General features: G+C 43.0%; 3 protein-coding genes, 1 long non-coding RNA gene and 1 pseudogene across 5 annotated transcripts in view; 3 read left to right on the forward strand and 2 right to left on the reverse strand.

Moving 5' to 3' along the window:
- Nucleotides 1-5,545, forward strand: part of LAPTM4A (lysosomal protein transmembrane 4 alpha) — a 19,030-nt gene extending 13,485 nt beyond the window's left edge. Inside the window, exons 6-7 of the mRNA XM_077812492.1 lie at nt 2,743-2,841; nt 4,728-5,545. Of these exons, the coding sequence (XP_077668618.1) occupies nt 2,743-2,841; nt 4,728-4,802 (174 nt within the window). The 3' untranslated portion in view covers nt 4,803-5,545. The remainder of the gene's footprint in view (nt 1-2,742; nt 2,842-4,727) is intronic.
- An 8,704-nt stretch (nt 5,546-14,249) lies between these two features.
- On the reverse strand, nt 14,250-14,329 carry LOC144263329 (U4 spliceosomal RNA; annotated as a pseudogene).
- A 651-nt stretch (nt 14,330-14,980) lies between these two features.
- Nucleotides 14,981-98,752, forward strand: WDR35 (WD repeat domain 35). The gene is made up of 27 exons (XM_077812493.1): nt 14,981-15,117; nt 16,085-16,202; nt 28,356-28,427; nt 29,970-30,062; nt 31,909-32,037; nt 33,430-33,563; nt 35,577-35,742; nt 36,669-36,814; nt 39,417-39,542; nt 48,911-49,096; nt 52,691-52,751; nt 60,815-60,959; nt 62,548-62,617; nt 65,577-65,630; nt 70,329-70,438; nt 71,714-71,924; nt 74,645-74,725; nt 74,852-74,988; nt 81,840-82,043; nt 87,619-87,765; nt 89,828-89,960; nt 90,633-90,743; nt 91,776-91,940; nt 93,415-93,555; nt 94,025-94,181; nt 94,858-95,098; nt 95,423-98,752. Exons 1-27 carry the CDS (start codon nt 15,094-15,096, stop codon nt 95,571-95,573), a joined length of 3,513 nt encoding a protein of 1,170 aa, XP_077668619.1. The 5' UTR covers nt 14,981-15,093; the 3' UTR covers nt 95,574-98,752.
- A 523-nt stretch (nt 98,753-99,275) lies between these two features.
- On the reverse strand, nt 99,276-109,325 carry LOC144262566 (uncharacterized). Of its 2 annotated transcripts, none has more exons than XR_013345550.1 (5): nt 109,199-109,325; nt 105,855-106,311; nt 103,148-103,251; nt 101,973-102,075; nt 99,276-100,746 (listed from the first exon to the last, which is right to left on the reverse strand). It is a non-coding gene; the product is annotated as an uncharacterized LOC144262566 (long non-coding RNA). The 2 variants fall into 2 exon arrangements; XR_013345549.1 differs by lacking the exon at nt 109,199-109,325 and adding an exon at nt 106,809-107,820.
- TTC32 (tetratricopeptide repeat domain 32) lies at nt 108,393-113,052 on the forward strand. Its single transcript, XM_077812494.1, has 4 exons — nt 108,393-108,532; nt 109,004-109,314; nt 110,713-110,879; nt 111,967-113,052. The coding sequence occupies exons 2-4, from the start codon at nt 109,166-109,168 to the stop codon at nt 112,092-112,094; spliced, it is 444 nt and encodes a 147-aa protein (XP_077668620.1). The 5' UTR covers nt 108,393-108,532; nt 109,004-109,165; the 3' UTR covers nt 112,095-113,052.
- Nucleotides 113,053-144,179: the final 31,127 nt, after the last annotated feature.

The raw sequence follows: 144,179 nt of genomic DNA on the forward strand, positions 1-144,179 counted from the left end.
TGCCCCAGTGTGTTTAAGAAAGAAACTGAATTAAGGCTTTATGCTATAAAGGAATACTTCTGTGGCTGGTACATCTAAAACTAGAGCTGCCAGTTCATAGTCATGTGCTCTTCATGGCTGCTTTTTGTGAGCAGAAGATAATGGATCTCTATATATTTATGGACATGTACACTTTATGACCCTGCCTAGCTACAAGAACAAGCTAGTCAGAGTAGAGGGGACAGTAGGGCATGCATGTGTTCGCACCAGCTGATCAAACCCAGTCACCAGCTATGACTTTCTGTTGCAGTCCTTACTTTGGAACAAGGGTGCAACCATGTCTTAAAATCATTGAGTGGTGTGGAAAGGGTGGAACCAGAATGAACAAAATTAGTCTCTGGAAGTCTTCTGGAAAAAATTGAAATAGCAAATGCAAATTTTTCCTTAATATTTTTTAGAGTCTTCTTTGAAACTCTATACAGTAGAACCTCAGTTACTAACACCTTGGAATGGAGGTCGTTCATAACTCTGAACAATGTTCTGGTTCTTTCAGAAGTTTACAACTGAACATTGACTTAATACTGCTTTGAAACTTTACTATGCAGCAGGAAAAACGCTGCTTTTAACCATCTTAATTTAAATGAAACAAGAACACATTTTCCTTACTTTAGCAAATCTTTTTTTAAACTTTCCCTTTATTTTTTAGTAGTTTACAATTTAACATAGTACTGTACTGTATTTGCTTTATTTTTCTTTGTCTCTGCTGCCTGATTGTGTACTTCCAAATGAGGTATGTGGCTGACCGGTCGGTTCGTAACTCTGAGATTCTGCTGTATTAGAGTAACTTGCAAGTGAAGCTTTTTTGAACAGAACAAAACAGATGTACATACCAACAGCAGGGCCTTAAACACTTGCCATGTGTGCATGAATGTAAATCTCAGTAAGCTTCAACAGGGTATGCGTTGGTAGGCTATTGGGCCATAGCTTCACTAAACTGTCTGTCATTTTGCCTTCAGCCATCTGAACAGTGCACAAATAACTACATAATTCAAACTTGGAGTAGGTTCTTTCTATTAGAATATAACTCATTAATTTCAAATGTTACTATTTCTACTATGGTAGCCCTGTGGAGCCCGAAGCATAGATTACTATCAGGCGCTGTACTAATGCCAAACAAAAGGACAGTCCCTGCTCCAAGGTGCTTACAATCCAAGTCTGAATAAAATAAAGTTAAACTTTTTTATTTGTTTTGTATAAGTGGTGATTGAGCCACACACTTGTACTAAAAGGGCATCAGGTTTCCTGGAGATAAGAGAAGACAGGCTGTTAAAGCTGCTGGTGTGTGGGTTTTTTATTTTGATTTTTCCTCTTCCCCTCAAGTTCTTAAACAGTATTGAGAGCCTAAAAGCAACTCCCAATTTAGGTCCCTAACAAAACTAGGTTCAAATCTATCCCTCTACATTTTGCAGTGGTGTTGCTGCTCTGGGATAGGGAGAGTGGTGGCTTCCTTTTTATTAAGACATTTTTGGTGCCCCTTCTCTCTGCCTCCTTCACCCATGGGACCTACTTCCTAGACTCCAATCCCTGACAGAATAATTTCTCTTCTCCCTGGCCTTTCACAGCATTGCTTCTTTTAGCCCACTGTCTGGGCACTTAAGTCATCCCTCTCTCAGCCCCAAACCCTTAATCTCTGCTCTTTCATCTCCCAGCACTCTAGGATGCCAGGATTCGCTACAGTCTCATCTCTGCCTCCTTCCATCACATGGTTTTGGGGGTGAGGGGGAGGTGAGAAAAATAATAAACCCACCAAAACTATTAAATGTTAATGTTCAGGCTTTGTATACTCTCCCACAGGTCAGGAACCAGTGTTCCCTCTAATTTTTCCCACCCATCTGCAGAACGAATTTTATGTGCACCAATATGGAAGTGATCTGAGATCACCTCAATATTAGTGCACATCACAAAATCCATGTGGTTGGGTGGGGCCAAAGGGTTTGGAGAGTGAGTGAGTGGTGGGTGTGGGGGGAGGGAGAAGGGCTCAGGGTTGGGACAGAGGGTTGGGGTGAACAGGGTGAGGGTTCCAGCTGGGGTTGTGGGCTCTGGGGAATGAGGAGCCTGGGGTGCAGTGGGGCTCCCCAGGGCTACAGTGGGGAGAGGGACTCCCTTCCAGCTCTCTGAAGCAGCACCTGGACTGGGGGGGTGGAAGAGGTGTCTCTCCCCTGGGCCACAGTAGGTTTGGGGCTAGGGGAGGGGTGCCTGTCCATTGGCCACAGCAGGTCCGGGGCTTGGGGAGAGTCATCTCTCCCCAATACAGCCCTGAGTGCCTGCATGGCACTTAATAGGCAGCTGCACGGCCATGCAGTTTAGAGGGAGCTTAGTCAGGGACCCAGTGAAGGAATTATCTGTGAGGTCCTTTTTACTACGGTGTTGCTCTTCCATGTACTCCAATCCCTGAGTTGGTGTGTTACAATCAGGTGAAGGGGATTAAAATGGTTCTCTGATGTGCTGGAGATGTTTGTTCTCTAGAGATGTGTGAGCTACATGTAGAGCATATACTGAAATTTTGGTAGTTTTTGTTCATTAAGAAATGATTTGGGTGGGGACATTTAATGTACAAGGCCAGCTGGTTAAATACCTTGGGCCATATTTACTGCTGAGGGTAAAAAACTCCAGTGACCTCAAGAAGTTTGCAACTGCTTCTGTCAGCTGTTTTTTTTAAAGCAAATTGATTTTATTTATTAAAATATAACTCTCATCTCTCAGGCTTATCTAATTAACTGTGTATGGAACTGCTATAAATACATCAGCAACAGAAACTTGCCTGAGATAGCCGTGTACCCTGCATTTGAAGCTCCTCCACAGGTAAAGTCTCTTCCTTAGACAAAGGAACAAATTGCCAGTTATTTTTAAAATTGGTTTGATGTCCGTATGTACTTCTAAAATTAAACAATGTTATCCCCTCGAGAACCAGTTTGAGTTATAGCTGCATTGGCTTCTGTCTGAGCCCCCATGGATGGTACATGAAAGAAATGAGTCAAATCGGGGAATGGAGTAATATACAGGCCTCTGCAAATGAGAATATTCCTCAGATGAAAGATGCTTTTGGAACTCTAATTTCACATTTCTGTGAGGCTGTTGGACAATGCATCATGCATTTAATTTTCTGATCATAGGTCAGAAGATGTCAATCTGGAGGCATCAGATTTTATTTAAATTTCTGTAGAATTTTTGTGACTCTGCCTCAACTGCTCAGGGAAAACAAAGGACCACTGTTGAATGGCAGCTGTTTCAGCACTTCCAGAAGGCCTGCAGCACCTGATCTTTTTGAAAAATGTCAATAGTACAGCAGAGCTTCCTCTGCTTTTTCCTGGGCATACAAGGATAGCATTAGTTTCTAGATGGCGGGGCTTCTACCCCCTGTCCATCAACTAGACTCCATTTGGTTTAATTCTTTGGATTAGTAGATATGGGACTTCAGAGCACTACGATCCAGGTGCACTAGCTGTCCGATAACGGATCATTGTCTCTTCAGTGCTGGCCAGAAGTTCTGTCTCTCAGTTCCAGTATGCACCATTAGAAACAAATGGAGTAATATAGGCACTAACTGCGGAAAACTGAGAGGATGCTGGAGCTGAGGGGAGAAACACTCATCTGGTTACATCAGTTTCCATATCAAGGTGCTATCTCTGTCTCTTTACGTACATGAACCCCACCACCATAGTACCTGAACATCTGAATGACGCTCCTGTGGAAGTGTGATCATTAGATCTAGTAGAGAAATAATTTAGGATTATTGGGAGCAGCAAATAAAATTAGTTAACATATATTATAGCTCTAGTTACAGTGCGTACTGTATGACTCAGCAGCAGTACCAGTGGTTCTCCAGACTTCTAGTTCCATGAACTATTTCATAAGAGAGAACCCATATCAGGACCCAAACCTCAGTCCCTGTGATTTGGTTATCAGAACGTTTTTGTTCTGTGGGCCACCTATGAGAGCTCTGGGGCACACTGTTCCTATAGTTCAGGAACCACTATCCCATAAACATAGTAGCAGCATTCCATTAGCTTTGCAAGACTGGATGCTGCTAGTGACCACTGGAGAAGATAGTGGCATGAAATTTATGTGAGCATAGAGGGTGATGTGAATTCAGTTCACCAAAGTGAACATACTTTCAGAGTCTAGAATGCAGTAGTTTCAGACAGTCAGTTGGTATTTCAAAGCCAAGAATGCAGATCTGCAACACCAAGCTGTTTGTTAGTTATCTTTATTTTGCGCTTCTGGTGCACGCACGTGCGCGCGCGCACACCCCCCCAGGAAATCCTCCCCCAAAGTGGATCTAGCCTACATGGTTTATAGTTGTTTTTTTTTAGCAGAGAAACAATTGAACATAATTATCAAACACTCACAGAATTGGAAAATCTTATGTCAATTTATATTGACAAATGTCTTTTCAACAACTTTTAATTTAAAATTCCAGTTTCTTGACCTTTTTTCTTGGGAGGATGGGAGGTGAAATTGTTTCCCTGCTAGCTCCTTTACTGCTTACTAGAAAAGGATAAAAATGGAATAGAGGTAGTGGCTGAGATTTAGATTCAGCTGAAGAATAAGCTGCTTTTGGTGCTTCTGGCATTACATTTGCTGGGAGTTTCACTCTAAAATCTGTCTGCAATAGAGAATCAAGTTGATATGGCCTCTCCTAAAAGCCTCTGCAATCTCAATTAACCTCACTGTTTTTTTTTTTTTAGTATGTCCTGCCAACCTATGAAATGGCAGTGAAGATGCCTGAGAAGGAACCCCCACCTCCTTACATACCTGCCTGAAGCAACTGTACTTAACGTTAGTTAACATCTGTACCAACTTCTTGAGTTTTTGTCCTTTTAATCTTGCAAAATTGCTTAAATATTCAGGGCTTTAGGAGCAAATCTTCCTGTTAAAAGATGTTTGATATAACTCTACTAAGCAAAACACATCTGGCAGTAACTTTTTTCCTGTTTGCTTTAGTTTCTGTTCTCTGTAATGGTCTTAAACATGTTTGTTGCCTTAGGGTCTTGTACTGCAAACATTAGAACTACGTGAGTGAAGTAGTTCATGTGACATCAACTGAACAACTCACATGAGTAAAGTTAGCCACAGGCATACATGTCTGCAGGTCAGGCCCTTAATTTGTAGAGTACTTTTTTTGTACAGTAGTTCATAAAGACAATCTGATCTACCAGCAAAATGGGTGTTTTGCCTTTCTTTAATCATTTTGGGGGGGGGGGGGAAGAGATTGGGAGGGAGGTTTGAATGTGGTGTGTGTGTGTGTGTGTATATATATATTTTTTACTTTGCACTTTTCTCACACTATCTTACCTTATTGTTTTTGTTATCTATTGCCTTGAAACATTTTCAGGAAGAGTGAAGTTGGCACTAACATTTGAAGTTTTACAACATGCTGTGAATGCAAGAAAAATGCACACAGAAATTACTTAAATGTGGGAGATGATGGCTGCATGCTTCTAATCTGTATATTTTCTCTATTTGTGATAAATGATACTTTAATAAATCTTTTAAGAAACGTTGACTAGTAGTCTTGACTGTGTGAGGTGGCATGGAGAGGAATTCCCAAACAAATTGTTTACTGATTTGGTAATGATCTAAGGAAACTTTGTATTATGTGCTCACTTGTAGGAGGGGGAACTTTTTTTAAAACAAAAAACATGTCACATGGCTTAGGAGAAAGAGGAGATGTTAGTCAAAAGAACAAAATGACCATGTAATAGAACTTACGTTCTCCAAAATCTCAACCTTCTGTATCTAGGAAAATGTGTGATCTTTTCAGTAAGCTGAAATGTAGAATAGGGGGATATGCTGCCCCTGCTTAAAAAAAATTCCTCACAGCACTTTGAATTTATGGTTTCACCCTTCCTCCCCTACCTCCTCCTTCTCTGAGAAGGATACAAAGTTTGAGATTCCCTGTCATATCCAAGATTGCACAACTTTGCCTTTGCCTCCATCTTGGCTCTCATTGCCTCCCATCCTCCTAATTTATACCCCTGCTTTCCCAAGTATGGCTAGATGTTTTAATTGCAGCTAGTCCTCTTGGTTTTAGTGGCCTGGGTGGGACCTAACTAATGTACACGAACTCCCAAAAGGGAAACTGGTGGTACTGAGGGCACTCATGTTCCAAGCTTATGTTAGAACTGATAGAGCAAGCATGCCAGCAGATGTCCAGTTTTGAGCCCTCATATCAACATCTTGCATCTGTCCCAACTCTGCCAAGTTAGTAGCAGTTACAGGACACCTATCTTTTCTTCGTTATTCTTCTGTGCCCCTCTGGATGTTGTGACTAAATATCCCCCAGTCTGTCTAATGAACAACTTTGTTTCAATTCACCTTACACCTTTTTCCTTTGGGAAAGGTGATGGGGTATCAAAGGATTTCTGATGGAAGTATTTTTCTTTTTGTTATGCAAAGATTTATTAAACACTTGACAAATGTGAGGAGAGAAAAGTGAAGGCTCCAGTTCTGGGGTATAGTAAACCTGTTACTTGGATAAACATCCTCAAAATCCTGTGGGGCTTTTATTTTTTGGAGGATCAATCAGAAGAGTGGGCAGGAGAGCAAAAGCAACAAATCTAAGACTTATATGGTAACTAATTTATAGGGATAAACTAGGCTTTCTGTTAATCAAAGTTTCTGGAACAGAACGAAAACACTTACCAAGGATATCAGGGTGGACATACACAGTTCTCCAACAAAATTCACAGCTGCTTTTTTGTAAGGTCTAATCTGAAATCCGTCCCCCACCTAGGAAAGTGCATGGGACTCAATGTAGCTATTTTTAGCAGGATGCAGTACTGGGATTTGAACCAGTGGTTCCAGGGAATCTAGGTATTTCAATTATAAGGCTAATATAACTAAATCTATTTGGGGTAAAGCTGTTGTAGTATGTCCTTCAGAAACCAGGCAATATATCTCTCTGGTAATATTGTACAAAAGAACATGGCTAAGCTTATGAATAAGCTTTATTGCAAATAGCTAATGTTTTCTTTCAGGGTTACTAGTAAAACTTACAGCTTGCACCTTTGACTTCCTGTTAAAATAGACTTGACTGTGTAGCAATGATGAGCACCATTTCCATTGAAATAAAGTGCTCAGCTCAGCACTTCACAGGACCAGATTCTACCTCTGTAAAGAGAACCAGGTTCTGAGGTAAACTGGGTACCTCAGGTGTTGTAGACTTTGTTTGTAAAGTGCTTTGAGATCTCCAGATATGATGTAGTAGTAGTAAGTTGTTCAAACCTTTTTATCCCTCTGGTCTAGAAAGGATGATGATGATTATTATTTTTTAAAAATGCAGTTGAGAAAGTATGTAAATTGAGCTTGATAGAACTCTAGCTGCTAATTTATGTTGCCCTTAATCAACCAGACTAGATGTGTCCAAGAAGTTGCAAGTGTATCAGTACAAGCAGGAGCTTGTCTAGAACTACTATTTGTGTCACTTGAAAGCAATTGTTCTTTTTATTGTGCTTAGTCATTTTAATTTGCACATCTGATGACAGTTGCTTTGGTATTATTGACTGCTTACTTGTCAAAGACCTCCAGGAATGCCTTGGTCTTAGTAATAAAACTGGTGTCCCATGCAGAGGTGCTAGGATATGGTCACAGCAACCATGCTATATAAGGATAATTTAAAAAGAGATCAGCTGTATTTCAGTATGTACTATAAGCTGTACAGTGTGTCAGTTTTCCAGTAACTTTTTTATTCCCTATTTAAAAGTAAATACAGGAAAAAATAAAAACATCCATCTTGTACTGGATATATAATGTACCAAATCATATAAAACCATGAAATGACTCGATGTAGAGAATTTAATGCCTCGGGCATCTGTCCATTAAATGGGACTATTAAAAGTTACTATATCCAAAAGTGAATTTAAGATCAGCACACTAATGTTGAGAGCTTTTCTCTTCTGTTTCAGACAGTATTTATATTAAGAACTGATGTTGCTGACTCATTAATAAAAATGAGCCTGGAAAAACATCTAAAGTCAGTGAGACACTGTCTTTGATTCACAGTCATGGAAGAAGATATGAATTGTATTTAGCACAAAATCATCCAAAATCTGTAAATTTTTAAAATACCTGTCTTCAAGAAACACTGGATTTTTTTAAATTAAAGATTCCCCCCCCCACTTTTTATAGCAGCAAAATATAAATCTAAAAACATAGTCAATTTTAAAGCTGTTAAAACATTAACCATAGTGTCAACAATACACTGCTGTTCAGGGTCTGATATGGCTTAATGACTATTTAAGTATTTATCCATTGTGGAATAGTTGTTAGACCAGACAGACAGAGAGAGAATGTAACTCTGTAAGCCAGTGTTAGGGCATCCTGGGAGGTGGGAGATCTTGGGTCCAGTGCCTGTACTTCAATCACTCTTAGTTGGTTCATACTGGAACAGCTTCAACTGGAGATTGAGGGAGCACCCAGAGCAGAATACCCCAGAGCTCTGTGCTTCGGGCAACCTCTTGAGAGGTGGGAGTTCCCCTGCTGGAATTTTAATATTTTAAACTAATATGAGAAACTACCAAACAATTTAACCATAACTTCCTTTACTGAAGCCAAAGGCCAAATGGTACTTTCACAATTGCTCTAAACATGCCTAAATAATAAGCAATTTACTGCATCCAAAAGGTAACAAAACATTTGATCAAGATACTTACAAAGGGCTATTCCCAGGGGTGCTTAGACCCATATTGGTCACCTCCAACATGGTCAGCCAGGTATTAGCAATGAACCCTTTAAGAGTTTACTTTTTTATACCCTTTAACAAACAAGCAATGTCTCTGCCAATTACTAACTTTAACTAAAAAAAGAAGTTTTTTAGACTGTTCACCCTTATTTTCAGCCTTATTCCAATTAAGATTTACAACCTCCTTTTCCCCAAGGCCTTTCCTCACCTCCTTGGTGCTCAACTTTTTTTTTTTTTATTGCACCTAGACTTTAACACTGATGCATGGGTTGGGAAGCCCTATGTTGGCTCATTTTTAAGACGGATTCTTTGTCTTTAAAGCCATCTGCAGTCACCCCTATTGGTCAGAGGCTTTCTTTTTAGAAACTTTCCCTTATCTTATTCTTTGAACCAGACAGCCTCCCTACTTCATTCCTTCTCACCATATAACCTTTACCTTCGATTTCCTTGTTGGGGCCTTTCTTTACAACACACATTTTTCTTAGTTTAAATGTGGTTAATTCCAATTCCATATTTACCCTACTCCCCTTGTTCAAATCCTTTCTCTTCGTCTGGCAGAAACTGGGCAATTGAACTTGGGTCTCCCACATCCCATGCAAGTGCATTAACCACTGTGCTGAAAGTTACAAAGTAGGTAGGGCTACTTCCTCTTCTTGTGGTCAGATTCTGAATGGGAGCCAGTAGGTGGCCTCTGAGCATGCCTACCAGATCAGGTCCTGCATGAGACTCAAGCAGACACATGCCTATCTTCCTCTGGTTTGTGAATCACTCTGGGGCTTAGGCAAGAGATAAGTGTCCAGATGTCTATAGGGAGGCAGCAGTGCACATGCCCAGAGGCAGAAACTTAAGTGCCCAGGGAGCTTTTACCCTGAAAATGTAGGTGCTAAGTGAATTTAGGTGCTTACCAGGTTTGGCAGGAGTTTTGTGGATCACAATGGAGCCAAAATGGGGGACTTGGACACCTAAATATGAGGTTTAGATGTCTAAGTACCTTTTGTGGATCTGGGCCCAAGTGTACAATGAAGTGAGACTATCTTACATCTAATTAACTTTGCTTACATCCCTGTGTAGCCTCCATTTACACATACTTTAGATTTATAGGATCAGAAGTATGCCCTTGTATTCACATACATTGCTGTGCATAATTTAAATTTATTATACACTAACAAGAAGTTAGTATTTCCTTTTAACATACAGATGCTTGCATTTGAGGAAAACACCTCAGGGCATCATATATTTGGTGGTAGAAAAACAAATGTTACAATATAAGAAATAACACTCTTATTTTTATTTAAAATTGAGCATTTCAGCATGTTCAACTAGAGAATGTGAAACCTTTCCTAACCTTAGAATTCTGAATAAAGATGGTGCCTCTTGCTATGGAATGATTAATTATATATAATTATTCACTCTTTGTTAAAGCTATTTTTTTGTGATTTTTAATTTTTGTATTCTTTTGACTAAAAAAAAAAAAAAAAAAAATCCCAAAAGCCCAACAACCTTTATAAGTATATGGCCTCTTTCAGTTTTGTGACCGGTTCAACAATTCAGCTTCACTTCACTTTTTTCATAAGAAAGTGCCTGAAATCTGAAAATGCCTTAGTGTAAACACTGGGGCCAAATTCTGCTTATTTATATACCCATGCAATTTCACTGAAGTTTACACGGTATAAACCGTATTTGGCCTATGGTTTGGTAAAATGGCTGTCTCTTTAAATTTTCAGATTGCAGGCAGATATAATCAGCATACACCTCCACCCATGAAAAAGGATGCTTCAGTTGTTAAGAAAAGGAGTACTTGTGGCACCTTAGAGACTAACCAATTTATTTGAGCATAAGGTTTCGTGAGCTACAGCTCACTTCATCGCTCTCAAAAGCTTATGCTCAAATAAATTGGTTAGTCTCTAAGGTGCCACAAGTACTCCTTTTCTTTTTGCGAATACAGACTAACACGGCTGTTACTCTGAAACCTGTCAGTTGTTAAGGTGTTAGCTTAGGACTCAAGAACCCCAGGTTCAATTCCTTGTTCTATCTCAAGCTTCCTGTGTGTCATTAGGCATGTCGCCTACTGTCTGCCTTTGTTCCCTGTGTACAATGGGTGTAATACTTGCTTACCTCACATGGGTGGTTTTAGTGTATTTAATCTTAAGTGAAAGGTGCTCAGATACTATGGTATATAGGGACCATAATAAGTATCTAAGCTAGATATGTGAATCACAGAGATAGTCTTCTGATTTGCTTTTCATTTGTATGTAATGGTCCATAGAGAGCAGCTGAGAATAGAATTGCCTAACATGGCAGATTCCTTCAGGGGCAGTCAGAGACTAGACCTCCCCACTGTTGTTGGGAGCCACCATGCTGTCCTGCCGATGAATATTCTCTCCCTTTCTCTGGTTGGTGGTATACGGTAATAGAGACAGCAGCATTAGAGGGAAACCTGACCTAGCCTACACTTGGAAGTAGCTCAGATTAAGGAGTTGGTATTTAGCAAGTGGTGTATATACTACACCTGAGGGAATTCTGCACACTACTTTAAAATTCTGAAATGTTGTCAATAAATAAATGTGGAGGCTGCAGTAGGGTAGTGGGCAGCATAGGCAGAGGTGTGAGATCAGCCTGCAACCCCCAGGACATGGACATGGCAGTGAGGCTGCACCCTACCCTGACATAGTGCAAGGGCCAAGTCTGCCCCAGAAATTGCCTGGGGCCCTGCCCCTGTGCCAAGCACTCTAAATGTAGGCAGACAGGCTCAGCCCAGCAGGATCCAAGTGTGGAGGGGCTTAGTGTGGGGAGATCTACATGTGGGATGATAGGGTTCTGTGTGGAGCAATATGGGTGCAGGCGGCTTGATGTGGTGGGATCTGGATGAACGGGCTTGTTGGGGCATTCTGGGTGCTGGCTTGGTGTGGCTCAGTGGGGTGGAGGGGCTGGGTGCTTGGGGCTTGTTGGAATGGTGTAGGTACAGGTAGGGTGGGGTTTGTTGCGGTGAGGATTCAGGTACAGGGGTGGGGCCCAGATGCAGGGAGGTGGGGCTTAGAGTGGAATCTAGGTGTAGGGGGCTCTGGATGCAGACGGTGAGGCTTGTTGAGGTATGGGTTTGGATGTAGGGGGCTTGGTGGGGAGGGTTCTGGGTGCAGGGAGTGAGGTTTGGCGGGGAGGGTTCTGGGTGCAGGGGGTGAGCTTTGACAGGACTATCTGGGTATGGTGCAGGTCCAGATGCAAGGGGGTTGGGCAGACAGGAGCAGCTCCCGGTACAGTGCCCCCTGCCCCCAGACACACAGAGCTGAGGAGCAATGGAGGCAGGAAGTGGAGAGGTGCGGAGCTTCCTGCAGCTGGAGAGGTTTCTCGGGGTAGATCTGACAAAGCCCTGGCTGCTCCTTGCAGGGGAAGAGGAAGTCCCATCCTCCCCAGGCTAGCCAGGACTAGCAGCTGAGCCTGTCAAAGGGTGGAAGCCACGGCCTGGGGCATCCCTACCCCACTGCTTCTGCCCAGTGATTTCTCTCTGCTCCTGGGGCCTGAAATGATGCACCCACACTGCTCAGGAGCAGCGCATGACTGCTCTTGCGGCTTATCTTTACTTCCCCATCAGAAAGTCATTTTTCTGCAGGGAAGCAAATCTGCAGGGGACATGAATTCTGCACACATACAGCGGCACAGAATTCCCCTGGGAGTAATATACATTACAATTGAGAAAAAAAGTGTAGATTGACATCTGGGGGGTTGCACTGATAAGTCAATCAGGATTTACCACTACTTGTAACTGAGTTAAACCCAACTCAAGCTCAACTGGTGTGTTATTTTTGTCTACAATTAAGGGTCAGTACAGTGAGTGCTAGCCAATGATTGCTGAAACAGGACTGTTCGGCAATGGGGGGAATTTGCAAACACATCTAAGTGACTTGACAGTCTACATTCCATTTTCAAAAGTGATTTAAGTCCCGTCTGTGTTAAAAGTTGAACCTTTTATTAAAAATACAGACTAGTATAGTTAAAGCAGTACCACATACCCCCCCCTCCCCCCCAGTGTGAATGCAGTTATCTATGTAATAAGTTTCCAGGACTGTCATGCTGTGAAGCAAGCTACAAGAACAGCCGAGAGCTCTTTTTGTTCAAAATATCACCAGGCTCAATTATCACTGAGTTTTTCAGTCTGTTATCTGATTTTTAAGTTCTCAGCCATTCTGACTTTATGAATTACTCTAGTGGTACGTCATATGGGTGTAAGGCATGTATTTTTGTCATGTCAAGAATCCAAGAGCATTGTGATATCAAAGATAACTCAGCCATAACTCTTGCTCTGCAACTAATTTCTGTGCTACAATTTCATTGGTTTTATAAGGGAGACTGCTCAGATGGTGGATAATTTGGACCAACTATCACTTGCACAAATCTCCCACCACAACCACTCTAGACACACAACACAACCAGCCACCCACCCAGTATACACAATAATCCTGAACACAGAGCTGCTCACCACACCGGGACACACACACACACACACAAATCAACACACTGCTGCCAGCACACAGACAAAAATCAGCACAACCACATGACCCACACACACAATGACCACAAACATCACCCTGAAGCCTCCAATGCACATTGAGTCAGTGCGAAGGGAGAGAAAACACTACATGCACCGCTGAGACCTATTTTTGTTTAGAATACCTCCAGGCTCAATCACCACTGAGATCTGTGGTCTGTTGTTGTCCAAGTTTTAAATTCTCAGTTGTTTTTAGTTTTTTTATACAGGACTTCTTACAAATTATAAATACTAGTTTATCTTATTCCTACACATGGAATTAAACACGGTTGAAAATCCCACAAGGCACCTATTTGCATCTTCAGATGCTTAAATACACAGGTGCCAGATTCCTCCAGTCCCCAGGTCGGCTCAACCCCCCACTTCTGCACCCCACCCCGCCTCTTCCCTCCCCATCCAGTTCTGCACCCTCCCCACAGCACTCCTGCAGGCCACAAAACAGCTGATCGCGATGGGTGGGAGGCATGGATCAGTAGGGCTGCAGTAGGGCTGCCGATGGATGGGAGGCGCTGGGAGGAGCTGGCTGCTGGTGGGTGCTAAGCACCCATTAATTTTTTTCTGTCGGTGCTTCAGCGCCTATGCTTAAATACCTTTAAAAATCTTGTCCTGTAGGTTGGATTTGTAAAGATATCTAGAAACCTGGCCCTAAGTCTCAGGTGGGTGCAAAAATGTTAACCTACGCCTATACAACACCAGCACCCATGGGAAATATAGGGTGTGGTCAGGGGAGGTTGGTGAGGAGGCTTGAACCAGAGAATCCCACCATCTTCAACTGGTGAGAGGACACAGCATGACTCAGGGGGGCTATGCTTCATTAGAGCCTCAAAAACGGGTCCTCCCGATCAATATTGCCTCAGGTTTACATGCCTGGTTTCTGAGGCAGCTGGTTGTCATACAGGGCTCCTTGGGCACCAACCACTTGAGATCAGGGCCAGGGACAGCCTGGGTGAGGATGAGATGGAAAGTGCAGTTTTAGCAGCATATGGGAGTTGGGGAAAAGTTTCAATTAGCAATAATCTTGCCTCGGATTAACCTCATTGGCTACGATACTGCCACTGCTGTCTTCCTATCGCCCTGATGTGAACAACAGAGGGGTGATCACCTACAGCCACGTGGGCCTCCCTAAGGTTTGTCTTCGCTGCACATTAAGCACGGGGCTTGTGGACGGGTGTATCCAAGGCTGTTCTAGAGGCGCCACGCTGGATGGTGAACCCAGGTTCCGAGTGGCCAGATCCCGCTCTCACAGCCGGGCGCACACGCCCACGCCGCACTACACAGGCTTCTGACTCAGATCTGCGGCTTGACCTGCGTCCACACTGCAACACGGCAGGGCTTGGACCCAGTCCAGACTCGGACCCGCCCCCCCAGCGGGGTCCTGCGGACCCCAGCCACACGGATGGGTGTGTGAGCTGCGGGGGCCTGAGTCGGAGCCAGCTCAGCACAGACCTGGGGAGGGAGGTGCCCCCCACATCCCACCGCTCTCGGGGTCCGACAGGAAGGAGCCGCGATCAGGGCCAGCAGCACCCAAGGGAGCGTCCCCCACCGGCTGCTCTGGGCGGCCCCGGCCACAAACCGGGAGCGATGGGGCTGGACGAGCCCCGTCCCCGCTCACCACGCCGGCGGGGAGGGGCGTCAGGCTAGCCGGGAGGGCAGAACTTGTGAGTCGCGCCACCGCCCCGGAAGTGAACGTGTTTACTTCCGGGGGCGGGCTCCGGCGGTGGTTGCCAGGGAAGCCGGGTTGCTAGGGAGGCAGCGGTAACACGCTCCCCTTTCAGGCACCCCCAGGCCTCCGCTGCCCCCCCATTTCCCCGCCCCTGGTCTCCGCAGGATGTTCATCTATCTGAGCAAAAAGGTGAGTGTCCCGGCGGCCTGTCTCAGCCGGGGGGCAGAGCACCGAGCCCGCCCTGCGGCCGGGGTCACAGGCCTAGTGGGAGCCGCCTCCGCGGAGACGCCGGGCCCTCTCCGCTACGCGCGGGCAGGGGCCTCTCCCCAGCGCCGCCGCCCCCTCCTCCCAAAAGCCGCAAGGGCCCGGGAGAGCTGGGATCTGATCCGCTCTAGCGCTGCCCTGGGTCCGATCTCTTCCCTCCGGGCCCCCAGCTGCAGAGTGCGGCTGAAGCTCCTGACCTGCCCGCCTCCCCGGGGTGCGGAGCCTCTTCCCGGCAGTCCCCCCCTCGGAGCTGAGCCCTGTCGAGCAGCGGTGCCAGGATGCTGGGCAGACTCGGACCGATTTTAAGGCCAGAAGGGCCATGAGACTGGCCGAGTCTGGCTTCCAGGCTGACCTGAGGCAGAGACCCGTAATTTCTGCATCAAGCCTGCAATCTGTTAGAGTTAGTGCATGGCGCTGAGCACTGAAGAGATGTGGAGACTGGAGCCCCTATATTGCCTTCCTTAGGCACCCTAGAGAGATCCCTGTAAGTCCAAGATGAGCAAATCCCCAGTGTCCTTATCCATTTCTCCCCTAGTGTTTCCCTCACAATCAGAGCAGTTGGTGCGAAAGATAAATAAGTGGACCCCTACGTTAGATGTTTTTAAGAAATGTCCTATTTTTATTGATTATTACTGTTACACTTCCCCTTCTCTATATTTGATTCCCTTGGTTTGTTTATCGTCGTATAATTTTACGTGAATGGCCATTACTGTATTCTATCAACTTTTAATTGTAGTCATGTGCTTACAATTCTGATAAGTTGCTGGAGGAATTTATATTATGATGCACAGTAACCCAAGTGTATTTGCTTAGTGTTTGTGGTTGGGATATTTTCAAAATAAGACATTGTTGTTATTGATCAATTAAATTGAAAAATATTTCTTTCTTAAAGATTGCAATTCCTGGTAACATTCGGCTAAGATGTATATCTTGGAACAAGGACCAAGGTTTCATAGCATGTGGTGGAGAAGATGGATTGTTGAAAGTTTTAAAATTAGAAACACAGACAGGTAAATGAAATTTGGAGCAAAATCCACCAGGTCTCTGAGCACTTAAAGTGGTACTCTTCTTTGAAAGTGACTTTGAATATGATATCGTGGGTAGGGCTGTCAAGCAATTAAAAATTAATTGTGATTAATTCCACTGTTAATAATAGAATACCAATTATTTAAATATTTTTGGATGTTTTCTACATTTTCAAATATATTGATTTCAGTTACAACACAGAATACAAAGCCAAGACTATAACAGGGTTCAAAAAAGAACTAGATAAATTCATGGAGGTTAGGTCCATCAATGGCTATTAGCCAGGATGGTGTCCCTAACCTGTTTGTTAGAAACTGGGAATAGGCAACAGGGCATGGATCACTTGATGATTACCTGTTCTGTTAATTCCCTCAGGGGCACCTGGCATTGGCCACTGTCAGAAGACAGGATACTGGGGCTAGATGGACCTTTTGTCTGACCCCTTGGGGCCATTCTTATGTTCCTAAAGTATACACAAAAAGAAAAGGAGTACTTGTGGCACCTTAGAGACTAACCAATTTGTTTTGAGCATAAGCTTTCGTGAGCTACAGCTCACTTCATCGGATGCATACTGTGGAAACTGCAGAAGACATTATATACACAGAGACCATGAAACAATACCTCCTCCCACCCCACTCTCCTGCTGGTAATAGCTTATTTAAAGTGATCACTCTCCTTACAATGTGTATGATAATCAAGTTGGGCCATTTCCAGCACAAATCCAAGTTTTCTCACCCTCCGCCCCCCCTCACACAAACTCACTCTCCTGCTGGTAATAGCCCATCCAAAGTGATCACTCTCCTTACAATGTGTATGATAATCAAGGTGGGCCATTTCCAGCACAAATCCAGGTTTTGTCACCCCCCCCCCCCCCCCCCCCCCCCACACACACACACCATCACAGGGCCTAATAACATCAGCCACACTATCAGAGGCTCGTTCACCTGCACATTCACCAATGTGATATATGTCATCATGTGCCAGCAATGCCCTTCTGCCATGTACATTGGTCAAACTGGACAGTCTCTACGTAAAAGAATAAATGGACACAAATCAGATGTCAAGAATTATAACATTCATAAACCAGTCGGAGAACACTTCAATCTCTCTGGTCACGCAATTACAGACATGAAGGTCGCTATCTTAAAACAAAAAAACTTCAAATCCAGACTCCAGCGAGAAACTGCTGAATTGGAATTCATTTGCAAATTGGATACTATTAATTTAGGCTTAAATAGAGACTGGGAGTGGCTAAGTCATTATGCAAGGTAGCCTATTTCCCCTTATTTTTTCCTACCCCGCCCCCCCCCCCGATGTTCTGGTTAAACGTGGATTTGTGCTGGAAATGGCCCACCTTGATTATCATGCACATTGTAGGGAGAGTGGTCACTTTGGATGAACTATTATTAGCAGGAGAGTGAGTTTGTGTGTGTTTTTTTTTTTTTTTGGGGGGGGGGGTAAGAAAACCTGGATTTGTGCTGGAAATGGCCCAACTTGATTTTCATACACATTGTAAAGAGAGTGATCACTTTGGATAAGCTATTACCAGCAGGAGAGTGAGTTTGTGTGTGTGTGTTTTGGGGGGGGTGGTGGTGGTGAGAAAACCTGGATTTGTGCTGGAAATGGCCCAACTTGATTATCATACACATTGTAAGGAGAGTGATCACTTTAGATAAGCTATTACCAGCAGGAGAGTGGGGTGGGAGGAGGTATTGTTTCATGGTCTCTGTGTATATAATGTCTTCTGCAGTTTCCACGGTATGCATCCGATGAAGTGAGCTGTAGCTCATGAAAGCTTATGCTCAAATAAATTGGTTAGTCTCTAAGGTGCCACAAGTACTCCTTTTCTTTTTGCGAATACAGACTAACATGGCTGTTACTCTGAAACCTGTCCTTAAAGTATACAGTGCTCAGTTTATATTTATTTTTTATTACAAATATTTGCACTGTAAAAAAGAAACAAAAGAAATACCTAATACAATTACTGTAATGCAATCTCTTTATCATGAAAGTTGAACTTACAAATGTAGAATTATGTAAAAAAATAAAACAATATAAAACTTTAGAGCCTACAAGTTCACTTAGTTCTACTTCTTGTTCAGCCAATTGCTCAGATGAACAAGTTTGTTTATATTTGCGGGAGATAATGTTGCTTGCTTCTTGTTTACAATGTCACCTGAAAGTGAGAACAGGCATTCACGTGACACTGTTGTAGCTAGCGTTGCAAGATATTTACATGCCAGATGCACTAAAGATTCGTATGTCCCTTCATGCTTAAGCCACCATTCCAGAGAACATGCGTCCATGCTGATGATGGATTCTGCTAGATAACAATCCAAAGCAGTGCGGAACGACGCATATTCTACCCCTGGGGGAATTCTGCTCCACAAAATTAAAAATTCTGTGCACAGTATTTTAAAATTCTGCATATTTTATTTGTCAAAATAACACAATATAATCACACCAGTTTCAATTATTTTTAGTCATTTATTTCAAAATATCTGTCAGCAAGTATGTCTGTAAGAATACAGACAACAAAAAAGATTCAGGAAATGCTTTTTGGCAAATAGATTCCTTACTAGGCATATTAATACAGAACTCTGAGTAATAATTCATTTAAACTACAATAAAGAACTGTATTTCCCGCACCCCTCAGAAGCAGGAGGAGCTGAGGGAGAGGGAAGTAAATTGCTGGGAAGGAGCCTAGGTGTGAACTTGGAGGGTTGTTGGGTATGGGTGGGAAAAGTGTGGAACTGATTTTTGGGGGGGGGGTGGGGAGGGATTGTTAGGGAGCTTCCGCTATGCAGACCCTGGCTGACCCCTAGCCTCTCCCATTCAGTCAGGCACATCTGCCCATGTCCCTGTGTCTCCTTGCACCCGCTTGTGTCCTTGCACCCCCGTCCATATGTCCCCCCACCCCCACTCAGACACCCACTCCCCTCATCCCCATGTGGCCCTGTACCCTTCCTCCTGTCCCCATGTGGCTCTATACCTCCTCCCCCATCCCCATGTGTCTCTGTGCCCCCACCCAGCACATCCCTGTCTCTGTGTGTCCCTGTATCTTCTCCCCCTGTCTCCACGTGTCTCTATGTCCCCATCCAGCCACTTCCTTGTCCCTATGTAGCTCTGTACCCTTCCCCCATCACTATGTGGCCCTGCACCTCCTTCTCCCTGTGGCCCTGTGCCTCCACTCCCATTTAGCTGCTGCTCCAGTCTGTCCTCCCCCACTAGCCCTTATGATCCCCTGTCTGACCCCCCCAGCACCCCACGCTGTCTGTATCCCAATAGCCTCTGTGTCCTGACCTGGCTTGACAGGTGCTGCAAAGAAGGCAGGCTCTTTCTCTCCCCTGGCTGTCTGGGAGCTGCTGCTGTTCTTGCACCACAGCACAGTCTGGTGGGCAAAAGGTGGAACTGCAGCAACATTTCGGCAAAAGCTTTTTTCTGCACAAAAATTTTAAAATATGCGTGGGTCATCAATTATGCACGTGCGCAGTAGCGCAGAATTCCCCCAGGAGCAGGGCTGGCTCTAAGCACCAGCAAAGCAAGCAGGTGCTTGGGGCGGCACATTTCTAGGGTGGCATTCTGGCACTGGCTATGCCGCCCCTAGAAATGTGCCCCAGCTCGCCTCCGCTCCGCCTTCACCTCCTCCCCTGAGCACGCTGCTGCGGCTCTGCTTCTCCCCTCTCCCTCCCAGGCTTGCTGCGCGCGAAACAGCTGTTTTGCATTGCAAGCCTGGGAGGGAGGGAGGAGAAGCTGAGCAGCAGCGCGCTTGGGGGATGCGGCGGTGGTGGAGTGGAGATGAGCTGGGACGGAGAGCGGTTTCTCTATTCCCCCCGTTGCTTCCTGTGCTCCCCCCGCCCTCACTCACCTCCGCTCTGCCTGCTCCCCTGAACGCGCTCCCTCTTCCTCGCCTGAGAGGGAGGGGGGAGAAGCGGAGCTGCAGCTTGTTCAGGGGGGCAGGCGGAGTGGAGGTGAGCTAGGGCAGAGGGTTGCAAGGGCGGGAGCTGCAGGAAGCAGTGGGGGGGGGGGAATGTGGCACGCCCGGGGGAGGAGATGGGGCCAGGGATTTGGGGAAGGGTTTGGAAGGGGCGGAGTTGAGGCGGGGGTGGAGGGGGCACAAAAAAAAAGCAGGGGCAGTCAAAAATTTTTTTGCTTGGGGTGGCAAAGATCTTAGAGCCAGCCCTGCCCAGTAGTAATATTCATTTTCATCATCTGAGTTAGATGCCATCAGCAGAAGGTTGATTTTCTTTTTTGGTGGTTCATGTTCTGTAGTTTCCACATCAGAGTGTTGCTCTTTTAAGACTTCTGAAAGCGTGCCTCACACCTCATTCCTCTCAGATTTTTGGAAGGCACTTCAGATTCTTTAACCTTGGGTTGAGTGCTGTAGCTGCCTTTAGAAATTTCACATTGGTACCTTCTTTGCGTTTTGTCAAATCTGCAGTGAAAGTGTTCATAGAATCATAGAATAGAATCATAGAATATCAGGGTTGGAAGGGACCTCAGGAGGTCATCTAGTCCAACCCCCTGCTCAAAGCAGGACCAATCCCCAACTAAATCATCCCAGCCAGGGCTTTGTCAAGCTTGACCTTAAAAATATCTAAGGAAGGAGATTCCACCACCTCCCTAGGTAACGCATTCCAGTGTTTCACCACCCTCCTAGTGAAACAGTTTTTCCTAATATCCAACCTAAATCTCCCCCACTGCAAATTGAGACCATTATTCCTTGTTCTGTCATCAGCTACCACTGAGAACAGTCTAGATCCATCCTCTTTGGAACCCCCTTTCAGGTAGTTGAAAGCAGCTATCAAATCCCCCCTCATTCTTCTCTTCCGCAGACTAAACAGTCCCAGTTCCCTCAGCCTCTCCTCATAAGTCATGTGTTCCAGTCCCCTAATCGTTTTTATTGCCCTCTGCTGGACTCTTTCCAATTTTTCCACATCCTTCTTGTAGTGTGGGGCCCAAAACTGGACACAGTACTCCAGATGAGGCCTCACCAATGTTGAATAGAGGGGAACGATCACGTCCCTCGATCTGCTGGCAATGCCCCTACTTATACAGCCCAAAATACCATTGGTCTTCTTGGCAACAAGGGCACGCTGCTGGCTCATATCCAGCTTCTCGTTCACTGTAACCCGTAGGTCCTTTTCTGCAGAACTGCTGCTAAGCCATTCGGTCCCTAGTCTGTAGCGGTGCATGGGATTCTTCCGTCCTAAGTGCAGGACTCTGCACTTGTCCTTGTTGAACCTCATCAGATTTCTTTTGGCCCAATCCTCTAATTTGTCTAGGGTCCTCTGTATCCTATCCCTACCCTCCAGCGTATCTACCTCTCCTCCCAGTTTAGTGTCATCTGCAAACTTGATGAGGGTGCAATCCACACCATCCTCCAGATCATTTATGAAGATATTGAACAAAACCGGCCCGAGGACCGACCCTTGGGGCACTCCACTTGATACCGGCTGCCAGCTAGACATGGAGCCATTGATCACTACCCGTTGAGCCCGACAATCTAGCCAACTTTCTATCCACCTTATAGTCCATTCATCCAGGCCATACTTCTTTAACTTGCTGGCAAGAATACTGTGGGAGACAGTGTCAAATATGGTAGAATGTGGGTAAAACACAGAGCAGGAGACATACAATTCTCCCCCAAGGAGTTCAGTCACAAATTTAATTAACACGTTATTTTTTAAACGAGCATCATCAGCAGGAAGCATGTCTTCTGGAATGGTGGTCGAAGCATGAAGGGATATATGAATGTTTAGCATATCTGGCACATAAATATTTTGCAACGACAGCTACAAAAGTGCTATGCGAATGCCTGTTCTCACTTTCAGGTGAGATTGTAAATAAGAAGTGGGCAACATTATCTCCCATAAATGTAAACAGATTTGTTTGTCTTAGCAATTGGCTGAAAAAAAAAGTAGAACTGAGTGGACTTGTTGGCTCTAAATTTTTACATTGTTTTGTTTTTGAATGCAGTTATGTAACAAAAAAAACCTATATTTGTAAGTTGCAGTTTCATGATAAACAGATTGCACTGCAGTACTTGTATGAGGTGAATTGAGATACTGTTTCCTTTGTGTATCATTTTTATGGTGCAAATACTTGTAATACAAATATAAAGTGAGCACTGTACACTTTATATTTTGTGTTGTAATGGAAATCAATATATTTGAAAATATAGACAATCATCCATAAATATTTAATACATTTCAAATGGTTTTCTATTATTGTTTAACAGTTCAATTAAAACTACAATTAATCGTGATTAATTTTTTTGAGTTAATAGTTAACTGCAATTAATTGACAGCCCTAATTGTGGGTTTCCATAAAGACTCTGAAAACACACACACACACACATCAGATGTATAGAGTAAAAGGATGCCGTTTTTACAGTCATATTAGTTAATGTCATTGTCGCTTAAAATCATACTTTAAAAAATGCAATCTAATTTATTTCAATCATATGCCTATCTCAGTGCATTTTTGTCTGATTAGTATCTGTCATCTAGATCTAAATTCCTTGGAACAGAGACTGTGGGTAGAATTTTCAAAAATGCTTAAGCCTCAGATCCACAAAGGTAATTAGGTGCCTAAGGCCCATTATTAGGCATCACTGTGATCCACCAAACCTCCACCTAACCTTTTAGGGATAACCTCACTTGGCACCTAAATATCTCTTGTAAAAGTTCGCTAGGCACCTAAGCGCTGGTCTTCACTACGGGGAGATCAACACTTCTGCAGTCGATGCAGCAGAGGTCAATTTAGTGGGTCTAGTGAAGACCTGCTAAATCAACGGCAGAGCTCTCTCTGATGGAGTAAGGGAAGGGAAGTTGACCGGAGAGTGCCTCCCGTTGATGCAGTGCAGAGAAGACACCGGGATAAGTCGACCTAAGCTACGTCGACTTCAGCTACGTTATTTATGTAGCTGGAGTAGTGTAACTTAGGTAGACTTACCCCAGTAGTGAAGACAAGCCCCAAGTTTCAGCCTCTGAGCATGGGCACTGCACCCTCACTCTTGGTGTCTGCCCCCTATGTCCCACCTAGGCCCGAGTATGATCTACTAACTGGGGGAAGATAGATGGAGGAGTGCCTTTCGGGCCTGACCCAGTAAGTATACTCATAGGCTCCCTCGCTCTGCGAAGCAGCCAGTAGGGAGAAGGAGTCCTTCCCTTATACCTTTAGCCCAGTGGTTACTGTATTTCCCTAAGATATAGGAGATCTCCAGTTCAGTTCACCTCTCTGATTAGAAAAGATTTGAACAAGGATCTCCCACCTCTCAGATGAGTGCCCTAGCCACTGGAGTATGGGATATTCTGTTGAATATCTCTCCAGATGAAGTTGTTCCACTTTAATTAAATAATTGAATAATTAAATATTAATTAGGCCAGAGAGGGTGACAGCCACTGTATATAGTCCAGTGGTTTGGGCTAACGGTTGTAAAGAAGGCTCTCCTCTCGCCCCTGCCCCCAGCTGTTTTGTGTGGATTTTAATACCTGCCTAACTCTGTCTTGCCAGAAGTGACTTAGGTACCTAAACTATCTGATTCTAGGAGAGGGTTTCCCAGTCACAAATCACAAGAGGAGACAGGTGCCTCCTTCAGCTCTGATTGAGGCACCAACATCCAAAAGAGGGATGGGGCTTGGAACTCACCCATCTCATTGGCATCTCCCATTGACTAACTTCTGTCCTCTGGTGTCCGTGCCTTCTCGTGGCGGGACAGCTTGCATGCTCCAACCATCCCCAGAGTCTGTGTCTGTGGGGGATTTTTGCTCCTAGTAGGTTCAACCATGCCGGATTGGTCTGTGGGGAAGGGGCCAAACAAAACAGACATCCTGGTTCTCCAGGTTGGGGGTTAGGCTAACAACCCTGTCCCATAAAAAACAAAATATGTTATGGAAACAGCAATGGATAAATCAACCATTACTGTGTGTGATGGTCTTCAGGAGTCAATGACCCACATGACTGCCAGTGGTGAAAGCTGAAAGAAGCCACTCGCATGAAGGCTGAAGTGCTCAACACCAAGACAAAAACCAAACTTGGTTTTTGGAATGTACGAACAATGTACGAAACAGGGAAGCTAGCTCAGGTCACAGCAGAGATGAGATGCTACAGCTTACACATCCTGGGTATCTGCGAGAGCAGACGGATGGAATCAGGAAGATTAACAGCCTCGGGAGAAATTTTGCTGTATTCTGGACGGGATGATGAACAACATCCTTTTGAAGAGAGTGGAGCATTCCCTGCCTGAATGGAAGTCCATTAGCAGCAGACTAATGAGAGCCACACTGAAAGGGAAACACGATAATATCCCCCGATTCAGTGCTACGCTGCAACAAATGACAGTGATGAAGAAGTAAAGGACAAATTCTACCTTACATTGCAGGAGGAGTTAGAGAGAGTACCATGCCATGACCTAACTATCATCATGGGAGACCTGAATGCCAAGGTCGGTAAGGACAACACAAACAATGACAGAGCAATGGGAAGACGTGGGTGTGGCACCATGAATGAAAATGGAGAGAGCTTGTTGATTTCTGCAATATGAATGACCTAGTCATTGGTGGAACCCTATTTCAACATTGTGAAATTCACAAGCTATATTGTGTTCTCCAAATGGCAGAGATAAGAACCAGATTGACCATATGATGATCAATGGCAAATGAAGACGCTCCCTGACCAACGTGAAAGTGAGAAGAAGTGCAGATGTTGGCAGCGACCACCACCTTGTGATAGCCTCCATCAAGCCAAAACTGACAAGTGTGGGTCTACCAAACAAGTGACATAGATGTAACATTGACAAGTTAAAGTCCCTTGAAATACCGAAAGCCTTCGTTCTGCAGTTAAAGAGCAGGTTTCAGGCACTTACAGACCTTGATGAAGAGGAGGGGAATGCAGATGAGGATATCAACAAGAAGTGGGACAATAGTAATAGCAATTTATAAACAGAGCAGTGAAGCCTGTCTAGGCTACAGGCAGTTGAGAAGAAAGGATTGGATTACACCCAGCGCATGGAATACAATAGAAACCAGACGAGCCCTGAAGAAAAAAGTTTTAGATACAAAATCCCAGAAGTTAAAGGACAAATACCACGAGCAGTATAGCAAGGCACACCGGGAGGTCAAATGCCTTGTGAGAGTGAACAAACAACATTACATGGATAATCTGGCAACACAAGCAGAGGATGCAGCTGCTCGTGGTGAACAAGGAACTAGCTACAAAATGACGTGGCTTATTAGTGGTAAACAGCAGACACCAACAAACACTCTCAGCAGGGACAAACAAGGCCACCTACTAACAACAGAAACGGAACAAGAAATGCACTGGATAGCGTATTTAAAAGAATTGCTGAACAGGGAGCCACCTAAAGAGGAAGCAAACATCCCGGAGGCAGAAGAAGATCTTGATATGAACAGAGACACTCCAACTAAGGAAGAGATCATTCAAGCCATCAAATCCTTAAAAAATGGAAAAGCTCCTGGCAAGGATAACTTTAATACAGAATTGTTCAATGTGTCATCCCTGAGTTAGCAGCATCTAACCTGGCCCCTCTGTTTACATCAGTCTGGGAAAGGGAAAAAGTGACAGATGAGTGGACCAATGGGGTTATAGTGAAGATACCAAAGAAAGGAACTCTCAGTGATTGTAATAACTAGCGTGGTATCACACTTTTATCTGTGCCAAGCAAAGTATTGTGTAAAATCATAGTCCATCATATATCAGAGGCAGTTGATAACATTCTCGGAAAACAGCAAGCCATTTTTCGGAAAGGCTATGAAACATAATAGAACAGTGCTTAGAATGGCAACGGCAACTCTACATAAACTTCATAGATTTTGAGAAGGCTTTTGATAGCATTCGCAGGACCAGCCTATGGCACATTCTGCGAGCATATGGAGTCCCTCTCCATATAATCAACATTATTAAAAGCTTTTATTTCAACTTTATACGCAGTGTTGATCACAGGGTGCTCAGTTTTGAAGTCAAAACAGGAGTACGTCAGGGGTGTGTCATGTCTGCAATCCTCTTCAGCATTGCCGTTGACTGGGTAATGCAGCGTACAACAGAAGACATGCCAACAGGCATTAAATGGACACCCTTCTCATCCCTTGAAGACCTGGACTTTGCAGATGATGTTGCTCTCCTATCACATATCCAACACCATATACGAGAAAAAACAACTCGACTCAATGCATTCAGCCAGCAAATTGGACTGAAAATCAGCTGCAATAAGACATATATCATGACCTTTAATATTTTCTCACCATCACCATTACGGATAGAGGATTATGTTCCCACCAATGTAGAAACATTCACATACTTGGGCAGCACCATTAGCCAGGATGGTGGAACAAGCCAGGACATCCGAAACAAAATCAATAAAGCCAGGAACACCTTTAGGAGCTTAAATACAGCCTGGAAATCATCAAAATGCAACACCAAAAACAAACTCAAGATTTATCAGGGCTGCATACTTTCAGCATTACTTTATAGTGCAGAATGAGAAAGTAAGACATGTCCAAACTGTCTTCATTCCATACAGCCTGCCTCAGAAAAATCCTCCGTATCTTTTAGCCCAGAACAATGTCAAACCAAGATCTATTGACACAGTGCAGCCAAGAGGATATGAGCACCATCATTGCCAGAAGGCGGTGGAGATGGATCGGCCATGTGCTTCGGATGGAAACTGATTCCATCACCAGAATAGCAATAAGATGGACACCTGAAGGCAAGCGAAAACGAGGCCATCCGAAAACAACATGATAAAGAGCTGTGAAAGCCGAGCTGCAAAACCTGGGGCATGGCTGGGGAACCCCCTGAAAGACTTGCCAAAAACAGACAGGAGTGGATGAGCTTCGTTGCTTCCCTAAACGTCAGAGGCATAATGGGAACATGATGATGATGATGATTGATGATTGATTGACTAACTTAGGTGCCCCTCCCTCCCCAGTGTGCTGGATTTTGTGGATTGTATTCTAAGGTACCTGTCTCTATCCATTCATTATATAGGGAGTCTAGGCACCTAACTCAGGCTTTGTGGATCCCATTGTTGTTCCAGTGATTTTTCTAGGTCCCTAAAAGTTAGGCATTGGGACACTCAGCCTTGCAATGTCTAAGCCTCTTTGTGGATCCAGGCCTATCTATGCTGGAACTAAGGGTGATGGGGCTGCTACCACACCCCCTGATTTGAGGTAGTTTCCATTATATACAGTATTTACAATTTGGTTCAATGGCTCTCAGCAGCCCTACTATAAAAATTTGTTCCAGCACTACTGTCCAGGCCTAAGTAATGTCAGAGAAATCTGTTAAACAGTTTGAGAGTTCATTTTAAAATAAATATGTTAGTCAAATTTTTATTTATTTGTTAAGCGCCAATTCCCAACCCTTGTCAATGAGATTTTGCTCCTAATCCATTTAGGATTTACTTTTAAAAGTCCTACCCTATGTCTGTTTATGTTCTGTACCAGTGCAGTTCTGAGCACATGGTTGGTGCTTAACAAATAATTAATAATATGACATTTATTTTTAAATGAATTCTCAAACTGTTAGGTTGATTTCTCTCAGATATGAACTCAATCCAGGTAGCTCACTCTTTTTAAACTGAATGAATATTGACTGCTGGCCAGCATGTTGCTATTTAAATATGAACTGTAGCGTGAGGAGTAAAGGTTATGCATATATATTTGTAAGTCATGTATGCAATTTATGTTGCTCTGATTATTGTTAATCATTCTTCTGTTATACAGTGGAGCCTAGAGAGAAGGCTCAGTGCATTTTACAAGTTAAGATAAGTAAATTTTAGGAAAGGGAAATAATAAGGCTTTTTCAAGTTCTTGTGCTTTTTCAAATGGAAAATAAACAAAGGGAGTTGGCTTTGGTTTCTCTTCAAGTCTCTGGATCCTGATGAGAGTCTGAGCTTGGGGAGCAGTTGGGGCGAGTTCAGATGCAGCTAACAAACTGAGATGTAGATAGAGAATGGTCCACATCTTGCAATATTTTCTTCTGAGAGTAGTTTTATTGAAGTCAATGGGATTGACCACATGAGTTAGGATTACAAGATCTGATTCCAAATGTACAAGTTGATGTATTTCATTTATTACAAACAGTTTTTATAATATTATTTTATTTTTGTTTAGATGAAGCTAAATTAAAGGGACTTGCAGCTCCTAGCAATCTTTCAATGAATCAGACCCTTGAAGGTCACAGTGGTAAGAGTTACATTATGCTACTCTGTCATCTTCTGTTTAATACTAAAAAAGCTAAAGGTTGGAGTAAAAATACAAGCTGTTAATATTCTGTTATAAAATTGATAAAATAATTTTATTGTTGTGTCTTTTCCTACTATAAGACTGGAATAGAGATTACCAACATAAATATCAGTCATGTAATGGCTTGGCCATCTACTATTATTAATTAATCCAAGGAAATAAGTATTTAAATGGGTTCCTATCACCTGGCATGGCAGTTTTCAGTTTACATACATGTACATCATACAAATAGGGTTTGTAGTTGCTGTAGGGCAGGGGTGAAGAAGGGTGGAATGGCAAAATTTCAGTGCCAAGAGAATGATCATAAGGAAATTGGAAGCACAAGAGAGTACTCTTTGAACTGTTCCATTAGAAAGGGTCATGGACCATGGAAGGTGGAATTTGAAGAGTCATGGGGTCTACTAGGTACGCTTAAGAGAAAGAGAGGCTGTTTTAGGTTATTAAGATAACATAGGAGAATAGACTTTTGCTCACTGTGAATATTTGGAAGTGAGGCCTGTTAGATGTTTGGTATTTGAGGGCCATATTTGAATGTGATGGAAAAGATCAGTTCTGAGAAAGATAGGTGGAAATCCCAGTATGCTGTGGAAGATTAGAAGGGTGATATCTTTGATTCTGAAACAGACAGGAAGTTGATATGCAGTGTTGTAGCCGTCTTGGTCCCAGGATATTAGATATCAGCAGATATTTTTGAGGATGAGCGTGACCTGGGTCCAGGTGAGGAGATAAGCAGCCACTGTTTGTTAAATTCGAAATTTGCAAGTTAGGGAATTTTGTTAGTCAAGGTAAGAGGAAATGAAGGCATGACAAATTTTTGACTGAAAAGTGGCCTCGTTAATTTCTAATATGGATTCAATATAATAGTCTGCTTCATAGACTAGGAAATTTGGGAAGTAAATAAAATTTTGAGGTCAATCAAGCACCTGTATTTCTGAGAGTAGGAGTAATTGTGAGATTTGTGTCTCAGATGGAGTAGTGGTGTGCAGGATGTCCTTTGTAATAAGGAGGGAGATTTTCAAAGGCACAAATGGAAATTAGGCTCTTAACTGCCACTTATACTTTTGAAAATCTCCCCCTAGTAGAATGCCAATTATTAGATCTGTTGACCTGAAGAAAGGTATAATGACCCAGGAGTTAATGAGGGTAAGGCAGGCAGAAACAGAGAAGAGGACAGAAGCCAGGAATGAATACAGATTTCGGCTTTATCTCATAGAAGTAATATCTAAGGTTGCATTTGGAGAGACTGTGACTGCAGGGAGTAAAATAGATGAAGAGGTGGGGGCAATGCAGTAGAGGTCTATGGAAAGAAGAGCGTTTATTGCCAGTCACAAAAAAGAGTGGCTGAAAAAGCAGAATCAAAATCAGCAGAGCAAGGAGATTCCATAAAAGTGTGATTGAAAATTTAAAAAGGATGTAATAATCTTTATTATCTTAGACCATTTCCTGATTAATATAAAAAGTGAATTTTATATAATTTTCCAGGTTCTGTGCAAGTGGTGACCTGGAATGAACAGTATCAAAAGCTAACTACCAGTGATCAAAATGGGCTCATCATTGTGTGGATGTTGTATAAAGGTATTGTCTGGGACAAGTCTGAGATTGGGTAATATACCATAGTGAGTGATTTTGAGATTGAATAATGTGTGTCTGTAGACTTTAATTGCAGGTTACAAAGCTCAAAGTAGGTGTAAGGTATGTTTGAAGTTCTTAGTTTACAAGCGTTTAATAACCGGGCTTAATTGTACGCATTTTCCATCGTGTAATCCCGTATAAAGAATGAAGTCATCTTTCCAGAACTGCCTTAAGAAAAGATCTCAGTTTTCAAGTGTTTTTGTTCAACAGCAAAGAATTGAAACCTTATTATTCACTTTTCTCAATAGCCAAACAAACATTTTCATATTTGCAGAAAACCTGTTGAACTATACAAAGAATATACAATAGAATGGTTTAGGTTTAGTCTTAGATGTTAATATTGAATAATCCTTTGTGCTATAACAGTAAATGCAGAAAAGATACACTCTAGTGGAGGTGTTAGGCCTTAGAGACCTTGCCTAGAGCAAGAGATTATAGAGTAAATTTTTCTACAGAATCTAGAATTATTCCATGAATTTATTGCATTGTCATAACTAAGTAGTGTATAGTTTATAGTATTCATCTTCTGTGTTTTAATATTTGAGCTGTTAAAAACATATGCATCAGCACAATTTAAAAATACATCAATTGTAGGAGTCCACCAATTATCACAAGCAACCATATCAAAACAAACCAATGAACACATATATAGTGGGAGAGAAAGAGAGAAAAAAATCTTTGTTAAAGAACAGAGTCCTTTGTCAAATTACTAGAGAAATAGAGAGACATTTCAGTTCTCCATCTTGGATGCGTCAAATCAGGTGGTTTACTTTGCCTAGGATTAATTTTACTGTCATAGCAGAATCATGTATATCAGTGCCAGAAAATACTCATTAGGTCATTTAGTTCATTACCCTATCAAAGAAAATTGTTTCCTAGAGTGTGTTGTTTATGTATTGTCTATTAAATGTCTTAAGCAGTAGAGTTTTCACTACTTCCCTTGGAAAACCTATTCCATGATCTAATAGCTCTGACTCTAGGTAAATCTCACAGTTATTTTAAAAAGACATCCTACATTTTCTCTTTTCTTAACTTGATCACTTTACTTCTTTGGACCACCCTTACTAATTCTCCATCCTTGGTGTCTGCACTTTCTAATATTTGTTGTTTTGTAATGATGCCTTTATGCTTCCTGTTGTTGTCATTTGGCTGACCTGTACATCTTAACAAGTCAAGCCCTCCAACACCTGTTCCCTGAATTTCATTCTATGTGTCAATATCTTTTTGGAACTGAGCTGCTTACGCCTCAACACAGTGGACGCTGCAGTGATTGGTGGCTTATATGTGCCTATATAGTTTCCAAGAGCTGCCTCACCAGTGTTTTACAGAAAGGGAACCATAGCCTCTCCTTTCTGTTTTACATCACTTCTGTGCATGCAGCCCAATGCTACATTAGTCTTTTTTTGTTGCCACATCACATAGCAAAGTCGTACCTAATTTTCTGTCAAGTCTCAGCTCAGGCCTTGTTCTTCATTACTGTTTCACAAGTTTCTCCCTTTTGCTGAATATCTGTATTTCAGATAAACAGAATCTAATTTTATTTCCTGATTATATTTATAACCTCTCTGTATTCCTTTGTATTCCTTTGTTCTTCTTTCTTGTGTTTGTAACACTTCTCAAAGTTACTATCGTTTGTGAATGTCATTATCATGCTATTTGCCGTTTTTTGTAATGTGACATTTAATGATTAGCCGCATCTGAGTATATCTTGGGTTACTTCTAATAACCACATTTCACTTAAAGGATTGCAAAGTGAAAGGTACAACTGAAATCCATTCTCTGATCACAGGTGCTTGGTATGAGGAGATGATCAACAATAGAAATAAATCTGTTGTTCGAAGTATGAGCTGGAATGCTGATGGACAAAAGATTTGTATTGTGTACGAAGATGGGGCTGTGATTGTTGGTTCAGTGGATGGTAAAGTTGTTCCTATTATTATTTGTTATTTGTATTACCATAGCACCTATGATTCTTAATTGTGAAGCAGGACCCCAATGTGCTACATGCTGTACAACCACAGAACAAAAAATATGGACCCTGCCCCAATGAGTTTATAAGCTAAGTATAAGACAAGAGACAACAGATAGTTACAGACAGATGAGACAATATTGGTCACCTTGGTAGTCTCAGCACACCAGCTGCCTAACTGTTTCCAGGTTTTTTGTGGTCGTCAGAGCAAAGGAGGCTTTAAAGGAGGGATTTGAAGAAGGATAATGCATTAGTTTTGCACATGTCTATGTGGTGCTCTTCCCAAGCTAAGGGGCAGCATAGAAGAAAGCACTAAGGTGATTGTTTGAAAATTTAAGAAGTAGGTTATGGAGGCTGTCATCGTGGGTTTATCACAGGCTGGATTATCTGTTTTGTTAACTAATGTGGTGTTCTGGAGATTTGGGTAGCTTTCACTCTCAGTAATTCTGTTTAGAAAACTTGTGTAAGCCAAATTAAGATACTCCAATTGGAGTGAATGTCTGGTTTTCCATGTATGGCAAGAGTGATGATATAGCTGTGGTTCTTAAAGCATATTTATTCTAAGAACTTATTTTCAGGCACTTGTAACTTTTTCCAAGAAAAAGATTACCCTTCATGCAAAAATGTCTGTTCCTTGTTCTCAAGCCAGTGGTGACTTTTCTTTTTGAAGTCTGATAACATTCCATTCATCTTAAGTTACCCGAATATGGAAAAATTATATTTTTTTCATACTTTTTACACACCATTTTTTTTTGCATAAGGATAACCTGAATGTTTAATTTGAAAGGTTCAAATTTTGCACAGTTATAGTAACTGAGAAATGAATGTTTTGCTAAGTTTTGGAAAAATTGGTTGAGAAGTAAAGAATTGATAAAGTGTGAAAATAGCATGTGCCAAACTCTTCATTTTCCTTACTAATTCAAACCTGTACTGTGAGTAGTTTTCCATATGCATGTATCATATATGGATATTCATATATTGAAATAAACAAAAAGTAGGTTATGTGAATGCACAATCCCATGTAATTGAAATTAAAGGCATGACATGCATATTGCTCACTGTTTATTTTTCTTTATTTAAAAAAAATCCCACAGCCAAACTCTGCTTGGTGTGTCATTATGTCTGAGATTTTACTTTTGCAAAACTTGAGAAATACAAGGTTATGTTTCCCCCAGTAACTGACTACAAAACTTTCTGCCTCAATATATACATCACTACTGAATTAGTTACCGTGGAAACTGTAACTTTGAATTTCTTTATCTGTTTATGTAGTTTCTTGTGTCTGAGTAATCTTTCCAATTCTCTGGTATGTTTCTTAAGTTTAATAATTTTCTTTTATAGGTAATCGTATTTGGGGGAAAGATTTGAAAGGTTCACAACTGTGCCATGTAGCATGGTCCTCCGATAGCAAAATTCTACTCTTTGGAATGGCAAATGGAGAAATTCATATTTATGACAACCAAGGGAATTTTATTGTAAGTTCAGAGTTATGTACTGTACAGTATATGTGTCAACTATCTAATTTTTTAATGTAAAACTGTAGATCACAAGTTTAAAACAGACATACTTTACAAGTAGTAGCTATAATCTTTTATTAATTTGAGGGTTTTGAATCTTCAGAATTACGCAAGGTCCTATGTGAAGACTTCTTATTCTGATTTTATGCAGGTTTTTACATTATCAAGTTTTCTAATGTAAATATTCTGATAACATTTAAATACACCATCATTCCGAGCAGCTAAATGAACATAACATCAATTAAAACATTCTTTGCCTTGCAATCCATATTTAAAAGAGAAATTTGAAAACATTTATGTACATGCTAGGTAAATGAAATGAAGCTAATGCATCATTAGTACTAATACTAACATATCTTAGGCATCAATCAGGCCTTCATTTTTCCACCATGGCTGTCTAACAGTGAGACGGAATTTTAGTATATTAAATTAGAGCTCTTAAAAGAATTACATCTCATCAGCAAGTCCTTGAGGGAAAATATGTGTGTATACTATTGGTTTATGTTTCTGTCAGTGTGTATTTTACTTGCCATTGTTTAGTTTGATCTTCCAGTTATGTGGAGTACAGGAATAACTGTTCGAAAATACTTAACAGTAGTAAAGTGCCAACTTTACAAAAACATAGACTTAATTTTTTGATACGATTGGACTGTGTACCATTACATTTTAGGCAACAACACAGTACAGAAAAATCCTCTAATTGTCCATCCTGATGGACAACCTATTGCCATAATTAAGTGGGTGTATCAATTAAGAGAAGAGGTCATTTTAAAAAAAGTTCCAAAAGACTTAAAATAATTCTTCTGTAGACAAAATATATATTCCTTTTATTTCAATTTTCTTTTAAAAAAATTGATAACTACAAGAGGTCAGATGCAAATAGATGAAAAAGCAGTAGCTTTGAAAGAAGGGTTTGGTAAATATCTACTACCCCTTTATCAGTCTCTAGCCCTATTATCATTTTTGAGTGTTTAAAAGTTGGTAACATTCTTTGTGTCCTCACTATGCAATTTTAAAACTCTCTGATAACTATTTTGGAGAACTGTGTTCAAATCCAGCTAGGATCTAGTCTCAAACGTGGTTCTGGCTTAGCATTGTTTAGCATATGTTACTCAAACAAGGCCTCCTATCTTGTTTATGGAGCAGTAATGTGGAGTATGCACTAAACCATTTTCAAAATCAGTGTAGCTTTTTGATAGTGTAGAAAAGGCATTAAACAATTCCAGATGTTTTGAGTTTTTTTTTTTTGTACAGTACTTTATTACTGAAAGTTCATGTTGTTGAGAGTGTGGGGGAAGGGTGAGCCTGGGTGACACTTGAAAACATGCTGTCATAGTGGATTACAAATATATAAAAATCTTAGCTTTTTCCAGTTCTCTCTTGAATTACTTTGTAAGTACATTTCTATTTTATAAAACTTAACATCTGCAAACTTTAAACAAAGGGGGGCCTTTTGTAGAGCTGGTTGGAAAACTTTCTGTTGAAAAATGCTGATTCATCTAAACCAAAGCTTTCATCAGGAAAGGGTCAGGGTGGGTTTTGACAAATTTCCAATGTAGAAGTAAATTTGGGGGGGAAGATGTTTTTTAAATTGTAAAAATGTCCCCATTGACCTTTTCAAAATGAAAAGTTCCTTTATTTGGTTCAAAATGACTTTGTTTGAAGTTTAAGTTATAGTTAAAAATTAATAATAATTTTAAAAGATTGCAATCTAAATTAAACATTTTGCAATTATCAAAGTATCAGTTGACCGAACCAATTCTTTTCAGATTTTCAAGATTTTGAGTTTTTGTACTGAATCAAAATGGGGAAATCTTCTTGAAATCTTGAAAATTTTCCTGGGATATGAGAACCATTTCCACCCAGCTCTAGTAATTTGTAAGATGTTGGTATAAATATACATTGCATTTATGGCCAGCTTAGTCAAATATGTGATAGAGCTGTTAAATGATTAAACTATTCCGTCTCTAGATGAAAATGAAACTGAATTGTTTGGTGAACATAACTGGAGCATTCAGTATTGCCGGAATACACTGGTACCCTGGTACAGAAGGCTATACTGAGCCAGATTGCCCTTGCCTTGCTATCTGTTTTGACAATGGAAGATGCCAGATAATGAGACATGAGAATGACCAAAGTAAGTACAATTTGCTTTTTAGCCGAGCAAAGTGAGGTCTTATTCTCAACTTGAAGAAATTTCTCTGTTTGTCTCTAATGCCATAGCTTTTGAATGCTGCATCTCATCAATTCCAAAATTCCAGAGAATGTTCAAGGCATCAACAGCCAGAACCATACTGATTTTTGGTAAAAATCGTAAGGGGGAAATGGGGAACACATGGAGACCCTGGCATCTGCTTGGCTGACCCAGCAACTTCAACTACCTCTGTGATTGTCTAGAGATAAAAAAAAAAAAAAACAGTTGGCAGCCCCAGACAGAAAGAAAAGAAATGGTAGGGGGAATGGGAGGCTCCCACAGAACTCCTGGCATAGTGAGAAAATAGGAGACCTTGCTATGGGGGGCACACAGACCTCTGGCCATGGTAAGGAAGGGAGTATTGGGGGAACAAAGGATCAAACAGTGCCCTTGCCATGGGGGGAAATGGAGACCATGATATGCAGTGAGGAGAACATGCGGGGACACAGCACAACTGGCATGTGGTGGGATGGGGGAACATATGCCAGGGTGTCTGCAATGAGGGGGCACACAGTGCCCCTCTTATGTGGTGGACGGGGTAATGGAGTTGCACACAGAGCTCCTGGTACAAGGATAGGGGTGGTAGGGAGTCCCTGAAATAGAGGAGACTGGGAAGGTGCCACACAAGGAGCTCGTGGGGGGGAATGGACAAATGCAAGGAGTACCTTGGTGTATACAATGCGCTTGGCCTACAGAAGTAACAGTGTGTGACCCTTTAGTAATAACATCTAGAATAACTTAAAATTAGAATAACTTAAAACTTGAACTGATGGCCTTTTTGCTCAGGTATGGGATACTGAACACTGAGCCATTTTTGTCCAAAAATTTTTTGACACTTCTTACACTTCTTTTTTATTTCTAAAAACTAGACCCTGTTTTGATTGACACTGGTATGAATGTAGTGAGTATCCAATGGAACCACTGTGGAAGTGTGTTGGCTGTGGCAGGCTTCCAAAAAGCAACCACTCAGGATAAAGATGTAAATCTTGTGCAATTCTACACTCCATTTGGTGAGGTAAAAATATTTAATATATTTAATATCCTACTTTAGATGTAAAATGCACACTGTTTAAAAAACCGCAACAACCAACCTTGGTATACATTTTGTTTGTATGGTAATTGCCCAAACTATGATCAGTGTGTCAGAAGTGCATTGTAGTTTGAATATATTAAAATTATATTGAAGTAAACTAAATATTATTTTTGTAGGGAATTAGTCTACTAATTGCATGGGTTATGTACTTATAAAACAGTATTGATCATCATGATTCAAGAAGTGTGAATTTATTACTGCACAGCATTAGTATACTATGCTGTAACTATATTTTTATGGGCCAAATTCAGTAAAACTCAGTACATGGTACCTGACATCAATGAAGCCCATAGGCCCAGAAACTTCTGGAAGCAGTAATAAATTGTATTTAACATTCATATGTCTGTTGGGGACATAGTTTTGTCAAAGAGACAGATTTTTAAAGGTATGTAGGTGCTTAACTGATACTTTTAGAAATCTGGCCCAAAAGTCTTTTATATAGCTAGAGCTTAAGGCCAGGCCACCCACCCAGTCTCCTCCTTCTAAGTGATGGGTTTTTTTACATTTTTTGTTGGTGATGCTGCTCTCATAATAGGTTAGACATAGATATATTAGCCATTGTGATATTTGGGCATCAGCAAAATTATGTAAAGTAGAGGTAATTTGCCTATGAGGAAATTTCTATTTCTTATAGGGAAGGAAGGTCAGACCAGTTCTGAAGATAGCTGTGATAAGTTTATAACAATGAGAGATATCGCTTTCAGAACAAAATGAAGACATAAGATCCAGTGTCATCCTGATTTCTGGAGAAGGATTGTTCCACAACTTAGAATATTTAGTGCCCAAATCTTTGGGACAGTTTAACTAGTCTGCCTGCTAGTCTCATTACATGGGTGACTGAATCAAGCATTCCAGATTAATACAGAAATATTCTTAAGTAACATTTCAATTTTGAGGTCTATGGAAAATTTTGTTGGACTAATTCAAACACTCACAGATAATGGCTCAAGTTTTCAGGAAATGTCCTCTCTTTTTGTGAGTGTAATTTATGTCCACAATTATTTTGGATTTAGATAGCTAAGTACTTGTATTATACCCTCCGTCGGACACTTAGTCATATAAATAGTAAAATTTGCACCTTCTGTTAATTTGGGCAAAGAGTTATGCCCTCGAAAAGTAAGCCAGTCTGAGGCATGAAAATCAGGCTCAGATGCATTGGCAATCTGTTCAACATAGATTCATAGATATTTAGGTAAGAAGGGACCATTATGATCATCTAGTCTGACCTCCTGCACAACGCAGGCCACAGAATTTCACCCACCACTCCTGCAAAAAACCTCACACCTATATCTGTGCTATTGAAATCCTCAAATCGTAGTTTAAAGACTTCAAGGAGCAGAGAATCCTCCAGCAAGTGACCCGTGCCCCATGCTACAGAGGAAGATGAAAAACCTCCAGGGCCTCTTCCAATCTGCCCTGGAGGAAAATTCCTTCCCGACCCCAAATATGGCGATCAGCTAAACCCTGAGCATATGGGCAAGATAAACAGAAGCCATAACATAAAATCAAAGCATACTAAAGCCTTGATTATTCAAAAACTTACCAACAGGAGTAGACGTACAGATATGAGTAACTTTATATACAGAATAGAGCTACTTGGGTGTAATTTTTTTTACCTGCATACGTATCTGCAGGACTAGGGCCATAGTCAATCTGTAGAAACATATGGATATCAAACGTGGCATCTTGTGAATGTCAAGAGGTTTACTGGTTATAACTTCAAACAGTGTTTCAAAATGGGAATTAATTTACCATCTGTTATAAATTGTATGATTTATTTCTATGTAACAATTAAAAGACATAACTGGACATTTAACTTTCTTTTTTTCGCCCTCTGGCTTTTATGATGGGATAGGGGTAAGGGAAGGGAAAGAGTTAACAAGGTTGGAAAGGATTTATTGTTGATGTTAGTATAATTGTGTGTGTATGTTAGAATTTTTTTACAAAATTGATTGTACGTATACCCATGATGGGGATATTATAAAAATCAAGACAAATGACTAAATTTGTCATCTTTGTCCTAGCAATTGTGCTTGGAAGTAACATCTCAATCTGCTGCTGTGATAAACAGGATTACAATGTCAGGATAAACCAAATTCTTGAGAAATGTCAAATGTCAGTACTGAATTATTAATGGGAAGTTATTTATTTAAAAAGTGGCTCAAATAACATATACTTGTGGACTGAAAGAAGACACGTGTGCTTTCGTTCTCGTTTTAATATTTAGTTTTGTGAGTTTGAGTTATGAGTTAGTCATATATTGCCAATTTTGTGGGTTTCTCTCTCTGACAAAAATAACAGTGCAGTGAAGGCAAAATAATAGTTTATGGTAATGCAAATTAAATTTATTTCTGCTTTTGATCTGTTTAAAAGTACAAAAGCCAAATTCTGTGATCACTGTAACTTTAGAGTATTGCTGGCGTAACGGAGAGTGGGATTTAGCCTCAGCTGTCTAACCATTTGTCTCTAATGATCTGGTAATGCTGGTAACTCTGTGGTATATTTTAAATATTCTCTTTTTTAGCATTTGCGTACATTGAAAGTTCCTGGCAAGCAGATGTCAGCATTGTCCTGGGAGGGAGGTGGACTGAAGATTGGGTTAGCTGTTGATTCTTTTATATATTTTGCAAACATTCGGCCAGATTACAAGGTAGGTAGTAACGTAGTACTTGATTTACTGGAAAATCTTAAAACATGGTTATTATCAGAAAATATACCTGAAAAAATGGTAACTTGTTATTGCATATATCCACTCCCTTTGTGTATGTATTCACCACACAGGTTTCTCACCAAACATACCTTTGATTACAGTCATTAATGCGCAGCTAGTAGAGGAAGCTATTTTCTGTTCTGTCTTATATGTCATCAACAAAATAACTAAGTTTTGAGTATCTGATTTTGTGCTAAGTGAAAAGAATGCAGCTTAATTTTTGCATGCCAGATTAAACTTGGAGTTCTGACAGTCTAAAAATGTTTTGATTTCTAAACTGACCAAATATAATCAGGAAGGTATTAATGGGAAATAAATACACACCATGGCAGTGTCATTTCCACAGGCACTCTTTTTCTAATCATTACTGCACTTTAAGACACTTCGACAAATCTGTTTCTGAACGAGTTTGTTAAATTTTTCATGACTACTTAGATGAGAATGTGCTCATGTTTGTGATTAGCGCTTCTGTCAGGGCTAGCAGGGGAGCAGGAAACTTCCTTTTTTGGAGGCAGGGGTGGGGGAGGGAAAGAACTTATCCATCAGTTTCTGAACAATCCATGTTTTTATTTTAAAAATGTAACCCACCCTTAGCATATTTGACTTTATTTACACTGAACAATTTCATCACCAGTAAAGCACCACTAGTTGTAGCAAGGGTGGAAGTTACAGTTGAGACAGGGCTCAGGTGTGTCTATTGTGGTTTAGTTAAACTTTACCTGATGGGGCTAGCTTTCATTGATAGTTACCCTAACCTTTCTGCCCTTCCATTTCCACCACTGCTACCACTGGTGAAGCAGCACTGGTGGTAAATTATGGATCTGAATTTTTTCCTGTGTAGGTGCATCATATGACTGCAAAGTTAACCCCTCCGTCTCCCTAACCCTACCCCCCTGGGCCGGCCTAGCGCCCCCTGCGGCTGGCTTAGTGCCCCTGGCATGACATGCACACAGAGCCATCCTTAGGGTACAGTGATTCAGGGCAGCCACCGCGGGGCCCTCCAAAGTGCGGGGCCCGGGGCCGCCGCCCTGATTTGCCATACCCTAGGGATGTCTCTGGCTATGTCACTCAGGGGTGTGGATTCTTTACATCCTTGAGTAATGTAGTTGTACCAATATAAGTCTGTAGTGAAGACCTAACCTAAAGTTTGTAACCAGTCACCAGGATAGTTGATTGAAAACATGGTTTGTATCTGCCCATCACAAAGTCCCTGCTTAATTCGCGATAGTGCAGAAATTGCAGATCCCACAATATTAGACTTTCACCGCAATTTTGTTAGCCAGGCGGCTGACTGTGGGAGACCCTGGCTGGGTCCCATCACATAGTTAAAACTCCATCAGTAATCATTGCAGCTAAGAGTATTTTACCCTTCTCAAAAACCATGGCCGGAACCCAGTAATCAGTTCTGTACTTTTTTTTTAAACAGCTCAGACAGGGCTCTCCAACCATGTTTGTGTAACCAGTTTGGTTGGTTCTCCTTCTTACCAAGTCTCTGTGGTAGAACATCCCAGAGAGTAATTAGATCACATGTTGATGATGCTGTTTTATGTCTGTCAAGCTGTCTAGAGTGTCTCACAGCGGGGAGTGCCAACCTCAGGGTAGACTGTTAAGAAACAGGGCACAAACCCCAAACTGGTTGCGTGTAGATTTAACCAACCAAGTACTACAACAGCCTTCATGTAGAATCACAGTCTCCTTGGGTATTCTGCTCTATCTTGTTACCTTGGGAGGCTTGCCTTTATTATATAGATGGTCCCTTACACCAAAACAATATTCAAGTTACAACAATATTCAGGTTACTCCCAGTCCCAAAGGACTAGTCACTTACTCCAGGTCAATTGTACCTCAGATCACACACCAAAGACCACGCTTGTTGCCAATTCTATAATAAACTAACTAAAGATTTATTAACTAAGAAAAAGAAATGAGTTATTTACAAGGTTAAAGCAGGTAAACTTACAACACAAATGAGTTATAGTTTTAGATTTCGAAAAGGTAACAGAAACTGCTGTAATATGCGAGCTCTATATGTCCTTTAGGGCTAATCTAAGCAGCTTGGGGATCCCTTTCTTATGCTTAGAAATTTTGCCCTGTACAAATTCCACTTCTGTTTCCTTCTCGTCAAGCATTTTTATTCGTATCCTCCATACATTATTACATGATACATTATTATCAACTTAACATGTATTTTAACCAGGCTAACAGACAGGTGAGCCAGACTGGTTTCCAGTTACGCGTTTGTCAGTGTTCAGTGAGGCCTAGGGGCCTTGGCATGAGCTGGTACCTAGTCTGCCAGCATCACAGTGGCTGTTTCCTTTGGCTTCCTGTCCTGTGCTGGAGACATGATGAGAGAGCTGCCTAGGTTTTCCCAGAATGCACTTATACAATACCATTGGGCAGTGAGTGTAAATGTCGTTTTGATGGCAGAAATACTGCTATACGAACACAAACTGAACTGTCCTATTTGTAACTGGTCACAAAATTACATTTTAAAAGTAGTAGTGTGAAAAGGGCCTTAGCTTTATTCCTCTATGTGCTATATAGCTTAAACCTATACGTCTGGGAGACTTGAAAGAACCCACTCTCACTGAAGTCTGTGTAGGCTTCTAGCACATTAGAATAGTATAAGTTTTATTGTAAGTGACTGTTGGTTCATTTGTAAAGATTTGCTTCAACCATTTCACCTTCTGGGGAAAATCTGACATTATGAATAACTTTATTCGGTACAATTATATTACATTTGTTTTCCTGTGTAAAGTTAAAAAATCATATTATTATAAAACCGGTAGTACACTTATTAAAAGGCAAGTAGACTGACATTTATGTTTAGGTACAGTTAAACAGTACTTATAAAATCTTTACACTATGTTGTTGTATATGACTTTTTAAGATGACAAACACAGCAGTACAAAGTGGGCTCCTGGTTAAGAATTTAGCAAGGCATTGCTTGCCTGTTCTATCTGATGTTATCTCGTAGCAAATGTATGCTGTCAGCATGCTGAAAAAACTGTGATCCAAACAAAGAATATTCCTTGCTGTTCAATTTTAAAGATAACATAATAGTGGAGAGGGATGATTGAAGTAATGAATTGAAAAGATTGCTTGTTTATGTTAACCATTCAAGTTTTTGTTAACTAGCATTTAAATAGACTGTAAAATAAAGCTGCAAGGATGAAAGAGCATAACATGAAACTTTCAGACGAACATATTGCAACTATAATTAAAGACAGTGTTTCACTCTGTTGTAAAAAGCCACTGGAGAATGATTTGTGTCTCCTCAGAAAAGACTCCAGATAGTTCATTGTAAATTTGCTGGAAGAAGCTCTGGAAATTCTAACCTGCCTCAGAGGAAGTGCTGCCTGGTGTGTTCTGTGGGAAATTTGTAACAACTGGAACACATGCCTATGGCTTTTTATATGTATTTGTTTTTCTTAGAACTACCATTGGTATGTATGAAACACTGAAAAAACATTTTCGGGTTGCATCCCAGGATGTACATATTTCCAGACCTGGGTTAGAGATGGCAGATGAAGGAAAAAGGGATTTTTTTAAATCTGAGTTCTAAGACCTCTGTGTGTAAGCTGCATTTCTTTCCCTTGCAAAACTGAGGCTTTGTGGGAACAGCTGTCCTTGCATAAAGATATAGATTCTTAGCTGCTCATTTGGATTTAATTACTCTTTCACAATTATTTTCTACTTTATTAATCCAGCAAACATATGGAATCTATTGACAATATATTTAGTGGCAATGTTAAAGATTGCTAGTTCAAAGCTACATTTCTTCCTTTAATATGTAGCACATTTTATTACTTCTTTTCATGACTTTGGTGTGCCCTTCTGATTATATCAGTGCCTTCCTAATGGGAAGTAGCTATTCACACTGGCTGCTGAACAACCATCAGATGGTAGTGATTGAAAGTCATTATTGACTTGGGCCATATTTGAACCCGTGACCTAGAGTTGAAAGGCTTAGTATCCCATTATCAGTCTACTAAAGCATCCAGTCCCCAATATCTTTCCTTTTAAGTACTATTAACAACAATAACAAGTGGCCACAAGGCTGAGAATTGTATGACACGCAGTTAATATTCCTTGCCACTAGTAAAAGTAATGAATGTGGGAGGTCTTGTATCTACTATTATTTAGCATAAATTGAATGGAATTTCTCTAAGAATAGCTAGATTTAATTATTTCTTTTAGTGTTAAAACCTTGAATTATTGCTTCATTTTCAGAGTTTTTGATGCTGTTTAGAATGATTTGTCAGTTATTTGGATAGTAGTGATTACCTAATCTGGAGATTGTATCTACCAAATATCAGATTGATATTTGCATAATTTTCCTTTAAAAAATTTCTGGAATATTTTACTCAGATGCGTTGGGCACTGTCAGTCATTGGTAATCTCACCATTGTTATAAGTAGAAGTAGCAGTATTTACAATTTTGGTGGTTCCTGGACTTTCACAATTTACCCCTTAACTCACTGAGACCATTGCTATATATGGTGACACACAGTAAAATAATATTGCATAGACTTGAAAATTTACAATACTATTTATGTAACAATTCAAGTTCCCTTGATGGTATTATTTAATTATATGACAGTTGCTGTTTGAAATCTAGTGTGAAGAGGATCCTCAGAATTCCTGGCATAGAATGCACTAACCAGCCAAGTGCACTTTCCAAACAGTTGTTATTTCTTAGCACATAATGAAAAAAATATTTAACAAAGGAAGAAAAACCACCAGCGAAGGTGTTTTCTCAGATGGGCCCTACATCTTCAATTCCTATAGGTCCTGCCTCTATCAAAACTTCCTCAGGCTGAACTCCTTTTTTTCTTTATATCAGAGAGAGGTTTCCCATCATGCCTCACTCTTAAAGAGCACTCTTTCCCTTCTCTGGTGGGGTATATCTATCTTTTCGCTTCAGATAATCCCTAAGAAATGATGAAAACAAATTGAAAGTAAGTGGCCATTTAGCTAATATAAAATCATTGGTTGATTTTAAGTTGCAATGGTTGGCCTTTTCATTGCTGGCCTTGCCTTTTTGTCTTCTCTCTGATTCCATATTCCCAGACGTCTACTGATTCTTTATTTTTGGGAGGGATGAAGAAGTTAGTCGTCTTATTTTTGTAAGAAATTATGTGATTATTGTGGGGAGAGTTATTTTTAATGCTTTAATAATCACTTGGTTATTTTGGCCTGTCCCAGTCTTGTAAGATTGCAGGGTTTGGGATATTTGTTTGATTTATTATGTTTGCTATGTGTTTGGGAAGCAAATCCAAAGGAAAAAAGATTTCAGGAGAGTTGGCAGTTTTTAAAAGAGGCATTATTAAGGCACAAGAGCAAACTATCCCAGTGCGTAGGAAAAATAGGAAGTATGGTAAGAAACCACCCTGTTTTAACCAGGAGATCTTCAATGACCTGAAACTCAAGAGTCATACAAAAAGTGGAAACTAAGTCAGATTACAAAGGATGAATATAAAAAAAGCAACACAACTATATAGGGACAAAATTAGAAAGGCTAAAGCACAATATTACATTAAACTAGCTAGGGACATAAAGAGTAACAAGAAAACATTTTACAACTACATTAGAAACAAGAGGAAGACCAAGGACCAGGCAGGCCCATTACTCAAATTTGGAGGGAAAGACAATAACAGAAAATGTTTTAAATGCCCTTTTTTTGTTTCAGTTTTCACCAAAAAGGTTAGCAGTGGTGGGACAACATAGTGAACATTAGTGTAAATGGGGTATAATCGGAGGCTAAAAAAAAGAACAAGTTAAGAATTACGTAGGCTTGGTCTGCACTAGGAAATTAGGTCGATATAACTACATTGCTCAGGGGTGTGAAAAATCCACACACCTGAGCAACATAGTTAAACTGACCTAACTCCCAGTGTAGACATTGCTATGTCCACGGAAGAATTTTCCTGTCTACCTAGCTACCACCTCTCAGGGAGGTGGAGTGCCTATGTCGACGGGAGAATCTCTCCTGTTGGTTTAGGTAGCATCTTCACTGAAGCACTGCAGTGGCGTAGCTGCAGCCATGCAGCTGCACTATAGTAGCGTTTTAAGTGTAGACAAGCTCTTAGACAAGTTAGATGTTTTCAAGTTCAGGAACTGGCTGAAGAAATGAGAACTTGTGGGAGATGGGAGAGATCTCAGAGGACCGGACAAGGGCAAATACAACACCTAGCTATAAAATGCAGAATAAGGACAATTTGTGATTAAGGCTTGGTCTACACTACAGAGTTAAGTCCATGTAAGGCAGTTTGTCGACCTTACTATGTCTGTGTCTACAGTACTGCCTTGCTCCTGCTGATGTAACTACAGCAACATAATAATTCCACCTCCACATGAGGCAAAGGGCTTATGTCGGTGTAAGTCAGGGTGACACAGTGACTTTGTAGACACTGTGTTCTTTACATTGGCTGTTGGCTGTCATTCTTGTCATTTTTCTGGCTCTGCCTGAGCTGTGAAATTGACAAGAAAGCTGGATCCTGGCTCCCCAGCTGGGCTGCTGCTAGGTCTCTGCTCCAAGCCACACTGCCACCCAGGGTCCCTTTAGGGTCCTGGCTCCCCACTCGGAGCACAGCAGCCAACTGGACTCAGGGTGCAGATCTACCTGCTGGAGGCAAGAAGCCCCGGGCAACTGCTTCCCTGCTCCTGGCTGGGAATGTGGAGCACCCCTCTTCAGTCAGTGGAAGCGCTCTTGTTGAGGACGCACACCACCGACAAAAGGAAGGTAGTGCGGACATCAGCTACTGCAGTAATTTCTGCAGTGGCTGTAAGTTGACCTAATATAGGTCGATTTAAGATTGTACTGTAGACATGATCTTATAGACCAGTCATCTTAACTTCGGTACCCAGGAAGATAATGGAGCAAATAATTAAGCAATCAGTTTGTAAGCACCTAGAAGATAAGGTCATAAGTAACACTGACCGTGAATTTGTCAAGAATAAATCATATCAAACTGACCTAATAGCCTTCTTTGACAGGTTAACAAGCATTGTGGATAGGGGGAAAGCATAGATGTGGTATATCTCGATTTTAGTAAGGCTTTTGATACTGTGTCTCATGACCTTCTCATAAGCAAACTAGGGAAATATAGCCTAGACTTACCTACTATAAGGTGGGTGCACTGCTGGTTGGCAAACCATTCCCAGAGAGTAATTATCAGTGGCTCATAGTCAAGCTGAAAGGGATCTGGCTTGGGTCTGGATGGTTCTATTCAATATTTTCATAAATGATTTGGATAATGGCAGAGAGAGTACGTTTATACAGTGTTGGACTATACCAAGCTGGGAGGGATTGCAAGTGTTCTGGAGGACATGATTAGAGTTCAAAATGATCTTTACAAACCGTAGAAATGGTCTGAAATAAGTGGGATGAAATTCAATAAGGACAAATGCAAAGTACTACACCTAGGAAGGAATAATCAGTTGCCCTGGATGAAATGACTTCTTAGGAGTGAACACTGCAAAAAAGGATCTGGGGGTTATAGTTGATCACAAATTAAATATGAGTCAACAGTGTAATATCGCTGCAAAAAAAACAAAAGAACATATATTAGCAGGATATATTAGCAGGAGTTTTGTAAGTAAGACATGAGAAGTAGTTCTTTCACTCGACTCAGCACTGATAAGTAAGGCTGTGAGTTTGTCACAGAGGTCAAGGAAGGTCATGGATTCCATGATTTTCCATGACCTCCGTAACTTTTGCAGTGGCCGGTGCTCCTGGCTCGGGCAGCTCGGGCAGCCCCTGCGCCAGGCATGCTGACTACTGCTAAAGCAGTCTCAGGCCAAAGTACCCCAACTTACCCCCGCCAGTAGCAGAGTTTGGGTGTGAGAGGGGCACGGGGTTGAGGCACCTGATGGGATGAGGTGGGCTGTGGCGGTGCTTACCTAGGGGGTTCCCCGGAAGTGGTGACATCCTTCTTGCTCAGCTGCTAGGTGGAGGCATGGCCAGGCAGCTCTGCATGCTGCTTCCGCCCAGAGCGCTGGCTTCACAGCTCCCATTGGCTGAGAACTGTGGCCAATGGGAGCTGCAGGGGCAGTCCCTGCAGGCAGAGGCAGAGCACAGAGCTACCTGGCCATGCCTCCACCCAGCAGCTGAGCGAGGGAGATGTCGTCGCTTCCGGGGAGCCCCCCAGGTGCAGAGCCATGGAGGGAGCCAGCACCAGCAGGGGTCCCAGGCAGTGTGCCACCCCCCGAAAGCAGCCAGGCCACCCTCTCCCAGCACCCACTCCCCCAAGTTTTATTCACTAGTATTTTTAGTAAAAGTCATGGACAGGTCATGGGCTGTGAATTTTTGTTTACAGCCCATGACTGTCCATGACTTTTACTAAAAATACCCATGACTAAAACGTAGCCTTACTGGTAAGGCCTCAGCTGGAGTACTGTGTTCAGTTTTGAGTACCAGACTTCAGGAAAGATGTGGATACGTTAGAGAAAATCTAGAGGGGAGCAACAACAATGATTAAAGGTCTAGAAAACATGGCCTACGAGGAAAGATTGAAAAAACTGGGTTTGTTTAATCTGGAGAAGAGAAGACTGAGGGGGGACATAAATCTTCAAGTACGTAAAATGTTGTTATAAAAAGGAGGAAGATAAATTGTTCTCCTTATCCACTGAGGACAGGACAAAAAGTAATGGGCTTAAATTGCAGGAAGAGAGATTTAGGTTAGACATTACGAAAAAGCTTCCTAATAAGGGTAGTTAAGCACTGGAACAAAGTGCTAGGGAAGTTGTAGAATCTCTGTCATTGAAGGTTTTTAAGAACATGTGTCAGTGATGGTACAGATAATTCTTAGTCCTGCCTCAGTGCAGGGCACTGGGCTAAATGATCTGTTGAGGTCCCTTCCAGTCCAATATTTCTATGATTTCTAAGATTCCAAGTCCAATTCCCAGAAGGGAAGTGTTCACATCACAAAAATAAACACAGCAATTGGTACTTGTAACAAACTCAAAAGAGAATAGATTGTGGAAAGTGAACTCTTCTGTCATCCCTGGGGGACTACTCCAGTTCAGGGTTGAGATGGGTTGGTGTAGCAGTGTGGGAAAGCTAATTCCTACCCATTTTGTTAATTAACAGAAGGCTTCGGTCTCCTGGATTGTCAATCCAACAATTTAGAACAGCAATAAATTTACAATTTTTGATACAGCATTTCACTTGAGAGGAAGGGGGAAATATTGATAGATGTTGGTAGTGTATATGAACCACACTTTTTATACAGTAACAATGTACTACTTGTCACTCAATTTGCATAATTTCTGGTCAAAATTAACAATGTTGTTTTTCTTGTCAGTGGGGTTACTGCTCCAACACAGTGGTTTATGCATATACCCGACCGGATCGTCCTGAATACTGTGTGGTTTTTTGGGATACAAAAAACAATGAAAAGTATGTGAAATATGTCAAGAGTCTGATTTCCATAACCACTTGTGGAGACTTCTGCATTTTGGCAACTAAAGCCGATGAAAACCAACCTCAGGTAAAATCTTTTTATTTTTTTTTTAAATCTCACTTGAAACAATCTCAAATTTTAAATGGATGTTGTCAGGCACAAATGTGGCCAACCATAAAATTACAGTCAGGTGGTAGGAAAATGTACCTCAGTTTCTGAATCTGCACCATTCTATCACCTTCAGTTAAATCTCGCCACCATTTGAATGGGACCACACTTTAACGAGAGAAAAATTGCAGCAGCAGCTAACTAACAAACTCTATCCTCGCTGTTCTTACAAACAGCTAATGGGTGTGTAAGGAGAAGAGCAATGTTAACTTTTACTGCTTTAGAAATACTGAAAACAATTTTCAAAGAAATACAAAATCAGTATTTAGAAAAAAATCAAGACTTTAAAGATTGTTTTGGTCAATGGAAAGCAGAAAATGAAATAACTATTATAAACCCAGACCTGAAAAAAGAGTTCTGTGTAAGTTCAAAAGCTTGTCTCTCTCACCAAAAAAAGTTGGTCCAATAAAATGTTACCTCACCAACTTGTCTTTCTAGACATATCTGACAGCAATCCTTTCATAATAATAATAAAAAAGTCACTGATCTATTGAGTCAACCTTAAGCTGATAATCTACATGTTAGACATCTTTTGTTTTAAAATAAATGAAAACCCATTAATTTAGGCCTCTATTCAGCAGGGTATGAAAGCACGTGTACAGTCCCATTGAAGTCAATGGGACTACTCAGTTGCCTAAAGTTATGCATGGATTTAAGTACATGCGGAATGTGAGCTGTAGCTCACGAAAGCTTATGCTCTAATAAATTTGTTAGTCTCTAAGGTGCCACAAGTACTCCTTTTTCTTTTTACGGATACGGCTGCTACTCTGAAACCATGCTGAATTGGGGCACTTAATGGGAGATTTTCTATTGTGTTCAATGGGCTTTGGATCAGACCTTTATAGGGAGCATACTAAAATGTGCAAGATATGTCCCTCTCAATTATAAAAACAATAAAAGAATTTGAGCTAATATGATTAAAATAATAGGAGGGGAAAGATGGAATAAAACGTACATTTCCAAATGTAGTGTCCAACTTCAAGTCCAAAGACTGGTTTACACTGGAAAATTAAAGAATATAAAGAGAGAAAATGAGAGTGAGGTGGGGATGCAGGCGCCATTTCTTCTTTTAACTTTTTAAAACAGAATTATAACAATAAATCATGCTTGTATTGTTTGTTCTTTCTATCATAGTATGATCTTTCATATCTATATAAAAGGTCTGTAGATGTTGCTAAAGGTTAGTACAATGAACTGGTCCTATTATCTATACGTTTACATTTCACATTCCACTTTCTTTTTAGCACCTAGATACTACGACGATAGATGCTGTAAAAGTGTCTAGGATAAATGTACATTTTACTACCAGATTTACATTATTTAATGGTTACTGCATTCATTTCTGAATTAATTCAGTTATTTTCTATATCATATTTATGTTGCTTACAAAGGAGGAGCATGAGACGGTGTCAGTTGGTGCAACGGTAAAAGAATCATTTTAGTGCTAATTCAACTGATTGTATAGTAATAGTGTGCTGTGGTGTGTGCTGAAAATATGGTGCTATGATAATGGCCAGAAACATCCCACTATATTTAAGTGCAATTAACTGAGAGATTTTCCTGCATCGTTTAAAATCTGCAGCTCTACTGGTGTGGGTGAAGACATTTGATCTTCTTTCTTGGAAATAAATAAGCAAAACCCTTTTATTTTTAACTGTTCAGGATTACAAATGTCTCTTATCTTTCAGTTTCTTCTCCACTTCTCTTATTACTGGTAGGTCTGTATCTCCGATGCTGCCTTTACTCTTGTCCCATCAGCCTTCTTCTGATGTCATAGCATAGAATCTTAGAAGTGCAGCAACAAGGACATGGTGGAGAAACTGAAAGTAGATAAAATTTGGGGATAATTTGCCAAAAAAAAAGGGGATGAAAATCAATTATAAATAACAGGTGTGGAGTCTCAATTTTTGATAGTGAAGTCAAGGAATATCATTGTATTTAATCTGCAATCTAAAATTTTGGCTTAAACTAACAAAGAACAATTATGAGAAAATCAGAGAAAAATAAATCATAAGTTATTAGCTCCTGCTCTCCACTTACTGAGAGAATGAGGGGGGTGGATCACCTGCTGAAAAGATCTTTTCTTTTTCGATGCTCAGATGTTTTATCTTTTTCTGAGCAACAGACTTTTCGTACACCACATGCATTTTAAGTGCTATATATTTTTGCCTTCTTATGTGCAAGCTATCTGTGCAGCAGTTTAAAGGGGCAGGTGATACAGTTTTTTCCATAGCCTCTGCAGTCACGTGACTCAGTCAGCAAAATGAAAGAACTGTGGAGAGCTAATTCTTTTCCATATCTTGGAGAGCAAGTATACCAGCTCCTTGATGATCTCGGGCATAGAAATCCTGCTTTTGAACCTGGAGCTCCTGCAGCACATGTTGCTGTCAGTTTTCATGTGTCTCATTTAATAGGCCATCACTTTCCTATTCAATCATGGTAAAACTATTTGATGTAAATGTTTCCATTCCAGGGTTTGAAAAATAAACATCCCAATGGCAAATAGGTAGCATTTCTGGATAATGGGGTCCAAGCTGCCATTTTGTTTATGAGTCACATCTTCCTCAGTCTCTTGGCAGACTGATCCAGACGATCTATTAATGTTCATAGCTTTTCCAAGCAGCAGCAGCAGAGTAAAAGCGGCAAGATTCTAGTCAGTTTTTCTGTAGCTGCTTAGAATCCTGTGGTATTGGGAAGTCAGGTGGGTAAGGCCAAAGCAAGAACTCTGCCTTCTTGCAGCTACAGAGATGTCAGATTGCAAATTTGTCATATACCTGTTAACCTGATGCTGATACCCTCAGTGACTCCATCTTTTGTATTTCTACGCTTCAAAGGAAGACCTGCGGCTGGCCCATGCTAGCTGACTGCGGCTGCCAGGGCACAGGTTGGGGGGCTGTTTCATTTCAGTGTAGACTTCCAGGCTCGAACTGCAGTCCAAGCTCTGGGACCCTCCCACAGCGCAGCGTCCTAGAGCCCAGGCTCCAGTCCAAACCCAGAAGTCTACATTGCAATGAAACAGCCCCACAGCCTGAGCTCCACGAGCCTGGGGTGTCTAGTTGCAGTGTAAACATAGCTTGAGAAATGTCTGACAGGACAGGACTCTTATAAGGAATCACAGCACAGTACACCTTCTCAGACACTGGGATGGGAGTCTGGCCTTGTCACCAGCATATTACCCCTTGCTGGTGCAGACTCTTGTTCTTTCATGCCATCTTTTGACTAGTAGATGCAATCCTTTGATAGTGTGTGGTTAATCATTATTTCAAGCCCCGTTTCGTAGTTTGAGTCTCATATAGAGGTAGGAAGTAAGAGTAGCATTATTCTCATTTTTGCACTGCATTATGTTTGATGGCTTTGGTACTTTAGCTCTCCATGCTGCTGAACAGGATTGTGATCCTGTGAGATGTACAGGTTATGAGCAGCATTTCACAAAAGGAATACCTTGTACAGTATGTTAACTTTCCGAACTAAACAAACATAGTAGCACTGATATTTGCTCTTATTTCCATACAGTACGTGCTGGTTCTTTGCAATTCTATTGGTACACCCCTCGATCCAAAATATATTGACATTGGTAAGCAAATACTAACAATGCTGTTCTGTTGCTTTTCCCACTTCTTATACCAAATATCTTATAATGGTCATTTAAACTACTGTTTAAACTGTAAAACTGTTCAATAGGACAACAATATCTTGTTTTTACAAATCCTTCAATTTAGCCAGGATGGGTAAGGAATGGTGTCCTTAGCCTCAGTTTGTCAGAGGGTGGAGATGAACGGCAGGAGAGAGATCACTTGATCATTACCTTTAGGTTCACTCCCTCTGGGGCACCTGGCATTGGCCACTGTCAGCAGACAGGATACTGGGCTGGATGGACCTTTGGTCTGATCCAGTATGGCCATTTTTGTGTTCTTCTGTTCTGTGTCATATCTACTATGATTCTATTATATCAGCCACTGTGCCTTCCTCTTAGATTTTAAATATAATGGGAGAGTAATCAATAGAAATTCAAGGTCACTGTGGAGTTAACTGAGATATGTATTAAGAACTGGGTATTAAACCACTATTTGTTATTAATAAAGTAGTTGTAAATACTTCATTTCTATAAACACACTTCTATTGCTCATAAAAAAGGCTGAACCTACCCTGACTTTGCTGATTAATGCAACCTATTAACAATGGGATCTTTTTTTAACTGGTACCATTTCTCTGTTTTTCAGTAGACATTTTTAATGACTTAAACTTTTTCCGTTACAGCTACAGTAATGTTTCTATTATTAACAAATGCACATTTCTAAAGAGTGAATCCTTGCTCAGATCTGTTAAAATAGTTTGACTCCCACTTTCACTAAAACATGTTGCAGCTTCCCAAATAACCTTTACTTTTAAAAACAACTTCTCTCATTACTTTAATGTCAACTACATCTGCAGGGTCATCTAAGGATAATATATGTGCCTCTTTGTAACATTAAATATTTAAACGTAATTAAACATTAGAAAGTCAGGTTCATCTGACAGATGTGAACTTTCCCTGCTGGTTAGTTGGTTGAGTTGCATTAAAAAAATATTCCAAATGGTTGGCAAATGCTATTAATCCTGCAGTCTTTACTTAGGCAAAACTCCGAGTGAAGCCAGTGAGGTGTTTTGCCTCAGTAAGGACTGTCAATTGCACTCTAACAATCAGAGGGAAGCTTTGGGACAGATAAAAGAGAAAAATAAACTGACAAACTTCACAGTTTTTCAGTTAGTAAGGCCCTGTTGTCCAATTCAGCATTCAATCGTTGTTACTGAAATGTGGCAGTGACATTCTAAATCCCTGTTTTCAGTTGTTCGTATCTTGAGGAACTTTCATTTTTCAGGAGATGTTTTCCCATGCTTGCTCTTTGCCCCAAAATGATTGTTCAAAAAAAGTTTGAGCAAAAATATTCAGTAATTTTTGAATATGAGAGTACAAAATATATCTCTGTATTAAAAATATATATATTGTAACTCTTTAGCAGCTCTGCAGCCACAATGGCTGGAAGTTGAAATTTGGCAGTAGTAAAGTAAAGGCAAAGTGCCTTATTTATTCACGGGAACATTGGTTGTAATTTCACCATGTTATGAAGTTTTTAAAATAGCTTACTGAGCATGTGTGGCACTTTACTTTTTATGAGCTCATTAAGTGCAGAGTTAAAGAAGGATTTGCTCTTTAGGCGCACATAGCTAATTTAGTTAGACAGTGAAAGCATATTGAAACAGATTGCCCTAAAACTGGGAGGGGTTAATGAGTTTGAGTTGCTCATAGTAAGGCTACGTTTTAGTCACAGGTATTTTTAGTAAAAGTCAATACAAATTCACGGCCCATAACCTGTCCATGACTTTTACTATATACCCCTAACTAAAACTTGGGCGGGGGGGCTGTGGGCGCTCTGGCCCGGGACTCCCGCTGGTGCTGTGGGAGCAGGCAGCGGCACATGGCCTGGGACCGCCACTGGTGCTGGGGGCAGGCCGGGCAGCGGTGTGTGGTCCAGGACTCCCGCTGGTGCTGGGGGTGGGGCCGGGCCATGACACACGGCCTGGGACTCCCCACTGGTGCTGAGGGTTGGCGGGGCTGGCAGGGGTTCCCTACCCGGCTCCATGTGTCCTAGGTGGCGGAGGGGCGAAGGGGGTTCCATGCACTGCTTCTGCCACAAGCACCGGCTGCGCAGCTCCCGTTGCCCGGGAACTGCAGACATTGGGAGCTGCCACGGCAGGGCCTGTGGGCGCGGGCAGCATGCGGAGCCCCCTGGCTCCTCCTCCGCCTAGGAGCTGCAGCCTGGGAGCTGGGGAGCCCCCACATCCCGAGGTAAGTGCCTCCCTACACCTCCCAGCCTCCTGCTCTTAGCCCTGAGCCCCCTCCCACACACCCAAACTGCTTCTGCTGGCCCAAGGGCTGCCTGGGTCAGGCAGCCTGGGCCAGTCACGGAAAGTCACGGAATTTGTGACCTCCGTGACGGACTTGCAGCCTTACTAATAAGATTCTCAGGAGAGTAGGGGTCTTTCCTGTGCACCTCTTGAGACTCTGGTGTCAGATTTCCAGTCTGCTTGTTGTATAGATTCTGCAGAATCTAGGCTTAATTTTTAAACAAAAACTTAACTTCTAGCCCTCCTGGTTGTGAAAAGAACTTTGTGATTGTAAATCAGTGCATTGTTGTCTTCAGAGAGTCTGAAACAATGACTTTAAGAATCATGAACGTTGCCCCCATTAATCTTATTTGAGGTATCAATTCCAAAACTAAATATTTAATAGTGCACTATTTTATTAGGTGAAATAGGGGTAGGGGTGGTAGTTAAGTCCATAGGAGGAACACAAAGACAGGGAAGGAGGAAGAATAGAGAGAAAAGAAGATGGGAAAGGAAGAAAAGCAAGGTCCAGAAATAGTTGTGATCCTAAAGGCAAGCTTATTTTCTCACTTAATGCTGCTGAACATAACTTAACATGTAATACTGATACCTAAAAGTTCAGTTACTACATAAAGGTCCTATTCTACTATTTTGTGAACTTCACATTGATGGCACTAAGAGATTAGCTGTGGATTGAGAACGTATTCCTAAATTTATGCCCAAGTCCATAGATCATAATTAAAATGAAATTCATCCCTCTTTAAAGGGTGTTTGACTCCCAAATAAATGAAGTAGAATATTCTGATATTGTCATAGAATCATAGAATATCAGGGTTGGAAGGGACCTCAGGAGGTCATCTTGTCCAACCCCCTTCTCAAAGCAGGACCAATCCCCAACTAAATCATCCCAGCCAGAGCTTTGTCAAGCCTGACCTTAAAAACTCCTAAGGAAGGAGATTCCACCACCTCCCTGGGTAATGCATTCCATTGTTTCACCACCCTCCTAGTGAACAAATTTTTACTAATATCCAACCTAAACCTCCCCCACTGCAACTTGAGACCATTACTCCTTGTTCTGTCATCTGCTACCACTGAGAACAGTCTTTGGAACCCCCTTTCAGGTAGTTGAAAGCAGCTATCAAATTCCCCCGCATTCTTCTCTTCCGCAGACTAAACAATCCCAGTTCCCTCAGCCTCTCCTCATAAGTCATGTGTTCCTGTCTCCTAATCATTTTTGTTGCCCTCCGCTGGACTCTTTCCAATTTTTCCACATCCTTCTTGTAGTGTGGGGCCCAAAACTGGACACAGTACTCCAGATGAGGCCTCACCAATGTCGAATAGAGGGGAATGACCACGTCCCTCGATCTGCTGGCAATGCCCCTACTTATACAGCCCAGAATGCCATTGGCCTTCTTGGCAACAAGGGCACACTGTTGATTCATATCGATCTTCTCGTCCACTGTAACCCCTACATCCTTTTCTGCAGAACTGCTGCCTAACCATTCGGTCCCTAGTCTGTAGTGGTGCATGGGATTCTTCCGTCCTAAGTGCAGAACTCTGCACTTGTCCTTGTTGAACCTCATCAGATTTCTTTTGGTCCAATCCTCTAATTTGTCTAGGTCCCTCTCTATCCTATCCCTACCCTCCAGCGTATGTACCTCTCCTCCCAGTTTAGTGTCATCTGCAAACTTGCTGAAGGTGCAATCCACACCATCCTCCAGATCATTTATGAAGATATTGAACAAAACCGGCCCGAGGACCAACCTTTGGGGCACTCCACGTGATACCGGCTGCCAACTAGACATGGAGCCATTGATCACTACCTGTTGAGCCCGACAATCTAGCCATCTTTCTATCCACCTTATATTCCATTCATCCAGCCCATACTTCTTTAACTTGCTGGCAAGAATACTGTGGGAGACCGTGTCAAAAGCTTTGCTAAAGTCAAGGAACAACATGTCCACTGCTTTCCCCTCATCCATAGAGCCAGTTATTTCGTCATAGATGGCAATTAGATTAGTCAGGCATTACTTGCCCTTGGTGAATCCATGGTGATTGTTCCTGATCACTTTCCTCTCCTCTAAGTGCTTCAGAATTGATTCCTAGAGGACCTGCTCCATGATTTTTCCAGGGACTGAGGTGAGGCTGACTGGCCTGTAGTTCCCAGGATCCTTCTTCCCTTTTTTAAAGATGGGCACTACATTAGCCTTTTTCCAGTCGTCCGGGACTTCTCCCGATTGCCATGAGTTTTCAAAGATAATGGCCAATGGCTCTGCAATCACATCCGCCAACTCCAACATCCGTCCAGCCAATTAGTTCCTGATTATGTAATTTTGATGCACTATTCACAGTTATTGCAAGCAGCAGTGCTTCAGAATCCAGGAGAGTGAATCCCCCTTTTGTGTTTTTTATCTTTTCCGTCCTTTTTTTAAAAGGGCTAAGAAATTCCATACCACATACCTACACTGATGGACATGGAGGTTACGCAGTTAAGCACTTGAGTCGCAAGGAACCAAAGTTAAATTTGCATGTATATCTTCATCTCTTCCTGCAACCTTTCAGTTTGCATTTTCTGACTTTTGAGTGCCTATCCATGCAACTGTAACCTTCTGTTTAATATAGAAGTTGTTTTGTATGGACTCTCTGTTTCAATTTAAGTCACAGTTTAAAATTCAGATAGACAAAAGCTGAAGATTGGGTTTCAGTGTTTCTGTCCTCAGTCTGTCTTTTACAGACCTCTTTACAATTGCACATAAGAAAGGAAAGACAAAATCCCATTCTTAAATTCTCAGTCATTAAAAAAAGAAGGAACTCCACTGAACTGAGTATACTGCCATGGGTCCAGTCAGGCCTGAATTATAAAAGAAAGTTAAAGTAATTTGGAAAAGGCTTCTTTGAATTCCCTATGTAACAGATCTGCGAAATTTGCTATTTATACCGTGACCAACCTTCAAAAATTGTGTGATTTCTCTATTTAAGTAGACCCCTCATCATCACTGGCATCAGTGTTAACATCCATTGAGATGAGTGGGGTAGCTCCAGTCTCTCAAAGATATTATTTCAGGCTTTGTGCAAACTCAGGCAAGCATTACTGCAACAGTTCACATTTTCAAGGGTTTGACTCTGAAGAACATGATGGCATAGGAGGCGTGCCCGTGTGCCATGTGGCAATATCCTGGCCCAGTTCAATCCCTGCCCATCTCAATCTCACTGATATTCAATACTGCACTGAACAACTGCCTTTTCGTTTGTTTGTTTTTTATATAGCATGTTTCACATAAACTGTATCCCAGATTTTTTCACAGAGCTAAGTAATACAATTAGGGAGTTAGTGGCTGAAGAAGAAATTATTTGTTGTTGAAGAAGGGTAGGTAAGAGAAGACTGTGTTTTTACTTGTGTTTTGAAATGAGAGGAAGAGTTGATGAGGTGGAGGAATAACAGAAGGCTGCTTTAAGATTGCACAATGTTTGGAAGATAAGGTCCTCATGTGAATAGTGATGAGATGAGTAGGTGAAGGTGCAGTGATTAAGATGCTGAGGGAGAGAAGAGAGAGAGACTGGAGGAAGTTCATGGAGGGCAATTTTGAGCCGGGTCCTGAAATTAATGGGGCAACAAATGCAGTTATCTGAATTTGTGGGATGATGTGTTTGACACTATTTAGTCTGTTGTTCTAAATTTAAAACTTCTGATTTGCAATGAAAGATACTTTTACTTCCTCAGAAGTCAGAAAAATTTGGTCACTATTTTATTTGTAAAGGATGAAAGCATTCAGATCGTTGTGAGATTTATAGCTGTGCACTAATTAGAAGAATAGAATGAACTCAATCCCCTGTGATTAGAGTTCAGTGAATAGTATGAGTGAATCTGGTGAAGCTGGACCTTCAGATGTAGGTAGAGAAATAGACATGTAAATGAATACATAAAATATAAACAGTTACATAAAATATATTTAAACAGTATATTTTAAAAATATTGTTCAGATACCCCTAAGTATTAGCAGCTGGCTTCCTCAGCCTACATTTACGCTTCTACAATACTGTACAGCCAGGAGCTACCTTGTCTAATCCCCCTCAGACTCAGAAAGGTGAAAACTCATTCAGCCATTCTTTACCCATCTGTCTGCTTTAATATTGTTTCTGCTTGTGAAAGGCTTGTAGCTCCCTCCAGAGTTATGCACGAGTGTTATGCAGTAGAAGAATTTGGAATAATGTAATGCCAAAGAATCAGATTTTGAGTTCTCACCATGTTACCTGTGTGAATGAACCTTTCGTTTCTAGCCTGAGATGTGGAATTTCTTGAATTTGATTTCTCATTTGGCTTGGCTATGGGGATCTCTCCTATATCCTCTGCAGTGAAGACCGATACAAAGAATTCATTTGCCTTCTTCGCAGTGGTCTTATCTTCCATGAGTTTTCCTTTTAGCAGTCAATTGTCCTGCGGCCCCTCTGACTGTTTGGCTGGCTTCCTGTTTATGATTTACTTAAAAACAATTTTGCTGTTAATTGTTGTGTATTTAGCTAGATGCTGTTCAAATTCTTTCTTGGCCTGCCTTATTATATTTTTACACTTGATTTGCCAGTGTTTATGCTCCTTTCTATTTTCCTCACTAGGACTTGACTTCCAGTTTTTAAAGGATGCCTTTTTGCCTCTAACCACCTCTCTTACTCTGCTGCTTATCCAGGGTGGCTTTTTTGGTCCTCTTACTGTTTATTTGTTTTTAATTTGGGGTATACATTTAGTTTGAGCCTCTGTTATGGTATTTTTAAATAGTCTCCATGCAGTTTGCAAGCATTTCACCCTTGTGGCTGTTCCTTTTAATTTCCATTTAAAGTCCTGTTGGTTGTAAATTTTAAAGTAAGGCAAAATGTATATTTTCCTCAGGTCAAATCATAAAGTCCACATTAATGAAGGAGGATTTCAGGATTTCAGGCCCTTTCAAAATTAATTAAGACAAGACTGTCATACGTACAGCACTTTCAAGTTTATGTGTTTTGCTCAAAATTCTAATTGTTTTCACCTAGTTGCAGTCAAGGAATCCTGCATAGTGCTTTATCTTCTTTGGGCAATGCTATTTGCGACTTCAAATGTTTTCTTGACTTATATATATAAAAATAGGTAGGGTTGAATATATAATACAAATAGTTAATCCTAAATCAAGATGAGAATATTGATTTTATTGCATACACATCATTAGAGCTTTGCTTGATGTCCCTAGAATCTCCTTACTGATCTGTAGCTTGATAGTTCATCTATTCAGTTAGTCGAACCACATTAAACTCCTCCGTGGACACTCTTTTTCAGAATTAAAGTGACTGTAATACAATTTAATACATTTCCAAAGTGAATTAAACTAAACTAAACTGAATTAAAGACACACAATAAGTGTGTCCTCACAGAGGTTTAATGAGGTTTACCTAATCCACTTTAAAAATTCATTTGGATTAGCTTTCCTGAGTGTCCCTGAGTGCAAGATTTTATGTGTTAAACTGTGTGTGCACAGGTATTAAGAAGTGGTAGGGGAGATTGAGTTGATTTAAGCTAACTTGATTGAGCTCACGTGATTGAAAAACACACTTCTTTTGCCTGTGTATGTACAGCTACAGTGAAGTAACTCAGTAATGAATGAAATATATTCTTTAGCTATTTTTTCCATAGGACTAGAGATGCAATTCTGTCCACTTGAGCAAAATTTCACTTGTTTCCATTTGATGAATTTGGTCCATGTTTTAATTTGCCATTCTAATTGTATTACTGTTTGGGTTGTATTACAGGACCATTATTTGTTACAATGACCAAAACCCATGTGATAGCAGCTTCAAAAGAAGCATTTTATATCTGGCAATACCGTGTTGCCAAGAAGCTCACAGCAATGGAAATTAATCAGGTAGCACGGACTAGAAAAGAAGGCAGAGAGAGGTTTGTCTCAGTTTTTGTATTTTTTTGCTTTAGCACAACATGATTGTTAAGAGAGCCTTCCTGGAAATATCAACTCCTCTCCTCTCATCATTTTTATGACTTCAGTTTGCTGACTCATAAACCTATCTAAGTAAATGAACAAGAATAGTTTTTAAACAAATGCATAGTCATTATCCAGAACTACTTTTGGTTAGAGCATTTTCACAGTCTCCTCCTGCCTCTGTGACCTCCTCCTGTTCAATGTCTCCTTTGGTGGCTCCTTTGTCCTCTCCCACTCTGAGCACTGTCTTTGGCTTCTTTTCTTCTTTATACACACTATGCCTAGGTAAGCTTATCCGCTCCCATGACTGTTTCCCTGTTGATGACATCCACAGCTACTTCTCTACCCCTGACCCAGAGGCAACGCATGGGGGAGGGTCATGTGACACCCCTCCCCCCCAAATTTCTGCCAACAGCTAAATGTTCTGAGGGGACCCATCCGGAGGGGCCACTGCAGACTCTGCTCCACAGAGCAGTGAGAGTGGGCAAGGCCTCGGGATGCCCAGCAGTGAGGAAGCAGCGGCTCCCCCTGGCAGCGGCACTCACCATGGATCTGTGCAGCATGGGGAGGGAGGAAGCAGTGGGGTGACTGGATGTGGGCTGAGTCTTTCTCCCGTCCCCCAACCCTGCTACATGGGGCTGCTTCTCCTTCCCTGCTGCTGGAGTCCCAGCATTTCCTGCTGCCTGCTTTGCAGACCACCATGCCTCGGGCGTGTTTCCAAGGCAGAGGTTGCTCTCCCACTCCTATAGCAGGGGTTCTGCCCCGTGGGAAACTGCTCCCCTCTCACAGCAGTGGGACTTGCCCTACCTTTCATTAACAACAGCCTGGTGCCCCCGGCCCAAGCTGCTTGGCATTGCTGTTTGCCCCACCCCCGAATGTTCCTCTGTGTCCCCTCCAGGGGTGCAAGCCCCACACTTTGAAAATCTCTGTTCTAGATCCAGAGGTGACGCATGAGGCGGTTACATGCCACCCTCCGAACCTTTAAATTGTGCCCCCCCCCCCCATCAACAGTTACGTTTCGCCTCTTCCCTGACCTGTCTCACTGTAAACAAACTCACATCTCAGACTGTATCTTTCACCTTTACTCCTGTCTGGCCTGCTGTCATCTCAAACTCAACATGTCAAAAGCTACACTCCTCATCTTTCTTCCAAACTGTTTCCTTCCTGCTTCTGTCTCCATCATTGGCAATAGCTTCACTATTCTTCCTCCCAACCTTGGTGTGATTTTTTTTTTCTTCACTGCACTCCATCCTCCTTCCACATAAATACTATCATTGTCTCCACAGCATCCTCTATTCCCACATTTCCATGTTAATCTTTGGTACTGTATGTAGAACAATAATAATAACTCTGCTTTGAATTGACTTAAAGGGACTAAAAGATATTACCTCACCCACCTTGTCTTTTTTAAAGGGACACTGCCAGAGCTTAAAAACTGGCTTACTTTTAATCTTTCCCCAAATTGATGCACTTTTTTTCAAGATTGCAGATACTTGTTTTTCACCTAAACTGATCTCTTCTCCTTTGAAACCCTACTCTTTTGTATAGGATTTATCACATTGATGATATCCCTTCTGGAGCTGCAGATGGAGTGCTTGATTACAGCAAGGCCATTCAAGTAAGTGACCCTTTTAACCAGTATATTATACTGTCATTGCTTACTTAATAATTGTGAGCATTACTCTGTTCAGATTAATACATTTTAAAATGTGTGTAGCCATTTTATTTGAACTTTCTTGTATTCCCATCTCCTGCACATGTGTTTTTCCTCTCTTTCTACTGCTTATTATCATCATATGTTAATACAGTACCATGAATTTTACAGAACATAGAAAAGGCATGGTCCTTGCCCTAGAGAGTTAGAAAGAAAGAAAACAAACACGATGCCCATGAGACCTCAAGAATTCAAAAATTTGCCAGCTGCTCTTTTAACTGCGCTATCCAGATGTACACATGCTTACGCTGAATAACCTTGAGATCTTTGTATAGTGCTTGTGTTCTTCCTCGTCCCTGTTCTCCCTCCTTCACCTTTTATTACGCTTACTTGTTTCATCATGTCTAAAACTACAGTTGTAGGCTGTTCAGATCAGGGACTGTGTCATCTTATTTCTTCAGTAAATTTGGGAGTTATTATTAGTACTATTACTACTACATTTCCCATAGTTCAGGGTCATAATAAGCATCACTGTTTACGAGTGATGCTTGATAGTTTCTTCCCAGATCAGCTGAACCCTGTGGCTGCTTGGTAATCCCCTCTGAGCTGCTTTCTTGTAGATTTACAGTAGGCAAGCTGCACTTTCCTACTGTTGATCCCCAACTGCCAGAGCAGTTCACCTGTGGCTTCTTAGACTGCAGGGAAAAGAAGTTATAAAGGAAGACAGGTGAAGTTACTTAGTAGACCAAATATAGAATACAGATGAAATTTTGAATTGACATGAACAAATAAAATAGCTGAGATTTGTCTCTTACTAAAGCAAAGCAACACACATTTTAAAACATTTTAAATTGAAAGTAGCTGTGTTTTAAATAAAAGAGAAATATTATTTATTGACTTGCAAATAAAACACAGAAATGCTGCTATTTTCTCATAGGGAAAATCACTGGATTTTGTAAAACGGTGAGAGTGTTCTCTTCATAGAGATATCACTTACAGTTCAGCCACTAATGAGAATTTAAAGTAGACTGGAGAATCTGATTTGTGGAAATAGTTTTATTTATTAAATGAATATGGTACACTGAGAGCCTTTCTGCCATGGCACATTGAATGGAAAGCTCTACTTCCAGGGCAGAGGAGTAAGTAGTGAAGCTCAATACTACTATCCTGAATGAACAGTAAATGAGACACTCTGAAATACAAATAAAGGCACCTTCAGGGCACCATAAATAATATTACAAAACAGTGTAATGTGACACAACCAAATACTGACTACTGAAGTAATGCATTACATTTTGTTATTAAAACTAAGTGTGTTTTCTGTACCTCAGTGTGGCATGAAAATAGAGCAGTCTAACTGTTAAGCTAGAGCAACAGCTCATACTAGTTTCATAACTAGGCATTCTGTGACCAAAACAAAGGATAAAAGGACCAAGTCATTGCCTCCTATGGGGAAAAACTCGAGAAGGGGAAGGTGTAAAGAAAATTTCAGAGAAACAAACCTTGTAGAACTTCCTGGAATTATGATTTTGGTGGGAGGGACTTGGGGCCATGGAGTTTAGAGGACATGCCCTTTTCCACCTCTATGAATCTCAGATCTCCTCTGTGGAAATGGATGCTGCCCTGCTTATCCCCTGCCTCCCCTCTTACCCCACATATATTTAAACATAGGCTATAATCTATGCAGCGTTGATGAACGTAAGAAGTGTGTCCAGTTTAGACATACCAAAACACAGGGGAAGGGAGTCTCACTGCCATTGGCTTGGTCTTCCTTCAATTGCTCAGTAGCAGTGGAGGGAACCCAGGGAGAGTGTCACAGTTCAGTGTATCTGCACCTGTATGTCCCCTCAGTGGCCCAGCAAGGGCACCCACTCTCGGCTTCCATCTCCCCAGCCATTGCTTTTCTGGGTGGAAACACACATCTCTCTCCCTTCTGACTGGGATATTTCCAGGCTGCACAGTTCCCTGCTTTCACTGTGTTTCCCAGCACAGGCGGGTTGCCCAGGGATGCCTGCTTGCTTTCTCTTCAGAGGTGGTTAACAAGTGTAATTACTACAGATATAAGCTATCACACAGCACTTCCTCTGCAAGCCTACTTTACTCTTAAGGTAAAAAACATTACAGCGAAAACATATTAAAAACAATAAAGAACCAACATGCATACTAATAAGCTTATTAGAATTAACCTCAACCCTAACACGGTTCTGTCAGGATGCAGTCCTTCCATCCCCCGCCCAGTGTGATTCCTTAGTGATCAAAAGTTCATCGCAGCTTCAGCTTAGAACAAGCACGCTCATAAAATGTTTAGTTCACCCTTTATACGTTTCAAGGATCTTTGGTCAAGAGTTTCCTTCCAGAGATTGCATTAATCTTGTCTTCCTGTAAAGAAGTTCCGTACAGTCTCACAATAGCACATAAATGTTTGCATTTTTAATACAGTGAACTTCAAAGATGTTAAACTTAATTCAATAAAGTTCATTCAGGATGTTGCAGGAAATAGTCAGTATCACAGGGAGATAATACTACTTCCAGCCGTATTGCCTCCTACCAAGATTTTTGTATGAATCCTTCAAATAGGACTACACATGGGAGAACCTCCTTCATAATTTTTTTATTATACTATTTAAGGGATGTTTGGAGTAAGAACAGTCTTTCATAAAGTCAGTAAATTAATTCCAGGTAAACTGAAAATCTTCCTGGTAGTTTCAAATAAGTTTAAATTATTGATCTGTACCAAGCCCTTTTTAGGGAGTATCTCTGATGCATTTTGCCTTTCCTCAGTGGCAAAAACACAAATCCATTCCCAGCTTTTGGTCTTCTAGTTTGCAGTTAATTGTTTTGTTGCTCTGCTACTGTTCTTTGACAATGAATTCTTACCGAGGTGATTAAAACTGGTGTTCTGGTGGCATTTATATGCTTTCAGGGAACAAGGGATCCAATCTGTGCAATAACCGCATCTGATAAGACACTAATTGTGGTAAGTGGCATAGTTTAAATAAGCTGACCTTGGGCAGTCACAAGTAAAGTTGGAAGAAACCTTCACAAGGATTTGAATAAGTATTCAAACAACTGAAACTTTTTCTGAACTGAGTTACTATCCCATGATCAAATCCTTCTTGCATTACTCACATGAATACTGTAGTGCCATTGATTTATATTGAGGCTACGCATATGAAGAAAGACAGCAAGTTTAGCTCCAACTTCGTAAACCTGGCTTGTGAACCAGAAATGAAAAGTGTCTTTTGGCCTCACTGTAGAGTGAATTTGACATCACTGACACAATGTAAGTAAAATTGAAGAGACACTGAACACACAGTTTCTCACATGCATGTGTTCTATACCATGTAAAGAACACGTCTTCTCACTTTGCCCACCAGCTATGCTTCAAGCATGTATGCACAGAGTTGAAAAAACATGCTGATTCATTGCCAAAGGCAAATGAGCCTATGCGCTCCAATAGAATTGTGTATGAAATATTATGATGTATTTATACATTGCCAGACTGGCAAAATGGTGATGTTGTGGCTTTTTTTTTTTTAAAAGGCTCTGAGCTCAAATTTACCATTTTGTTCAGCCTCACAAGATATAACGTAAATAAAACAATATTCTATATAAACTATGCTGGAATGCAGAGGCTCACGTCATCTTTTGAAAACTTTGTTTTTGGACAGTTTTCACCTAGAAATTTTTTTAAAATAAATGGACACATTTTCAGAAAGTAGCATCTCATGTTGTCCTTGTAATTTTGCATTTGTACGTGCAAATACTTCACTGCATGTGCAAGACTGAAGGCTGGGTTGAGTCTGGCTGAAAATGTGGTCCTATATTTTTGTCTTTAAACTTTTCAAAACTGAAGTGTCACTGGACACTGGAAAAAATCTCATGGTGGATTAATCTGTCTCGTTTTGACCTTTTTAGTGTCCTCTGTATTGGATCCAAGACCTCTGAGTATGGGCTCATTCTTGCTAGGATAGTTTTCACTTTTGACAATCAGCCTTTGTCATAAGTCGCTATTCATATGATGCCCTAGATCTTTTATCGTCTATTTACAAAAGTAGTACATGAGCATTGGCAAAGGAAAATGAAGTATTATATTGCTTTCCAAGAGGTCTGTCTCATAATAATCACTGCTCCTTGCCTCGGCAAGCGTTGTGTCACCTAGTGGTTTTCTTCTGCGTAGTGTATAAATAGTTGCTTAAGTGGTTCTTTTTTCCTCCCCGCTTGGGCTGCAATAACTATGGACCGGTGGATCCTCAGCACTGTGCAATAGGGTACACCCTGCAGTTTATTTCTACCCCTCCCTCGCACCCCTTTTCCCCATCCTACCCCTCTTCCCCATCCCTCTTTAGGGACACTTCTCACGAGCAGCTGCTCAGACAGGAGGTACAGGCCCTTCTGCAAGTCGGGGTTGTGGAGGAAGTCCCTGCGCATCGAAGGGAAAAAGGGTTCTATTCCTGGTATTTTCTCATTCCAAAGGTCAAAGGTGGTCTCCACCCCATTCTGGACCTGCGGGACCTCAAAAGATATCTCAACAAATTGAAGTTGCGCATGGTCTCCCTGCCCTCCATCATCCTTTCCCTGGATCCGGGAGACTGGTATGCCGCCCTCAATTTGAAGGATGTCTATTTTCATATATCAGTATTCCAAGTAAACACATGTTTTCTGTGTTTCCTGGTGGGGACTGCTAGCTACCAGTTTACGGTGCTTCCCTTTGGCCTTACAACAGTGCAAGGGTGTTCACCAAATTCATGTCGGTGGTGGCCGCTTACCTCAGACGTTGGGGTATCCAGATCTACCTGTACCTCGATGACTTGCTCGTCAATGGCTGCTCCAGATCTCAAGTCCTACACCATGTCAAAGTGCTGCAGGACTCGTGCTGAGTTCTGGGCCTGTTGATAAATGAGCAAAAGTCAACATTAGTCCCAGTCCATAGGATAGAATTAATCAGTGTGGTGCTAGACTACTGACTCCAGGGAGTTTCTACCACAGGACAGGTTCGACTCAATGTCAAAGCTAACTGCCAACCTCTTCGTGCACCCAATCGCAACAGCCAGAGTCTGTCTCAGGCTTCTAGGCCACAAGGCAGCATGCACCTATGTGATCCGCCACCCAAGGCTCAAAATGTGTCCCCTCCAGGTGTGGCTGGCAACGGCCTACTCCCCATCCAGAGATCACCTGCACAAGGTTGTCATGATCCCGTGCAGTGTACTCACCTCCCTAAAGTGGTGGTCCAACCGAAAGGGGGTAATGGCCGGAGTGCTATTTGTGAATCCTCGGCCCGAGGTCTCGCTGATATCGGATGCCTCAGACCTCGGATGGTGGGTACATCTCAAGACAATGTGGACCCAGGGAACTTGGTCCCTGCAGGAGCGTGCGGTGCACATAAACGTCAAAGAGCTTGAGGCCATCCGCCTAGCTTGCAGGGACTTCCTTCCCCAGTTGTCAGGTCAAGTGGTGCGAGTCCTGACAAACAACATGGCCTCCATGTTCTATGTGAACAGACAGGGGGGAGGGTGATCATTGGCTCTTTGTCAGGAAGTCATCCGTCTGTGGGATTTCCGTATCCAGCACAGAATCCACATGGAGACAGCGTATCTCCCTAGTGTTAACACACTGGTGGACCACCTCAGCAGGTCCTTTTGCTCTCATCACAAGTGGGAGCTCCATCCCAAGGTTGCCCGGATGATTTTCCACAGGTGGTGAGCTCCCCGAGTGGACCTGTTTGCCACCAAACAGAACAAGAAATGTCTTCATTTCTGCTCACTGCAGGGTCTAGGTGAGAGCACCCTTTCAGACGTGTTTCTCCTGTCATGGGCGAGGGATCTGCTGTATGCTTTCCCACCGATCCCTGGGGTAACCGACTCTGGGATGGTTGAGTTCTGTCAAAGATCAAGAGGGACAAGGCTCATATCATCATGGTCGCCCTGGCGTGGCCTCATCAACACTGGTACGGCACGCTCATGGATCTAGCCGTGGCCACTGCCCGGATCTCCTGTTCCAGGATCACGGTCAGCTCCTGCATCCGAACCTCACTCCGCTTCACCTTACAGCTTGTCTGCTGCATGGCTAAACCCAGAGGAGCGGGCCTGCTCCAGTCAGGTGCAGCAAATTCTCTTGGAAAGTAGGAAGCCCTCACTAGAGCTACGTAACTGGCTAAATGGAAGCAATTCTTCTGCTGGGCGGCGGAGCGGGGTATCTGTCCAACCCAGTTGTTTCTCCAATCCATCCTGGATTACCTGCCAGTTGAAGAATCAGGGCCTCACTTTCTTCTCCATCAAAGTCCACTTGTAGGCCATATCGGCGTTCCACCTGCATGTTCAAGGTCGGTCGATGTTTTCACATGACATGACGATCAGGTTTCTGAAGGACCTGGAAAGGCTCATCCCACCAATCAGAGACCCAATTCCTCAATGGGATCTCAGCCTGGTCCTCTCGAGGCTCACTGGCCCTCCCTTTGAGCATTTGGCCTTCTGCTTCCTTTCTCATCTCTCGTGGAAGGTGGCTTTTCTGGTGGCCATTACCTCAGCGAGGAGAGTCTCTGAACTGAGGGCCTTCACATCGGAGCCACCATATATTGTCCTTTACAAAAACAAGGTACCAATGTTGCCCCATCCAGCCTTTCTGCCCCAGGTGGTGTCCTTCTTCCATGTCAACCAGGACATTTTCCTCCCAGTGTTCTATCCCAAGCCACACTTCTCTAGCGAGGAGAGGCAGCTACACGTGTTGGATATTTGATATGCGCTGGCTTTCTATCTGGAGCACACCAAACCGTTCGGCAGATCGACTCAGCTTTTTATAGCAACAGCAGAAAGAATGAAAGGCCTTCCTGTGTGCTCTCAGAGGATCTCAGACTGGATTACCTCTTGCATTTGTACCTACTATGAGCTGACTCAGGCCCAGCTGCCATCAATTGTGAAAACCCTCTCAACCAGAGCCCAAGCGTCCTTGGCAGCCTTCCTAGCCCATGTCTCTCTCCAGGACATCTGCAGGGCTACAACGTGGTCTTCAGTGTACACGTTTACCACACATTATGCCATCATCCAGCAGGCCAGAGATGACGCTGGGTTCGGCAGGGCTGTGATACAGTCTACCTGTCCATGAACTACCTGCTTCTCGAGGTACTGCTTGGGAGTCACCTAGAATGGAATGGACATGAGCAAGCACTCGAAGAAGAAAAGACAGTTACCTTTTCCATAACTGGTGTTCTTCGAGATATGTTGCTCATGTCCATTCCATGACCTGCCCTCCTTCCCCACTGTCAGATTCCCGGCAAGAACGAACTGAGGGTGAGGGGAGCCGGCAGTGCCCCTTATACCGTGGCATATGTGCGCCACTCTAGAGGGCGCCAGAGCCAGTTCCCTACAGATACCACTGAGGGGAAAACTTCTGGCACTGGTGCATGTGGCGAACACACACACCTAGAATGGAATGGACCTGAGCAACGCATTTCAAAGAATACCAGTTATGAAAAAGGGTAACTGTCTTTTTGTTTAATGTTGTGTTGCTGTTCCCTCTCTGTGTTCCTTCTGGTTTGTTCTTCATCCAACAAATCTTAGTCTTAGGACAGCTTATAAAGAAAGTTAAATAGTTTAATATTAGGCAATGTTTGTTAAACAGTTTAATATTAGGCAAATTATATAGGCTGCCTCAATATGCAAAATCTCCTTTTTTCTAGGGGCGTGAATCTGGCACCATTCAGAGATACAGTCTTCCTAACGTTGGATTAGTTCAGAAGTATGTCCTGAACTGTCGGGCCTATCAAATGTCTTTGAATTGCAACTCCAGGTAAGTCATAGATCTGGTTCTAACATAGCCACTTGATTTTAAAATAATATTCTAATTGATTGGAATGGTTTATTTGGGACTTATTTCATGGGTTTAAAATATATTATTTAATCTAGGAGGCAGTATAGTCCAATGGGTAGGACACTGGATTGGATTTGAAACCTGGCTTCTATTACTTGCTTCTCATTGGCTTCCAATGTGACCTTGTGCTACTACTTAATTTCTCTGTACTTCTTTCTCCCCATCTCCAAAATGGGAATAATAATTCTAACTCCCCTTTGTAAAGCACTTGAAGATACATGGATGAAAAGTGCTATTTATGTGCCAAATGTTTTTATTTCACTAACAATGTTATTGTTCATTAACACTGGTGTTCTTGTATCCTGATTGGCTCTCCTCTCCCACTGATACACATACATACTTCCCATTCCGATTAATAGGAATTATTAGCACATGATTGACAGATGATATGTGGTGATTTTCTCATTTTACTCTTTTTATGTTAAAGATGCAGAAGTTATAGTCGGAAGCTATGCTTTTCAAAACTGGTTGTTTTAATCTTCTAGTGTGAAACTTCACCACACATGGGACCTCCTCTTTTTTCTTATACAGGAAATTCTTTAGGATTGTCAAGCTAATATCTTGAAGGATAATCCAGTTAATCTCTGCAATTGTTTAAAATACAGTTAAAATATAATTTCTTAAAGTTTTTGTCAAAAACTTTAAGAAATGTTGATGATTTCCAGTTATGCAGAGATGTGTGAACCTTTTTTACTGCAATGGAATATTTCATTATATTTGCTAGTTAATGTTTATTGTAAGATGTATGACATTTGGTTTTGGGTGTAATACATGATGCATCTTACTGGTATGGCAATTACAAAGTCAACTGTGTAGGGTCAGATTTAACAATTTGCTGAGCTCCTGTAAAGTACTGAGTGCCCCCATACACATTGAATGGGATTTGAATGCATTCGGTGCCTTGCAGGAGTAGGCCCTAGATGTGTAGATGAATGTCTGCCATTTGGAACTGTGTATGTCTTTATTTCATTCTTTCCACCCTGTGGCCTTACTCTTTTCTCACACTGGTATAAATCAGGTGTAGCTGCATTGAAATCAGTGGAATTACACTGGTGTAAAATTACTGAGAGAGCAGAATCAGGCCTCCAGCATCTAGTTTAGTCTGTCTGTTGCAGAATTATTGTAAATTTACAGATTTGAATAGTACTAATCAGCTGTTTCATTTCACCTCCCCCCCCCACCATTTTCTGTTAGTCGTCTTGCTATCATAGACCTTTCTGGAGTTCTGACTTTCTTTGACTTGGATACACGGGTAACAGATAGTACAGGACAGCAAGTCGTAGGCGAGCAGCTGAAGTTGGAGCGCAAAGATGTCTGGGATATGAAATGGGCCAAAGATAATCCAGATTTATTTGCTATGATGGAGAAAACAAGAATGTATGTTTTCAGAAACTTGGATCCTGAGGTAAAACAATCCGCATAAGAAAATGCGTCAATTACAGTGTATTCCATATTGTACATTTGGAATTCTGTGACTAGTAGGACTTCTTACAAACTTAAAGTTAAGCAGGTATTTAAATACCTTGCTGAATCTCAGGGCCTATATCTGGAAGTCTCAAAAACCAGCTAGCTCTATTGTGTAAATGCTGCTTACAAAAAATAAATGACCAAATTCCAGATATATTAGAAAAATAAAAAGGAACATCTGATTTTACTTATATTCTGCTTTTATGAGATTACAAAAAATAGTGCTTATCAATATTTATTTTAGATATCATCATGGCTAGGATTTTATTGGAAGTTAATGATAAAACATGGAAAGTTAAATCCACATCTGACTTTTTTTGTTATAATCTAGATATAGAAAAACATGTTTGTCCTAAATAATATATAGATTTTAATTGTCTGTACATCAGTGGTCTCCAACCTCTTTATGCCCAAGATCACTTTTTGAATTTAAGGGCAACCCCACCCCTTCCCCAAAGCCCCACGCTGCTCACTCCATCCCCCCTCTCTCCATTGCTCTCTCTCCCCCATCCTTACTCACTTTTACCAGGCTGGGCAGGGGTTTGGGGGGGGTGCAGGCTCTCGGCTGGCGCCAAGGGGTTCGCAGTTTGGGGGGGGGCTCAGGCTGAGCCTGGGGTAGGTGGTTGGGGTACAGGAGGCGGTGAGGGGTGCAAGCTCTGGGAGGGAGTTTGGGTTCAGGAGGGGGCTCTAGGCTGGGGCAGAGTGTTGGGGTGCAGGAGGGGGTATGGGGTGCTGGCTCTGGGAGGGAGCTTAGGGTTGGGGCAGGGACTTGGGGTGCAGGAGGGGATTTGGGATGCTGGCTTTGGGAGGCAGTTCAGGGCTAGGGGTTAGGGTGCGGTCTCCCGCCAGGCAGCACTTACCTCGGGCAGCGCAGCAAGACTAAGGCAGGCTCCCTGCTTGCCCGGGCCCCAAGCTGCTCCCGGAAGGGGCCAACACACCCTGCAGCCCCTGGGGGAGGCGGGGAAGCATGTGAGTCCGAGTCTGCGTGCTGCCCCTCTCTTCAGGCACTGCCCCCGCAGCTCCCATTCCCAGCCAATGGGAGCTGCGTGGGCAGTGCTTGCAGGCAGGAGCAGCGCACGGAGACCCCTGCCTACCCGCTCTCCCCTGGGGACACGGGGATGTGCTGGCCACTTCCAGGAGCGGTGTAGGGCTGGGGCAGGCAGGGAGCCTGACTTAGCAGCAGCCCTGCTGCGCCACCGGAGATTACAATCGACCGGTTGGTGACCATTGCTGTACATCTATATGTAAGACTGGTTATTCTATTGTGCATCTGTTTCTCATAAGAAATGTCATTAAAATTTAATTTGGGGAAGAAGGAAGTCTGTTTACATATATTAAACTATGAGAGAGCCAATGTGGATGAGGTAATATCTTTTATTGGACCAACTTCAATTGGTGAAAGAGACAAGCTTTTGAGCTTACACAGAGCTCTTCTTCGGGTCTGGCAAGATACTCAGAGTATCACTAGGACAAAGGAGGGTTGGTGGGTTATAGAATGTTGTAAAGAGCCATTCATCCAGTGTCTTTACCAAGTCCATGATTTCTAGTGTGTAGCAAAGTTATGAATTTAAGCTGCCAGGCTCATCTTTTGAAGGTGTTGTGTAGGTTTCCTTTAAGGGTGAGGACTGAGAGGTCAGTTATGAAGTGATGATTTTCTGAAAAGTGTTCGCCCACGTCTCAGTCCTTATCCTCAAAGGAAACCTTCCAAAGGAAACCTTGTTAGGCTATGTTTTACGCTAGAAATGCTATAGCAGAACAGCTTGAGCGCTACAGCTGTGCTGCTTTAGCATTTCTAGTGTAGACACTACAGCGACAGAAAGGGTTCTTACGTCACTGTAGTAACTCCACCTCCCCGAGAGAGGATTCTTCTGTTGACCTAGCACTGTCCACACCAGGGGGTTACGTCAGCATAGCTACGTCTCTTAGAGGTGTGGATTTTTCACACTCCTGAGAGATGAAGCTCTGCCATTGTAAGTTTTCTGTGTAGATCAGCCCTTAGACACAAAAAATCAGGAACTCAATAAAGACACTGGATTTTTGGCCACTAACCCTTCTTGTCCTATGACTGTAGAGGTGTTAACTGCTAACTTCACCTGGAGCAGTACCTTACAACATGTTAACTTGTTATGCTAAACAATTGGTTCCACCTTGTATTTAGCTGTGACTCTTGGGGTGGGTCTACACTATGTCGCTGACAGACGCAAAACATCCGTACCCCTGAGAAACGTAGTTAAGCCAACCTAAGTCACAGTGTAGACAGCACTAGGTCAATGGAGGAATTCTTCCATCAACCTAGTTATTGCCTCTCAGGGAGGTGGATTTAATACAGTGTTGGAAGAACACGTTTTGTTGCTGTAATAAGAGTCTACACTGAAGTGCTACAGCAGAACAACTGCAGTGCTGCAGCTGTTCTGCTGTAATACTAGAGTAGACATAGCCTGAGTATCATTCCCAGACCCGAAGAAGAGCTCTGCAGAAGTTGGAAAGCTTGTCTCTTTCACAAACAGAAGTTGGTCCTGTAAAAGATATTATCTCACTCACTTTGTCTCTCTAATATCCTTGGACCAATGCAGCTACAACAACACTGCAAACAAATATGAAACTTTTATCAGATTTATGTAAAGTTGTTCATTATCTTTTAACCATATTTATTTTAAGGAACCCATTCAGACTTCTGGATATATTTGCAACTTTGAAGATTTAGAAATTAAATCTGTTCTTTTGGATGAAATATTGAAAGTAAGTGTAATTTAATTTCTGTTTTACGAAAACTTAGTGTCTATGTAACATGATTTGCACAATAGCAGTTTCTAAGGGGTGGTAATGGCATTGATTAAAATTTGGTCTTTTACTTCATTCTTTTAGAATCCTGAACATCCTAACAAAGAATATATAATTAACTTTGAGATCCGATCACTACGAGACAGTCGAGCATTGATTGAGGAGGTCGGGATTGAAGAGTCTTCCCAATTCATAGAAGATAATCCACATCCAAGACTTTGGTAAAATCCCTTTTCAAAATCCTTTCTTCTTCTGCTTCTATTGATTACAAACCTGTCTTTTCATCTGCTTTTCCTTCTTAATCAAGTCTCCTAGTTTACTGTAAAAAGACATCGTGGGCCTCCCTTAGCCACATAGCTCCATATTAAGCTCATCTAATAGCCCTTGTGTCTGTTTGATCAAACTTGGCAGACAGCTGCTCCACCTGCGCTCTCCACCCCTGTGGCAACTTTTCCACATTTGCCTCATGGATATTATGCAGGACACTACGGACAGCTATAACCACTGGGATATTTTTCTCACAGAGATCCAATCTTGTGAGTAAACAATGCCAGTTCCCTTTCAATCTACCAAAAGCACACTGAACTGTTGTTCTGCACCTGCTGAGCTGGTAGTTGAATCTTTCTTTGGTGGTGTCAAAGTGGGTGGTGTAGAGCTTCATGAGCCAGGGGAGCAAGGGGTAGGCTGAATCCCCCAGGATCACTATTGGCATTTCAACATCACCAATGGTACCACCAGTTGGGAGAGAATGCCCCTTCTTGCAGCCTGAACAGTCCTGTATTCTTAAAGATACGAATGTCTTGCACCTTCCGTGACCAGCCCGTACTGGTATCAATAAAATGTCCCAGGGATCCACCAGTGCTTGCATAACCATAAAAAAGTAGCCCTTTCTGTTGCTGTACTCCGTGGCAGAGCGGACTGGTGCCAAAATAGGGATATGCATGCTGTCTATCACCCTACCACAGTTTGGAAACTCTATTGCTGAAAATCCATCCACTATGTCCTACACATTACCGAGAGTCACAGTCCATAATAGTAGAAGACGATTAACGACCCTGCACACTTGCATGACAAAGGCCCCTCCAGTGTATTTTCCAAGTCCAAAATGATTTCCCATTGGCCGGTAGCAATTTGACGTTTCAGACTTCGATAGTGCATTCACCACTCGCTTCTCAACTGTCAGTGCAGCTCATTCAGTTGTTTCTGTATTGGAGGGCTGGGGCGAGCTCAGCACACAGATCCATGAATATGGCCTTTCATATCCAAAAGATCTGCAGCCACTGCTCAACATCCCAAATCTGCATTGCAGTGCAATTCCGCCAGTCAGTAGCTGTTTCTCAGTCCCAGAAGCAGCACTCCACCATGTGCAGCTGCTCCATGAATGTCACCAACAACTTTGAATTGGTTTTTGCCATGTCCCACAACAGTTTGTCATCCACAAAATCGTCATGTTCCCTGATGCTGTGGTTCTTCTTGTGGCACTCCAAAATTTGGAGGATCATGCATCTTGTGTTTGCAACAACAATAGGGTAGACTGTGTGAACTCCATGCTTCTGTCAGAGATGGCAGACAGTGAGAAGTGCTGTGCAGTTTTGTGGCTTTTTTTTTAAAAAGCATGAAAATTATGGGTATGGATATAGATGGCATTATGGGATGGAGAAAGTTGCATGGTGGGAATGTTACCCTTTGCTCCTAGTCGCCCCAGCATGACTTTTCTGTCCTGCCATGTATTGCCAAATTTTCCCAAAAGCCAGTGCACCGGATGATGGTGAGTTGCACACTGGAATACCTACCCATGGTGCACTGCACTGTGCATCAACACAAGCACTACTGGTGGGTATGTTCAGTGCTGACACAAGGAACCAAATATGCGTGCGCACGAATGATATACGAACTGGAGTGGCTTTGTGCCAACATAACTTGCATCAACCAAAGTTTGTACTGCAGAACTGGCCTTTGACAGGGAGATTGCCGGTCAAGTTGCTTACACAGCACTTGCTGTGAAACAATATCATGATACAGATTAGAGAACTGCTCCAGCTACCTACTGTTTTAGTCGCATTAGCACACTCCAGAATAAACAAAATGGTTTGGAAAGCTTACCGTCTTGCCAGTCCATCTGCCATCAAAATACACACAGGTAACAGGCCTGCATGTTTCTATGTCACCGGTCATAAGAGCAGAGAGTGGGTAGGCGGACAAGCATCCTAGCACATCTTCTATACCCAGTGGTCCCTAAACTTTTTCATTTGTGCCCCTTCCCCGCTTATCTGGTTCACGACCCCCAGGAGCTGGGGCCGGGAGCGGGGCCAGAGCCGTGATCAGCAGCTGGGGCCAGAGCCACAACTGGGAGCCAGGGCTGGGGCCAGAGACGCAGTGGGGAGCCGAGGCCAGGGTTGCAGTTAGAAGCCAGGGCCGGGAGCGTGGCCGCGATGGGGGCCAGGAGCTGGGGGCTGCAGTCAGAGCTAAGGGCTGGGAGTGGGGCCACGGTTGGGGCTAGGGCCAGAGCTGCAGCTGGGGCTGGGAGTGGGGCTGTGGTCAGGGCCGGGGCCAGGAGCAGAGCTGGGGGCAGAGAAGGGCTGGGTGGCGCTCCTTTTCTGCACCCCCCCCCCCCAGCCCCCATGAGGGGAGGGCTGGCCTGGGCCTCCCCACATTCCCCAAAGTTCCTCCACACCCCTTTATGGGGGCACGTCCCACAGTTTGGGGACCACTGTTTTATACATACTATCTTGCCATTCCAAACAATGGGATTTCTCTTCTTTTGATATCTTTGAAGCACAATCAGACCCAGTCAGGCAAGAAGCTTGTTTGTGTCCTCTCTGTACACACCCCCTGCTTCATTCCCGCCCTGCCCCCCCCCCCCCCCCCCCAGGTTGAGCATACAGGTGATATCCAGAGACCCTGTATTTTTTTGTTTGTTTGTTTGCAATCCTGCAGAGTACAAAACTTGCTAAAGTACCTCCTTTTTGGGAATGTACTTTAGCTGCTCACGTATTGCTTGCTTTCCCGCCAAGATTCATTCTTGGCATAAAGGGAAAAGGGAGTGTCTTAACTTTCATTTGGTGCAGCTTTACAATAGTTTCTGGACTGATGGATTCCCTCTTATAAGAAGACAAACTTACAGGTAGAGGCTAAACTAGTCTTGTCTCTTCTGACTGATTGACAGTGTTGGGGGGAGATGCTCTCCCGCCGGCATAGCACTGTCCACACTGGCACTTTTGTCAGTGAAACTTATGTCAGTCAGAGGGGTGTTTTTTCACACGGACAAAAGTTTTGCTGACAAAAGTGCTAATTAACGTAGACAAAGCCTCAGGTATGCCTTTGTTTTAGGTGCTGCTGCTATGAACGAGTTTTAACTATTTCTTGCAGCTATCTCAAATTAAGGTGGTGGTTACGCTCACTAGCTTCAATGACATTTTGCCCAATCCACAACAAGAGCCTGTTTGTTGATTTAACATGATCAGAACCTCCTCTTTACATTCTCATTTGAAAGACTGTGCTGCCTACAGCAAGGTGTCCTATAATGTCACACTCGGGGCAAATCTACACTTAAAACACTGCATCAGCACAGCTGCAGCACTTTAATGAAGACGCTCTAAGCCAATGTGAGAGAGCTCTCCCATTGGCATAGTTAATCCACTTCCCCCAGAGGCAGTAGCTGGGTTGGCAGGTGAAGCTTTCCCGCAGGCATCGTGCTGTCTACACGAGGGGTTAGGTCGGTTAACTACATCACTCAGGGGGTTGGATTTTTCACACCCCTGAGCAATGTAGTTATACCAATATAGGTCTGTAGTGTAGACCGGATTTGAGGCATTTTTTCAGTTCTGTGTAGAAAAGGAATGCCATCTGCTGAATTACCACCACTTCCTATGCAGCATCTAAGAGTTCCTTTGAAGTCTCCTAACCAAGCAGTGACCATTTAATCTATAAAATGAATAACTATAAAGACATAGATAAAAAGAGCAACGTTATACTAATATTTTTATTGCATTAGTGACTAGAACACCCTTTGTGCTCAGTGCTGTATAAACATATATAAAGACACAGTCATTGCCTCAAGGAGCTTACAATATAATATAAATAAAATAGCTAGTAGGAACAATGGAAATCAAACCTTATGACAGGTGTGAATATTTAAAGTTGTTTTTAAACAACATTGCATTTTTATCAAGTACTGTAAGCGTACATAGCACTTTGGGAAACAAATGAGAAGACAAGGGCCTTGTGTAGATTTTGAATAGCCTGGAAGGAGGCAAGAAGAGAAAGCAGGGTAGCGGGGTTAAGTTTTGAGATGACTCTAACATGGAACAGGATTTTGCACAGTGTATGGTGTGAGGAAAGGATGGAAAGGAGATTTCTATACACTATAATTAAACACAGACCCAAAGGTTAAAACTGAATTTCAAAATCCTACGCAGTATGCTGTATAAAAGCAATAATAGTGAACAAAGAAAGAAACCTGTGAAAGCCCATGTCTCAGAGGTTGAATGTGTAATTGCCATAGTAAACAATTTAAAGGAAAAATGAAATGTCAGTAGCTAAGACTAGAATTTCCTTAATAAGATACTATGGAATTATGCCAGCCCATTTTAAGGATCCAGAGATTTACTACATTTATCTGTTTCCGGAGTTATTTATGGTTTTGTTTTGAAACTATTAAAATGATTTGTGTCCGCATAGCAGACCTAACTAGCCCAAAGTAAATTTGATCATTCTCTGCTACTTCTAACAGTTCAAAGTAGAATTTGGGTCCATTAAACTACTGGCTGAAGCAGACTTGCTGTAAAAGATGAAGTTTTACGAAACACTCTTTACCGTGGGCTTATGTGTGTGCGTGTTTTTTTTCAAAGTCTGTATATTCATAAATAGGATTGATACCCAAAACTTAAATACAATTATCCAAATTTTTGCTAAATTTTTATCTTACTGAAGTAGCTAAGCTATTTTTGGCTAGTACCCAGTATTTATTTCAGTAGAAAAGGGACCAATTATTTTATAACTCTCCATGCCCCAGTAAGTTTCATATAGTAGGCTCATAAAGAATGAGCAAATCCTCCTGATCTTACTGGGGCAAAAACTGCCATTGACTTCAATGGGAATTTTAAATATGCAAATAAATGCAGGATCTGGATACAAGTTTATATAGAACAGATTGACAATTTGAAAATAGAAATACTGGATATAGAGCAAATACATTATAGATAAAGGTAGGATAATGCACTTATTGCTGCAACTTGAGAAATGAGATGAGTGTGTAGCAGATCCACTTCACTTGCCAGATAACCCTTCTGTGTTGGTTGTCCCAAGATCTGGGGACTAGCACAAGAATTGAATTGATGCTATCCTTCTTAATTTGATGCAGCAAATATTGGGTTGATGTAGACCACTGGTTCTCAACCAGGGGTCTGGGGCCCCTGGGGCTCCGCCAAGCAGGGCTGGCATTAGACTTTATGCGGCACAAAGCAGAAAGTCAAAGCCCCATTGCATGGGACTGAAGCCTGGGGCCCCAAGCCCCACTACCTGGGGCTGAAGCCTGAGCATGTTAGCTTCAAAGGGCCCCCTGTGGCTTGGGGCCCCAGGCACTTGCCCTGCTTTCTACTAACGCTGGTCCTGGTTTTTATATGAAGGAAAACAGTTGTTGTGGCACAAGTGAGCCGTGGAGTTTTTATAGCACGTTTGCGGGCGGGGAGGGCTCAGAAAGAAAAAGGTTGAGAACCCCTCATGTTGATCATGCTTGATGCATCTGTTACGGGTGTCCAGTGACAGGAACAGTAGTAGTCCTGTTTTTGCAGGTTAGTTACTATGCAGTTAGTGCTCTAGTTGTACTGACTCATTCAATATGTTGAGGGTCTAAGCCAGACCTGCTTAGTTTTGTTTTTGTAGTACATTTTAGAGCTCATTCAAATGCCAGATTGACAAGGAGGTAGAAATCCTTTCTTTATCTTCAGAACAGAACAGCATGGGCAGTGGCAGTGACTGCCTCCCCACACTGCCCTGTCACTGTACCTCAGTGCTAACCTGCAGCTACTACCCATAAGGATGGAGAGGGATAATTTACTCTCCATGGTGCATTTACTTCTGGGCCTACAAGATGAGACCAGGCACCGGAACAGGCGCGGCCAGGAGCCATGGCCCCATCACTTTTTCCGGCTGTAAGGGCAAACGATGTGGGGAGGAGGCAGAGCGGAGTGAGCAGGGGGCAGGGTCTTATGGGGAAGAGGCGGCGGAAGGGCGAGGGCCTCAGGGGGAAGAGGTGGTATGAGTGTAGGATTTCAGGGGGAAGGGATGGTGCATGGGGCAGGGCCAGGGTTCAGGCACTGGTGGCCCACCCACACTTAAGGGAGCTTCCGTTACCCCTGGCTGAGACTGCCATCAAGGCTGTCAGCTGTGGTTTGTGTGTGGGAGAGATGTCAACGTGAATCTGAACAAAGACCATCAGTGCATTTCACATAGGCCACATCCTTTCTGTAGCGGGGGGCCCAAAACTGGATGCAGTACTCCAGATGTGGCCTCACCAGTGCCGAATAGAGGGGAATAATCACTTCCCTCAATCTGCTGGCAATGCTCCTAGTAATACAGCCCAATATGCCATTGGCCTTCTTGGCAACAAGGGCACACTGTTGATTCATATCCCTCTTCTTGTCCACTGTAATCCTCAGGTCCTTTTCTGCAGAACTGCCACTTAGCCAGTCAGCCCCCAAGGCTGTCGCAGTGCATGGGATTCTTCCATCCTAAATGCAGGTGGCATACACCCATATTGAGATTAGTGGTTCTAGAAGTGGGTGCTGAATTAGCCCTAATTTAGGTGTCTTTTTTTTAACTTGACTAAGTAAATGATTCCTTATATGACTTCCTACTACGGCTGCTTTTCTAGCTATAACTCCTGTTCTTTGCCTGTGACACATAAGTCTAGTCTCCTGTGGGTTGTATGCTTTGAACTCATTTTGGTTGTTGGATTTCATGTGCAGGTGCTGGGTGGTGCTGGTGGCATGTGATATACAGGCCATCAGATTCGATCTGATGGTCCCTTCCTTCCTTAAACTCTGTGACTCTATCTGTACTTATCATATAGGCGTCTCCTGGCCGAAGCCGCTCTTCAGAAGCTAGACCTACAAACTGCTGAACAAGCATTTGTGCGCTGCAAAGACTATCAAGGCATTAAATTTGTGAAGTGCCTAGGCAATCTGCAGAGCGAATCAATGAAGCAAGCTGAAGTGGCAGCTTACTTTAGCCGGTTTGAAGAAGCTGAAAGAATGTATTTGGATATGGACAGAAGGTAATTGCATGCAGTAACCCCAGCAACAACTAAAGAAAATACAGATAAAATAAATGCTTGCACTAAAAAAAATGAGAATGTTTAAGCAGTGAGGGCTTTTTCAAGTTCTGAAAAAGAGAACAAGGTTAGATAGAGAAAACTGCTGTACTGGTAGATTACAAATCCCTTTATTATTTATGCAAAAAGAAAAGGAGTACTTGTGGTACCTTAGAGACTAACCAATTTATTTGAGCATGAGCTTTCGTGAGCTACATACCGGAAACTGCATCCGATGAAGTGAGCTGTAGCTCACGAAAGCTCATGCTCAAATAAATTGGTTAGTCTCTAAGGTGCCACAAGTACTCCTTTTCTTTTTGCATAGACAGACTAACACGGCTGTTACTCTGAAACCTTTATTATTTATGTTAACACATTCCAAACAGTGTTACTTCCACTTTTCTCTAATTGATCTATATAGTAATCCGTACCCAATTTAAATCTTCATAGACTTTTGAATGTTAGTCTGTAGATGTTTTAGTTAAGATTCCAAAATATAAAGAACAGTTTAAACTTAGTTAGCCAGTATCAAAGTCAGATTCAAGGCTCACAGAATTTGTCAGACCACTCTGTTTATTAGCAAAGCGCTTTGCCAGTGCACCCAGATATGTAAGCCCTCTGCAAAAGCTCAAGCTAACTTATTTATACAGAAAGAAAAGGAGTACTTGTGGCACCTTAGAGACTAACCAATTTATTTGAGCATGAGCTTTCATGAGCTACAGCTCACTTCATCAGATGCATACCGTGGAAACTGCAGCAGACTTTATATATACACAGAGAATATGAAACAATACCTCCTCCCACCCCACTGTCCTGCTGGTAATAGCTTATCTAAAGTAATCTTCAGGTTAGGCCATTTCCAGCACAAATCCAGGTTTTCTCACCCTCCACCCCCCCACACAAATTCACTCTCCTGCTGGTGATAGCCCATCCAAAGTGACAACTCTTTCAGGGGACACCATCACAGGGCCTAATAACATCAGCCACACTATCAGAGGCTCGTTCACCTGCACATCCACCAATGTGATTTATGCCATCATGTGCCAGCAATGCCCCTCTGCCATGTACATTGGTCAAACTGGACAGTCTCTACGTAAAAGAATAAATGGACACAAATCAGATGTCAAGAATTATAACATTCATAAACCAGTCGGAGAACACTTCAATCTCTCTGGTCACGCAATCACAGACATGAAGGTCGCTATCTTAAAACAAAAAAACTTCAAATCCAGACTCCAGCGAGAAACTGCTGAATTGGAATTCATTTGCAAATTGGATACTATTAATTTAGGCTTAAATAGAGACTGGGAGTGGCTAAGTCATTATGCAAGGTAGCCTATTTCCTCTTGTTTTTTCCTCCCCCCCCCCCACCCCAGATGTTCTGGTTTAACTTGGATTTAAACTTGGAGAGTGGTCAGTTTGGACGAGCTATTACCAGCAGGAGAGTGAGTCTGTGTGTGTATGGGGGTGGGTTTTTGGAGGGGGGTGAGGGAGTGAGAGAACCTGGATTTGTGCAGGAAATGGCCTAACTTCATTATCATGCACATTGTGTAAAGAGTTGTCACTTTGGATGGGCTATCACCAGCAGGAGAGTGAATTTGTGTGGGGGGGTGGAGGGTGAGGAAACCTGGATTTGTGCTGGAAATGGCCTAACCTGACGATTACTTTAGATAAGCTATTACCAGCAGGACAGTGGGGTGGGAGGAGGTATTGTTTCATATTCTCTGTGTATATATAAAGTCTGCTGCAGTTTCCACGGTATGTATCTGATGAAGTGAGCTGTAGCTCACGAAAGCTCATGCTAAAATAAATTGGTTAGTCTCTAAGGTGCCACAAGTACTCCTTTTCTTTTTGCGAATACAGACTAACACGGCTGTTACTCTGAAACCTGTCTTTACACAATGTGCATGATAATCAAGTTAGGCCATTTCCTGCACAAATCCAGGTTCTCTCACTCCCTCACCCCCCTCCAAAAACCCACCCCCATACACACACAAACTCACTCTCCTGCTGGTAATAGCTCATCCAAACTGACCACTCTCCAAGTTTAAATCCAAGTTAAACCAGAACATCTGGGGGGAGGGGGGTAGGAAAAAACAAGAGGAAATAGGCTACCTTGCATAATGACTTAGCCACTCCCAGTCTCTATTTAAGCCTAAATTAATAGTATCCAATTTGCAAATGAATCACAGACATGAAGGTCGCTATCTTAAAACAAAAAAACTTCAAATCCAGACTCCAGCGAGAAACTGCTGAATTGGAATTCATTTGCAAATTGGATACTATTAATTTAGGCTTAAATAGAGACTGGGAGTGGCTAAGTCATTATGCAAGGTAGCCTATTTCCTCTTGTTTTTTCCTACCCCCCTCCCCGCAGATGTTCTGGTTTAACTTGGATTTAAACTTGGAGAGTGGTCAGTTTGGATGAGCTATTACCAGCAGGAGAGTGAGTTTGTGTGTGTATGGGGGTGGGTTTTTGGAGGGGGGTGAGGGAGTGAGAGAACCTGGATTTGTGCAGGAAATGGCCTAACTTGATTATCATGCACATTGTGTAAAGAGTTGTCACTTTGGATGGGCTATCACCAGCAGGAGAGTGAATTTGTGTGGGGGGGTGGAGGGTGAGAAAACCTGGATTTGTGCTGGAAATGGCCTAACCTGAAGATTACTTTAGATAAGCTATTACCAGCAGGACAGTGGGGTGGGAGGAGGTATTGTTTCATATTCTCTGTGTATATATAAAGTCTGCTGCAGTTTCCACGGTATGCATCTGATGAAGTGAGCTGTAGCTCACAAAAGCTCATGCTCAAATAAATTGGTTAGTCTCTAAGGTGCCACAAGGACTCCTTTTCTTTTTGCGAATACAGACTAACACGGCTGTTACTCTGAAACCTGTTATTTATACAGATAAGCCAAAGCCAATTTAACATAAGAGACAAAAGGAAGAGAAACTGACAAATATACATACATATCTTATCTTATTTGCATACTAACGTTTGCCAATCTCCTAGCTCAGTAGGAGCTTGAAGTTAATTAGTTTGAGGACCCATTGTCTCACACTTGTTAATGTTTCTCTTCCTGACAACTATATTTCAACAAACCCTTCAAGCAGCATTTCTTTAATGAATTATAATTTAAATATAATTCATTCTACTTTCACACCAGTTAACTAGTTGCTGTTAGTTAGTTAAATCCTACATTCTTTGAATTACACATACATGTTGCTGGGTTTTTAAATTAGCAGTAATCACATGGGAGCACACCATGGATGACATTTGGACAGCTCAATGAAAACTTCTGCTTAAGGGTTATTGTTTGCTTTTGTTTTGGACTAACAAATTTTTAGAATTTAAAGGAATGAGGTAGAAAATAATATTGAAAATATTATAAACCAGGGGCGCACCCTGAGCTGGAATACTGTTTAGGTCTGGTCATCCCATCTCAAGAAGATGTAGCTGAAATAGGGGTTCAGAGATGGAGGACAAATGAATCATAGAATCATAGAATATCAGGGTTGGAAGGGACATCAGGAGGTCATCTAGTCCAACCCCCTGCTCAAAGCAGGACCAATCCCCAACTAAATCATCCCAGCCAGGGCTTTGTCAAGCCTGACCTTAAAAACTTCTAAGGAAGGAGATTTTACCACCTCCCTAGGTAACGCATTCCATTGTTTCACCACCCTCCTAGTGAAAAAGTTTTTCCTAATATCCAACCTAAACCTGCCCCACTGCAACTTGAGACCATTACTCCTCTTCTACCACTGAGTATAGTCTAGAACCATCCTCTCTGGAACCACCTCTCAGGTAGTTGAAAGCAGCTATCAAATCCCCCCTCATTCTTCTCTTCTGCAGACTAAACAATCCCAGTTCCCTCAGCCTCTCCTCATAAGTCATGTGTTCCAGACCCCTAATCATTTTTGTTGCCCTTCGCTGGACTCTCTCCAATTTATCCACATCCTTCTTGTAGTGTGGGGTCCAAAACTGGACATAGTACTCCAGATGAGGCCTCACCAATGTCGAATAGAGGGGAACGATCACGTCCCTCGATCTGCTCGCTATGCCCCTACTTATACATCCCAAAATGCCATTGGCCTTCTTGGCAACAAGGGCACACTGCTGACTCATATCCAGCTTCTCGTCCACTGTCACCCCTAGGTCCTTTTCCGCAGAACGCTGCCTAGCCATTCGGTCCCTAGTCTGTAGCGGTGCATGGGGTTCTTCCGTCCTAAGTGCAGGACCCTGCACTTATCCTTATTGAACCTCATCAGATTTCTTTTGGCCCAATCCTCCAATATGTCTAGGTCCTTCTGTATCCTATCCCTGCCCTCCAGCGTATCTACCACTCCTCCTAGTTTAGTATCATCCGCAAATTTGCTGAGAGTGCAATCCACACCATCCTCCAGAACATTTATGAAGATATTGAACAAAACCAGCCCCAGGACCGACCCCTGGGGCACTCCACTTGATACCGGCTGCCAACTAGACATGGAGCCATTGATCACTACCTGTTGAGCACGACAATCTAGCCAACTTTCTACCCACCTTATAGTGCATTCATCCAGCCCATACTTCTTTAACTTGCTGACAAGAATACTGTGGGAGACCGTGTCAAAAGTTTTGCTAAAGTCAAGAAACAATACATCCACTGCTTTCCCTTCATCCACAGAACCAGTAATCTCATCATAGAAGGCAATTAGATTAGTCAGGCATGACCTTCCCTTGGTGAATCCATGCTAACTGTTCCTGATCACTTTCCTCTCATGTGAGGCATGAGCCTCTCATGAGTGGAGGAATGAAAGTCTTCTATATATAGACTGGGACTTCAAGCTTAGATAAAAAGGGACATGAAAGAGGTATCTAAAATAACAAATAGTATAAGGTATGTCAGTGGGAAGCTTCCATTAGCTTTTCTCATACTAGAAGAACAAGGAGACATCCAATAAAACTGAAGGGGAACAAATTTAAAGCTGATAAAGAAAATAACATTTTACACAATACGTGATTAACCTGTAGAGGGCATTCTGTGTCAGTGAGGCAGAATGCCTCCCAGAGCTGTTTGTTTGCACAGTATGTGACACCCCTTTAAGGGATACAATGTATACCCTTCCTTATGGCTGTACAGTGGAACTAACCAGTGGTGGACGACCATGATTCTGCTTATTTCCTGACCGCTTCTGGGGAAGAGCATTTCAGTAGCAGCCACTACACAGGGGGCTGGAATTCTGGGCAGTCCATTATTCCCTTCCCCACCACTATGAAAGCTGCATAAAGACCATCACAATCTAGCTCAAAGTAAGTAATTTTCTCTTTCAAATATACTTAAAAGTCTTTTTAAACATATATTCTTATTTATTGAGCTGTCTAAGGCATAATAACTAATCATGGTTGATTTCCTTTAAGTTTTATGCGGTCTCCAGGCCATAAGTCTTTCATTTATGTTCACCTGCAGGGGTAGTATTTCTGAACACTTTTGTCAAGAATTTCTGCAGCTATTTTATTTTCCTTTTTTTTAATCGTCCTCAAATATGTTCTGATATTTATAGAGATCTTGCTATTGGTCTACGGATAAAACTGGGAGACTGGTTTCGAGTATTGCAGCTATTGAAAACAGGCTCAGGCGATGCAGATGATACTCTTCTTGAACAAGCACATAACGCTATTGGAGACTATTTTGCAGACAGACAAAAATGGTATGTGTTATAGCAGGAAATAATGAAGTGGTGGTAGCTGTCTCAGAATTCAGACTCTCCTCGTAAAGCTCAGCACAGAGTATGAGGGGCACATTTGGGAGCTGGAGTGCAGTGTGTGTGAATGTGGAATGAACTGGCATGATCCAGCCCTATCACCCTGAAGAGCTAGTAAGTTTCAGAGGGCATGTGTCCCACCACTACTTGCAGCTTTGAAATTCCACAGAGAACTGTTGTTTAGAGTGGGGAGAACAGAAAAGCAATAATCCCAGCTCTGCCAGGAATCCAATCACTAAACAATTTCTTCAACTTTGGGGAAAAAAACAACCTAGGCAAACAATTTTGTTACACTACAGTTAAAAGTTACGAGTAAATATTAGTTACAGAATGGCCAAAAACCTTACAAGTATGTTGTAGTGAAACAAACAAACAAAACAAAAAAGAGAGAGAAGACTGAGGAATTTCAGAGCTAAGGTTAATCTTAAACCCAAACTTCTCACAGTATATAACTGCACGCTTAAGGCCACCAAAACTACATTAACTCTGCCACTGTAAAGGAGTCAGCTCCCAGAGAATTTAAAGGCCACACTTTTGGGTGTCCAACTTTAGATGTGAAGGCTGTTGCCCCACTCTGGCACTTTGAGTGCAGAAGGTGGAGGCCTGCAAGGATTGTAAAAATTAATACTGGCCACTCCACGCTTGTATTAAACTCATAGAATCATAGAATGTCAGGGTTGGAAGGGACCTCAGGAGGTCATCTAGTCCAACCCCCTGCTCAAAGCAGGACCAATCCCCAACTAAGTCATCCCAGCCAGGGCTTTGTCAAGCTCCCCAGGTTACAGCTTTTTTCTGACCTTGGATGGGTAGATGCTGCCACCACTCAAGTGTAAAAAAAACCTTTTAAGAACCGAGGAGGACACACTTGGGAGTTCGTTCCTGTGGGGTACCCTCAAGCCCTTTCAGCCCCCCCTCTGGGGAACAGCTGAGAAAGAAAACAAAGGAAATCAGCTGTTGCCACCAGCTAATTAAACAAATCTCTTAGGACACAAAAATCCAATCCTGTTCTTAAAAAATAAAAGGTTCATTTTATTAAAAACAAAAAGAAAGAAAATACATTTAGAATTTAGGCTTTTTGCTAGATTTAAAAAAAACAATTACAAGGATTAAGCATCAAGGTAGCTCTCTTAAAGTTTACAAGCAAAACAAAAGAACCTGTGGTTAGCACAGAGGAGTCCACAAACCATAAAGAAATAAGAGATAAACCTAATCGCGTCTTCCTAGACATTTCCTGATTTACTTACATATCTGGGGTTTCAAATGAGTAGTGTCTAAGTATGATCTGATGATTTTCATACCTGGCCCAAAGCTTTTTACAGCATAGTTCCAGCCCTGTCTCTTCTCTGAGAGAACAACACAGACAGACAAAGGGAAGTTTTTTCCCAATTTTAAAAAGTTCTACCCTTCCCATTGCCTCTTTTGGTCAGGTGCCCACTCCCTTCCTTTTACCTATGGACTTTTTAACTCTTTACAGGTAAATCAAGTAGAGAAAAGCTACTAACAGGGGTTTTATAGCTAACTGGCTGGCTGGGGGTCCATAAAAAGGAGCTTATCCCCCCCTTCATTTATCACACATCATGGGGCCTCATTTTTCAGAAATATTGAGCACTTGCATCTCCCATTGACTTCAGCTGGAATGAAGATCAGACTATGGGCAACTAAATTGAGGCACCCAAACAGTCAATTTCTGAAAATGGCATAAATAATTTGTCCACTCATTGTAGATGGAGTAATATACATCAGGTTTTCTGACTTTCCACCTCTGCTCTAGCCATTGGATCCTGTTACTGCTGCAACATAATGAAGCTAAATTTCTTGAGCATTCTATAATAGCTGTATTTCCGTTGTTTATATAATGCCAGAAAACGTAGCCAACTGGTGAAAATATTAATTTTTTATTTACAAATCTATGCTTAGTGAACAAGTTATTTCTTAGTGTTTAGTCAGATGGCACTATATTAACATTTAAGTTTGTTTGTCTTAGTAGGCTTTTTTTTTTCCTCCTTAGGATAAATGCTGTACAATATTATGTACAAGGAAGAAACCAGGAACGTTTAGCTGAATGTTATTACATGCTAGAAGACTACCAAGGACTAGAGAATCTGGCTAACTCACTTCCAGAAAATAACAAGTTACTTCCTGTAAGTATAAGAAAATTATTATGGTTATTTTGGTTTTCAACATGTGACCTTGTCTGCACTAGACTTTTTTTTTTTTGCCCCAAATTTCTCATGGTTGCTACCACTGGTTCAGCTCCCCTGGCAATAGCAACAGCGGGAATGTTAGTGAAAGGTGAAGATTGGGGTTATTCCTGATCCTGAAAGAGGGAAAGACCCTATCAGTATGAACTGAAGTGATCCACTGAGTAACAGCTAATTAAAAATTAGTTTGATTTGTATGTTATTCCAGAGTAGATGGTAAAGGCAAATCATGTTACTTGAATGTCCTTTAGGCTTATTACACTGTTTTGGACAAACACAGCCATAACCCCCTTCTTTCCCAACCCTATTCTGTTCTGCTAAATTTTCCAATATATGCACTAAATCCTAGGAGGAAGAATCCCTACTCCCCATAATTAAAAGATGGTGTTCTGCCTTGAATCACTTTTCATTGAAAACCAATGTAGATCTGAGAAACAGGGTGTAAGAGCAGAATATATTTCTTTAGATTACTGCAGTGTGTTTTCTCTCTTTATAATCTGTAAACAGCATCAGTAATAAAAATTCAGAAGCTTGTAATAGGATTACAGTTACTAAAGGACTGTCCCGAAGATTTGGAAGGAAATGGTAACAAGATTGTGATGTCTTTTGCAGGACATAGCTCATATGTTTGTCAGAGTGGGCATGTGTGAACAAGCTGTGACTGCCTTTCTGAAATGTAATCGACCAAAGGATGCAGTAGATACCTGTGTACATCTCAACCAGGTGAGAAATTTGGCAGCTGGCAGAATGTGGTCTTGGAATGAAAAAAAGGATTAACAATGGGATTTTTACCTCTTAGTCCCCAGTAAGATTTCATTTCATATTGGTCATCTGATGGCTCTTCAGTACCCTTCAAAACTTCATGCCTTAGTGCTTAAACCAATACCAACTGTTAGGGTATGAGACCTTTGTGAGAGGCAGATCATACTACATGCTGGTCTACACTAGAAAGTTAGGTTAACCTAGCTACATTGCTCAGGGATGTAAGTTAAGCTGACCTAAGCCTCAGTGTAGACAGCACTAGGTTGATGGAAGAATTCCTCCATCAGCCTAGCTATTGCCTCATGGAGAGGGGGATTTACTCTAGCAATGAAGAACCCCTTCTGTCGCTGTTTTAAGAATCTATGCTACAGCGGCACGGCTGCATTATCCGTTTACCAATTAGGATCATCATTAGCTATCTCAGGAGAGAAGCCAGGGACTGAATAGACATGGAGAACCAGATCCACAAAGGGACTTCAGTATTGTGACACAATGACTAACTTTTAGGTGCCCAGAAAATCACAAGAACAACATTGCGAACCACAAAGCCTGAGTTAATGCCTAGGCTCCCTATACAAAACATGGGGAGAGAGAGATGCCTACAAATATGATCCACAAAAACCAGTGTGCTTCTGACGGCTACACGTTGAGGCTTTTTCAGAGGCTTCCAACAGTCAGTGCCAATTCTGACAATAAAAAAAATGTTGCTTGCTATGTACTTTGCTTATTAAAATCATAACTTCTGTTTCCCTGCGTAAAACACGATAGGATATTTTGACTATAAGGAAATAGTCATTCCAAATGGCTACAAAAATGAACACAAGGTTGTCGATGGCATAAATATTTGTAGTTGTATTGTATTTACCCGTTCCTTTGACATTATTGTAGTAATGTTCTAAAATGATGTTTTAGCTGTTACACATGAAAAGTGGGCTCTTAGTGTATATTTGAAAACACATGAAATTGAATAATTCTGACTATTCTTATTTCCAGTGGAATAAAGCCGTTGAGTTGGCTAAAAATCACAATATGAAAGAGATTGGATCCTTGCTAGCTAGATATGCATCTCATTTACTGGAAAAGAATAAAATCCTTGATGCCATAGAACTCTATCGTAAAGCCAACTATTTTTTTGATGCTGCTAAACTCATGTTCAAGGTATTATGGTTTTTTATTTTATGTGATATGGACCAGTCAGAAATAACATTATAATTAGCGAGCATCAGTTGCTTTTGTGTAGTGTTCAAATTTTCCAGTGTTAGCTATTTGTTCCCTGGAAATAGTTATCATTATACGGAAGCCACCGTAACTACAGAACTATCATATTAACAAGTAATCCCAGTTAGATATCTTTTCTTCACTTCCTGTCAAAAACTCTTGCTCTGTGCTGGTAAGCTTCCGAGGTGGGTGCAATGATCCCTGTGTATAGTCTGAATCAGTTTGTAACCAAGTTGAAGTTTATAAAGTGCTTTTGACATTTTTTTGGTGACAGGCACTATATAAATATAATTGTTACAACAAATGTTTACAAATATATTATTTCTAAAACTGTTTCTCCTCTCATGGCAAAAACCCTAGTCCTCACTGATAGCTATCCATTTGTCAAATTTGACTTTTAAAAATCCAGCCACTTTTAGTTGCATGAATGCAAAAAAAGTCTACAAAACGTATTTTTTATAAAAGGCAGATATATTTTTAGTTTTGTTTTTTCCTTCCAGCAAGGTAATAGAAAAATGGCTATATTATTTTTTATCAAACTTTCTAAATTTACCTCTTGACTTAGAACAAATATGAGAAATTTCAATTCAAAATGTAATGTTTTTAGAAAGTTCTAAGTACGTTCGTATAAGAATGTTTAATAGAAGTACCTCTTCAACTGTAGCCAAGCGTATCTACTGCAGTGATGACTTCAATACAGGATCAAGCTAAAGGACTAGCTAGACTAAAGGGAATGAGCTCTTATTCACTCAGAAATAATAGCAAAGAGAATTCGAGAATAACTGACCAAATAAATGTTTTCTTTCAAGTTTGTTCCCCTTCAAAGGAATAGAAGAATAATACACATTCTTGTCATGTTTAGAAACATTATTGGATTCCTAAACTCAATATTTTTGTCTTAACCTGTTCATACAGTTCCATTTTTTGTTTAGGCCCCAATTGTACAACATGTTTCTGCCCCTGCATAGAGTACCACTGACTTCAGGGGTCCTTCTGCATGAAGATAGTTGCACGGTCAGGTCTTTATACCTGAATTGTTGCTGAAAGGAGTCTACTATTATAGAGAGTTCAGGTTGCCATCTTGGGGAAGATTCTCAGCTGGTGTATATAGGTGTAGTTTCATGGACTTCAATAAAACTATACTGATTTACACCAGCTGAGGACTGGCTTTATGCACCTGCTAGCCACAGACCTAGAATATATAAATTCTGCACTTAAAATCTTGAGAATGAAGTTCAGCTATATTGGTTTGTTTGTAAATTAAATTCTAATATTCAAGTAAAAATGGACTTTTGACATAGCTTCCTATGGTACATAAAAGATCTTTAATATAATTTTAGCATATCGTTGTAAAAAAAGAAATAGCATTTTCATTTTTAGAGACATAATTTTTCATGTTCTTTATTTCTTTAAGATTGCAGATGAAGAGGCAAAGAAAAGGACTAAACCTTTACGAGTCAAAAAGCTGTATGTATTGTCAGCTTTACTTGTAGAACAGTACCATGAACAAGTGAAAAATGCACAGAGGGGGAAAGTTAAAGGAAAGAGTTCAGAGGTAAAGTGTCTCAAATGCTTTCTATGGTGTTGTAGCCATGTCAGTCCTAGGATATCAGAGAGACAAGGTCAGGGAGATAATATCTTTTATTGGACCAACTTCTGTTGGTGAAAGAATGAAGCTTTTGAGCTTAGACGGAGCTCTTCTTCAGGTGACCTGAAGCAACTGGAGCAATTTAATTTGAGTTTTGTAACTCTGTCACTAAAACATTATTTCAAGCACAAATTGTGGGCCAGCTTTTCAGACATGTACTGAAACTCTGTAATTTACACAGATACGAATGATTTTGCATGGCTGAAAATTTGTACTATATAGTATAAATAGTGAAATTCATTTTAGGACAATATATATATACATTTTCCTAAGTTAACATAGAAAATAGGTATAGTGACTAGAAAAATCTCTTTTCCCTCATCTTGCTGTGTGTTTTAAACCAAAATTTTTACCTGTGATATTCCTTTGATTTTAGGCTACTTCAGCTTTAGCTGGTTTGCTAGAGGAAGATGTTCTTTCTTCAGCTAATCGCCTCACAGATAATGCCTGGCGAGGAGCTGAGGCTTATCATTTTTTTATACTTGCACAAAGACAGCTCTATGAAGGTTATGTAGACACGGCAATGAAAACAGGTAGGATTTATTACAGTACAGATGGCATGAAAACTGAAATCAGTCTAAGCCACACAAATCTGTAAACAAATTAATTCCATTTACATTTGTCATGTTTGTTCCATCCATTACCTGATCCATGTAATGTAGAACATGAAAAATATAATTAACAGTGTTGGAACAATCATCAGCAGGTGCCAAGTTAGTTGCCAGTTTGAGCATCAGGTAGTTCTACAGAATAACTACCAATTTTACCGAAACATCTAGGGGCTGGTTACCAGGAGATGTCTGAAGTTTAACTTGTCACTATCTGACAAGTTTAGATAACAAATCCCATAGGGTTGTTATTGACCACACACTTATGTGCATTGAATGATGCTTCCATGAAGCTCACATCAGAGCCCTGGGGCTGCAGAGGAATCAATAGATGTTAGTTGGGTAAGTTGTGCCTTCTACCTTCTCTCCGTATTGAAGGGTCTAATTCAAACACTTCATTTTCAATTCACAATTAAATACAAAGTTTCTTCTTTAAAAATAGGGAGGACTATCTATGCTCTCTACTATTTTCATTGGCTTTATTTTGTTTGTTTTATTTAATCAGGTAATTGATATTAAGACGACAATTTACTAGTACAATTAAGTTGTTTTTGTGTTCAAGGGGACATGTTGTAACTTTCTCATTCTTTTCATTTGCTAGCTCTTCACCTGCGAGATTATGAAGACATTATCCCTGCAGTTGAGACCTATTCCCTTTTGGCTCTCTGTGCATGTGCCAATAGAGCATTTGGTACTTGTTCAAAAGCCTTCGTTAAACTGGAATCCTTAGAAACCCTTAGCCCTGAACAGAGACAGCAATATGAAGATCTTGCACTGGAGATATTCACTAAACACTGTCCTAAACATACCAAAAAATCTGATCTGGATGGTCTTCTGGAGGGGTAGGCTGACTACATTTTGGTTTTGTTAGTATGATGATAGAAGTTTTCTTCCTTTCATTTGATATTGGGAGCGGCTGGCTCTAAGTGCTGATGCTAGACTAATGTATATACTGTGTCATACCAGGAAGATTACCATACCTGGCCCTATTAATAATATACACTAACACGTGATTTAATTATGCCGTACTAATAAAATGATGCAGACCTAAGTAGAGAAAAGCTTAAATTTGTTACAGATGGCCAAAGAAAGTTTTGCAAATTATTAAACTACTCAAGCAGGTTTCATCTAAAGCTCTGTGTTTTTTTTCTCTTTTGTTTTTTTAGTGGAGAAGGGAAACTTCCAACGTGTGTTGCAACAGGAAGATCTATCACAGAGTATCAATTCTGGATGTGCAATGTGTGCAAGCACTGTGTGCAGGCCCAAGAAATAAGCAATTACAACTTCTGTCCTTTGTGCCATAGTTCAGTGACATAGTAAAAGAAAAAGAATTGTGAGTGTGTCCTTGTATATGTACCATTACAAACATAAAAAAGACTTCAAGATTTCAAAGTGTGTTATGAAATGTAATACAGGCACTATACTGTTACAAGATGCTACTAAGATTATAGAGAAAAATCTTTCTTAGAAAGAAACTAGAATGACAAGAGTCCCAAAAAAGATGTAATTGTGAACCCTCCTTTATAAAAATGAGTTAACAGGGTCTTTTCTAAGACTAAAAACAAACAAAATGAATGCATGCTTATCCCTATCTGTGTTTCCTTTGAGACACTCTAGGGGCTTGTCTGCCAGGTAAGTTAGTAGGCAGCAAGCTACGGTATAAATTTAAAATTCAGTAGCTACTCTGCATTAACTCCCCATGTGGATATTCTTATTGAGCACTGAGAGTGCCCATGGTGTTGCCGGAAGATTTTGATTCAATTATAATAAGCCCGGGATGTTGCTTAGAAACACTGCTTTTAATTTGAAACCCTTTATTTCCAATTTATCTATTCGGGTATTAAAGGTTGTGGCCCTCCCTAAGGGATTTTTCAGGGAAAGCCACAGTTAGCCAACTTTCCCTTGAAGGACATGGATACAGCCCTCCGATCAAGAATAGGCAACAAGCAATAAATTCTTTGAAAACAAGAATAATATTTGTTTAGAAGTGATTAGTTACAGTAAAAGTAGAGAGAGAGGTAATAAAGTTACAATATAAACATGAAGCGGCATGGCAAATAAAGACAGCACTACAATCACATATAGTATAACAATATAATCACACGCTTAATACTCTATATCGTATAACAAACATATAACAGTATATGAATTAACATTAAATACTTAAAAACTAAACATGCACCAAGTGCTGATTAGACAATCATTAGATGGGTAGGGAGATCTCACTCTGAGCAGAGGCATCAAGCTTTATTTACACTTTAAACCCACACGCTCTAGGATGCTAAAAGACAATTAAATGTACAGAAGCCTTCTTAAAAATCCTTCTGAATCATCTTACAAAGGTCCTTCTGCTCTGTCTGAGGCTAGGGTGCGGTGCCTCGGGAGTGTGGTCTGGTAGCGGGCTCTGAGCTGCTGCCTTCTCCTGAGGTAGTGTCTCCCCTCAGGCAGGAGAGACAGAAGCCTGTTGGTCACTGCTGCTGGGCTGCTGCGGAGGCTTCCTGCTGGCTGGGTGGCAGAAATGGCCGTTGCCAGGGGGCGACCCTGGACTCCTGGGTGGGCTGCTGCTGTTGCTGCTATACCTGCCTTTCAAGCAGCCTCTTCTTTGCTGGGTTTTGCTGATGCTGCAGCCGCTGTCCTGTAAGCGCTTTTCTTCCTTGGAGGTGTTTGGTAGACCTCTGCTCTCTTGCTGGTCCTAGTCCCCTGCAGAGCTGTAGCCTGCTGGCTGCTGCCTTTATATATGATTTCAGCTTGTTAGCTATTAATTTATTATCGTAATTCAGCCAATCAGCTTTCAGGGATTTGCATATGCTAATGCGTGGCATGTGAATCGACACATGACCCTCAAGCTCAGCCAGTTTCCAGAGATTAGCATATGCTAATTAGTCACATGTACCGAAAGCTCTTTCCCTGTTACATAGACTTCTATGGGCTCAATGCATCCCTATGGGGTTTTTCAGCTGACCTTTGGTGGAACCCTAGCTACTTCCTGTCTGGAAGTCCCATTGGTTTCTGTGGGCAACAGTGTATTCCTATGGGGTTTTGCTGAGTCATTCCCCATCAGAAGTGATGTAATACCTTGCCCTGATTGCATCATCCCTATTCATTTCTGTGGGCTCCCATGTCTTCCTATGGGATTTCCCACTACATTACATAACCCTATGGCCACCATTACTTTATTTTCTAATTTAAGCTATTATTAATTTTTATTTAATGAAAGCTTTATTTTTAAATCTAATCACTGTTCTAAGCATGTCAAAGGTTCCGGACACTACCCCACTCATTTTATGTCCAATTAAACAATTTTATAATTTTTCTGAATTTAACCCCCTTCTGAGGTTTTTCTGCAGATTTTCCCATTTACAGCTTGATAAAGCATTTTGGGCAACAGAGGCAAAAATCTCGCCACGATGGGGTGTTTAAGCTTAATGCGCTTTAAAATGTATTAAGCTAAAGTGCACAAAGGCACTTTTAGTGTACAGTAAGCTTGTCTACATGTGGAGTTAGTGCAGAACAACAAATGCATTGTAACACCCTAGCTTGCTGTTAATTAACTGCTCCATGTAGACAAGCTCTTAGTTATGGGAGCTTCATTTTTATAATATACATTCAGTAGAAAAAACACTGGTTTTCCCAAAATACACAAATGGACTCTTGGAGTAAAGAATTTCCAGATGGGACCAATATTGAAGGAGCAGCCTTTATAACCTTGATATCATTCTTTTGTACATTTTCCTATAACTTTTTTTTTTTTACTACAATGAAAATATTCTAGTCTAGTTATAGTTAGAACCAAATATTTATGCTGCAGTCTTTTTTCTAAACACATATTTACAAGTACAGTATCGACAAAGGACCTCTAAGAGGTGATCTGTCAAGAAACTAGGGTTTATAATCTGAATTCTTGGGCTCTCTCTCTTTTGGATCTGTTAACTGTTTGTTTCACACTTATATAACCAGGCTGAATCACCCATGGTTAGTAATAACAGAAACCAGCTACCAGCTGACAGCTCTTAGTGAACTATGTGATACAAATTAGCAGCCTCAATCAACTGGTAGGCAGATAATGTGTTCATATCACACTGTCATAACTGTCATCCTTGTTTGGCAGTATGAATGGCGATTGAAGGGATATGGAGATTGAATTAGTCTGTCATCCTTCCTACTTTGTAGAATTGAGCCACACTGCAGGCAGAGTGTGGGGAAGCTTGCACTGCAGCTGTACATGTTCTTCAAATAGATAGAGCACTTCAGTGTTCAGTCTTGTCAGTCTGGTATCTTTCACAAGCACTAAATTCACTTTAAGGAGGATTATATTTTTGAGGAAAGCTTGTCAGGAGTCTTGTTTTCTCTTGGTTTGTCTTTCTGGGTGAATAATTACCTTTGTAATATCCATAAGTTAAATCTTTGGTTCTTTTGAGTAGTTTATTCCTCCTGTATGGAAAAACTTTATATATGAAAAATATACCATGAAATAAAAATCTGATTTTCTACACTGATACTTGGATGAGCTCTCTCTTCTTTGGTTTTCGAGCTATAGATACTGATTTAATTTGTTTCTTTAACAGTGTAATTCAGAGTTATATAAGGCCATGTCATTCTGTGAAGATACAACAAAAATGACACAAGAAGTAGCATCAAAGTGGACAAACTTATAAATGCCTTTTTTTTTTGGTTTGTTTCTCTAGAGGGCCTGTCAAAATGAGCTATCCTACAGATCTTCCCAAGTAGCACCACTGAAATGCTGTCCCCTCTGAGGAGAGCAGCAGCCAGCCAGCACTCAGATCAACGGTGGGAAGGAAAAGGAAATTTTGGCCAGTGATGGTGGGGAAGTTGTACTATTTGTGCCCCTGGATGTTTGCTCAAAGGTGTTTTCTGCACTAGCATTTCAGGGTTTCAGCCAGAGATCTGCAGAGGTCAGGAAGGGAATTTCCCCTTTTCCCATGTATCTGGTGGTTTTTTGGTTTTGTTTTTTGTTTTTAAATCTTCCTCTGAAGTATCAGGGATGGCCACAGCTGGAGATGGGACATAGGACAGGGAGGGTCTGATATTACCCAGGGTACAACCTGGACTGCTGAATAGCTGTGTCTCCTCCGTTCTCCAACCTGAGATGCCTTTTACACTGCTTTACTGGTGAACAGCCACTCCTGGCCAGTTAACACACTGCCTCCAGCATGTAACTTGCTCCCACTACACTGCACTGAGTGCTACTAGTTAGCCACTCATGAATTACACTGCAGAAGAACACGAGCAGATTCTCTATTCCCAGACTTTCCTCCAGAAATGTTCATCTTGTACTGTCAAGCACAGTACTGAACAATGCAGGAGGCGCTCATAAAGACCATCATTTCATCAATGAAAAATGATATGCACCAGCCTTGTTATCGCAAATGGAGTTTCCCACACACATTAATCCAAACACACTGGTAAGATAAAACAATACGATACGTTTATTAACTACAGAAAGATAGATTTTAAATGATTACAAGTAATGATGCATAAAAGTCAGGACTGGTTACAAAAGGAGTAAAATGCAAGCTAATGCCTAACTTAACAAGCTAAGTGAACTTAAAAGCAAAAAGGTTTTGTCTCACCATTTGTTTACAGCAATCTGTACTGGCTGAAAAGTCTTCCAGCCAGGAACCACCCCCGTTCAATGATGCTTTCTTTGTCTTTCGAGCATTGTAGCTGCCAGAGTAGAGATGGAGGGGGAAAGAGGTGATTTGGAGGCCACTGCCTCTCATTCTCACACTAGCCTTGTGACAGATTTCTGTTACTAATCTGCCTGGGGTGTCAGGTGATCAGGCTGAGGCCGCAGGATCTTTAGGAAGGAGATGAGTGAGCACGCTACGTAACTGAGTTTTAAAGCTTTATTGATAAAATAATAGTGGAGAGTGCTGGGGGAAGAGGGGTTCCCCACATCACTCAGAGGAAGGAAGAAAGCATTAGTGTTCCAAGCCATAACCCACTTTCATACTCACTCATGCACTACCCAAGGCTGGCCAAGCCTGGGTGTAACGTAAGAAGAAGAGGGTGGGAGGGGTGGTCGGGAGTTCTGTCCTGTGTGCACAGATCGTCCAGGATCCGCTGCCAATCTCCGAATTGCTCCAGCTCTCAGGAGGATTTTAAGTCCTGGGCTCCTTTGGGGGTGTTCCATTCCACGACCTCTGTTCCTGGTGCTCTCTGTGCCAGTACAAACTGGGTTTCTGTGGTCTTCTCCGCATTCCCAAAACACAACGGCTCGAGGGACACAAATCTCTGCTCCCCCGCCTCGTCATCTCGCTGGTGTTTTCCATTTCTGCAGCCCTGGTTCAGTGTACTTTTTCTTTTTTCATGGCTGGCTGTGGCTGGGTGAGAGAGAAAGGCAGCTTCAGACTTTTCCTCTAGCGCCGTGACCTTGGACTGGGGCCAGTGTCTTATCGTCGGACTGAGCTTGCTAGCTGCAGTGTTGAGGTAACCCGTTCTCTACTCTTTCTTCTTCCCCCCTCAGAGCCTGCAAAAAAAATCTTCCACTCACACCTTTGACCCTTCCCAAATTGCCCTGCGATGCTTGCAACAGCGTTAGCAATGTACAATGCTGATCTGCCTCCCTCACGGGACCCCCTGAGGAGGGGGGGGGGCCTTGGAGTGTGACACTCTCCCCTCTTTGAAGATTACCCCCAGCTGGGCTGCAGGTGACAAGTAGTCTCTTAGGGACATGAGGTCTGAACCATCCCTGTGATGGTATGTAAATTTCTTATTCACACCTTCACTCTGACAGAAAATGGCTGCTTAAGCAGGCGATACTCTTTTAACACCTGCCTGGGTGCTGGTCTGTCCTTTCTTTCTAAGAAACTGGTTTGGGCCTCGTTTTCTTAAACTTGGAGCATGTGACCGTAATGATTAAGGCTATGTTTTAGTCCCAGGTAATTTCAGTAGAAGTCACGGGCAGGTCGTGGGCAGTAAACAAAAATTCATGGCCCATGACCTGTTCATGACTTGTACTATATACTCTCAACTAAAACTTGGGCTGGGGGGCCGCGGGTGCTCTGGAGGGGTGACCCATGAGGGTACTAGGGGGTGGCTTGGGACCCCCCCTGGTGCTGGGGGTGTGGGTCGGGGACAGGAGGCAGCACACAGCTCAGGCCCCCTGCTGGTGCTGGCAGGGAGGGAGGGTTGGCATGGCTGGCAGGCTCTCTACCCGGCTCTGTGTGGCTCCCAGGAAGCAGCTGGCATATCCCTGCAGCTCCTGGGGAGGGAAGGTCGGGGGGCTCTGTGCACTGCCCCTGCCACTAGTGCTAGCTCCACAGCTCCCATTGGCCGGGAACCCTGGCCCATCTGTCTAGGAGCTGCGGGGACATTCCAGCCGCTTCTGGGGAGCCCCCCCGAGGTAAACATCCCCTCCTGCCCCAGCCCAGAGCCCACATCCAGCACCCAACTCCCCTGCCCCAGCCCAGAGCCAGCACCCAAACTCCCTCCCAGAGCCCACACCCCTCTTGCACCCAAACTCTCTCCCAGAGCCTGAACCCCAAACCCCCTGCTGCACCCAAACTCCCTCCCGGAGCCCACATCCCTTCCTGCACCCCTATCCCAGCCCAGAGCCTGGACCCAGCACCCAAACTCCAGCCCAGAGCCTGCACCCCTCCCGCACCCAAACTCCTTCCCAGAGCCTCAGGTAGATGGGGGGAGGGGCAGGACTTGGACCTGTTCTGGGCATCACCAAAAATTATACAAACCTACCACCTCTGCTGGCATCCATCCCAGACTTCCACCGTGTGGCTGCCTCAGACCCCAGAGCTTGTGGGGCCAGCCAGCTGCCCTGCTGGGGCTTGAGACTTCAGTGCTGTGGGAAGAGGGTGATGGGGCTTCAGCTCCATGGGAGGCGCCTGCCAGGGTGTCAGCCCCACAGTGTGGTAGTGGGGATAAGGGCTTCTGCCCTGTGGGGAGGGCGGTCTCAGGGCTTCAGCCCCACAGGAGGTGCTTACCAGGGCTTGGAGCTTCAGCAGGAGCAGGACCGATGCCCCAAACCTCAGAAGGCATGCCTCATGGGACTGAAAGCCCCAAGATCCCTCCTTCCTGCTAGGCAGAAGCCCCTAACCCCCAAACCCCACAGCAGGACAGAAGCCCTGAGCTTCCCTGCTCCCAAGTCTGGTAGGTGGAGAATGGGGAGGGAAGCGTGGGGAGCTCTGCAGGCCGCACTTTAACTTTAAAAGCGCTGCAATTTAGCCACCCCTGGTCTAGTTTCCTTTGGGCTGTAACGCTTTGATCTAATTTTGGTGGTTGGGTTTAGTATGTGGGTGCTAGGTGGTGCTGGTGGCCTGTGATATACAGGAGGTCAGATCAGATAATCTGGTGATTCTTTCTGACCTTAAACTCAATGACTCTAAAAAATATATATATTTTAAATAAAAGATTTGGTTCCTTCAGGAATCATCATGTTGTGCAATAGTTACCATGTGTGTAACAACTGCATTATCTCATTTTCATTTCCTTAGTACCATAGGTGCAACTTTCTAATGTGCCAGGGGGTGCTCCCCCTGGCTCCGCCCCCACTCCACCCCTTCCTCCACGGCCCCACCCTGCCCTGCTTCTTCCTGCCTCTGCTCTGCCCCTACTCCACCTCTTCCCTCCCCCGAGCGTGCCCTGGCCTTGCTCCTCCCTTCCCCCAGCACCTCCTGCACGCCGCTCGGAACAACTGATTGTGACAGGAGTTTAGGTGCTGGGGTGGGGGGGCAGAGGGAGGCACTGATCAGCAGGGCCACTGCCGGGCAGGAGGCCCAGGGGGAAGAGGAAGGCACTGATAGGGGAGCTGCCGGTGGGTGCTCAGCATCCACCATTTTTGCCCTGGAGCACCCACAGGGGCAGTGCCTATGCTTAGTACTCTATCCCCCTTTCCCTCCTTTTGTCATACTTACTTGTGCCTTGTCTCAAATTAGACTGTGAGTCTTCTGGGGTAATCTGTAGGCCAGTGATACTCAGACCTCAGTGGTTCAGGAGCCAAATTAGCGATCAGCAGTACCTAAAAAAGCCACAGTGGTGTGAATTCATTGTTTCATTTCCTATAGTACTATATATTCAGATTTAAACAGTATGACGGGAAATATTTATTTTATATAATTCTCACAGCAAAATGACTGCCCAGGTATTATTATTTTATCAACTACAATTAAATTGTAAAAGCATCCTGATTGGTTAGTAACTTAGATTCATCAATAATTAAATCTCATAGTGTTTTAATATTATGTGCTGCAAACAGAGGTGGATTAGGGGTTAGTAGGGCCCCCTCCCCACCCTTTCTGTTTGCAGTCGCCCCATCCCCCACCCGGCACTCCTGATAGGGAAATGGTGTCAGGGTGCGGGGTCTTCCCCCACCTGCCTGGCATTCCTGCCGGGCAGCGGGGTTGGGGTGGGGAGGTTTCCCCTACTTCCTGGCAGAAGTGCCGGTCAAGCAGAGAGGGGCAAGCCCCCACACCCCAACCCCACTCCCCAATGGGAGCGCCGAGCAGGCAGGGTATGGGCATGGGCCGTTGGCCCAGTGGCTAATCCGCCACTGGCTGCAAAGAGCCAGAGGAGACACTTTAAAAGAGGCAATTGTGGTTCATGAGCCTCAGGCTGAGCATCACTGCTCTAGACTAGAGGTTCTTAAACTGTGGTCCGTGGACTGCCAGTGGTCCACGACCGCCATTCAGGTGGTCCGTGGGTAGTTCCCTCTAAGGTGCGCATCTGGGCAGCCGCACACGAGAGAATGAAGGGCCACCCACTTAATTAGGTGCCTGGACCCTGGAAAAGACGCACATGTAAGGTGAGGTGGTGGCCTTGGGGGGAGTATGGGGTAGCTGGGAGGGGGAACTGGGGTGAGAAGAGGGGGTGGGGGAAATTTGGGACATGCAGAGCTGCGGTGGCCAGAGAAAGAAGCAACTTTCCCCAGCTCCAGGGCTTGGAGGCTGCCGCAGCAGGGAAGAGAAGAAGAGACACCTCCCCCCTCCGTCCCAGACCCAGCTCGGGGACTGCTGCGGTGGGGGAGAGAGGGAGAAACCCCCCTCCTTCCCAGCCGCAGCTCGGGGGCTGCGCGGCAGGGGAGAGAGGGCATATCCATCACATTAGAAAGGTAAGATTACTGCTATTAAAATATGAGTTGTGTGCTTTTATTTGTAGAACAAAAAAATTATTGGTTTCAGAGTAACAGCCGTGTTAGTCTGTATTCGCAAAAAGAAAAGGAGTACTTGTGGCACCTTAGAGACTAACCAATTTATTTGAGCATAAGCTTTCGTGAGCTACAGCTCACTTCATCTGATGCACTTTCCACAGTATGCATCCGATGAAGTGAGCTGTAGCTCACAAAAGCTTATGCTCAAATAAATTGGTTAGTCTCTAAGTGCCACAAGTACTCCTTTTCTTTTTGCAAAAAAATTATTATTAAGGTTTTTTTTTATACAGCGCTTTTATCCAAAGCGCTTTACAATAGTTAGTTAACGGTACAAACAACATTTGGAAAGATCATTAAGTGGTCTGCCGAGACCCTCAGTAATTTTCAAGTGGTCCACAAAAAAAAAAAGTTTGAGAACCACTGCTCTAGGCACTACTGTAATACTAATAATCTAAATAATCTCCCGCTGTTACACTGCCACCACAGCTCACTGGTTTTAATTCACAAGGATTTGGCATTTAACACTCAAGCACTCCTCTTCCCACCTCTTATCCCACACTCCGACCATTGCATATGGTAGCATAGTGGTGGTGGTGGCCGCCTAATCCCTTCAGAGAGTTCAATTTCCTATTACGTAGCTGCATTTTGCTCATATCACAACACAGGATTATTTAAATAGCCAGTTGAACATCTGCATACCATTGCCATCTACTGTTCATTATGTTTTATTGCATAAATTATACTTGGATTTTAAATCATGATTCCTTAGTTATTTTTCAAAGGGAATGGTGGAGGATAATGCAGATCAATTTCATAAATGATTGAATGGTATGTGTGAAGGATGGTCTTCCTCAGGCAGAAGCTGAAGGCTAGTTAAATTCATTTTAGTCAATTACTATAGAATAAAACTTAGTACAGCAGATCCCAATTTATCCAATCTAACTAGGACCAAGACCAAATTGGATAATCAAACATTCAGATAACCTAGGGGGTAGGAAAGTGCGAAGCTGCAGCGCCATCTAGCAGCCACAGGAGAGCTTGCCTTCTTCTGGACCTGCGTGTGCTAGTTGTTTTTTTGTTTCCTCTCTGGTGGACCACACCCTTGTCATGGTGGAGAGGCTTGCGTGGCCTAAAGACCTCAGAGCTACATTGTCTGGAGCTTTCATACTTCTGTTAGGGTCCTTGGTGAGCAGGTCTGAGGTGAAGCTCCTGACTAACCACTGTCCAAACTTCACAAGACCCCAATGGTGGATCAGGCACATATAGAGGACCTTTTAGTACTCTGTGGCCGTGAAGGCGGACGAGGGCTGCCCCTGGTTGTCTTGGATCTCCTTGCCACTGGCGTTTTCCTCCTGTCAAGTCTCCTGTGCACCGGTTTCCCCACATTAAATCCTAGCATTAATTCAACAGAAAAAAACTGCATTCTGTAGCTGGAAAATGATTCCTCTAACCAATGAAAACATAAGGCTTATCACCTGCTCAAAGCCGAAGTCCAAAGGAGGCTGTGAGACATCAAAAATAAGCTGTGGCAAGAGAAGGCCTCTGAGATCCAGGATTTCATAGACCAGGATGACATGAGAAGCATCTTTCAAGCAACAAAAGCTATATATGGGCCAAGCTCCAAAGGCCCAACCTCCACATTCCCAGGATGGTTCCACTCTCCTCAAGGACAATGTGGCCATTAAACAACGCTGGAAGGAGCACTTTGAGAGCCTACTAAACCCCAAATCCACGGTCTCTGAAGACACCATTGAACCTATTCCACAACACTCAGCAATGGAACACCCTGCTGATCCCGCATCTTCTGAGGATATCATCCAGACAAAAAAATCACAGGGCAGCAGGCCCAGATGGCATCCCAGCTGAGGCTTTTAAAGCTGGTGGAACAACACTCCAGCACAGACTTTGCCAACTCCTAGACAAAATCTGGACCTGCAAAGAAATTCCACATGACTTTAAGAACGCCAACATTGTTACAATATTCAAGAAAGGGACAAATTTTTGTGTGGGAACTACAGAGGTATTGCCCTCCTCTCCAACACAAGGAAGATCCTTGCCCGGATCCTACTAAACTGCCTTCTCCCCCTTGCCAAGGAACTCCTCCCCGAATAACAGTGTGGCTTCAGGCCATCCCAAGGCACAACTGACATGGTCTTTGTGGCACAACAGATTCAGGAAAAGTGCAGAGAGCAACACCAGGAACTGTTCATGGCATTCATCGATCTAACCAAGGCCTCTGACTCTATAAATCATGATGGAAGGTGCTGTGTAGGTTTGGCTTTCCACAGAAATTCATTTCCATCATCAGACTACTCCATGATCGGATGACTACCACCATTCTGTGCAACAGCTCAGGGATTGAACCATTCATCATTCGCACTGGTGTCAAGCACAGCTGTGTCATTGCTTCAACACTCTTCTCCATTTACCTTGCCGTGATTCTGATTCTCATCCGTGACCACCTTCCTGATGGAATCAGGATTGAGTAGCATATGGATGGTCAACTCCTCAATCTCCGACGTCTCCAAACAAAATCTAAGATCACTAGAATTGGCATCACTGACCTTCAGCATGCAGATGACTTTGTCATTCTCGCACACCCAGAGGCTGACCTGCAAAGTACCCTAAATCTTTTTGCAGATGCCTATCAGAGCCTGGGTCTCTCTCTCAACACTGGGAAAACCAAGGTACTCTACCAGCCCTCACCTGCACAAACTACTCTTCGTACTCCACAAATCACCACTGGCAGAGACCCCCTGGAAAATGTGGACTATTTTCCACACCTGGGCAGCCACCTCTCCCAAACAGCCAGCATTGACAAAGAAATTGAATACAGGATCCGCTGTGCCAGTGCATACTCTGGAAGACTACTCGCATCAAGGGATAGCCAAAGAGAAGGCTGGTTGTTTGGTTAATACAGTGAGCCACATAAGGGAGGGTTGGATAAACGGGGTCCTACTGCACTTATTTCTCTTTCCTTTTTGTAATCTATGGGAAAACACATCTGATGTAGCACAGTGCATGAGTTTGCCCTATAGGGTTGCCAGGTGTCTGGTTTTCGACCCGAATGCCTGGTTGAAAAGGGACCCTGGCGGGTCCGGTCAGCACTGCTGACTGGGCCTATTAAAAGTCCAGTTGGTGGTGCTGCAGGGCTAAGGCAGGCTAGTCCCTACCTGTCCTGACACCATGCTATGCCCCAGAAGTGGCCAGCAGGTCCGGCTCCTAGGTAGGGGGGCCACGGGACTCCACACACTGCCCCACCCCTAGCACTGGCTCCCCACTCCCATTAGCCGAGAACTACGGCACAACGCGGACCCAGGACATGCAGGGAGCCTGCCTTAGCCCTGCTGACTGGGAGCCGCCCAAGGTAAGCCCGCACACCAGCCCTAAGTTCCCCCCAAAACCCGCTCCTGCACCCCAAAACCCTCATCCCCAGCTCCACCCCAGAACCTGCACCTCCAGCTGGAGCCCTCACCCCCTCCTGCATCCCAACCCACTGCCTCAGCCCGGAGCCCCCTCCCACACCCTGAATGCCTCATTTCTGGTACCACGCCTGTGCCCACACCCCTAGCTGGAGCCCTCACCCTCTCCTGAACCCCAACACCCTGAGTCAGCCGGGGGAAAATGAGCAAGTGCCTGGGGGTGGGGAGAGTGAGTAAGCGAGGGAGGGAGGATGGAGGGAGGTCTTGGAGAAGGAGCAGGACAAAGGCAGGGCCTCAAAGGAGGGGTGGGGCAAGGGTGTTCGGTTTTGTGCGAGTAGAACAGGGGTGGCCAGCCTCTAGCTCTGGAGCCACATGCGGCTCTTCGGAAGTTAATATGCGGTTCCCTATATAGGCACCGACTCTGGGGCTGAAGCACCAGGCGCCAACTTTCCAATGGGCCAGGAGGAGCTCGCTGCTCAACCCATGGCTCTGCCACAGGCCCTGCCCCCACTCCACCCCTTCCTGCCCCCTCCCTTGAGCCAGCCCTGCCCTCGCTCCTCCTCTCCCCCCTCCCCCCCAGCCTCCTGCACGCCAAGAAACAGCTGACCGGGAGCTGCAGGGAGGGAGGGGGCAGTGCTGATGGGCCAGGCTGCCGGTGGTGGGCGCGAGGCACTGGGAGCAGGGGTGGGGGCTGCTGACGGATCACTGAGGCTCTTTGGCAAGGTACATTGGTAAGTTCTGGCTCCTTCTCAGGCTCAGGTTGGCCACCCCGGGGAGTAGAAAGTTGGCACTGCTATTGCCCTGGCTGGGGTGGGGATGAGCAGGGCGGGGAGAGTCCGGGAACGACAGAGCGGGCCCCAGCGCGGCCGCGGGCTGGAGGGGATGTGGGACGCCCCAAGGGGAGCCCACCCCGTGACGGGGGGTCGAGGCGTTCAGCCTCCCCCACAAGCGGGACAGGTATTTCGGAGCTGAAAGGCCCGAGCCTGGGTGCACCCAGCGGGGAGGGCGGCAGAGAGCGGCGCTGTGGGCCAGGCCCAGGCCGGGAAGCGCCCAGCGGGCCCGGGGCGAAGGAGCGGGCAGGCGGGGGCGCGCAGACTGTGGGAAGGTCGGGGACAAGCGTCAGGCGCCCGGCCCGCTCGAGGCCACAGGTAAGGGGCGGCTCGGGAGCCCAGTGGATTATGGGTAGCTCCTTTGCTGCGCAGGCGCCCGACAGCGCAACGACGGGTGGTGCCGTGACGTCACGTCTCCGGCCCCCAAAAGCCGGACGTGGAGTGCGGCCCCTGTAGCGCGAGCGACACCCGCGGCGCGGCCGCCCCCGAACCCTGCGGCGAGCTGGGCGGTTGCTATGGGGATGTAACGCCGTCATGGAGCAGGAGCCAGCTCGCGAGCCCCCGGACCTGCTGTCGGCCGCGCACGCGCACTTCCGGGAGCAGCGATTCGGCCCGGCGGAGGAGCTATACAGCCGCTTCATCGCGCGGTGCGTCCGCTCGTCGGCCGGCCCCGCCCCCACCAGGTGTGTCTGGAGTAGCCCGGGGGCGGGGCTGGCGTTTCTGCGGAGGGAGGCGGGCGGGCAGGTTCTTAACCGGGGCACGCACCAGGGGGCGCAGCTCCGCCCCTCGACGGCGGAGCGGGGGGAAGCTCTGGCTCGCCACGCGCCCAGCAGCCAATGGGATGGGCCGCGAGGCTGCAGCGGGCGGGGCGTGGGAGCGCCCCCACGCCGTGGCGCCGTCGGCCCCCCCCCCCCCCGAGTCCTGCCCGTTCCCAGCTGTGCGGGTCCGCCCCTCCCCCTCCCCCAGCAGGGCAGAGCCAGTGGGGGGCTGCCAGGAGCCCGCCGGCTGGGGGCTGCGCGCCCGCGGGCCAGGGGAGGCGTGTTCTGCGCGGAACAAGGCGCAAACCGGGAGGGACCTGAGGCGGGCAGGCCAAGGGGCGGGGCGGGAATCCAGAGCGGGTGTTTCCCTGAAAGGGTTTGTTTGGGGGAGGGTCTGTGGCCTGTGTTACACAGGAGGCCGGACTAGATGATCACAGTCTACAGGCACCGCCTTCCCCCAGCCTGGGGGTGCTCAACCCCCCAGACACCCCCCCCCCCGCTTTCCTCCCCCTGCTCCACCCCATGCCCCCGCCCTGCCTTGTTCCTGCTCCTCCCCCAGCACCTCCCCCTTGCCAGGAAACAGCTGATCACAGTGAGGGAGGCACTAGGAGGGAGGGCGAGGAGTTGCTTAGCAGGGCTGCCGGCAGACAGGTGCTGAGGGGAAGCTGGCTTCTGGTGGGTGCTCAGCACCCATTCATTTTTTCCCCATTGTTCCAGCCCTGAAGCACCCGTGGATTCGGCGCCTATGTCATCGTCGGCCCTCTGGCCTGGGTATCTGTGGGCATGTCTACACTTAAAACGTTGCACTGTCGTAGCTGCAGTGCTTGAAAGAAGATGTTCTGTGCCAGTGGTCCTCAAACTTTCGTACTGGTCACCCCTTTCATACAGCAAGCCTCTGAGTGTGACCCCCCCCTTATAAATTAAAAACACTTTTTTTATATTTAACCCCATCATAAATGCTGGAGGTGAAGCAGGGTTTGGGGGCGAGGTTGACAGCTTGTGACCTTCCATGTAATAACCTCCTGACCCCCTGAGGGGTCCCAACCCCCAGTTTGAGAACCCCTGCTCTATGTTGATGGGAGAGAGTTCTCCTGTCAGTGTAGTTAATCCACCTCCCCGAGAGGCAGTAGTTATTTGGCATGGGAAGCTCTCCCACCAACATAGCATTGTCTGCATGAGGGGTTAAGTTGGTTAACTACATTGTTCAGGGGTGTGGATTTATCACACCGCTCACCGACATAGTTATACTGATAAAGGTATGTGATGTAGACCAGACTTTTGATTCTTTAGGTATTCAGTGCCTGCTCTCTCTTTTAAATCAAGGAAATGCCTCACCCATGATCTCGCCACTGCATTCAACAACAGGGGACAAATCAAGTACATGCGGGTTGACTTTTATGAAGCAATGGATGACTACACATCAGCCATACAAACCCAACCTGATTTTGAAGTCCCATATTATAACCGAGGATTAATATTGTACAGGCTAGGTATGGAAAAAACATTGTTCATTTTCTAATTTAGTATATTGCATTTGCAGACTGCTTATGGTGCCCCATTCTTGGTTGGCCCTTAAGCACTAACATGATAAACATAATACTATTAATGTGCTGCGAACTTTAACGTGCATTACTCCAATTTCATGCCAGTGGAATTATACCATTGTAAAATAGTGGGAAATCAGCCCCCTTAAATCACTGTCCAAAGTAATTGCTTTAAAAATAAACAAGAAACTTGTTTTTTAGCAGGTTTGTTTATATGATATTGGGATGCTGAACAAACCAAGTGACCCACCAAATAAGTGTTAGCCTTTCATAATGTAACTTAATCTGTGTAAAAAGACCTCCAGACTAATTTGTTTCTGTCATTTAGTTTATTTCTGCTGGATAAAGTTTTGGGGATAGAGTTGTTGGCCCTGATTCTGCTCAAACAACATTTTTTGCACTGGGGAAATCCATTGCTTTCAATGGATGTATTCCTGATAGTATACCATGGTTGTCTATCAGATATAAAACCACACTTGAGTAATATTAAGTGTGAAAAACCAATAAAGACATTAAAGGTATTATATTTAAATTAAACTACCATTAATGTGAAAGATCAAAGTACGCTTTTATGTATTATCCTTGTTGTTTTGTTCAATTTGCTCAGCAATTTGCAAAATTCAGTCATCTCCCAGTAAGTCTCACCATCATTCTATAGTTTCATGAGTTCTATAGCTTCTGTAAGTTTTTTGGCTTTGAAAACAATCTAAAATACTCATGTATGTTGCTGAAAGGAGACAAAACTACTAACAGTGATTCTGCGGATGTGCATAGTGGTATTACTATTGCATGTTTTATAATGAAATGGCATTATCAGAACCATTATGCTTTAATATGAATAATTAGAATACAGAGCCTGATCTTGAGAAGACAGAGAGCCTCCTGTGAAGTACTAAACACCTTCAGCTCCTGTTGTTTTCAAGTTGAGAGTTTTGTTTGGTAAAACCATCAGGAATCATTCTTCAGTTTTTGTTTGTCAAATAGCTTAGATGCAGAAACAAGTAATACACATTTTCTTCTCTTTTTGTCACAGGATACTATGATGAGGCTTTGAAAGATTTCAAGAAAGTTTTAGCATTGAACCCTGAGTTTGAAGATGCTTCCTTGAGTCTAAAACAGACTATTCTTGACAAAGAAGAAAAACAAAGAAGGACATATTAAAAATCCCACTAGCTCCATAAAAAATGTTTTCTTGAACACTTAGTCGACTTGAGATTTTAGTCTTTGATGAATAAAACACAAGATTGTTTACATTTTATCTTGCTCTGGGGAAACGAAATTTTCTTAGTTTTAGATAAATAATCAAAGTAGGTATGTACTATAATTGCCAAGTAAACTATAGTTTTTGAACAGCTCTGTAATTGCAGTGTTGAACAAAAGCACAATGTTAAACCTGTCTATGATGTTGGTCATTCTGTGTTGAAATATTTTATAATATATACAAAGCTGGTGGAAGTTCAGTAACTACTACTAAAGTCTGATTGTTAAAGAAATGTTTATATATACTCTTGCACAGATTTATTTAATAAGTCTTTTGTGGAGGAAATAGACAAATTATAGCAAGTTTCAGTACTTGAAATTAGCTGTTTAGTTGAAATAATTTCTTTAACATTGTTAAAACTGTCTTACAGTATGTTAGTAGGTTGGAGTATAACATCTGCCTATAGGTTTCCAATATGTCCATCACAAAGGCAGTGGGCTCTGGAGGGAGAGTATAGGATAAAGTTTATATTTTATTGTAATGGCTGAGTGGATACTAAATGAATATATTGTATTGATTTCTGTATCATCTGCAGGAAACCACAAGGATTGTAATTGTTTGAGTTGTTCATAGCAATTATCTTTTTGGCTTTTTTTCCTGTTTATTGAAAAAAAACAATTAATTTATTACATAAAAAAACCAAGCATGATCTAACTAGCTATAAGGGTAAGTGCAAACTGGTGCATCTTTTCTGTCAGATTAGACTATAGAAGCGGCAGCTCAAGTCAAGAACTCTGGGTCTATTACGCCATTGTGTTGTGCACAGGAATAAAATTCTGGTTTAAAAAAAAAGTTTTTAATTGCAAGCATGGCATCAACTTCAAATGTATTCTGAATAAATAAGACCACTTTAAGGTTCTTTTTATACTGTATATTGCTTCATGGAAGATCTCACAGCTCCTTACAAGTGCAAGGCCACATCACTGGAATGACTTGTGAGAGTCAGTGGGAAGTTCTACAGCACTACTTGGGTAAGTAAAGGGACTGGGGTTTAGCCCTTAAATTGCTTTGTGTTCTATCTACAATTACCACTTTCATTACGGAATTTGCTTCCAGATGTGGGGTGAAACACCCCTTACACACAATTTCATACAATCCCATAGTGCTTCCCAGACAATCGTTTTAGCCTTATGACACACCTGTTAGGCTAACAATGCCACCAGACCTTTTTTACAGGTGGAGAAACAGACATACTGTGGCAGTAGGGTCCAAATTTTCAAGAGTCTCAGTTTTGGTTTTCAAATGAAGATCCCTGTAGCCATTAGTTGTGTTCATTTCCCCATGAAAAGCATGTGTTGGGGAGGAATGCTTTCTACCTACGGCAGACTCACATTTCATAACGGGGACAAAAAGGCTGTGGCAAATGAGGGTGATAGACTATTCATAAAAATAATATATGTACCTCTGTTTAGGTGCTTGCTATTGTGCCTGTCTATGTGGATTGAATGAAAGAGGGTTATTAGGAAGAGCAAGCAGAAAACAAAACAGTGGTCAGACAAGACAGCTCTGGGCAAACAATTTCAAGTAACCAGCGACTAGGCCAGTAAATAAGGAAGATGCTCTTCCCAGGCATGAGCCAAAAGTTGCACAGCTGTTTTGCTAAGACCAGAGCCTGCAAATCCAAAGTATCAAGCACGCTCTGGAGAAAGGAAGGGGTGAATGGTCAGCAGCTACTGGAGGGGGTGGAAGAAAGAGAATGCAAGAGAGGTAGTTGGTCTGAGGGAAAAGGGGTAAGTTTAGGCAAGATAGGAATGCAGACCTTTTGTGTTGTAACCTTTTTCAATGCTTGTTGTGGGCCTATGGGTGAATAGGCAGTGGCTGTTTGGAAGGAGCTGTTTTGAGTCACATTAACCAGCTGGTGATCACAGGCTTCCCCAGGGAAGGGTCTTGCAACTGCCTTGTGTTAAGGCGGTTGGAAGCAGGGTGGCTGCCACCTTGGGATCCAGTCCAAAATTGGTAGAACTGCAGAATTCCACTCAGAGGTAAAGGTAGCAAAATGTGTCAGGTGAAGGGTGCACTTGTGAGGGCCTGCAAAGGAGTACAAGGCACCACTTGCTTTGCAATCATGAGTAGGGTGGGAACAGGGTGTCGTAGGCTGGTGCTCCAGTCTAAAATAGGGTGAACTGTAGAGTTGCTCTGTGGGAGAAGTGTAGATAGAGTTGGAAAGACACTCTATCAGTGGGAAACAGTGTCTATAGAGAGAGCAGGCAAAGAGATCACAGGTGCATCTCACCCCGAACCATGACACTGTCCTTTCTAAACACAACATACAAGCACTGAAAAAAAAAAAAAACTGAAGAGTCCTATCATGTATGTTTTGGGAAACAAAAACACAAGGACCTTTCTGATAGACCTGCTCATTCTCCCACAACCATTTCGTTTTATAGATGCTGCTATTTGGTTTTTATACTGTCTGCGTCATCGTCATAGGAATGTTTCACTGAATTGGGAACAACCTTACGCAGCAGTTTTTCCACAGTATTTCCTTTTCTCAACAAGACATAGAGATGTCCTGGTCAATGTATTTTTATATTTGTGTGTTTTTGTTTTTTTAATTCTTCAGGCATCTCTAGCCTATAAGATATCCAGATGTCTTTGGCTGCCAGTCAATCTAACCCAGTCTGCTTTTTCAATCTGAAGTTATTAAACCTTGCTGTGTGGCATTTTCAGCCATTTGGGCCTGTAGAAATGGTGTTAGGAAGCCACCCTTCTCCCTGTCCGTAAACTGAAGTAGAGGGATACACATTGAAACCCTCCTTGGGTTTGAAATATTTGCTACTCTTCATCTTTTATGAATCATAACAATAGCAGAGGACAATAAAATTTTATTTTTAGTGTTTCCAGATATAACTCAAAATCTCTCCCAACTTGTAAAATGAACACAATGTAATCTTTAGACAATACACTATAGAGAGGTATATGGTACTGTGGGGTTTACACCTTCACCAGATTTAGATGTGTCTGCCTGAAAATTGTAAGTTATTGTAGAATGTCTGAAGCGATCCTGGCTGCTCCCTTTAGAGCCCTGGCTAGGTGTTCCCCTTTCATGGTCATGGTGCTGCACCAGTAAATCCAACACGCAGTTGCTGCTAACATGCCTGGATTGGCACAGTCTCTCTTGGGTAGGAACATTTCAGACATTAATAATCCACAACCTCTTCTCCAAGGTTTTCTACAAGCCCCAAAAAGCCTGTTTTCCTCAGGCAGGTGTCACATTGGCCAGGTTACTTTACTAGCCGACCTCTATTTAAGTCTGTTCCCCAGGGCTGGGATTATCTCAGCAATGAATAACAATCTTCTCACCCAATGATTCTCTACCTATAAACTTAGTGTTTGGTCCCTTCAGTGCATTACAAAATGTTTTGTTTCTTCCAGTATCTGGAATAATCATCTCTTTCTATTCTCTTGTTTGGTCAGAGACATGGAAAAGAGTAATATCATGGACCTCTGTAGTACCCTACTACACTCATTTTTGATGTGCTGTTAACTTTTCCCAGAAGGGAGTGGTGCATGTTTTTCTCTCCCAACTGCTTTTTTAAACTCAGAAAGTGACAAAGAACTTCAGAGTTGGTGGATCTTGGAGGGAAAGATTTTTAACCAAAGCCTTGCAGAGTGATAAATTAACAGGACTATGGATACCTCAGAGACCTCTTGTTTAGTGTGCAGCTATCATTAAAGAATACAAAACCAGATGTTAGGATGCATATGGAATAGGATGGCGAATAATACCATTACTTACTAGTTGAGTCTGCTCTGGAATAATGTGTGCAATACTGGTCCTGAGTCTCAAAAATGGGGAGGGTCAGAAAAGGCCTAACCTATTAGGATGAGACCTTTTCAGAAGGCAGCTTATTCCACATCTGTCTGCTAGGAGATTTCCTGTACCTTCTCCAGAAGCAGTTAGTGCTGGCCATTGTTGGTGATCATACTAGGTGGACCCTGGTTTGACATAGTTTGGCAATTCTTCTCTTTCTAAACATGAGTGCTTTTATCACACACTGTTCTTTCATTAGGATAGCACTCTTGTGCTGGGGTCCACTATCGCAGTCAACCTTTCAGAACTCAACATCCGCATGGGAAAAGCCACTACAACAATGTCTAGACTGAAGAAGAGGGTATGGCAAAACAACAAGTTGACAGAACACACAAAGATCTGTATCATACATGTGTTATCAGTATACTGTTGTATGGGAGCGAGACATAGACCTTATACTCTCATCAGAAAACAAGGCTCAACAGCCTTCATATGTGTTGCCTTCGTCGAATCTTTGGAATCTCCTGGAGGGACAGAGTCACGAACACTCAGGTGCTCAAACGGGCCAGCATACCAACACTCCTCAAACAGAGATGCCTCTACTGTCCTGAATGAATGATGGGCACATCCCCAAGGACATCCTCTATGGCGAATTGGCATCTGGAAAAAGACCCAAAGGATGCCTAAAATTGCATTTCAAGGATATGTGCAAGCAAGACCTCAAAGAAATGGATATGGATTTGAACAAAGGGAAGATCACACTCAAGACCGCAGCCTTTGGAAACAAGAGCTTAACAAAGGTCTCCGGCGTTGTGAGGAAGCCATCCAGCTTATCAGAGGAGAAAAGAGATCGCAGAAGGCAGAGCCCAAAGGGTTGAAACATCACCTTTAAATGTGACAGATGCGGGAGAGATTGTCTCTCTCAAGCACGTCTCTTCAGCCACGTTCACAGCTGTCATAAAACCAACTAAATAAATCCCTTACCTCTCAGGGGCACAGACCCATGGTCTCTTGAGGCTGAAGGATGCCTACTACTTGCAGCAGCAGGAGCTGCCGACCTTCAGAGGAAAACAACACTTCACTCAATACCACCCAGATCTTTTTACTACAGTGAGACTATGAGAAAGGAGACTTGACTCAGAATTAGGCCAAGACTCCCACTCCTACTGGAGATTGAAGAGTGCCTATAGTATATGGGGAAAACCCTCCAATATGGCAGGTCAGAGGGAGTTCTCACATTGCTCCTTACAGCACGGGCATTGTGTAGCTGGTCTGAACTCCCTCCCCAAGTTTAACTATTAGGGTTTTCCCTACAGGACCCTTGTCCTTGCCTGACTTTAGGCAGAGTTTGCTCCCCCTCTGCAAGTTATGGAGGTGGGCTACTTCCCATTCTCACTGGAGTGAAGGAGTCTGATCAGATACTAGGATGATTCAAAGTCCAGTTAATTGCTTCATGAGGAGCAGACTTTCATGGAATTGCTTATGTGCCCATTACTGTACATCTAATGCATAGCCTCCCCCCAGCCCCTCAAGGGGGAGTCAGAGTGGTCAGCTATAAAGGCTATAGGATAACTAGTCAGATGCTACATCTACACTATGAGCTATGATTCCCAGCTTGTATACACAGTGAGCTAGCGTGAGTATAAATAGCATAAACAGGAGTGGCATGACTTAGTCCTGTCAAGTACAAAACAGCCTAAAACTGATGGGTATGTACTGGGTCCAGCTTCTTAACTACATTGCCATTTACACTCTCACTAGCTTGATGGGAGTTAGTGCGAGTATGTGAAAATGAGCTGGAAATACCAGCCCCAGCCCTTGGTGTAGTTGTAGCCTGTACTGAATCTGATTTATTTTCTGGACAGCCAGTTTAAAGGTATATCCAAGTCTATTCTCACACACACACAGTCTCTAGAGAACTCGATAGTGGATGAGTTGGTGTTTTAGTGAGGATAGGAATCCATTCTCCCTTTTGCACAGTTGCTGTTATTGTACACTGACAGGTACAGGAAAGGGAGATCCCTTCCTTTGAGTATCTAGTTTGTATTAAGCCTGTGCCAGCACTAGATGCTTCAGTATCCAGGCTTAGAGTTTGTATTGAGAGAGGAGAGCACAGCCAGTTAAATTTTACAGGGAACAAACCATAAACGTGGGGATCCTGTTAGGCACATGTTCTGTGTAATTACTCATTTACAATAGCTTGTGTGTATTGAAGCAATACTTTTAGCTGATGTTTCACATTTGCTCTTTACCCTTCATGAAAATCAGTTTATGAAATAATAATAAAGCAGCCATGATCACACACAGGAGGAGTCCAGGGGCCAGCAAGTTACGTGTCAGCATCTGGAAGAGAGGAAAAATGTTATTTTGTTGCTTGATTTTTGTAGAGTTCTCCAGTAGAGGAAACATGGCACTTGATATACTAGTAATTTGCAGTTCATCAGCCTTGCAGTGCTGTCATGGGTCCGAGAGTCTGGTCTCACTTCTAGAAAGCTATAGTTCTGATCACCTTCAAGAACAGATAGTAAGCTAGCCCTGTCTCACTATCTGATGCAGGGCCTAAGTGTTTGTACGTAACCTAGCCCAGCAGAGCTCCGACTAAATTCAGGGTCTCTAAACCCTATTGTAAACACATGTAGATCAACTGGTCAATGAAGTCTGGCTGCTCCAGAGAATGATTGTATGAAGCCAGTCCTTCACCGAGACAGAAGAAACTGTAGGTTGAAATTTTCAATTCAGTCTGGGGGATTAAGATATCTCTTCCATTAAAATGAGAGGTCTGTCTAAATGTACATGTCTTGATTTTCTTTAGTGGCATTTTCTGCTCCAGTTAAATGGAGATATTGTGTAAATTTGGCCTGAAGCTTAGTTAAAAGTGTTGAGGCCCCATGTTTGTTTGGCTACAAGCCAGTTGTAAATTGTATAGATGAATACAGGCAATAAGGCCTAATGTTCTCACCTAGTTTGGTCTATATGTTTTTCTCCTCGGTTGGTTCAGGATCAACAATCCAGACTGGCCCAGCCAATACATAACCATGGAGACCAGAATATGGTTCAGAGTGTTGATCTAGAAAGTTTTACAAGATTGTTATTGACAGAATAAAGGACCATAGATACTGTACTCTGACTGGCTTTAAATCTACTGAGATTCTGAAGTTGTCAAGTATCAGTGTTTTAAATCATCAGCTCAAGGTCACAGGAGCCAGTTAGCATAGAGGATCAGAGTTTTAAAGGTATTTAGGCACCTTGCTACCTTTAAAAATCTAGGCCAGAGTATTTTAAGCATGGCCAAATGCCCCCAGTGTAAACATACCTATCCTCTTCCTGGTAGGGTCACACCGGCCTCCACAGGTCCAAATGTTGCCAGACGACACCTTAGGAGGAGAGCAGACTGTGACCGTGCAGTGCAAGTGCACCTGAGAAGAGAGAACTTCTTGTTAGTAAGGGATCTGTTTGCTTTTCACCTACCACTTACCAAACTTATGCTTGTAAAGGGAAACGTCTATTGGAGCTGGCATTGGATTTGTAGTTCTGTGTTAAGGATCTTTTTGTACGAGAGAGGTTGAGACAGGAGGTTTTAACCCACTAGCCATGCAGAGGCTGTACAGAAACTGAATCTACAGTGCCAGGTGTGGCTGCCTGCTTATTAAGAAGCTCATGCCAAAACTGTCTCATATTGGTTTCCACTGAGCGCAGGAGATGTTACCAGAGGTTGAAATGGCCAGGTTGTTCTTTGGCCTGGTTACTTGAGGCAGCTACTAGCAGTGCTAGAATCCACTCAGATTAGACTGGGAAGAGCTACTGGCAAGGCATCCTAAGGTGAACAACCCTTGACTGTCACCCGTTTCCTTCTCTCACCAGGCTTGCCAGAGACACAGGTTAGCATTCTAGGCATCCTGCCAATCTACCTTTTCCTCTGCCTTCCCCACTAGCCAGGCATTTAAGTGGACAGTTGGAGGGGATGGAATAGATGCAAGTGAGCTGAGTGATATTTCATATGGCAGTTATGGCACATGCTGGTTTGCCTGGTTGACTTTGTGCCAGATATTTGAGTTGAAGCACCAAGAGTCTGATCCTATTAAAAAAAAGAAAAGTCAGAAACTTTATGAGTTATATTTCCATACCAGCCCTTTAGTTTACTTCAGCAAGTGCCACTATCATAGAATATCAGGGTTGGAAGGGACCTCAGGAGGTCATCTAGTCCAACCCCCTGCTCAAGGCAGGACCAATCCCCAACTAAATCATCCCAGCCAAGGCTTTGTCAAGCCTGACCTTAAAAACCTCAAAGGTTCCACCACCTCCCTAGGTAACACATTCCAGAGCTTCACCATCCTCCTACTGAAAAAGTTTTTCCTAATATCCAACCTAAACCTCCCCCACTGCAACTTGAGACCATTACTCCTTGTTCTGTCATCTGCTACCACTGAGAACAGTCTAGATTCATCCTCTTTGGAACCCCCTTTCAGGTAGTTGAAAGCATCTATCAAATCCCCCCTCATTCTTCTCTTCCGCAGACTAAACAATCCCAGTTTCCTCTGCCTCTCCTCATAAGTCATGTGTTCCAGTCCCCTAATCATTTTTGTTGCCCTCCGCTGGACATTTTCCAATTTTTTTCCTCATCCTTCTTGTAGTGTGGGACCATAACTGGACACAGTACTCCAGGCCACACCAATGTCGAATAGAGGGGACCGATCACGTCCCTTGATCTGCTGGCAATGCCCCTACTTATACAGCCCAAAATGCTGTTAGCCTTCTTGGCAACAAGGGCACACTGTTGACTCATATCCAGCTTCTCGTCCACTGTAACCCTTAGGTCCTTTTCTGCGGAACTGCTGCCTAGCCATTCAGTCCCTAGTCTGTAGCGGTGCACGGGATTCTTCCGTCCTAAGTGCAGGACTCTACACTTGTCCTTGTTGAAACTATCCCTACCCTCCAGCGTATCTACCTCTCCTCCCAGTTTAGTGTCATCTGCAAGCTTGCTGAGGGTGCAGTCCATGCCATCCTCCAGATCATTTATGAAGATATTGAACAAAACCGGCCCCAGGACCGACCCCTGGGCATTCCACTTGATACTGGCTGCCAACTAGACATGGAGCCATTGATCACTACCCGTTGAGCCCGACAATCTAGCCAGCTTTCTATCCACCTTATCGTCCATTCATCCAGCCCATACTTCTTTAGCTTACTGGCAAGAATACTGTGGGAGACCGTGTCAAAAGCTTTGCTAAAGTCAAGGAACAACACGTCCACTGCTTTCCCCTCATCCACAGAGCCAGTTATCTCGTCATAGATGGCAATTAGATTAGTCAGGCATGACTTGCCCTTGGTGAATCCATACTGACTGTTCCTGATCACTTTCTTCTCCTTTAAGTGCTTCAGAATTGATTCCTTGAGGACCTGCTCCATGATTTTTCCAGGGACTGAGGTGAGGCTGACTGGCCTATACTTCCCCAGATCCTCCTCCTCCTCTTTTTTAAAGATAAGCGCTACATTAGCCTTTTTCCAGTCGTCCGGGACCTCCCCCGATTGCCATGAGTTTTCAAAGATAATGGCCAATGGTTCTGCAATCACATCCGCCAACTCCTTTAAGTCACTAAAGCTGTGCAAAGCAAATTTTGGCTTCTGAGGAACCAGCAAAACTGAAGTGCACACCAGTCAGCTTATTGGTCTGTCAGCAGTTCCTCAGCTGGCTAAGTCATAAGCTCAGCGTTACCCTTGAGGTGCATAAATTGGGCCTCTTTCAAGAGAGGAAGTTAGGATAGCACTTTTAAGTTTATTCCTCAGTATAAATTTCCTCAGTTTAGAGCACAAAAGTGTTAGGGTATCATTTCATAGCCTAGATTCTCTAACTTCTCTTAATCTTACCTGTCCCAGCAGAGGTATCAGCATCCTTACTGCCAATCTTTTAAAGTGAGCGGGATGTTTCACTCTTCTACTGGCAGATACTGGATAGAACTCTGTAACAGATTTGTTGTTTTCGTTCCCACAGCTATTTGAGAGATCAGAGCAACACCACAGTTAGAAGTGATCAAGATGCTTCTGATGAACAATTTTGTCATTTAAGCTAGTTCTACTTGCCCATCCACAGTAATGTTCCATTGTGACGTGCTTTTGAAGTCTGAAGACCCAGTCATCCAGCAGTTATTCAAGTGTAATTCAACATTGGGTTCCTCATCTTTTAGCTCTACCTCAAAAAATATGGGCTCCAAGGAAGGTTTAACTATTGTCAAATTTGGTTCATAAAGTTCCATGAAAGATTCATCTTGAAAAGAATGGGTTTGGGGATTTTGTTAATCAATTTAAGACTCATTTGATACTATCCTAGTTTTCAAAGAAGGAAACTTACCTTTGGATACCCTTGCGATTATATTCAGAACTTGTCTGGTCCTTCTGTGTCCTACAGAAGATAAAGTTAGGATGGTCTTTTACAAGAAGGAATTAAAGCACTGAGATAAGAGTGCTTACCACCACTAGAGTCACACAAATGTTATAAACTGGAGGAAAAAAAAAAAGAGTCATTACCTGCAACATTTGATCTCACCATCATTGTACCATAGCCAAAAGGAGGGGATCCATTTGTAGGTAGATTGCTAACCATAGCAGTATGCATCAGTCTCTCTTTTGTTGGGTAGTAGCACAAGACTGTCAATCTACAATAACAGAATTATTATTATTGACACTTTCCAGGCACCATCACTATGCTGAGTGGAGTCAGTGAGTAGGAGTCCTACCTATAATCTGGATCTCTTGTGATTCTAGGTGGTCCCCATGCTGGGAGAATCTTTTTCTCATAAGATATTTCATTTTCATAAATAATGTGATCACCTTCAAACTGTGCAAACCAAAAACTGATTAGAATTTGAGTTTACTCAGAGAGTGAAAAAACACTCTTCACAGTTGCTTACCTTTAGTAAAGTGCCACAAGTGGAGACATGGAACTGGAAGAAGGCTTGTTCGTCATTAAAGTCTTTGGGCTTGCAGGTACTGTCTTTCAGTTTTGTTTTGCCCATATCAATGGAAGGAATTGTCTTCATTGGGGCAGATACTGTTACAGTTCCATTAGGGTAGCACACTAAGAAAGTCAGAGAGGCCGTTAGATTCAGGAACGCCATGGAGTTCCATTTCGTAGATCAAGACCTAAATAGCTTACCTATAAATTCTGAAGAATTAAAATTGCAGCTCACAGAGAATGTTTTTATGGTCTCCAGAGTATTTGCTTTCCTGAGTGCAAGATCAAACCTAGTTTTGAGACTTTGAAAGGACACTTCCTGTAAAGAAAGTGACAATATTTCTCCAGTGAAAATAGTTTACTGATCAGAGAGAGACTGCTCTCTTTAGTTTGATGCTACTTTAAACACTAGCAAAGATATAACATTTGAGACAAGTGTGAAGACTTAAGCCTGGTCCAACCTGGGTCATAAGTCAAGTTTACGAGTGCAGACTAGTTAGGCATGGTACCAGCTGCATACGTTTTGACTGGCTATTGTAGAGTAGCCTAGATGTGTATTATAATCTAGAGTTTTACAGGGGCTAAATGCAACTTTAGCCTAGTCACTCTGTTAGAAGGAATTCTTTAGCAAGAATCATGTTTAAACATGGTGCCTGACCCAATATGGACAGGTCATCTGCCTTAACACCTGACAATTTTGTGTTTGCTTCACATGTATGGGGACCACTTGAGCCATTGCACTGGGTATATGAATGCAGTGGAATCATAGGTCAGGAGTCAGATCTCTTGTTGTGGTTGTGTTTACTTTACTTATTGGAAAGTCATTTCCCCTTGATATTTTCCACATTAGAAATGGTTACTGTAACATTACAAGACAAGCTTGGGAGTGAAATGCCTTTCCTTCCTGATAAGAAACCTTTTAGACACCAAAGCCTTACAATATAGTCTACATACCTCATAGATAATCCCCATAGTAAACAGAGGTACTTGCAACACCAGATGGGTAGAATTGGTAGTCAGGAGATACCTATTTGAGAGCACAGTTTGCTGATTCAGAAGTTCGTTACCAATGTACAGGTTCCAGTACTGATACAGAGCTGAAACGGGAACTGCTAGATACAGGTTGTCTTTATCACAGTAACCAACTGCTTCTGGTAGTTCTGTGAAAGAAGCCAGGATGTAGACTGGACACACAGTTTTAGTTACGGCATTAATTCTTACCATGGAGAAATTATTTGTATTGAAACTATAGATTGTATTAGATACCTAGTATCATTTTAGCCTTCAAGGTATTGCATCCAAGATATGGCCAAAAGTCCCAGTTGATTAGCAACTGCCCGACTGACTTCCGGCTAAACTCCAACTTTGGTAAGACTAATTGGGCTTTATTTTATCTCAGCCTCCTTTCACTTCAACTCAAGACATGTTTTCTAAGATAAAGGCACTACAGTCAGAAGGATCTGTAGCCGGGCACATTGTAAAACCCAGAAGTTGGAGAGAATGTCAAGTAGTAGGTCTTAGTAGTTGACTATCTGATCTACTTTGTGCAATTTTGCCATTTCTAGAGTTTACAGAGCTGTGTTTGGGCCAATTGAACTTTACCCTGAACGTAAAAGCTGGGCGATTTCAGCTTGTCCTAATGTAAATATCTGAAAAGTGTTACCGGTAGATGCAGTGATACTAAAGTTGTCTGGGTTTGGCTAGTTTCAGGTCTTCGCTGGATTTGGCTAGCCATTTCTTTTAAACATGTTGCCTGACCCATGACTAGCTTTTACTGCTTATGGGGTCTCCAGGGCAGATAATTAGCCTTGACAGAATGAAGAAGAGCTGCCATCTGAAAAGCAGTGAGCTAGCCATATTGCCAATAATGAGCAATTATTGAGTGGGATTTTTCCAAAAAGCTCTCATCATTGGCCTAATTTAGTTTCCATTGGCATCAATGAAAATCCTACCCATACTATACCAGTCTCAATCAGTCAGTACGAGAGGAAGCTTACCAATATCAGCAACCACACATTCTACTTCTGCTGGATGATTATATGGTTTCATTTCAGGACCCACATGTAACGTATAGTTAACACGGAGGGTATATTTTGTTTCATTTCGATTCACATACTGAAAAGAAAGTCAGAAGAGAGAGTGAGGTTTCAGCAGCATTTGCTTCCAGCATAAACAAGAATGTATTTGCTGTGCATTTGTTCCCCACAACAGAAAATGTCATTGATCTTACTGCTTCATATAACAGCTCTGTATGAGCTGGTCCAAGATTGTGTTGAAGTGTTTGCACTTTACCACCCTTTTCAAACACAAGGAGGTTAGATCACCCATCTAAACTCATGCTATTTTACAAACTTGTGCTGCAAACGTGCCCAGCTCCAGGCTTCCATGTCTTCTTGTAATCTGTCTAGCATCTGCTCAAGTCACAGTTTGAACTGCATTACATAAAAAGCTGGTTCATGAATGGCTGGATGTTTGTTGGACAAGGTTTACTGCAGTATTGCAAAAACTGATCACTCTGTTTTTCTAAGTTAAGCAGTCTTATCCCAACAGGCAGTTATTTAATTGATTGAATAAGATCCTGCTGCTGAACAATGTATGCATGAGTCCTATCCCTGTTAACAGAAGCATCAGAAGCCGCCATAGTTTGTAGGTCATTTAATCACACCTGAAGTTGCATTTTGCCCATAGTCCTATACGGGGCAGGGCAGCTGCTCAAGACTTTCTAAACAAAATATTAACTCAGGTCAGGAGAGTGATACCTTCATTGACATTGCATGGTTGGTGGTTAGTGGTGCCAGATCTAGGTTTTGAACAATGGCTGCCCTAACACGTTCACATGACAGTCATAACGTGTCATGATCTTCCACATCATAGCAGAGCTGGTTGGGAATTATCCAACAAGGTGGTTTTTGCTGGAAGTTAAAATGATGATTCACCAATCCCAGAGCTGTTCGCAGGAAAGGGTTGGTTTCAATGAATTTTGACTCTAAAGTGTTTTGAAGTGTCAAAACGTTTTGTTTTTAAATGTCGGTTATGTCTACCCTATGACCTAGGGGTGTGATTCCCAATTAGCATACACATACTTGCGCTAGCGAGGGTATAAATAGTAGTGAAGCCGCAGAAGGATGGGCAGCAGCATGGCTTCACCATGCCGAGTGCAAACCCACCTGAATCTCATGGGTACATAAGTGGTACAGCCAAGCCATGCACTAGTGCAGCTACACTACTATTTATACTTGTGGTAGCTCTCATTGAGCTAGCGTAAGCATACGTATATGAGCTGGTAATCACACGCCTAGCTCATAGTATAGATGTAGCATTACGTTAAATTACGGTACATCTAAAATGGCTGAAATGAAAGTGAGGCATTTGGGGTTCATGAGTATTTGAGATTTTTAATTTTTGTCCTGAAAGTTTCAAGATCTTAAATTTGTGGGATGGGAAGAAGAGTTTCCTACTGAGCACAACATCATAGCCACCTTATCTTACCTCCTTCAGAACAGTAGGATCATCAAAAGGCACTTCTAAGTTAAATCCCTTTGTTCCATTGGGGAAAGTAATTTCATAAACTTTGTACCCATGATGCTCTGCCTCTCTTGGGGAAAGTGGCACATTTCCTATTGTGATTGTCACCAGAGAGACGTCAGGAAGAAAAGATCCAAATGCAACATCAAATATTCTCTTCTCTGGAAGAGTATCTGTTAGGTTGATAGCATATAGTTACTGCAAATGCTTATCTAGTACTGTAGGACAGTTAGAAGCCTCCCATTTTGCTGTGCTCAAGCAAGATTATCTAGAGGTTAGCTCTTAATGGCTCTATTATTAACGTTTAGTCAGATCTGAGATACTCTGATTACACAGGAATTTTCACCCCAAGCTATAGAAGATTAAATATATACAACACGCTTGAAGGAATGCGAGTGTAATTACTTTGTAGAGATCTATTATAAGAGTCCAGCGACAGGCAGGGAATCTAGACTAAACAGATAATAAGGTAGTGCTACTATATTAAAGCACCATTTTGATTTAAAAATAAATTATCCAGGTAACTATGAAGATGTTGAGTCATAGCTTGTCTACAGATGTAACAAGAGAGGAGCTTTTGAAAACTGAGTGGCAAGCACTCTATTCCCAAACTAATGAGTGTAGGCTTGAGGTTGGGAGTGGGACGATGAGACATCCCTCCTCATTTGATGCACCCCGCAGACATTCTTTCCCTGCAGTAGGTTAGTCACACTTTGCTCAATGGAAGACACTGATGGAATTAGGGCTTGTCCTCGCTACAGGCTAAATCGGTGCGGCTGTGATTGATGCAGCAGCGTCAATTTAATGGGTCTGGTGAAGACACGATAAGTCGATGGGAGAGTGCTCTCTGGTCGACTTCAGTACTCCACCTCAACAAAAGGCAGAAGGTATGTTGATGGGAGCCACTCTCCTGTCGACATAGCGCGGTGTAGTTACAGCTGTAAGCAGATCTAAGCTACATCGACTTAAGTTACGTAACTTACATAGCTTAAATAGAGTAATTTAGATCAACTTATCACGTTAGTGTAGATAGACAAGGCCTTAGAGTAGCAGAATCTGGTGTTCATATCAGCAACTCACATCAAATCCCTAGTGATTATTCTCCATTTTGCCCCTTATTTGCAGATCTTAACCATAAGGGAATATCTGTGTGTAACAGAATTGTTTAGTTTTATCAAGATTTAGATCTAGACATTCATTTCACCTGAGAGCTAGCTAGCTAACTAAATTAAACTTCCCAGTTAAGTGAAGTATTTTGGTTGATACAACTTCACAGCAGAGGCCACACTAATAACTCAGAGACAAAGAAAAAAAAAAAAGAGCACCATCTTATTATTGATCTAGCCAGAGGAGTGGCTTACTGTTGATGACTGTTGGTATTCGAGGCATGAAAGGTGTAGTGATGGGCTTGATCACAGTATACTTAGTCATGTGCCAATCTACATCTGTCCAAGTGTGCTCCAAGAATAAGTTGATACTGTAGATTGCTCCATGGACTCCATTGGCTACAGTGCTCTAGGAGACAAGATTTTAGACATACCAAGTAGTACTGAGCATGGATACGGCTGCAGGTTTGTCACAGTGGGGGAAAAATGTCACAGACAGCCTGATTTTCCCATTTGTCCATGACTTTTCTGTGTTTGACACCCCCACAGTGGTGGCTCCTGCCCCACAGGGCTGGGTCCCGCTCCCCATTCTGGGTGCTCTAGGTCACAGTGTCTGACCCAACCCTACATTATGATTGGAGGGATGTCTCCCATTTTGTCCTTTAACCCTGGTAATTTGCTAGGGTGGGCCATCATTTTCAGAGTAGAGCTGGCTTGCTACACCTTGCACCAAGACAGTTTGTATCCTGCAGACACACTGCAAAGTTAGGTTGCTGCAGGTGATTAGCAGTTTCATCAATATCAAATTTATAACAGCCATTAAGAGTTTTAGACAGTGTCTTGTAGAAAGGCTGTTAGGGCCCTTCTGCAGCCATCTAGAACCATTCTTTGCATGTGCATTTTTTTTTGATAATAACCCCCTCACCAGTCAATTTGTCATTCTAGTGATGCGTTTCAGAATCCAGTGCAAGTCAAGACAGATGCCTAAAACACATAGATTGTACGCATGGCATGTGTAGAGTCAAGCTTGCATCTAAGGTGTGAAGCTGTGTCAGGCTGTACTTCTAACAGCTGCTTAGGCCATCGAGGGAGGGTTAGCAAGGTCTTTTAAACTACGGAGACAGAACAGTAAATTGGCAGATTATCCAAAGGAGACATTCTTGCTTCCCTCTTGCTTTGTAATGCTGCACTCACCCTTGCTTCCTGGTTAGGCCCTTTCAGGGTAAGAATACATCATTAAGAGACTGTTAACAAGATAATTCTTTTTAATTAATTTTTAGATCCAGATCTTTTGCTAACAGAAAGCTTGAGAGGAAAGTGTTCTGAAGGAAGGAACTATTACTCCAAGGGTCCATACTTCAGCATGGACCATATTTTAAATGAATGGGCTCATGGGCCCACCTCCTCTCCCATTCCTCAAACAATCATAGAAATGTAGGCCTGGAAGGAACCTGGAGAAATCGTCAAGTCCAGCCCCCTGCATTGACGCAGGTCCATGTAACCTAGACCATCCCCGATTGGTGTTTGTCCAACCTGTTCTTAAAAACCTGCTATTCTGGGGATTCTACAACCTCTCTTGGAGCCTATTCCAGAGTTTAACTACCCTTACAGTTAGTAAGTTTTTCCTAATATCTAACCTAAATCTCCCTTACTGCAGATTAAGCTCATTACTTCTGGTTTTACCTTCAGTGGACATGGAGAACAATTGATCACCATTCTCTATGCAACAGTCCTTAGCATATTTGAAGATTATTATCAGGTTCCCCTCCCACCGTGTCTTCTTTTCTCAAGACTAAACATGCCCAGTGTTTTTAACTTTCCTTACAGGTCAGGTTTTCTAAACTTTGTCTCATTTTTGAAGATAAGTACTATGTTTTCCTTTCTCCAGTCCTCTGGGACCTCACCCATCTAGATAAGTTCTTGAAGATAATTGCTAACAGTTCCAAGACTACTTCAGTTAGTTCCTTAAATGCCCTATGAATTTCATCAGTCCCTGATGACTTGAGTAATCCAATTTATCTAAATATTCTTTAACGTGTTCTTTCCCTATTTGGCTTGCATCCCTTTCCCCCTTTTTGTTATTATGAATAGTGCTGAGTATCTGGTCACTGTTAACCTTTTAAGTGAAGTCTGAACCAAAATAGGCATTAAACACCTCAACCTTCTTGATGTCATCAGTTAGTAGCTGTCCTTCCTTGCTAACTACAGGACCTACACTTTCCTTCATCTTTCACTTTCTCTAACATATTTAAAGAACCTCTCCTTCTTGCCTTTTATGTCCCTTGATTAGCGTAACTCAGTTTGTACCTTAGTCTTTGTAATTTGGTCTCTACATATTTGTGCTATTCTTTGGTACTCCTCCTAAGCAATTAGTCCATGTTTCTTCTTTTTGTAGGATTCCTTTTTGAGTCAACTCTTTATATCAACTCTGTGGATCCACAGCAGTATTAAAAATATTTAGGATTGTTTTCTAATCCTGTGTAGGGGAACCTCTGCTAGTTAAAAGCTGGCTCTGTTGCCTTCTACATCAGCTCCATCCCTGTGCAAGAGCTGCACCGCCCAGCATAATGGGGAAGGCAGTTGGGGGAATGGAAGAGTGAGGACCAGCTATGGCAAATTCTTTGCTGCATCATATGCATTGCACTTGGAGCAGAGCGCAGCTTCGGCATAAACTTATATTTGGGCAGGCAATCAAGATTGAGGGACTGGCTTCCTGATACCTTTCTCCAGTGCACCCCAGCTTTGCTCAAGCTGAGAGAGCTATTGAGCCCTTAGTAGATTTTTAATAGTCTTTTAATCCAGTTTAATATCTTGAAGAAGCTTGCATCATGCAACACATCTCCACCAGCAACTGCTCGATGGACCCCTGTTCGGAAGTCTCTGATCTCCATTATTAGTCTCCAGAGGGTGTTAAATTATGATAGGTTCTCACTAACCTTTAATCTGCCCCCAGCTGCTCCAATGGGGACAGTCATTCGAATGTGTGTCTTGTTGTGTTCCAGAATATAATTCTGTTCAGGGTGCATTATTCTTTGGCCATCGACTCCCACTGAAATGTTTTTGGACACGAAGGTGGGTTCTTGAGGCACTAGTGTAGGGATAATGCTTGGCACAGTCCAAGTTATAGCAGTATCAGTGAATCTGGTGCCATCTGTTGATTCAGATAATCAGAAGATCAAACCATTCTTCAGTGCAAGAGTTTGTGTTTCCAAAGAAACAGGACTGAGCTTCATTCTACAATGGCTGCTGCCACCACCACCTCCTCCTCCTCTTTATCCCCCAGCCCATTCCACCAAGAACTTCTATAGCCTGCCCTAGAAGCATGGCATTCAAAGTAGTCTGATCATTTCAGATGAGTTACTACCCCTCTTACAAAGATACCCCTTAGCTGTGTTACTTACCTATCTCTTAAACCCACTCTCCCTCTTAAACCCACTCTATATCCCGCACCCCCCAATCCCTGAGATGCACCAGAATTTCAGTCTTGTAAAATAAAGGGGTCTACCCCCAAATGTTACTCTTGCTGAACCAAGAAGGGTAACAGGTTTTTACTAGATGTTGCAGCACTTTTGCATTAAGGCTCCCTGCCCTGTATAACTGGAGAGTTAACAGAGATGCTTTTGAGGCTTTCGATTCCCACTGTAGTGGCACAAAATATAACCCCTTATGTTATGCAAGAAATCCCACCTTTTGCGGGTGTTATAACTCTGCATATGCATTATCTAAATAGGACTCCTGGCCCGGTGGTAGAAATAGGGTTTTTCTGGTCTTGATACTCAGTTGAAGGACAGTCTGATGTAGCTTTTTTGATGGCTTATTGCCTTTGTGTAAAGGTGTATATAGGAATGAGGGAGAAATGAAAAAATGAATTAAGCAAATCGTACTTTGGAAAGCATCTATGAGAGGTTTGTTTTTACATTGCTTCTCTTGAAGAGCCAGCTGCAGCTTGGCCTGAAGGAAGAGTTTTCTACTAGCTTGCGCAAGTGACTATTTTTTGGTAGGCTTGGTAAATTGTGAAGTGATACCTACCGATAGGACATGAGACAGTTGTGTCAATCAAGAGAAGCAGCCACCTCTGCTTGTACATGGAAGTGGAACTGACTGAGTTCATATTCACACCATTAACCTATGGAAAGTTAAGAAATACTGTTGCTGGACAGAAACTGGAAACAGTGCCTTTCAGTCCCACCACAAAACATACCACTCACCACTGCAAGTTTAGATTCATTACTGGAATATGGAGCACGCAGGAACACTCGAGCCAGTGTATTATTGAAGCTGTAACCCAGGTTGGCTGCGTCGCTTACCATTATTTTCTTTCTCCCTGAAGGAGAAAGAAAGATCAGTTGCCATACCTGGTATTCCACTTTTTGAACCTGAAAGAGAAACATGGTTGGATGAGATGAGATATAGGTGGACATGTGACCCAATTATTCTGCCATTAAGATTTAGACCAGGGGTCGGCAACCTATGGCACGTATGCCAAAGGCAGCACGCGATCCGATTTTTAATGGCACGCTGCTGCCTGCCTGCCGGGTCCCACCCACCGGCCCTGGCAGCGGGCCGAGTGGGGGCAGAGTGAAGAAGCTTGATCCTGCCGGCAACTGCTGCAGGGCAGGCAAGGCCCCCCCCCTCCGCTTGCCTCTTCCCCCAGCGTGCTGGGTTCCTGCCCCACCTCCTCTCCCTCCCTGCTGCCATCAGCTGATGACCCTTGCGAGGGAGGGGGAGAAGCGGAGCCGCAGAGGAGGCAGAGAAGAGGTGGGGAAGGGGCCATGGGGAAGGGGGTGCCATGAGCCACTCTGGGCAGGGGGCTGGGAGCACCCCCACAACCCTAGCCCACACCTCCAGCCCTCTTCCCTGACCCCTACACCCCCCTACACACACCTCAGCCCCCTGCCCTGACCCCTGCACCCCCCAAAACACTCCCCGTCCTCTGCCCTGACCCCTGCACCATCCTCACGCACACCCAGCCTTCTACCCTGACCCCTGCACCCCCCTCATGCACACCCAGCCCTCTATCCTGACCCCTGCACCCCCTCACGACCCCAGCCCTGACTCCAGCACCCCGCACACATACCCAGCCCCCCTCCCCATGCCCTGACTCCTGCACCCCCCTCACCTGCCCCCAGCCCTCTTCCCTGACTCCTGCACCCTCCTCACACCCCCGCACATTCCCACCCCTACCCTGAGCACCAAATGGGAGCTCCTGCACCTCCCCCCCCACATTCCCACCTGCACCCCTCGCACCAAATGGGAGCTGCCCTGCTAAGCACTCCACACCCAAACTTCCTGCCCCAACTGAGCTCCCTCCCTCATTCTAGCTCCTGGCCAGACCCTACACCCCAACCCCCAGCCTGCTCCTTCACCCCCAGCGCTGTGCTCAGTGCACTCCCACCCTCAGCTCAGTGCAGAGAGAGAGAGGAAGAGAATGGGCTAGAACCAGGGAGAAGGTAGGTACCCACTCTACGTGGGCAGGGCCAGGATCCCAGACTGGCAGCGGGCTGAGCGGGGCCAACAGCCGGGACCCTGGTGGGCGGGAGCCGGCGGACGGAGCCTCAGAGTGGCAGCGGGCTGAGCCGCTCAGCCCACTGCAGGTCTGGGGTCCCGGCCGCCGGCCCCGCTCAGCCCACTGCCGACCTAGGTGAACGGAACCCCAGGCAGGCAGCAGGCTGAACGGGCCGGTGGCGTAAGATCAGCATTTTAATTTAATTTTAAATGAAGCTGCTTAAACATTTTGAAAACCCTGTTTACTTTACATCCAACAATAGTTTAGTTATATAATGTATAGACTTATAGAGAGAGACCTTCTAAAAAACGTTAAAATGTATTACTGGCACGCGAAACCTTAAATTAAAGTGAATAAATGAAGACTCGGCACACCACTTCTGAAAGGTTGCCGACCCCTGATTTAGACTTGAGGACACTGCTAGCCTATCCTAGGACAGAAATGTACATGCCTTACATGAAGGCAAGGCAGCATGCAGCTATTGCAGGCATCTCCTAGAGAAGTCATATGGTCTTTACCTTTGGAGGAAGCTTATGTTTGTGGCCCTGAAAGGGTCCCCACAATTAAGAAGCCCTTAGTGCTTTAGGACACTGTGATTCAACCTTTTTGATACCAGGGACCAGCTTGCTGCCTTCCTAAACTGTGTCAGGGAGATCTCAGGGACCGGCCCCAGTCCATAGACGGGTCACTGGGAAACACTGCTTTGGGTAACTGGACTACTTTAGTGTGCTTTTATTGCTGAAGCAGCCTAGAGATCAAATGCCAGACTACTTTAAGGAGTAACATTTAGAATATAAGTGGCCAGGTTTTGTTACTGCATCCACTTTTCTCCTCCGCACTCTAGTGAGCTTGCTGTGATTTGATCAGTATCCCTTATCATCTAGGAAAGTTTTCCTCTCCTGGAAGGCTGACTTGCATCTATGTTTGATAGAACCTCTGCCTTATATGCATTTCTAGTCGAGCTTGTAGGCGGACACAGATTGAGCCAGATTCCAAGAATGACAGCATCGTCACCCAAACCACTGATTTATGATGATGCAGAGCAAAGAGAAGCCACTAGAAAACATGCTCCTCCATACCTCTGGCAGAGCTGACATCCATATTGCAGTGTCGTCGTCTGAAATTGCAGGAACATCACTCTTCACCGACACCTGGAAGTGGAGCAGAGATGGGCAAACATGAGCTGCAGCATGCTTTTATATGTACTGAGAAGGCAGGGAGCTTTGGAGGAATGTTATTAGCATCTCAGTTACATATGGAACATTTGATCAGGCTACATTTACAGGACGTTAGTGACAATCTTCATAGCCTTCCCCTTAAGAACACACAGTTCATAGTAATTAACAATTGGCTAACTCTATAGTGTTTTAAAGAGTACAGCGAGGGTTTGTAGAAGACTGCATGAGTTTGGAACTCAGGATCCAGCCAGTTAAACCAAAGTGCATGTGATGCTTTTGCTGTTAAACATTCAGGGTGCAATGCTAGCCATCACTTACCAGACAGGAAGTCAAGGTTTGGATTCACTAGTAGTAAACTGCTGCCACTCCGTAAGTGTGGTGCAGTGCTCACCATTGGCACCAGACATTTTAGCATGAGGCTGGACAATCTCAAGTCCAAGAAGACTTACTATATCACTGCAGCCTTGCCCCTGAGATAATTATGTAACCAGTATATAAAAAGAAGTATACGAAGTTGGCTCATGTTTGGGACTGGTGCAAGGTTCTACTGTGGCAGTTGGATGCTTGTAACATAGCATCTAACATATCCAGCAGGAGGCTGGCCTCCTTGCTGATAAAATCCCTGAGATGCACCAGAATTTCAGTCTTGTAAAATAAAGGGGTCTACCCCCAAACGTTACCCTTCCTGAACCAAGAAGGGTAACAGGTTTTTACTAGATGTTGCAGCACTTTTGCATTAAGGCTCCCTGCCCTGTATAACTGGAGAGTTAACAGAGATGCTTTTGAGGCTTTCGATTCCCACTGCAGTGGCACAAAATATGGCATTCCCAGCAGGAATTGAGTGTTACCGGTCACAGATCAGGAATACCCAAGATACAGAACCTTACATATTTTAATCTATTAGTAAGCATTCTGGCGGACGCACTTCGTCTTTAGTACATATGTGAAACTGGCAGATGTCCCTATTGCTCAAGTTGAGAGCTTTCCCTTATCCCAGGATATTGTTAGGGTAGAGTAAACTGCTCACACGTGTCTTAACTTAGAGACTGCATTGATTTGCAGAGAGCCTCGATGTTTTAGCTTTTGATGGATAAGTTACCTCCATATAATTTTCTTCACATACAATTTCTCTTGGAGCCCATGGAGAGTATGTACAGTACATAGGATAGGTGTAGGTTGCAGCTTGCCTCATGTCTGGAGAGGAGGACACCTTTACGTTTATAGTAAGAGAAAACAATTCATCTGCCTAGAAGAAACAGAGTGTACAAGGTAAGTTTTCTAGAAATTTAAGAAACGACTTCTGGTAATTCAAGAAACCACTTCAGCAGTAACTAGTATTCTTGCCACAAGACTCAGAGTATTACAGCAAGTTACAGTTAAAAAATTGGGGTCAGTCATAGGCTGTCTTCACTTACAAGAGTGGGGTGTTTACATCAGGATCACTATCCCACTGCACTGTCCAAGTGGAGATGAGTCACTAGTAGTATTTATCTGGATGTAGCCAGTCAGGGTAAACCCTGTAACCCCCACCTGGCATTTACCTCAACTGGCTTCACCAAGATGACTACTACTGGTGCCTCATCTCCGCTTGGATAGTACACAGAGAGAGCTATCCCAATGGAAGAAATCCTTTCCCATCTAGGGAAAGGTCTTTTTGTCAGAAATCAGTACTTACAGTACAATTAAGCAAAGACCTTAGTAGAATGCAAAGCTGGCCCATTATTCTTCACACCATTTCACCCTGTTTTATAGCAGAGTGGGATTGAACCAGAACATTTTACTTTACTTGAGCCCAGGGCTTCTGTGACTTCCCAGCTCTAGGCCAAGCACTTAAGCAGGTGATGTACTGTATCCCAAGTATGGCAAGTACCTCATCCCCTCATTATTACTATGGTTCTAAATCACACAAGCCTGTGACTGACCTACTCCTGGTGGCCTTTTCAGCAGATGCCTACAAGTCTACTGCTTTCCAGTGAGACTTTCAAGACTCCCCAGCAGCAGCAAAGACAAGTTTGAACTGGCAGCCAGTTAGCAACAACAATCTGGAGTGTCATTTTATTGGAGCAGAGGAAGTCCCATGCCAGGCAAACTGACCCGTCCACCCCGTGGTGTGCAGAGGCATCAATCTTCCCTCCTCCATGCAGTCAGCACAACTTCTCATGTTCCCATCATACCCCATTGAGAAGTCATATAGCATCACAGTCTTATGTGATCAGTCCGTATTTCCTACAGCAACTGTTTGGAGACCAAGCCTCCCAGGTAGGCTTTGGGCCTCACCTTGTTTGCCACATGACAGCCAAGCACAGAAGCCCGGAAGATAGGATTGCCCCACACATCTACTGACAGAACATAGCCACAGCGAGCAGCCAATTTCTCATCAAGCAGGACTGTGCCACCAGAGGGGTCTAATGACAAGGAAAGGACACATCTAGTTATTGACAAGAAACATAATATAGGTGGAAAAAGCTTAAGTAACTCATCTGACTCAGGTACATCAAGGTCACACTTTCCACATGATATTTAGATGGAGTTACAATCCTCACCCCCATTCAGAAGGTAGGTCTAAATTGGTCAAGCCAGCATGTTCCTTAAAGAAGCCAGTAAGACCACACCATTAGGGTGAATGTGACAGCCCTGTACTTTCACAAGACTCACCTATTACATTATCTTAGAACCTAGTTCTCTGTACATAGCAGCCTGTAGCTCAGATGCCTTGAGGAGCCATTCAGGACAGTTTTTGCTGGTGGCCGCTCTGATAATATTTCCTAAAATACTTAATTAACGTTAGGAAAAAAATAAATATGCACATATACACATCCAAAGCATTGTAATTTGTTTATTGGGAGCTAGTAAGTCTGCTGTGAAAAGTGATTAACAAACATACAAGTATCACTTTTCACAGCAGACTTACTAATCTCTGGCAAGTTTGGGGACAAATTAAGCCCTGGATGGGGGGTCAGGGAGGCAGCAGGGTGGGAGTGGGGGTGGAGCCCAAAGTCCCGTGGCTGGAGGATAGAGCTGGAGCCTGCCGCCCCACCACTCCAGGACTGAAGGCCAAATCTGAGTCCCACTGCCCCTGGGAAGGTAGGGAACTCACCAGTACTCCTCTAGTGTTGTGCCCCAGGTGTCTCCAGACGGGGGCTGGGCCCAACCCCTGCTGGTGGCCCTAGAAACCAACACCAAGGTGGTGTATCCAGGAGCACCTGGGAGGGGGAGTGGCCACTACTCCCCCCCATCACAGCCCAGGATGGTGTGGCTGCAAGAAAAGCCCCTGGTGGCCACATGCACCACATTTGAGAAATGATGGTTCTAGCAGACACTGTTTAACTAGCTGCCATGCCTGGTTCTTCTACAGCCCCCACTACTGGAGAGTTTGAGCACGTCAAACTCACACACCCCTGTCATGTAGGGAAGTAGTATTGTCCCTAGCTGTAGATGAGAAACTAAGTGACTTACCCAAGTTCTGCACCAGAGTAGGGGATTGAACCCAGGTCTCCAAAGCCTTGCACAAGTACCTATACCACTGGACCATCCTTCCACCTGTTTCTTAGTTACATTAGATGTAAGGCACAAAGGAGAAGGTTCCTGGAGCTGTTAGTTACACCCATCTGTACAGATATTGGCCAAGGCCACAGCTATTAGACCCTTGGTAAGTCACATCACTCTGGTCCCACCATCCTGACAGTTTTTTAAAATAAGTCACCAGCGAACATTTAAAGGGAAAGTCCCTCAGCAGCTAACACACAGGTTCTGAATCTAGAGGCAATTTGAGAACTTCCCCAGTCCACCCCTGGTTTGAGATCTGTCACTTTGCTACTCACCCACGAGTTCCAGACTGAAGAACTTTCCCTGCAGGAAGCGTTTGTCCAGTTTCACCCAAAAGATCCTGGAAGGGCAGCTGCTCTCTATAAAACCTGGGGTGCGGGCAGAGGAACAGAGAAGCAACGGGGGCTAGATTGCAGAGCAGGCACACCAAGGCCCAGGCCTCCCCCGCAGAGAAAAAGGAAATGTTTCTGACAATCTCTTGTCTCATTTCACCAACCTGGGGGAGCAGCCTGCACCACTCGAGTCCTCCCTAGCCCGGGCTGGAGCCACAGAAGGAGCAGCGAGACTCTGCAATACAGACCGGTGCAGGGGTGAATAGAGCAAACAGACCAGAAAGAGCAGGCAGGTAGGGGTATGGGATCAGAGTCCCTTTACCTGCAGAACAATCTGCCTGCAGCCTCCATGCTTTCCCACGGCCCTGATAAATGTGGCAGTGAGGCTGGATTGCAAAAGCTCCTCCTCTCTCTGGGCAGAGCCACCCTAGGAATGGCACGGGGGGAACTGCTGCTGGGCCCTGTTCTAGAGTGTGGGGCGCTCTCTCTCCTGGACCCACACTGTGACTCCGGGAACAGGCATTTGTACTGGGGGCTGGAGGGGTGTTGAATCCTCTTGTATGAGTTGTTTATGAGCCTTTAACCTTACCTGGGGCAGCAGAAGAGAAACTGCCCACAACTAGGTGTTTGCAAGGTTAGTGTGCTAGGAGGCACTGACACCCGGAGCAGGCCATTAGAAGCAATTCTTGCAAATCCTATTGTTTTGCCATTCGGTCTGGAGTAGTTATGTAGCATTTCCCCAGGGGTTTTTCATGTTACTGCTAAATTCCCTGGTGACCCAGCAATGCCAGAGATAACAGCAGCTCTGTGATGGCTGCCCTTGGCTTTTGAGTCCAGTCATGCTTGCCCTTTGATTTGTTTGATCACAGCCGATGAAAACTTTTCACTCCCTCCTGAAATGCTCTGCTGTAATCAAGGCAGTCAGACAGGTGTGGATCTGGTCAGTGATCAGCCAAACTCAATATGTTATAGAGAAGACAGAGGATGGTTTATTAGAAGTTGGATTATTGGGTACAACAACATCCCCCTGTGGAAATGGGATTACTACCTGGGGAGGGGAATTCAGGAAGTGTGTATGTGGGGTCAATCTGATAAGGCAAAACCAGGACTTTTGCAGTGGCCTGAATGAGTTTCACCTGTGGTTTCCCCAGGTGTATGTGTGTGGGGGACAAAATATATATAGGCAGGTAAGGGGGGTTGAGGTAGTACAATAAGGTTAATGTTCTTTTTCTTTTGAACTAGAGTGTAAAATCTGAATAATAGTGGTGGTCTCCCCCTCATTTTGGGGGAACAGAACCCCCCTTAATGCAGCTGGGGCCTCATCCTTGAGCATTAAATTCACTCGTTTGACTAGATTTTTTTTTTTTTAAACAAGGAGGTCAGTTTTATAATTGTTTCTTTTTATGCTGGAGAAAAGGAAGGCCATTTGCATCCAGGACATGGCATTTTGCATGTCTGCCTCCCCTTCCATCTCCAAGCACTTCCAAAATAATGGATTAATTCACACAACTGTCCTGTGAGGTAGGTGTACTCCCTTTATGTAGGTGAGAAACTGACACACACTGTCATTCAACGATTTCTATAAAGAGATACAAGAATCCTTGGGCACAGTGGGGACCTACCTGTCTCCCGGTATTGTGCTTTGGCCACAGGACCCTTTTCCCTTCAGTAGTGCCTGAGGCCCTAATAATTTAATGAGCTCCACCCAAGCAGAGGGGTCTGCCCACATCGAGCTCACTGCAGGCTCTGGGCCTAAGCAGGGTCTATTCTAATTCTGCCTGCACTGTGATTCACCTCAGTGCCTCTTCACCGAAGCAATTGTATGTGGAATTGTGCTGGAGATGAATGTGCTCAGATACTCACAGCAGTGAGTATGACATAAGAGCCTGCAGCTTTTTAACTTTGAGTGAAAATGTCGGTGTGATGGGAGAGCAAATTGTTCACGTTGCAATAAGCAGCTTCGGAGAGGCTTCCTGTCATGTTGTTAATCTAAGTCTGAGGAAACCAGGGTGGAGAAAGCGAACTTACCATTGATCCATGGGGGAACAATGATGGAAAAGGCTGCATTTCAGTGGTCAATGAGCTGATTCATGTGTACAGTGCTTTGGAGTCCTTTGAGTTGAAAGGGACGGTGTACCTAGAACTCTGTTTCCATGTGGGGCTGGAACTGAGTTTCACATTGTATAATACAGCTGGAAAATTAACACTGACCGCTGACTTTAACGGGAGCTGGAAATACTCGGTAACTCTCTCAACCAGACTTGCTCTTAGTGATTTAAAAATATTAAAAAAAAGTCCAATCCTTTCAACCAGTGTTTAACTTTCTTTCCTTCTGCAACAATGAATCGCACAGATTGCCTAAGTAAATATTTTTTGGCCCTAGAGAATTGTCCCTCCTTGTGCTCCTGCTATAGGAGAGGTTAAAATGAAGGCACTGAGTAGTTTTCACTACGTCCCTCAGCATCATTTTAAGTCAGCCTGGTGCTCTGGTATACTACAACACCATAGAGGCTGGGAGAGACAAATATGGAGTAGAACAGTGCTCATCCTGGGATGAGCTAGTTGGCAGTAACAAGATAGGGGTCTCTGAAATTTGATTTAATAAGCCAAATTCACACTCTTTGCTATGTATGCTGGAAAAGCCAGGGGCAGGAAGGGAATTGTGGGGCATGAGTATAGTGATACTGCTGAGTTACGAGGCATGACCCATGAGTTCTAGCACATAGCCCTTCCCATTGGGTGTCTGTGCAGCACGCATTTGCGAGCTGGCCAACACATGCACCGCACATTCATAGCATTAATCTGCAGCCAGTGAAGAAGCAAGAAGAGGAGTAACAAAGGGGTAGGCTTTTGGGCCCTTTATTACTAATACTGCATGTTTGTTTGTATGCTTTCTCTCTCTCAGCTTTTGTTAGGCCATGTTAAAATAAATGTAGCCCTAAGGTGGCAGCAGAGAGCACGATATCTGGCAATTGTGGTGCTACTGGGAGATAGTTGTAATCCACCCTGAGGTATAAAACGTGCTTCTATATTCCTTGCGCATTCTCAATATGGAGTGAATTTAGAAGTATCCTCGTCACCATCAGGAAGATTCCGTATGCTGATATAACAGAGTGACTAACCTTAGTTTCTTTTTCTGTTTACAAGGTAAAGATTTTGGCTATATTAAATGTACTTGTTCTTGTATAGAATAGTGTCTTAGTATGAAGTGGTGGCATAATAAGTGATGGGAGTTGGGGGGGGGTAGGGTGTAGTGGCTAACTCACAAAGCAGGAAATTGGGAGATCTGGGTTCTGTTCCCAGCTCTGGTTGTGTGATATTGGGCAAATCACTTCAATTTTCAGTTTCCCCATCTGTGAAATGGGGAGAATGATAACACCTACCTCTCAGGGGAGTTTTTTCAAAGAGTTTTTAGATCCCCAGAGGAAAGGTGCTATAAAAGTATAATAATTATTTAACTTCCTATGCTAGTACAAGGTAACTTCATTGTGCTGGATAAAATTCTCTCTCGTACATGCACAAAAGGGTTTCCTTTCTCAGAGGCCTAAATGCACCCACCATTACATGACACTTGCGCTGGACAGACAACAAAGGAGGGCAGGTGGCATGAAATCCAGTCGTGGGCAGGTAATTGCCATAGCTGTGTGCCATTTCAAGAGTGGGTGTAGACACAAGAAAATACAGTGGAACTGGAATGATAGTAGAACAGTAAGAGGGGAGGCTGATGGAACTGGGGTTATTTAGTCTACAGAAGAAAAGGATGAGGGGAGATTTGATAGCAGCCTTCAACTACCTGAAGGGGGGTTCCAAAGAGGATGGAGCTCGGCTGTTCCCAGTAGTGGCAGATGACAGAACAAGCAGTAATGGTCTCAAGTTGAAGTGGGGCGGTCTAGGTTGGATATTAGGAAACACTATTTCACTAGGAGGGTGGTAAAGCATTGGAATGGGTCACCTACGGAGGTGGTGGAATCTCCATCCTTGGAGGTTTTTAATGCCCGGCTTGACAAAGCCCTGGCTGGGATGATTTAATTGGTGTCGGTCCTGCTTTGAGCAGCGGATTGGGCTAGATGACCTCATAAGGTCTCCTCCAACCCTAATATTCTATGATTCTAATGGCTATTCTGCATCGGAGCAGTGGTCCATCTACTCCAGTCTGCTCTCTGTGACAATGGTCAATGGACAAGGGTCAGTTTCAGATGCTTCAGAGAAAGGTATAAGACATCCTGTTATGGATCCCATGAGCCAGTGAGTGGTTTATGCTCCTAATTGCTAGTGTTTATATCCCTACTTAATTATTTGTAAAAAAATCCTTGTCTGTCTACCATGTACTTAAATCATTATGCTTATGCAATTTTCTATTGTCTTTGTAAATGATGCACTCATGTTGATCTGTATTACAAAACATAACAATTATGTGCCATTAATATAGGGGATTAGGCACAAAGGGACCTATGTAACAAGGGGCTTAAAAAAAAAGTTTCTGTTGGTGTTAATTTCTAAAGAGCCATCAATGTTTGTATTCCTTGTAGCTGAACAATAGGACTTTGTTTTTGTTCTTGGTGTAAATTAAAAACATCTGTTCTCTTATATGAAATAGTTGTTTTTTAAAAATAAGCTGGTCTGATCTAACTAAATACCAATGCTGTGTCCATAATGAGTTACTATTAATATTTGGGAAAGGCAATCATCCAAAGCAAGTGTAATGTCAAATAACTGGCAGGAGCACAAATTTATTCCTAACAGTGACAGGCAGAAACAGAGGTTAGAAAAACAAAATTCTTCTGGATGACTAATAGCCCTTATATATGCCCTCTATGCCCCATCAGAGCATTTGTGATTGGCTCAAGTGTTTTGCTATTACTCTCCAAGATGCTAGTATCCTGGCATTCTTACTGCAGGAACAGCAGCTCTGTTCCTCCCTCCGTCCATCGGAGCCTGAATTCATGACCTGCAGGGTATGTTGGAATATGATGCATCTATTTAATCTGTAGTCTTTCCGCCCCACAATCCTTCTGCTCTGGTATTTAGTTGGGTGGAGTTTTTTCAGGCAGGTGGTGGTGGGGAGGTGTCTCATAGTGCCAACAGGATGCTAGATAGTTTGTCTTCATGCTTGTCTGTGAAGTCCTTGTGAAAAGGAGGTTGCAATCTATGGATCAGGTTCTGTCCTCCTTCCTCATACTGAGTACTACCTGACTTGCAAATAGACCCCAATTGTTTTGTTTAGGCTATTTTGGAGTAACTTACTACTTGGGAGCAAGAGTGGCAGCATCTGGTCCCAAAGGTCAATAATAATCAGAACGTATCTCGGTATTTATATGACCCCTAGTATCCGAGCACCTCACAAACATTAATGAACATTACCCCTGTGAGGTAGGGAGATACTATTAACCCCTTATTACAGGCACAAAGTGATATGGGCCCCTAGTCAAGAAAGCATCCCTATTCAGTGCAAAAATTAAGCATGTAATTAAATCCTATTGATTTCAACGGGATTTAAGCATGTGAGTAAGAGCTTTCCTGAACTGGGCCCTGAAACGTCTTGTGTAAAATCTAACCCTGATCCAATTCCCAGTCCAGTGCCTGAGTGAGAGCACAATTCTCTCTATTATTTATTTGTATTATAGTGGTGCCCAAAACATTTTGGGCCCTGTATGGACATAGAGAAATATGTAGTCTTTACTCTGAAGAGCATTCAGAAGTGCTGGTAGAAGACTGCTCTATATTTCCTGTCCCCAGGTCCCTGACATGAGTCTGGATTACAGAATGTTTAAACTCCGGACAAACTAATATTTTCAGTTAACAAAGTATAGAGAGAGAGAGCGCTAAGATGGAGGTCAAGGTAGACAACCTGGACCCCCGGAGACCAATGAGGATTATTCTGGTTTTTACGTGGCATTTGTCACTGGTTCTGAACTCTGACCCTCAATGACTTTCTGATCACGTGGCTGCTGCTTGTTCTCAAAATAGTTCCTTCTGCAGAGGCTTGTTTGGCTGCTGAGGTGAATCAGCCACTTGGAGCCTGTGTTTGCTGCTCTTCTATTCTACAGAGTAAGTGCCTGTATAAGCGGGGGAACAGTCCCGCTATTGTG

This window comes from Eretmochelys imbricata, chromosome 3 (genome assembly GCF_965152235.1).
Source record: "Eretmochelys imbricata isolate rEreImb1 chromosome 3, rEreImb1.hap1, whole genome shotgun sequence".
In the NCBI taxonomy this organism is placed as follows: domain Eukaryota; kingdom Metazoa; phylum Chordata; order Testudines; family Cheloniidae; genus Eretmochelys; species Eretmochelys imbricata.

Bases quoted from the DNA above. Each gene is read 5' to 3' on its own strand.
- WDR35 (XM_077812493.1), top strand. From the start codon at position 15,094: ATGTTCATCTATCTGAGCAAAAAG. The intron at 74,989-81,839 runs GTAAAATCCCTT...CTTATCATATAG, and splicing joins AATCCACATCCAAGACTTTG to GCGTCTCCTGGCCGAAGCCG. The intron at 90,744-91,775 runs GTGAGAAATTTG...TCTTATTTCCAG, and splicing joins CCTGTGTACATCTCAACCAG to TGGAATAAAGCCGTTGAGTT.
- TTC32 (XM_077812494.1), top strand. From the start codon at position 109,166: ATGGAGCAGGAGCCAGCTCGCGAGCCCCCGGACCTGCTGTCGGCCGCG. The intron at 109,315-110,712 runs GTGTGTCTGGAG...TTTTAAATCAAG, and splicing joins GCCGGCCCCGCCCCCACCAG to GAAATGCCTCACCCATGATC. The intron at 110,880-111,966 runs GTATGGAAAAAA...TTTTTGTCACAG, and splicing joins ATTAATATTGTACAGGCTAG to GATACTATGATGAGGCTTTG.